The sequence below is a fragment of the Macaca mulatta genome, chromosome 15 (genome assembly GCF_049350105.2).
Source record: "Macaca mulatta isolate MMU2019108-1 chromosome 15, T2T-MMU8v2.0, whole genome shotgun sequence".
NCBI classification, from domain to species: Eukaryota; Metazoa; Chordata; class Mammalia; order Primates; family Cercopithecidae; genus Macaca; species Macaca mulatta.
Window position 1 is genome coordinate 100819664 of NC_133420.1, and position 144179 is coordinate 100963842.

Genomic DNA, 144179 nt, shown 5'->3' on the forward strand with positions numbered 1-144179 from the left:
TGACATACATTAAGGGTAACATCTGGGGTGTCAAGCAGAGGGCCTGATATTTAAGTAACTGGCCCCCTGTTAGCCATTGATGTCCTTTTGCCTCTAAGACCCCCTGTACTTGATGGGGTTCATGACATCTAATTGTCCCAATGTAAACTTACTGGCTTCTTCTACCAATACAGTGGTGGTGGCCACAGCTCACCAGCATCCTGGCCACCCAGCCACCACCTGGTCTAGCTGATTAGGGAAGTAAGCCACTAGTCCAAGATCACTCCTGAGCTTTTGAGTTAGAACACCAAAAGCTGTCCCTTGTTTTTCAGCCATATAGAAAGTGAAAGGTTTTTTTTCTAAGTTTGGGAGTCCCGAAGCAGGGGCTATTCTTAGTTTTTTTAAGTTTAGAAATGCCTGTTGGCAGGTTCCATCCCAATTTCAAAACTCATGGTCATTTCTTTCAGAGCGTCATAGAGCAGTTTTTTACTACGAGCTCAAAACCAGGAATATAAACCTGGCAGAATCCAGCCATTCCCAAGAAGGTTTTTAATTCTTTCTTAGACTGAGGGGGCTGGAGTGCCAGGATGTCTTTTTATTCCTGAGCTAGGGTCCTTGTCCTAGGAGGAAACCCATACCCTAAGTATCTGACCCTTTGGAAAGAAATTTGGGCTTTGTTTGGGGGCTACCTGATACTCTTATTTTCCCAAGAAATTAAGGACTTGAAGTGTATTTTAATCAGAGTTTTCTCTAGTAGTGCTGGAAATTAATAGGTCATCCACATATTGTAGGAGGGATCTGTTATAACTGTAGTTTCCTCAATTCTTTTGCCAATGCATTTCCAAAGAGAAGGGGACTGTCTCTAAAATCTTAGAGAAAGATAGTCCAGGTAAACCGAGATGTAGCATGAGCATCTGGATCAGTCCATTCAAAAGCAAAAATACACTAGGAGTCCGAGTGTAAAGGCATACAAAAGAAAGCATCCTTTAAGTCTAATACTGTGAATCAATCAGCACCTTCAGGGATTTGGGCCAATATTGTGTAAGTATTAGGAACTAGTGGATGGAGTGGGACTATAGCCTCATTAACTGCCCTCAGTTCCTAAACAAATCTGTATTCCCCATTTGGTTTATTTACAGGCAGAATGGGGTGTTACATGGGGAATTACAGGGTTGTAATTGTCCATACTTCAGAAACTTTGATATGAAGGACTGTATACCCTGTTGTGCTTCGGGTCTCAAAGGATATTGTTTTTTGTGGATAATCAACATTGGGTTTTAAAGTAGTCTTGACTGGGGGCATATTAATAGTTCTACCAGAGCTAATACCATATTAATAGCTCTATGTCCCAAACAGAGGGGTCTACTTGAGAAGCAATTTGCAAAGGAAGGGAGGTCTTTTCTTTATCTCTATTAAGTCAAGCACTTAGAGCTAGAACTAGTGCCCGTTTCCAGCCTGTTACATTTTTATGAGGCTTTCCAAACTGAACTTGGCCTATAATTGGGAAAGTGAATCTCTTCACAGTAAAGAAATAGGGCACTCAGGCATAAGTAAGAACTGAGGGGACTGGAGTGCCAGGATGTCTTTTTATTTCTGAACTAAGGCTCTTTTTCCTGTAGGGAAATGCAAGGTCCCCCATGGTGCAACCAAAGAGGTATGTGAATCTCTTAACTTTTGGCTGGCCATCAATTTTCACTATGGTACATGAGCAGTAAGACAGTGTCACTGAGAAATGGGTTAGAGCTGAGAAGGCTGCTTCTGTATCCAATAAGAACTCAGTATTCTTACCTGCCACATCAAGGGTTACCGGTTACCCAAGGCTCCTCTGTGGAGATGGTAAGGTATCCTGTGGGAGCTGAGGGGAACCTCAGGCCCTGTCAGCCTCCGTTATCTTGGCCATTATGGGTTTGGGTGGCCCAGGCTCCCTTTGGAGCCCGGGGTAGTCTCTTTTCCAGTGTTCCTCTTGATTACAGAAGGCACGCTGATTCTGGCCCAAGGGCCGGCAAGTTGAGGGCTCTCATCTGGGCATTCCAGATGCTGATCTCATTACACTTACTCAGGATGGGTAACCTTCAGGTGGCAAGGGGCTTGAGGCAGCCACAGACAATTGTGCTTTTTGGCTATTTCTTTTGGTTTTCTCTGCCTCTTTGGCCCTGTCTCTATTGTAAACTCCAAAGACCACCTTTAAGAGTTGGCTCATAGGGGTTTGAGGTCCCATTTTTGCCTTTTTCAGCTTCCTCCTAATGTCAGGAGCAAGTTGAATAATAAAATACATACCCAGGAGACTGTGCCCTTCTCGGGAGTCTGGGTCTGCATTTGTATACTTCCTGAGGGCCTCAATCAAACAGCGCTAAAACAGAGTGGGATTTTTGTCCTTCCCCTGAGTTATTTATCTAACCTTGTCATGATTGATTGGCTTAACCACATACTTTTCTATACCTTCAATTAAACATGTTACCATGTGATTTAGCATTTGAGGTCTTGGGAACCCCTCTGGTAATACCACTGAGGGTCCAGATCTGGAACTGGATCTCCCCTCACACAGTAAATGGCATGGCCTTAGTTATGAGCAGCCACTCCATCTACATATTCACAGATAGTACGCAGAACCCTTTGTTTCTCCTCTACAGTACTGCAGGTGGACAATAATATTTGCAACTCACATCAAGTTAAGTCAAAAGACATGGTCAACTTAATAAACTCTTCTACAAACTTCCCTGGATTCTCTGAAAACTCACCAAATTTCTCTTTGCATAAAGCCAAATCAGACTTAGAAAAAGGCACATATACTTGTTGTCCCCACATCTCCACCTCCCGAAATGGACACAGGCTTGGTTTTAGGGGCTGATATGGGGACCTACTCTTGGTGGTATTGCTTGGACTTACTTCCTTGGGCAACAGTGGTTACAGGCTGGGCTTAGTTGGATAAGGAAGAGAGGTATTTGGTAACCTCGGATGGGAGCCACCTCAGAATTGGGGAACTGAGGAGGCTCGGCATTGGGGAGGAGGCATGGGCCTTCCGAGAGGAGTCACTGGGAGGAGATTATCTGGGATATCCGGTGTGGCTTCTTTGTGACTGGAAGTGAGATGAGCCACACAAATCCTACAGTTGTCCCTTAAGTCAGGATCCTGGTAAGGGGCCATAAAAGCTGGTACATAAAGAACCTCTCCCTACTTTCCTTCCTTTTTACAGAATAAGTCCAGTTATAAAATAGTATCATTTTAGGTCAAATTTCTTGATCTCCCAATTTGTATTGAACCCAAATGGTGTTGCAATAGAAAGAGTTTCTTTCACTTTGTGCTGTCTAATTGGAATTTGTTCCAATTGCCTAAAAGGCATCCTAGCAGCGAGTCCCTTGGGATGCTTGGCGTCGTCCCCATGTTTAGCAAGGATCTGTACTAGATGCAGAAGTTTTTCTAAGTCTAGCGAGAGGTCACTTATTTTCCCTTTCAGGGAAAGGGAATGTAGTTAGCCAGCTCCCTTTTCCTCAAGAAAGGTCAGTAGGGGAATTGCCACCAATTCTTGCAAAGGGGGCATAAATACAGTTAGCAAGACATGACAAAAGTGAATTTAAGATACGACTGGGCAGTGGAGTGGTGACTGCTTCTACCAGTAAGTGGAATATAACAAAAGAGGTGTTTTAACAAGGAAGATATAGAAGGAGAGGGTAATGGAATTCTCATAGTCTGAATTCCACAAAAAGCAAAGAAAGTGTTGACTGAAATGGGCAGTATGACAAAGGAGAACAATGCTAAAAGTGTGCCTACTGCCAAAAAACCAGGAGCAATGGCCAACGAGGGTCCTTTCCCCAAATGCCAAAACCCTGGGGCATGCAAGGGTTGGCCAACAGTGAACCACAAAGGCCCAAGACCTAACATAACTGGGGTCACAGAACAGTGTGACTGTGGTGTTCCATAATCAGTACAACGGGAGAACCTCTCAAAACAAACAATTGCCCCCATAGCCACAGCAAAGACCACAAATACCACAATGAAATTGGTGTAAAAGTAAAATGGCTGGCTGTTAGAGACGCAAAAAAAAAAAGATCTGAGAGAAAGAGCAAAAAAAAAAAAAAAAAAAAAAAAAAAAAAAAAAAGCATGCCAGTCATGCTCCCTTCTGGGCCACCTAAATGACAGGGGACAACAAATTATCAAGGCAGAGGTCCTGTTTCCACTTCCTCATTCACCCAGAAAGGTCGATATCAACAGGGAACAAAAGAGAGACTCAGCCATCCGTGGAAGCCAGTTGGTGCCTATCAGTTTTAATTTGGGTTATGGGTGAAGATTTCCCTCAGATTCCCTCAGCCTGTTAGTCACCAGGAAAGATAATGGCTCTGAAAAGACCCTTTGGCTACTGCTGCACAGCTCTATAGCATTAAAGCCCTATAGACTTACAGCTCCCACCTGTACTGAGTCCCTTTGTCTCATTTGTCTTGTTTGTGTTTGTTCCTTCATCCCTTCATGGTCACTAGGCTGATGCCGGTGTAGCCCCAAATTGAGGCTTAGCCTGGGAAGGTTCTTGGCTTTTCTCAGGAAGGAATTCAAGAGTGAGCCAACAGGGAAAGAAAGCAAATTTATTAGAGAAACAGTGTACACCTCAATGGCTGCTCCATAGACAGAGAAGGGCTACCCTATAGGTACAGTGGACCAGACTAGCACTTGTGAATTCCTGGCTAACTACATTTATACCCACTCTTAATTGTATGTTATTTAAAAACTTTCTGGAAAAGGGGCGACAAGTTCCAAGAACCATATAAGGCAACTTGTGGGTCATTACCATGGCATCATTTGTAAACTGTCGTCAAGGCACTGGCGGGTCTTATGTAAATGTATTATAGTTCCTAGTCCTGGTTGGTTTGGGTCAGTTTCTTTGCTACATCTTGTTTTATCAGCAGGGTCATGACTGTGCTTAGAGGACAAGTCCTGCTGATCTCCTACATCAAAGTCCTGGCCTTTTGGGGTTGACTGTTCTGGGAAGCATTGTCTGACTTTCAAGACTGTCAGTGGAGATAGTAGTCTGACTTTCTACAGGTCTGACTTACAGCAGACTGGCTTCCTGGGCTGGTTGAGTTCCTGGGCAGGTTGTTACAGGTTGTGGGTCTGTTTTCATGTGTGGTCTGGTCATCTTTCATTTGTATATTCAATCTGTCAATACAACACAAAAAAATGATTATGAGAGACAATACAATACAGTACAGTAAACCTAGACATGAACAGTCGTCATTTATCACCTTTGGTCTCTCCAGACTACTGGATTCTGGTCCAAGTACACATACTCTTAAATTTAACACTACAGAGCCAGAATAGGGTCAGTTTCCCTGTAGCCTCTGAGACTCATGGTAAGAAAGCCTTAGGTCAGCTATACAGCTTATCCTGCAGTTCAAAAAGGAACATGGGCAAGAAATGAAAGGCAAACAGAAGTGACAACTGTTTTTTCTCCCAAACCACCTTCATGGCCATCATGTTTAATCTAGAAACCTTAATGAAACTACTGTGTGAATCTTTGAAACTGTTTTTTATTACTCTCAGATTTAGGTGATTTAGGACTGTATCGCTCAAATAAAACTATTTGTGGAGCCATAGTGATGAGGTGCACAACTTGCTGAACGGCTTGATGAGATAATATATTCTGACAGTCAAATTGACCTTGGACAGGATGCCACATGTAGGTGCTTAGAAACTTTCTGGGAATTGTGGAGGTACTGCTACATTCAATGTGTGCGAGTATAGATTAGAAAAAAGCAAAAGGCATTTGAAGGTAAATGAACTAATAGTTCTGCTTTGGGTTTTGTTTGAACAGGAAGAGAGATTGATTGTCAACTACCAAACTTATTTTTGTACATACATTAAAAAATGTAGTACTTTGATGGCTCTCAACAAAGAATAGTAAGTAAAAATAATGAAACTTTGGCAGTGTTTTCTTACTATTAATTTAGAAGTATTTCTCTTTGCATTATCAGAGACTATATTGCTTATTTTTTTCTCTGAGCTGTCTGAGATGTTGTACAAATCCCATGTTTCAAATAATTTCCAATGAGATTGAGAAAAACTAATTTCAACTCAGTCTAATAGAATGAGCATTTGTTGATGTCATACCTTGTTCTCAGCACTGCCATCTTACATAATGTCAAAAGGTAACATTTCATTCCTGATCTTAATATAGAGAAGTACAGATCAAAGAAAGCGAAAAGCTTCATAGGAACTACTAGAAAAATAAAAATAGAATGTGTGCTTTTAAGAGTAATGAAAATATAATAGCAATTAAAGGCTTGTCTATAAACTACAGAGAAATAAAAGTAAGAAAACATTGAAAAACAAGAAAAAGATGTCATTAGACAAAAAATAAATTATCACAACCAAAAGAAATCGTTTGAACATTTTTCTATAAGCAAAGATTACTTATACTCTCTCTATAAATGAAACCCATCCTAATAATCCTAGATGGCTTAGTATAAAAAGATAAGCCAAGATGCACTAGGAAAAATCACCAATAATCAAAATGTTGATGTTGCAACATTAATATCAAACAAGGATAATTCAAGGTCAAAATAATTAAAATAGCACAAAGGATATAATTTTATCTTGATGAAAATAATACAAATATTATCTTTTGGCAAAGAGTACAAGACATAGGCTCATTTGTGCTGTTAGAGTATATACACTAGTCAATTCTTTTTTTTTTTTTTTTTGAGACGGAGTCTGGCTCTGTCTCCCAGGCTGGAGTGCAGTGCCATGATCTCGTCTCACTGCAAGCTCCGCCTCCCGGGTTTACGCCATTCTCCTGCCTCAGCCTCCGAAGTAGCTGGGACCACAGGCGCCCGCCACCACGCCAGGCTAATTTTTTTGTATTTTTAGTAGTGACGGGGTTTCACCATGTTAGCCAGGATGGTCTCGATCTCCTGACCTCGTGATCCGCCCACCTTGGCCTCCCAAAGTGCTGGGATTACAGGCGTGAGCCACCGCACCCGGCCAGCACTAGTCAATTCTTGACAGCCCTCCTCTTCTGCTATGTCAATCACAAGGGCGCCATCTGATAATATTTACCTCTTTTCCTAATCCATTTTCTGCTCATTAGGGACAGTTTCTGTACCTCAAGATGTTACTCATCATCTTCAAAAACAATTTTTAAACCAACCCTACTTTCTGAAATATCATTTTGGTTTTCTATTGCTGCATTAAAAATAACCACAAATGAAATGGCTTAAAACAACACACATTTATTAGGTCACAATTCTATAGGACAGAAGTCTGGAAAGGCTTCATTGGGTTCTCTGCTTAGGGTCTCACAAGGCCGAAATGCAGCTTTTAGTTGGACTGGGCTTTTATCTGGAAGCTCTGGGGAGGAATCCACTTCTACGCTCATTTCAGTTGCTGACAGAATTTAGTTCCTTACAGCTGTGGACCTGAGGTCTTTGTTTTCCTGCCAGCCTTCAGCTGAAGTTTACTCTTTGGTTCTAGAGGCCTCTCTCCTGTCCTTCACATGACCCTCCCATCTTCAAAGCTAGAAATGGCACTTTGAACCCTTCTGTGTTTCAAACCTCTCTAACTTTCCCTTCTGCCACCAGACAGAGAAAACTCTGCTTTCAAAGAGCTCATATGATTAGATTAGAATCAGTAGGATAATTTCTCTTTTAGTTAGCTCAAAATCATCTCGGTAGTACTCTTAATTACATCTGCAAAACCCTCTTTGTCATGTACTGTGACATAATCACAGCGGTGACGTAGTATGCAACATATTCCTATCCCTTGGTTTAGGGCAGGAAATCTTAGGGGGAGTGGTGTGGCTTTTACATCATTCTTAGGCTTCTCTCTATTTACTGCCACATGACTCCCAAAGGAACACAATTACTCAGTAGCCTTTACAAATGTTTTTGAGTCTCTTTTAATTTTACCAAAATCTGAATTTTTGTTTTCTCAATTTTCTACGGCTTCAGAGGATTTCCATGATGAGACAAAGAAACTACCAAAATATTGAAAATTCTGACCATTTTTGATAGTGTCTTATTGCTTGATAAAATTATTTTATTATTCCAAGATTTGTTTCTTTAGAGTTTCCATTCAGATTTATCTCACGTTCTGCATCTAATAATTCATACATCTGAACTGGGGGAAGGAGGGGAATGTACCTCTGTTGTTATTGTTTTGCTCATCCTAGTTTATTTCCCTCCCAGTTTAGCAACATTTTCTTGTGAGCTCACGTTTGTTGAATTTCATCTGGGGGACTCCTGAGGGTCTAGATTGGGGGTACATGGCTTCAGAGAGGATTTGTATCTTCATAGACCCCTTCAAAATAAACCAGGAAAATTTCCCTTGTCCCCCATGCAGGGCGCACGATGGGGGCGTGGCTCACCTCTTTGGTTCCCTGCTGCTCAGACCTCTAGGGGAGCATGCAGAGGGGCAGGCTGTGGGGCTTCGACCCCATGGCAGTGTCTAGGGGTGAATGTTCACAGCAGAAGTCCCAGTGGGCGTGTGTTACAGGGTGCTCTTTCAGTTTAGCCCTCTGTAGGTGGCTTCTGTTTATCAGCTTGATTAGACCCTCTGCCTTATTGCAAGGACAGAGGGCTTTCTGCATCCCAGGATTCTTGCCTTGGTGTACCGGAAGAATCAGATCACACATGGGTTTGGAGAATGAGTGCAAGGTTTTATTGAGTGGAAGTTTTCAGCAGATAGATGGGGAGCCAGAAGGCGAGTGGAGTGGGAAGATGGTTTTCCCCTAGAGTTGGGCTGCTCAGAAGTGGATGACCTGCCATCTGTCAGTGCCTGTTAGTGTGCTCCTCTGCTCCTCTGCTCCTCTTGACATCCAACCACTTCTGTGTTCTTCTGCTGGTGTGTTCCTCCCAATGTCCAGTCACTTGTGTCTCTGCCCGCTAGGGTCTTGTGGTTTTTATATGCACAGGATGTGGTATGGCGGACCAGGGCGGTCTTGGAAAATGCAGCATTTGGGCATGAAAACAGAAATGCGTGTCCTCACCTAGGTCTGTAGGCATAGGCCCAGGGGTGGAGCCCTCACCAAGGACGGTGCCCTTCTCCTCCCAGCCCTCCCTTGCCCCCGTCCCGTATCAAAATGTCCCTGGCTTCAAGCTGGAGGACTTCGTATAAGTTTTCCAAGCTTGCCAGAAGTCCAGAGCTTAGTCTCCGGGTGGTGGGTCTGATCCTAGTATTAGCCTTGGAGAATACATTTATTTTAAATAAGTCTTATTTATTTTGAATTTGTTCATTTTTCTGTGCTCTGATGTCAGTTTGTCTGTCTTCCCTTACCTTCCATTGCCCCATTCCTCTCTTTATTCCTTTCCTCCATCTTTTCTTCCTTCCTTCTTGCTTAGTCAATGCTAGTAAAAGTACAGAATCAAGTGCATGGAAGACAGTAGCCCCATACTTTTCAGAAACACAAAAGTGTTTCTGATAAACACTTTTGAAGGGGATCTTAGCCAAAGTGATGCACATCCAGAGGTGCCTGTCATCATAAAGACGAAGAGCAGGTAGGTTTGCTTACTTGATCTGGAAAAAAAGAGAAAGCATGTGAACTCTTCTTCACATATCTAAAAGGACCTCACGAGAGAGAAATAAGACTTATCTTTAGCCTTCCAAAAGTAGAATAAACAGGTGGATCTACCAAGAAGGTTCATTTTAGCTCAATAAAAGATGGAACTTGTATAAATTGACATAGGCTGCCTTTGTGAGTGGAATGTGTCCTCCCTACACTCATATGGATGCGGAATACGTATCCTCAACCATTATACTTTGGCTAAGATGCTGTATCAAATAACCTTTACTCTCCCAGTGCTCAGATTCTAGGCTAGTTTCCCATGACTCTCTCTATATTTAGATGAAAAAAATAAGACATTGAAGCCATCTAGAAAAAGTATTTATCCCACATTCTGACTATAGTAAAAGAAAACTTTGTGTCAATATTGAAGAAACCTTTCAAATTTGTGAATCAGAGTAATCGTTAATATATTTTACTTCCAAAATAGTCATCCTTGTAATATGTCAAGAAAAAAGGCAATTAATTTTATGCAAAATACTGTCTTCATGCATATCCACACTGGGAGAAAATATGATGCATTTTTAAATAATAATAAGGTTCAGTCAGGAGTAAGAATTTAGTTCATTTTAAACTAAATAGAACAGACACTGGTAAATGAGATGAGATGGCATGGCATGAGCTACATAATAAAACTTAAAATATATTTCAGGGTCATTTCCTTTAATATTAAAACAAATTCTTCATACAATTGGATAAGGCATTTGAATATTCTTGCAGAGGACATTGAGATCTCAGTAATATTTTTCCTTAGAATTTTGTATGAAAATGAAATCATACTTGTTTTAAAATCATAGCTTTGGAGAAAACAAAGCATACAATCTTCCACTGTGGTATAAAAATGTCGGATTGAAATGTTTTAGAAATTCAGCTACCCTTTACCATCTTTAAATTCTAGAGAGACAATAGAATCCTGAGAAAGAAAGAATTGAGTCCTCTAGTCCTGTGAGGGACAATGGACACACCACAGGGGGGTGAAATTATCCAGAGAAGAAAAATCAATCTAGACACAAACAGGATTAGAGCAAAGAATGGCAGATTGTAGGTCAGGTGTTCTTCAGGACAAAAAGGAAATCTGATACCAAGTAACAAGGCCAAAGGACAAGACTCAAGCTATTCGACCATATTTTTTGAAAGGCTTGGGAAAGTTGAATTCCATCATTTTAGAGGCAATTAACAAGGTAAGAACTTTAGAAACATTCTGCTAATTGACCAGCGACCAATGCCTTAGGTGGTAAGTAATCACATACGCACAAGAGAAAAAAGTCATAGAGGTAATGGCTATGAGGAAATAATCTTATGTACAGACTTCTACACAGATCATATATATATTGTGTGTGTGTGTGTGTGTGTGTGTGTTTCTGTATTTAAGTGTGGTTTCTGTAGTAGAATGAGAAATTCCTTGAAGTCCAAAGATAAGAATGTGGGACTGGCTTACTAGATGCAGTTCAGTTTACTCACCTTAGAAATAGAAATGACAATGTACAGTGGACCCTTGAACAATGTGGGGTTAGGGGTGCCAGCCCTCTGTGCAGTCAAAAATCCATGTATAGCTTTTGATTCCCCCAAAATTTAACTGCTAATAACCTACTGTTGACTGGAAGCCTCACCAATAACATAAACAGTCACTTAACCCATATATTGTATGTCATATGTATTAGTCTCACAACAAAGTAAGCTAGAGAAAAGAAAATGTTATCAAGAAAATTATAAGGAAGAGAAAATACATTTACTATTTATTGAGTGGAAATGCATTGTCATAAGTCTTCATCTTCCTTGTCTTCACTTGAGTAGGCTGAGGAAGAGGAGGAAGAGGAGGGGTTGATCTTGCTATCTCAGGGTCAGCAGAGGTAGAAGAAGTGGAGGAGGTGGAAGGGGAGAGTCTGGCACACTCAGTGTAACTCACTGAAAAGAAATCCACGTATAAGTGGATCTGTGCAATTCAAACCCATGTTGTTCAAGGGTCAACTGTGTATCTGTGATGGGTAATTTTATGTGTCATCCTGACTGGGCTAAGGGGTACTCAGATACTCGGTAAAACATTGTTTCTGAGTGTGTTTGTGAGGGTGTTTCTGGAAGAAATTATCATTTACTCAGTAGACTGAGTAAATATCTGCCCTTGCCATTGCAGACCAGCATCACCCAATCCAATGAACACCCAAATAGAACCAAGAGGCAGAGGAAAAGCAAATTCTCTCTCTCTGTCTTCCTGTGCCCTCAGATGTCTGAGCTTCTGGTTTTCAGGCCTGTGAATTCCAAGACTTACACTGGCAACTCCCTGGATCCTCTGGCCTTTGGACTCATGCTGGGAGTTGCACCATTGGCTCCACTGGTTCTCAGGCCTTCAGACTTGAATTGAATTTTCCCACTGGCTTTCGGGAACTCCAGCTGCCAACAGCAGATGGTGGGACTTCTCGGCCTCCATAATTGTGTGAGTCAACTCCCATTTTAATCTCCCTTTATATATCTATATATGTCCTGTTGGTTCTGGAGAACCTAATACAATGCATAGTTTTTGTGAGGGTCAAGTAAGAGAATACGGTAAGCCTTCACTCAACATTGTCACCAGGTTCTTGAATACTGTGACTTTAAGTGAAAAGGAGCTGTGATGAAACCAACTTTACCAAAAGTGAATCAATACAAATGAGTTACATTCTTATGGCATATTTCAGGTCACAAAAACATCACCAAACTTCTTAATAAAGACCATAAACACTGTAATATTAAACATTAATATAAAAATGAGCTAGATATACATTTAAAAAAGATTAATACAAACAAGCAAGCAAGTATGATAATTATTTACCCGATTATTCCAGTTCATAGCTGTAGAAGGCCAGAGCGTATCTCAGCAGCTCAAGGCCAAGGCTGGAACCCATCTGAACTCACCTACAATGAGGCTGTGTTGATATGCCGATGAACCTAATCTGCACAGCTTTCAGATGTGGGAGGAAACCAGAGTACCCGGAGAAAACGCACGCTGACATGGCAAGAACATGCAGACTCCACACAGATATGGCCCCAGCTGGCAAGCAATTGTTTTTCTCATCAACATTATGATGAGATGGCATTGAATGAAATGAAAATGATGTTACTCAAGGACCTGCTGTGTATGTGAAAGTATTCTATCAGGTGATACGTGGATGGGATGTCTTATTGTTACTATCTGCAGCGGGTATCTATTATTTTTGCCTGTCAGGCACACTTTCCCTTACTTTGGAAGTAGCAACCTATTTTTCCCTGTAGTCCAATTCCATACTTTCAGTCCAGATTGTTAAGAAAGAGTGGGCATCATCCTTCAAAGAGAACCTCATGACACAGACCCAGCTGGGGAAAGTACCACATTACCTCTGGGCCTGACTCTAGTGACATTTTCAGAGTAGATGGCACGAGCCAAGTCAGGTCAACGAGTGACCAAGACTTCTGCTGGAGCTTGAAGGAAGAGGAGTGCTTTATGTTGTGGGGAGTTAGGGAATAATGTAAGTCAATGGCCATCTTGGAGAGGGCTTGGTTGAGAATAAGCTAACCCAAAAAGTAAAGCAGAACCAGGAAACAGAGAAACAGCATTCCAAAGACATTATTAAGCCCTGGGATTCAGATATGCTTAAACCAGACACACCCCTGGAATTCCCAGTTATGTAAGTCCAAAAATTCCTCTTTTTGACCTAATTAGTTTAACTTTCTCTCATTTGTCATCAAGAGTATACTAGCTCAATTCTGGGCATTGAGCCTACAGTGCCGGCTACTGGAAAGGCTGAGGCAGGAGGATCACTTGAGCCCAGGAGTTCAGGTGCAGCCTCGGCAACATAACAAGACTCCATCTCTTAAAAAAACAAAGCTGAGTCACTACTATTATAGAAACTTTAACTGGAAATTATCTTTTTACTTGGAAACTCTCTGGACCTCATTTATATTAAAGCAATTAGATGACTACTTAAAATTCAACCCTAAAAGCAGGTAAAATTTCACTTCCTTTTGTTCTTTTTTCTTTTTCAGACAAGGTCAATAAATTTTCCAGCTTTTTCCCTGAACCTTCCATTACCCCCAGATTGGTGACTAGGTGTCCTCATCCTAGAACAGCCTCTGTTGCATGCAGCAAACCGGAACTGTCTGCTCACACCTGACCCTCTGGGGAAAGCCTCTCGGTCAGTTCCTTACCAGCTTGCTCACCACATGGCTGGTGGCAGGGCTTGTCAGGGATATGGGCAAATTTCCATCACTCTCAGAGTAGAAAAGATCCCCTGCCCCACCCCCTGATTTTCTCTGAGCTTTTTCCCTGAGAGATGAGGTTCCTTCAACCAAACTAAAGACCACAAAGAATAAAGAAAGCCACAACCATACTGAATTTAATTTCAAGTACCACTCCTTTCATAAGAACTCTTAACTGGTAGCTAAATTGTCTCATTCTTGCTGCTAATAAACAATGAAGGTTGGCCAATATGGTGAAACCTCATCTGTACTGAAAACACAAAAAAATTAGCCAGGCGTGGTGGCGCGCACCTGTAATCCCAGCTACTAGGGAGGCTGAGGCAGAAGAATCGCTGAAACCTGGGAGGTGGAGGTTGCAGTGAGTTGAGATCGCACCATTGCACTCCAGCCTGGGCAACAAGAGCCAAATTCCATCTCAACAACAACAGCAACAACAACAACAACAATAACAACAATGAAGGTTTCAAAAAGCAAAGCAGCACTGGGGAGAAACTGATGAGAATATTTTATGAAAATGGATATTCAGTCTTGGAATAATTAAGGATTTCCAACTTATAGGATATTTTCAAAGTCCCTCAGCTACCTTTATGCTAGAGTATGTCATTACTAATCTTGGGCATTAAAATTTATCATAATAATTGTGAATAACTCTGTCAAGGTATTTCACTTATTGGCTGGATTAGATATTAAAATGAAGGAAATGCTGAATTATAGTATACACTGAATATTTAATAAATTAATCCCCCATGCTGGCAGTAGGAGTTCCAGAAATAATGCCTGTTGCATGTCAGCACTTAATCAATGCTAGTTAGTGATAATGGCTTAAGGACAAGTAGATACCGAATTGATTCACAGTCCAAATTAGAAGCACAGAGGAATCATACTCAAGGTTAAAATCATTCTAAAAAAGACTTTTGGTAGTTACAGTTACAGGAAAGGAAAGAAGATTGAAGTTTTGCTCAAGTTGATTCCTTTGAGAGTTGTGAGACATAAACTTATTCATATAAATTTTGGCTTTGGTTTCTAGGTCTGATTATTTTTCTTTCATTTGATTTGTACCTGGGTTCTCAGTGATAGATTCTGACCAAAATGCATACTACTTCTCAAAGTTGTAAGAAGAGAGGAAGGAAACAGAGAGACAGAGAGGAGGAGGAGAGAGAGAAATAAGGGAAGAAAGAAGAAAAGGAGTAAGACATGGAAAAGTAAGGGATAAAGGGGAAAGTGGGAAAAAGCAAAAGAAGAAGGGAGAGGAAGAGGGGAAAGAAAATAGGGATGTGGGGAGCTGGAGATGGGGAGGTCTGGTTCCTCACCATCCCCAGTTTCTCCCAATCCCCCTTTTCTGAGCAAGAACCTCTTATTCATTTTGACATAGCAGGTGGACTCCAACTTTTTGTAAAGAATACTCAAAAGGGAAACCATAGATGTATATGTAGGTGAGTAACAGGAATTCCCTATTCCTGGAGTAGTTTAAAAAAAAAATACTATACAATCCTTGATTAGGACATCACTGCTGAGTTTTAAGTTTCTGAGTGCTATACAATTTAAACAGGAGTTTTAACATATTTAAACTGGATTTGACATAGAGATAGTACAAATCAGTTTTCTTAAGCAATGTTAAATTCTTGTCTCTCAGCATAATTGAAAGACATTTGATAGAGAGAAGTAAATTTAATGGGGGCGGGAGGGAAACATGCTACTGGAGCTACTGGAGACTTTAGGAGATCCTGAGTAGGGGCTTTTCCAGGAATTGAGCACAGATCAAGACAGGAAGGGAAAGGAGATGGCAAAGAGGTTTGCCCCCATAGACATTTACATCTGGTTGGTTTACATCTGTTTTAGGTTTGCTGTCCTGTTCAGTCCTTGGCAATCTCTTCAGGAATCTGATAAAGCTAATAAGGAAATTTATTACCATAAGCTCACTTCCTGAGTTGACCTGCCTACACTTATCTTACAGAAAAGTCCCAGTTCCTCCCCCACCTGAGCTCTAATTTTCTCACCATAAGGATATTACAGCACAAACGGATTAATACAAATAGAAGGTATTGCTTTAAGCTCTGTACTTCAGTGGTTTGCTAAAGTTTGAAGAAAACAGGGACAACTCAAGTATGTTGAGGATCAGTGATTTAACATTTATAAAGTATAAAACTTATTTATAGTCTTGAAGAGAAATAATATAGGAAATGCAAAGTTATCGTTATCAGTGGTACCATATCCAAATTTCTTGCCTACATTTTTCTGATCCTGGCTATTAAATTTCATATTAAACTAGAATAAAAAAGATATTCATTAAAAAGAGCTAGTAAACAAAGGTTGAAAACAGTAAGTATAGGAAACGCCGCACAAAAAGCCCCACCACATTTTAGGATATGCTTACAAATGATAAAGACAAAGTCAGGATGTAGTAATACTAGCAGCAGAAGTTTAAATTTAAGTGAGGACTGAGCATCTATTAGGCACTGTGCTACCTGCTTTTAATGTATTTATTATATTATATAGTTCTATTAAGAAACCTCTGCGATAAGTGCTGTTCTATTCCTGTTTTATTGCTAAAGAATCAAGAAACCAAAATTCTACAGTATGTATTGGTGTATACAAAGAAAATGAAATGCCCATAAACTCGAGGATATCACATAATTAATATCCTAAATCCTAGGACAAGGATGTTGAAAAGTATTCAGTAGACACAGAAGACAATGAAGTCTATAAATTTGATACAAACAGAAAAGTGAGTATAACAAACAACATAGTCACACACTCAAATAGGTGGTCGGCTTGGGTTAAGGAACTCTGAAATAACAAGCTATGTTTGTTTTGCATGTTTTCTTAACTTATTGCTTCTTGGTGTGCTGAAAAGCTTTTAAATCTCTGCGGCACTCATGCACTGTGGAAAGAGCTTGGCCTTGGGCAGCTTCCATCTTTGAGTGAAATTGTCTGCAGAGATCTGACATATTGGTTGCACATATGTTATGTTACCGCCACTCTAAACGTAAGTAAAATGAACACATGAACAGATGACAGCAATGATGATAATATTTTTGGAGCAACATCAATATGCTGTGCTTTGATTGGACAGAATTGAGCTTGACGGGGATCATATTTCCCCTTTTAAAGTTAACTTATATTTTTCTTTTCATTCTGCCTAGAAGAAATGGGCTAAAATAGCAGTCAGCCCTCTCCTAGCACTTGGCTAGTGATGGTGGACTGTTTATTTGGTTTTAAGAAATATGTTTTAACTGTAGCTGTCAGTAAAATAGAGACCATAGCATACCACAGGCACCCACATTATGCACCACAGACCACGGAAAACCACTTAGTAGCTATATGTAATCAAATTTGTGCCATCTGATACAGAAGAGTGCCTCATTATTTATGGAAGCACTCTAACACATCTTTTATAAACCAAAGACTCTATTTGTAGTGTGAATGGTCTCTTACTCTGTTTTAAAGTTTGATTCTTTGTGTACATGTGGTCTTCTTCAAGTAAGACACTTTTGGAAAGTAAATCTAAGGTAATCAAACATAATGAACATTTATTCATTCATTCAACACTGAAGCTATCTGTATTAAGGACTATGCTGGGTAAGTGATTGCAAGGATGAAGCCCTTTAATGCCCCTCAAGTACTCGACTAAGGCCAGGGAGGAGAGAAGAATTCTGATGTGTTACATATTCTTTTCTTGGAAAGTCAAAAATGAAATAAAATGTCTTTTCTTCTGTAACACAGCTATCCAATAATTTCAAAAGGCAATCTTTTTGAAATCTCCTTCCCACATATAACACACAGCACAAAAATGTGATGAATTTCTGTTGTCACAAAATATCAAAAATTTCAATGAGGAGAACTTGACAAGTCCTGGGGATCTGAATGCCCAGAGTCCTAAACTGTACCTAGAGTCTTGCAGCATCATAACCTGAAGGAACTTGCGATTCTTGTGCCCACTCCACTCTACGGTCCCATTCCCTCTTTCGTTTTTCAGAGGAAGAAACTAGTGTTCAGAAACGTCGAGAGAGGATCTGAAACTGGAGCTAGACTTTTTGATCCTCAAACTTTTTAGGTGATTTGCTGCATGAGTCTGCTCCTCCTCTTTCGCAGGTGAGAAAGCTGTATAGAATGACATACTTTGGGTTTCAGGGGATGCTCTCTTGTTCTCTTTTAGTCAAACTTATTATAAATAACTTGTAAGCAGAAGATGTGGTGGCAATGGATGATGGACGGTAGAAAGAACTTCTGTAAAGGCTGGGCGCGGTGACTCAGCCTGTAATCCCAGCAGTTTGAAAGACCGAGGCGGGCGGATCACTTGAGGTCAGAACTCGAGACCAGCATGGCCAACATGGTGAAAACGTGTCTCTACTAAAAATACAAAAAATTAGCCGGCCTGGTGGCGGGCCCCTGTAATCCCAGCTACAGGAGGCTGAGGCAGGAGAATCGCTTGAACCTGGGAGGCGGAGGTTGCAGTGAGCCGAGATCGCGCCACTGCATTCCAGCCTACCTGGGTGACAGAGTGAGACTCTGTCTCAAAAAAAAAAAAAAAAAAAAAAAAAAAAGAACTTCTCTAAAAACAGCCCAAACAGACCCACTCGGGGCTCAGGGAATTTGCTCTTCCCTTGGTACTTAACTGACCCACCACTCCCCCATAACTGCGCCCAGCCACTCTTAAGATTTGGCGGGTGGACAGGCGAAACGGCAGATCCCAGGATGCAGTTCCGCCTTTTATCACCTATGTAGCCCGGTCGCTACCCTCGCTGCATTCTGGGAAACGTAGTTTCTTTTTTTTTTTTTTTTTTTTTTTTTTTTTTTTTTTTGAGACGGAGTCTCGCTCTGTCACCCAGGCTGGAGTGCAGTGGCGCAATCTCGGCTCACTGCAAGCTCCGCCTCCCGGGTTCACGCCATTCTCCGGCCTCAGCCTCCCGAGTAGCTGGGACTACAGGCGCCCGCCACTGCGCCCGGCTAATTTTTTTTTTTTCTATTTTTAGTAGAGACGGGGTTTCACCATGGTCTCGATCTCCTGACCTTGTGATCCGCCCGCCTCGGCCTTCCAAAGTGCTGGGATTACGGGAAACGTAGTTTCTTATCAGTAACGACAACGTCTAGGAAACGTTTGGCCGTCAGGTTGGATCCGCCCCTCCCTTGGCCCCGCCCCAGGTTGCTTAGGAGATAAGAGACGCCAAATCTTGGTACTTCCGGTCTAGTAGGGCAGGACAGGTGCATAGAGAACTCCTCAGAGGTCTATACCTCGAGGGCTGCCATGGAAAGCCTTGACAGATTCTGTCAGGACTGGTGCGACAGCAAGCAACACTGGTTGGAGATCGGACCCCTGGACTTGGTGGAGCGCAAGGGCTCCCTGACCCTTCGCTCCCATCACAAGAAATATTCGAAGCCGGTGTTGGTGTATTCCTGGTGAGCGAGGTTCCCCTCCCAAGATCCCGGGTATTGGGGGAAGGAAAGAGAGGGGAAAGGCTAGAACAGGAAAGGAAAGGAGAGTCAGAGAGAGGGGACAGGAGTGGAGAAGAGAGAGGAAACAGAATAAAGAATGAGAAAAATGGGGGAGAAAGGTAGAGAAAGAAGGAAATGAGAAGAAAGGTGAGGAAAAGGTGAGACGAGAGAGGAGTGGGAAGGCGGAAAAGAGAGAGAAAAAAAGTGAAAGAAGTATTTTCAAAGGAGAGATGGGGAGAGTGGGAGAGAGGGTTGGAGCAGGCAGGAGGAAATAGAAAAGCCTTCCAGGGGCAGCTCCCAGCCACACACACACTGGACCATGCAGCAGCCAAATCCCCGGCCACCTGAGGTTTTAGCTCATTCGCACAGAGCGGGTGTGTATAAATAGGGGGTGAAAAGCGGGTGCTATCAGAGGCCTGGAAAGCACATTTCTGAAACAGTCACTTACTCATAAAAGGAATTCGAGGCTAGGGGCACAGCAGGAGGGAGATGCCTGTTTAGAGGACCAGCATCGAGGGCTGCCATTTTCTGGGGGTACATTGGGCATACATTGAGTGATTTGAACGAGGCCCTTCATATTTTCTAGGCTACATACAAGGACTTTTCTGGCCAGAGACTGCAAACTGGCATCTCACACTGGTTAAGACCAAAAGACATTGCTTCGCATAATCTCTGTTTACTTTTTTATTTTTTTCATTTTAATTAGTTGGCCACATTTAAAACTAGGAGATTCACAATAAATCCAGGGTTATATATTTGAAAATTTAAAAGTCCTGGCCAGGGAGGATTTTATTTCTCTGGGAAACTATGAATGCACCAGAGCTGAGCACTGGCTACGCCTTAAGATGGGTGTTGTTCTGTCTTTAGGAACTTCCCTCATGTAAGTTCTTGCTTGGCCCCAAGAAGCATTTGGTTTACTTCTTGTGCTTTAGACCTTGACCTGGAAATTCACTTTCTCTTAAAGAGAAACTGGAAGAATAGTGGAAACTTTTAGGACTTTTCAAATTCTTTCCCTCAAATTAACTCCCTGCTTTCCAACAAGTTTACTTTTCTGCTTTTACTTCTCAACCCTGAAACTGTCTCTCTTCCTCCTTTGAACTTAGTGTGAGAGGTTATACAGATTTGGAATCCAAAGCTACACTGGGAAACAGAAAATTCTCTTTTAGCCTCATATGGGGCTTACCTCATAGCTCTCAAGCAAAACACTTAGCTCTTCTGTGATTCTGTTACCCCACAGAGATTTGAGTCATAATATAAATCACCACTAGAAGTTACTGTTAAAGAGAAAGACCTTTTGCAAAGGGACAGTGCTTCTGCTCTCTGCTGCACTACTATTACTTTGAAAAATCCATTTTGAAAGTTACAGATATCAATAGCAAAACCACAGAAGAACATAAATGAGAAGAAGGTGAGGAACCTGGTGAGGAGAAAAGGGTAGTGGAACACTGTAAGTCATTCCAGCCGCTGCTGAAAATATAGAGGGATATCATGCATTGGTTTTGGAAGGAAGGCTGGGGAACAGGAAGACTTAAATTCAACCCAACATAACATTTGTGTGTCATGCACTTTGCTACATGTTGGGGACATAGAGATAGAGAAACGGATTCGATTAGATAATTGTTGTAAAGCATTTAGCATCATTCCTGGAAAATCATAAGTTGTCAATAATGTAGGGTAGCTGTATGAGTCCGTTTTCACACTGCTATAAAGAAAAACCTGAGACTGGGTGATTTATAAAGGAAAGAAGTTTAATTGACTTACAGTTCATCAGGTCTTGGGAAGCCTCAGGAAACTTACAGCCACAGTGGAAGGCAAAGGGAAAGCAAGCACCTTCTTCTCAAGGCAGCAGGAGAGAGAAGGGTGAAGGAGGAACTTCCAAACACTGATAAAACCATCAAATCTTGTGAGAACTCACTCACTATCATGAGAACAGCATGGGGAAAATTTTCTCATGATCCAATCACCTCCCTCTCTTGACACATTGGGACTACAGGTCCCTCCCAATGTGGGGATTACAAATCAAGATGAGATTTGAGTGGGGACACAACAGTCAAACCATATCAGTAGCTAACACTATTGATTTAGCATAGCATAATGGTTAGAACTCGGGCTCTAGGTTTGAAAACTAACTCTCTTGCTGTGTGTTGTGGCAAGTGACTTGACTGCTCTGGGCCTGTTTCTGCAACTGTAAAATGGGGATGACAGGGTTATTGTAACATTAAATGAGGTATGATATGTGAAACACGTTTTAACACATGGCCTGCCACATATTAAGCACAGTAGAAGTTAGTTATATGTATTACGACATGGCCATTGACCTCAAGGAGCTCCAGACAGCAGTAAAGGAGAATAATATCAATAAATTCATTATCATCTGATTTTTGCAAAAAAGATGATTATAAGAAACAAAGGTAATGGTGCAGTGGGGAGGGTGGTTCCTGAGCAAGGTTTTCAACTAAGGATAGGGGACAAAAAAGAATAGGCAAGTGCAGTGGAATAGTAAAGAACAGCCCCTCAGGAAACAGAATTCTTTTTCAATAGTGGACAAATACAGTTGATCCTTATTATTTCTGAATTCTGTGTTTGTAAATTCACCTACGTGCTACAGTTTATTTGTAAGTCAAAATTAATACTTGATGCACTTTTGTGGTCATTTGTAGACATTCTCAGAGCAGCAAAAAAGACCAAAAATAATTGAGTTGCCCAACGTGCATGTTCCTACCTGAGGTCAAAGCAATGCTCTGCCTTTTTGTTTCAGCTCTCATACTGTAAACAAGTATCCTTTCCATGTTCTATTTAATGCGACTTTTTTTTTTTTTTTTTTTTTTTTTTTTTTGCATTTTGTGCTTTTTGTTAGCTATATGGTAAAACGGCCCCAAGCATCATGCTAAGCACAGGAAGACTGTAACACCCCTTACAGAGGAAATGCATGTATTAGAAAGCTTCATTCAGATTTAAATTATAGTGCAGTTCGTGTATACATATGTAACAAACCTGCATGTTGTGCACATGTACCCTAGAACTTAAAGTGTAATAAAAAAAGAAACACAATAATTATACTTAATAGTAAAACATAAATGGCAAAATAATTATAATTTCTGAAGTTTCCTGTTGAGTATCTGTGATAGCTTTTATAATTATCCCTATTAAGATTTTAAGTTTTATAACTGTTACATTAGATTTTTAATGAAAACCTGTTTTATTTAACTCTGAGTTGTGACACTACATTTTATAGTCTATCTCCAAAAAAACATAGTGCAGTTGGCAGTGATTTCAATGTGAATGAATCAACAATACACGTTACGTAAGGTGTTTTTAAACTGAAACACGTATAATACAAGGTTATGTCTTGATTGACTGACAAAAATATTGTGACCAGAGGCTCACAGGAACCTAACCTTGTATTTCTGTATTTGCTAATTGAGTGTTCGAGGCAACTTTATAGAATATAAAGATAGCAAGAATTAACTGTGAAATGTGAGAAGCACTAGCATTTTCTGTGCTGACTGTATTGCTGGCATACTTGTTCTTCCACATCTAGCCAGTCACCAAGATCTGTCCTACAAAGCTGAAAAAAATTCAGGTTGTGTAAAATTCTAAATTGAATGATGTCATTGACTTATTTTTATGCATTTTGGTCATAATTGTTAGCTTTCTATTGATTTGTTTTATGATAGATTAAATTTTTATTAAATTTTAATAGCTTTTATTAGTGATTTCTTATTTAACTGATGAACACTTAATATCTATAAACACACCATTTGCATGGCTTCTCAACAGAGTATTCAATCAGTTAAGTGACTGTACACATATGTACAAAACAAAATCTGTATCTGGGAGAAATTCTGACTTTCCTCTGATTAAACAGTTCAAACATTTAGATTTTTTCCCTGTGTTTCTCTTTATCTGGCATGTGATACAGAGCTATTTGACCTCATTACTCATATTAAAAACAGTTGTGTATAATAGACGTGATAAAGTACTATATCCAGAATCCTTGTTAGGGGATACCTTTCATCTGTTACTGGGATGAAACATTACCAAAGAGCCACCTCTGCCTTGCAACTGAAGTGCTTGATAGAGTCATATCACCCTCATCACACCTTGATGCTTCTGAGTGAGAGATGCCTTTTCTAGGAATTATTTTACCCCACTAATTCCTGTAGCATTTATGGAGCCATATCATCAGGTGATTCCATTAGAACTGAACTAAGGGGAAATATTTTCTGTTAGGATATCTTCCCACTCATTGGAATGATGAAATACTAAGAATCACAACAATTTAGAATTACCCTTAACAAATTCTCTCATGTGAGGCTAATTCTTATATTCATTCATTCATATTTATCTTTTCCTTGGCCAAATTGACATCTGGGAACAAGTGATAATAATTTAAAGCAAAACAAATGCATTGGGATCTCCATGGAGACAGTTCTTGCTCTGGTCTCCATGGTGACATTTAGTTTTAAGGACTCAGGTTAATTTTATGTATTTGTGATTTTAATTACTTTTCTTCCCTGCCTAAGCCCCAAATTAAAGAGCCTGGGAGTTTCACTTCCTGTCCCCTATAGGAAGAAACCCGAAAGATAAACAGAAAAAAAGGGAAGAGAAATATGGTGATAATTGTGGGGTAGGGAATTTTGTAGTTTTAAATACTTTTACACAAAATCATTTGGGCTGGGGCAATAAATTAGAATTAAAGGGTGGAATCTTTCCATGAAGCTCTTCAGACTTTCCCCTACCCTACTGCACTGTTTGAACAGGAAGTTTATAGGTATTTAAGGTACTTCACGTTCACAGGGGCACCCAATTCCAAGACACCTGGATATCATGAGTGCGCTTAAATAGAAAAGAGAGTGTCTGAATTTTCTAATTTGCTGTGTCATTCTTCTTGTATTTAATGAATGATTTTCTCAGGTACTAACCTGGAAGCATTTAGAGTTCCTCCTGTCACTGGAGACCAAGCTTGTGCTACACAGAGCTTTGCTAGCCAGCAATCCCATCTTTCTACATTTCCAAAACACATTCGAGAACTATGATAAAAAGCAAAGAAAAAAAATAATAAGGCCCCTTGGTAACCACATGCTGCAGCCTGTCCTTTTGCTGAAATCCACAAGGGCTTCTTTTCTATCAAGCCTTCATCTTTCTGCCTTTAACATAGACTCAGGCCCTCAATCAGAAGCTTATTAACTCTTAATTTGTACACATTTTTAAGTTTGGTTCTGTGGTTTCCATGCAAACAACACAAAATTTGACGGGGGAGAGAAGAGGCTTTGAAGGGGCTTTTTTGGATCTATAGTTAGAAGGCGGAAAGAAGGGCAAGCCTCAGGACAAGGGATAAGAATGCAGTAGGTGCTCAATTAATGTTTCTCAAATAAATGAGCAAATGAGCAGGCAGAAAGAATAAAGACAGAAACCCAAAATGTACTGCATGCTGAGGCCCTATATTTATATTTTAATGAGGCTTTGAGGTAAAAGACCACAGTGTAGTACAAAATCCTCACTCAAACCAGGGCAGATTTTCACAGCCATGCTCTTGATGCAATAACAAACATGGAAGTATGTTTGGACACCTCTGTAGAAATGACCTTAGAAGGGTATAACATATACTTCTGTTAAAATAGTAAAGAATTTTTAAATGGGAGCTAAGTTTGGGCTGTTCCTCGTTGCAGTGTGTGTCATACCATCAAGAACTGATAGGTACTAATGAGGTTTTGAGTTAATGTGGGGACGAATGATATTTACACTTTAAAGAGATACTTTTATTTCTCAACTTATACTTTAAAAAATTCCAAATTATAATATCATGCAGGCATTTAAGATGATGTAACAGTAGGCTAAGAACATGGAAATATATTCACTCTAGCGGGTAGCAGAATTAGAAATATGCACACAACTCAGATGTATATATAAAATTTATTTTCTAAAACCAATCCTCAAACTTTTCAACTGTTGGTTACTAGAGAAAAATTCAAACATGCCAATTAAAGCTTATCTGTGTCTCTTTTAGTTTAACAGCTTGTTTTAGGTTAAAATAGTCTCGTTCAGAACAGTGCCCACTCCTTGAGTCCTTCCTCCTCCACCTTCTCCTTCCCCCAACACCATCTGTATGTGTACAAGGGGCTGAGGTTATGTGACGTTTGGGTGGGGGTGGAGGAGTGAGGCCTCCGGATCTATTGTAGGTCCTTGTCCTTGCTCGCCTCATCGTGGTCCAACTGCTGTGCATGCTGCTGCCGAATTTGTGGCTGATCCTGTTGGTTTGTTGAGAACTTGGTGTCTCTGCCTCCAGATTCAGTCCCACTTGATCTCTTGCAGGGGACTGCAGATACCTATCAGGCTTGTCCTCGCACAGCCCCTGACTTAGGCTGGTCACCCTGCAGCCACAGGTAGAGGTGGGGCATCTCTACCCTCAACATGGTGGCCTGCAGCTGGCCCAGTGACACTCAACTCAACTTCCCTCTCAATGCCCTGGAGAGAGGGCGAGAGGATGCCATGGTTTGCCCAGGATGGTTTACTCCCATTGGCTTGAGACTTACCAAAGCTCCTCTTTTAGTTTCTAAAGTGTTCTTCAGAAGATTAATGACAAAGTCATCCTCCCTGTGGTATGTTTGAGAGCTTCTGGTTCTTGTTGTTAACAGAAGCTAAAGGAATTTAGAAGTCCTTTTGTTTCTCAATAATGCCTGACTTTCAAGAAAACATCTCACTCAGAACTCAAAAATTTCATTTTGTCAGTCAGAAGTTAATCAATAATACTCCATTTTTTCTTCAGATTTCTGGTGAAACAGTCCTAATTCTTCCCAAAGCAAAAGTGGGTATCTCTGATTTATTAGAGCAAAAGTTATTTTAAAGGGTGGCTCAGTAAAGAAAAGTACGAAGATTAATATTTGAAAAATTAATCTCTTTAAGTATAAAAAAGCAATATGTACTGGAATTCTCTCTTTGGTTAAAAATATGTGTCTAGACCGGGCACAGTAGCTCACGCTTGTAATCCCAACACTTCGGGAAGCCAAGGTGAGAGGATTGCTTGAGCCAGGAGCTCGAGACCAGCCTGGGCAACATGGCAAAACCCAATCTCTACCGAAAAAACACCAAGAATTAGCCGGGTGTGGTGATACACCCCTGTGGTCTAAGCTACTTGGGAGGCTGAGGCAGGAGGATCGCTGGAGCCTGGGAGGCAGAGGTTGCAGTGAGCTGAGATTGAGCTACTGCACTCCAGCCTGGGTGACAGAGCTGGGTGACGGACCCTGTTTCCAAAAAATAAAATAAAATAAAATAAAATAAAATAAAATAAAATAAAATAAAATAAAATAAAATAAATGAGTCTATATTCACTGAAAAGAGAGTGAAAAAATATTCACCATGTAACATGATATTTATTACTGGATGGTGGATTTATGGGTTATTTTTCCTTTTCTTTTTTCTCTTTGCTACTTCTACATTTTCCATAACAAACATGTATTTTCATAATAAGAATAAAGTAAAATTACTTAAAATTTGTGATATCACTTTCTACAGCTTTTACCTGGATGCAAACATTTTCTAAAGGATCAGAATTTAGACACAATACTTCATTTCTTTCAGCATCTGAGTCACCCTCCATGGTTTATTATGAGCCTTTTAAAAATATCTTTTTAATTGCTAGTTTATGTTGGGTAAAAAGCATGATGTTATTCACATTCATTTGGTTTAACCACCCTTTCATTCTCGTCTGTGTTCTACAACGGTGGATCCTACGCCATCGTTATTTTTAATCTAGTCCTACATTCTCATTCCTCAACATATGCACATTACCTACAAATGCTTTTGGATATAGTAGTTTTTGGGGAAAGCACTATATTTTTTTATTTTTCAAGACGAAATCCAGGAGACTCTGCCTCCTTTTGCCCTGACTACATTTTTCTTTCAGTGCTATTTTCTTTTAAGAAATTCCAGTCAAATTCTTTTTCTGAAAATGGATAGTTATAGAATGATTGTGCCATGACCTTTGTGTGAAAGTTTGCTCAACTTAACTGGCATTTACAAAAATAAAATTGTTTTACATGCAAGATGAGCCCTGGTAAGGCAAAGTATACAGAAGAGGCATTTCACCACACAGGCAAACTTGGATTAGGAAAGATCCTTGCTGTACAGAAGTACCTCTGCCTCAAGCCAAACCCCTACCCTTATACCCAACTCATAACTGGGCTGTGGGAGCCATTAGAGTCCTCTCCTTATTGTAATGCTGCTGTAGTCTTTCCTCTCACAGATAGTCCGAAGTACTTTTTCACCAAGCTTGCTTTCATTTACCTTACCGACTATCTCTTTCTAGGTAAGCGTGTTGTGGTTGGGGGAGGAAGTTAGAAGAATGTGCAGCTTAGTGACATTTTGATAAGGAGAGGTTCACACTGAGAAGCCCAAACTTGGGGCTCAGGAGGTTTTGTGGCACTATAACTAGTATTGTTAGATACACTTCTCTGAGTTTCCCTGGGAACTCATTCCCATTGGCACCATTTTCTGTGGGTACTGGTCAGAACTCTTTTCGTTGCAAGTGACAGATGGTCAGCTTGCTCTAGCCTAAGAAAACAGAATGAATTAACTCAGGATATTCCTGGATGATTGATTACCAGGTGAGACAGGCAGGGGTAAGCTGGGCCTTAGGAACAACTGGAACGAAGGATGAAAATGCACCAGGTCTGTGTTTCCCTTCTCTCTTTGTGAATTTGCTTCATCTTGTTGTGGAAGAGTATGGGAAACATGGCTGCTGCAGTTCTGGAATGTATAACTTACATCTTCATCCTACAAAGAAAGATTGGCTTTAAGGTATTTTCAGTTCTGGCTCAACAAATTTCAGGCCATATGTCTTTCCCTGGGCCAAGTACCTGTTTGAAGTCATCTGGCTGGGCAAGGGCAAATGGAAATATGGTAGCTCTCCAAGAGCCACGAACAAGGAGGACGCACCCAGGAGAAGGAAAGAGTGCTGGGCTGGCAGTCCTAGAGAAAGTTACTGTGGTGGAGAAGGAATAGCAAATTCCAAACCCTCAGTTTTACAGCAAACGTCTAGAACATAACCCATTAATATATTGGGAGACTTCCTACAATTGATGCTATTTTGACTTTAAACTCTCCCTCCCCAGCCAACTTGTACCTACTCAATGCAATTTTTTAAAATTTATCTTAGATGTAATGGGCTGAAAACAGAAATCCTGTGTAGAGATTAGATGAAACATATCTTTGGAGTGCTTTACAAAAGTTATGAATACATTTAAATATTCTTATTTTATTTTTTTAAAGGCAGGGTCTCGCTTTGTCACCCAGGGTGGAGTGCAGTGGCTCAGTCATAGCTTGTGGTAACTTCAAACATCTGGGCTCAAGTGATTCTCCTGCCCCAGCCTTCCAAGCACCTGGGACTATAGGCATGCACCACCATGCTTGACTAATTTTTAAAAACATTTTTTTTTCTTTGGTAGAGATGATAGTCTTCCTTTAATAGCCAGGCTGGTCTTGCACTCCTGGCCTCAAGCAATCCTCCCACCTTGGTCTCGCAAAGTGCTGGGATTACAAATGTGTGCCATTGCACCCAGCCTTCTTACTGGTTTTGATAGACATTAATCTTTATTACTGTTTCCTTTATTTCACTTGAAATACAATTATGTTTTAATTGTTATTAGTCACACTATGTATTTTCTTTTTTTTTTTTTTTTTTTGAGATGGAGTCTTGCTCTGTCGCCCAGGCTGGAGTGCAGTGGCGCGATCTCGGCTCACTGCAAGCTCCGCCTCCCGGGTTCACACCATTCTCCTGCCTCAGCCTCCCGAGTAGCTGGGACTACAGGCGCCCACAACCGCGCCCGGCTAATTTTTTGTATTTTTAGTAGAGACGGGGTTTCACCGTGGTCTCGATCTCCTGACCTTGTGATCCGCCCGCCTCGGCCTCCCAAAGCGCTGGGATTACAGGCGTGAGCCACCGCGCCCGGCCGTATTTTCTTTTTATATTTAACAAAGAGAATTAATTGGCAGAAATATTATAATATGTTTCTTTGGTAAGCTACTAAATATCCAATCAGATTGTTCCAGGTTCAATTAAATGGAAGAATTAACATAATACCATTTATCTATTGCAAAGTAAATTTCATTGCAAATAATTTAGCCTCCTTTTATAGATAGTGATAGGAAAAACTATTTTGAAATTAAAATATAGGAATAAATAACTTGTCACAATTTTTTAAACATTTGGAAAAACTGAATTGCTCAGTAAGGATCCAGAAGCATTAAATAAGCTTTTTTTTAAAAAGCACTAAGCTTTTATTCACTATCTTCTTCCTAGATGAAGGACTCTTTTTTGAACGGCATTTATTAAAAGTGTATTTATGAATCCATTGCTCTGTTGCAGGCACTTTGCTGGGTTAAGAATTTGACCATGACTAAGACATCCCACCTGCCTTTAGGATGTTAGAGGTTACTGTGGGACAGGAGTGGGGAGGGCTACCCTAGCAATTACAATGTACTGTGATATGTGTTATGATTAGCAGTAAGCAGGTTGCTCAGGGAGCATCCAAGAGGAGCATTTAACGTAGGCCTGTTGGACAAGGGAAGCTTTCCAGAGGAGGTTCACCTAGTCCCTAGGATCCCCAAGGAGAACTAAGGTATAGTGCATTAGTTTCCAACCAAGGGCCGTACTACCCTTTCCCCAAGAGTCTTTGGAAATATGTGTGGGCATTTTTTGTTGTGTAATGACTGGTATCTTGTGATGCAGAATGTGTGACTGTAAGAATTGTGACTCTTAGTCCTGGAGGTGGCCATAGCATCTTAACAGCATTTATCCATCTATCTATATGAAGCCTAATTTACATATCCATAAACTATAATAACAGCCAGATGGGTGAGAACAGCAGAGCTAACATGTATCTACCATCAACACATTAAGGCTAGCTAGTTTGCATATGGCCATTTATAGCAAGGGTGTGAACAGCAACACTCATAATAGATCCAGTCACAGAAAGGGAATTCCCCACTCAGGATTGTATAAGAACTCCGAGCTTTCAGAGATCAGTGGCACCTGCTCTCCTTGTAGGGGATGCATGTCAATAGGCAACAATGGGCCACTGCAGGCAGTCTCTCAGAGGTTAAGATACTGTGACCTCCCACCCAGACCTCTAACAAATGATTAGTTGTTATGTCAATTATTAGAAAAATTTAGCCTGGAAAGACTGCATGGTTTTTTAATTTGAATTTTTCTTTTCGTGTAAAACAATTTTATAATAAACTTAAGTAATTTGGAACCACTACTGGTTGGTTTCCATGCATGTCAAAGTCAGTGTGGCAAATGTAATGTGTTAAGTCTTGCTCCTTGTCTCAGTCCTTGCCCATATAACTCTGACAAATGAGCAGGTCAAGGCATACCAAATGTCCTGCTGGACTTTCAGGCACAAATACCAATTTTTTTCCCTACTAGTACTGTTTTGGGGAATAACTCTCAGCTCTGTGATAATTGTCTCTATTTCTTCTTTGGAAATAGTCTATTTCGACTTCTTGCTTCTACTGAGAGCAGTGTTAGGAAATAGTTTTTCTTAGAAAGTCATGTAAGTCATCTAGCTTTCCATGTATATTTGCATAGAGTTATGGAAAGTAATCTTTAATGATTAAGGTGTTTTTCTTCTATTTTGATGGTTATATCCTATTTTTAACAATTTTATTAAGATGGAATTCACATGCCATACAAATCACCCTTTTAAAGTGTATTTAATTCATTGGCTTTTAGTATTCACCAAGTTGTGCATCCATCACCACAATCAATTTTAGAACATTTTGTTACACCCCGCCAAAATAAATCCTACTCCCTTTATCCCTCACCCCAAACCTCTTCTAGCCCTCAGCCCTCGAGCCACAAGCAACCAATAATTGATTTTCTGCCTCTATGGATTTGCCTATTCTGGGCATTTCACATAAATGGAATTATACAACATATGGTCCTTGGTGACCTACATAATGTTTTCAAGGTTCATCTGTGTTGTAGTTTTTATCAATACTTCATTTCTTTTTATTTCTTAATAATGTGTCATTGTATGGATATTATATCCCTCTATTTTGTTTTCTTGGTTTGTTAGGAGCTTGTCTATTTTGTTTACTTACTGATTTTTTTCTTGGCCTCTCTTCTGTTTTCTAACTCACTTAATTGTGCTTTTATCTTGAATTATTCTGCTCTTCTTACTTCTTTTGTTTTGCTTGTTCTTTTATTATGCTTTTGCATTAGATGTTTCATTTATTTGCTTTCCTTCTTTCATGTTTAGTGATCTAAATACTTAAAGCTTTGGATTTTTCCCTGGGTACTGCTTTAGCTATATCCTATGGATTCTTATAAGTGGTGTTTTAATTTGTCTGCACTTTTGAGAAATTAAGCAATTTAATTTGCATTGATCTTTTGACTCAAGAGTTGTTTGATTAAGTGTTTAAAAATTTCCAGATCAAAGAAGGATATTTTTTAAAATGTTGTTAATTTCTAGTTTTATTGCATGGTGGTCAGGAGCTATGATTTATGTTTTTTGAATATATTGAAATATTTTATCTTTATTTTTTAAAAGTCCCATGTGCACTGGAAGTTGTATTCTGTAGGCAAGTCATAAGTATTGCTTTCACTCTTCTTTCCACACGCAGTCTATGTTCACCCCTTTACCCAAATGTTTACCCAAGAAAAATGACCCAAATTCCATCTAGTCGTAGGTCAAAATCCAGGATCTGCTCATGTTACACCATAGTTTCTCTACCAAGACTAACTGTGGTCCTTCTTGGTTCAAAAACCTGTGGGGAAAAAAATCCAGATTTTTGTCCTCCCCACTTGATATACCCAATATACAGTTAGCTCTTGAACAACACGGGGGTCGGAGTGCTGGCCAGATGTGCAGTTGAAAATCTGCATATAACTTTCGACTCCCACAAAACTTAACTACTAATAGCCTACTGTTGACCGGAATCCTTACTGGCAGCATAAACAGTCAATTAACACATATTTTGTATGTTATAGGTATTATATACTGTATTCTCACAATAAAATAAGCTAGAGAAAATAAAACATTACTAAAAAGTCATAAGGAAGAGAAAATATATTTATGCATTTAGTGGAAATGGATCATTATAAAGTCATCACATTGACTAGGTTGTGTAGGCTGAGGAGGAGGAGAAAGAGGAGGAGTTGGTCTCTTGTCTCAGGTGGCAGATGAGGCAGCAAGGAAGAGGTGGAGGAAGTGGAAGGAGAGGCAGGAGAAGCAGTCACACCCAGTGTAACTTTCACTGAAAAAACCTATGTGTAAGTGGACCTGCATAGTTCAAACTATGTTGTTCAAGGGTCAACTGTGCAGTGCTGGGACAGAGACAGGATGAGTATAATAGGGACACCTACTCAGAAAGAAGAAGGATGGCAGTGACAGAGTTGTCATTTGTCTGCGGCAAGCAGACTTGTTAGAAAGCTCTACCCTGGTGTCAGGAATACTCTTTGATGAGACCCTGATTCAGCTCTCAGGGAGCAGTTTCTCTTTCCCGTTGTTCTCTGTGGTCTTGGCTCCGCCCTGGTGTGATCTTTGCTTTTCCATTATTCTATGCCTGCAGTGGATATTGGACTACCTGCATCTCCTGTGTTCAACTCAATTGGTTCATTTTCTGTTTCCAGATGTTGGGGAACCAAAGGATATTTTAAATATTGAACAGTCAAAGGATTTACAAATGTAGACTCCTGGCTTATTTGGAAGTACAATTCTCAAAAACAGTACTTTTTTATTTATTTGAATTCAGTTTGTTCCAAATGCTAGTAATCTCACCCTCAACTCTTTCTATATAAACTAGATAGAGTTCTCAGACTTGCTGTATTTCTTTACCTTTTCTCTTTAGAACACCTTGAATTTCACTTTGAAACTGATGTAGTCACAGAAATCAGACACCTTGGAATTTTCTGTTTGGCCATTTCCTTAATTAGATATTTGCTCTGTTAAACAAAGTTTATAGGAGGCCATTGTTTTGAACCAGCTTCCTGCACTAGGCCCCCGTAGACCAGACCAAGCCGGAATGGAGTCACTTGTGCTAAGTGCCACATAATCAAAGTGAATTTTGAAACAGACCAGTTTTCGAAAAAACCAGGAGTCTGCAGTCTACCTTAGTCAGCCTAGTAAGGAAGTCCCCTTTGTTTTAACCTTATCAGGAAAGGAATTTTGAAGCAGCCAATCCATTTTTTGTTCTCTGTTTCTGCTTTCTTCAGCCCTTTTCTATCTATAAAGCCAACCTCCTCTGCTCAACTCATTCTGTTTTCCAGAATGAGGTGTTGCCAGATGCTAGAATCATGAATAAAAGCCAAGTCATTCTTTAAACTTGTTGTAATTTTATCTTTTGACAGCTCTAATGTATCTGAATTTACTGGGAGGGCCTAACAATAGGATGAACTTTGCTGCAAAGCAGAGCCTTAGTGGACCTTTGTCTCAAAAGAGTCTTTGTCAGTTTTCTCTCTTACTGTTTGGGATCTAAAAGTTGTTGGCTCTTTTAATATTTCAAGGCCCCAGATTTTTGGAATCTCTCATTTCTGTTTAATTTCTTCTTGAAGCCCAGTCAATTATTTCCTGAATTCATCTCATTCTCTTTTGTAGATACCTGGAAAACACAACCAATAGCAATTCACACACAAAACTAACAGGTTTCCAGTTTTTTTTTCAATCTCAGGAGGTATATGATTTGACTTCTCACTTTCTCTAGCTATAAAGTTTGGCCTTTCCAGTTTCCTATTTTATTCTGCCTGGCTTTTAGCCAATGCCATATATATATTTTTATTTTTGTGATAGCGGCACCCATAGCCCACTTTTGATACTAATTTCTATGTGAGATTAGGCTAAGCTTAATCTATGATAACAAACAGCATCCCCCCACCCTCCAGCCCAGATTCCAGTGAGTATTACATGAAGGTTGATTTTCTGTTCATACAATGTCTGCTGTAGGTTTTTGGTGGAAGGTGGGCACTCTTCCACATAGACACTCCGAGAATCAGCTTGATTGAAGCTCTATCATCTGAAATGTCATTTCAGAAAGAAATGACATTTCAGAAAGTCATTTCAGGGAAAGAAAGAGTTGAATATTGTAGAAGAGCTTCCACTGTCGTAGCCCAGAAATGACACATATCATTTCTGTGTATATTCATTTTATTGGCCAGAACTAGTCAAATGGCCTTACTAACTGCAAATGCTGGGAATTTTCACCTCCTGCATTCCCAGGAAAGAAGGATAAAATATATTGGTGAGCACAATGTCTATCACATCTAGAAGACCTTCTTGTAAAACTCCCTTCCTAGGATGGGCTCTGGAGCTCCCTGTAGCCCTAACATTGTTGAACCTCTGGACCTAAAGCCATTACCCTTATATAACATTGGTAAACACCCTAAGGGAGTGGGTTTGGTGTTTTGAAGTTCTAATTACTCCTCTGGTTCTAGCTTTCACCCAAAAAATTGGTCTGAAAATTCTCCATTAATGTCAAACACATTAAAAGTATGTAATACTCTTATTTACATGCTGCTCTTTCTCTCTCTCTACACACACACACACACACACATACACACACACACACATACACACATACACACACATATATATTTGTGAGACTGAGTCTCACTTCATTGCCCAGGCTGGAGTGCAGTGGTGCAATCTCAGTTCACTGCAACCTCTGCTTTCTGGATTCAAGCCTCCCTAGTAGCTGGGATTTACAGGCGTGCACCACTAGCCTGGCTAACTTTCTGTATTTTAGTAGAGACGGGTTTTTGCCATGTTGGCCAGGCTGGTCTCAAACTCCTGGCCTGAAGCAATCTACCTGCCTCTGTCTCCCAAAGTGCTGGGATTACAGGTGTGAGCTACTGCACCTGGTCAAAATATAATAATATTTAATCTAACATTTTCCATTGCTTCCGGAGGAAGAGTTTATCTGTGCAGCCATGGGAAATGTAACTTGGTTTGCACTCCAAGAGGCCCACCTCTGTGCAATCTTGTTGATCTCTTCTCAGCACTTCTTCTACTTGGCCTCAGCTGGACTCTGGCTGCTTTTAATGGCCCTTGTACATATTATAATCTGGGGATGATAACTTGTGATTTTGCTAAACATTTATTTGCTTTTAATTGTTTTACTTCCTTTGCTGTTTTTGAATGAATTCTAGGAGGAAAGGGAAAAATGTGTATTTCTGTAGTTATGTTCATTATGGAAGTCTGTTTGAATTCTAGATTTTATTCCTGCAGAAAAACTTATTTGTTTTCTAAAGTAAATGAAACAGATTGTCCTGAAACCAAAAGACTTTGTATTATCTACGCAATATGCACAGCTCATGGAATCACTAAGTGTGATTTAAAATAGATTTTAAGGTGACATAATGTAATCTTTTAATGTTATTCTGGAATAATTAATTCAAATTATTTAAGCCAGTAGATTAAGACTATTGGAATAGGAGCTTACACAGGTAATTGAGTGTTTCTTTGCTTTTTGTTTTGGAGGGAGGCAGGCTGATATCCATGTCACTCCATGCTGGAAATCTGCAAGGTGTTTTCAGACTACAGTAATTACTAATGTACAGTGCCCCTTAAAAACTCCCCCTTTAGCCCTACTTTTCCACCACCCAGTGTCTTCAGCCAGTTATTCCAAGTTGTTTCTGGAGGAGAGGATCAAGGAAACTCAGAAGTGTCCTAGGATTTGAAGATAATTGAGATCCAGTTGTCTAAACATAGGGTGACAGAACGTACTTGCCCTCGTTTCACCATGATAGTCCGTTTTTTCACCACTCCTGGTGTACTTAGCATCTTATTTCCCTCTAAAAGTATCCCAGGTGGGATTATCAATTGTAGTGTTGCCCTATTTTATACATGTCCCTTCAGCTGTTTTCAAAGTCATGTGTTTGGCAGTTAATCAGACTGACCACATTTATTTAACATTTAAACTGTTATGCCAGACAAAGCCTTCAACTGTTGTATTCCTTTTGTTTCCTTCCAATATTCTCCATAGGGCCTCCTGTTTTGAAGATTTTCTATGAAGAAAATTTATAATAATGATAGGTCTTATTTACATGCCACTCAATATATGCTGAGTGAAGAAGATGACTTCACTTAACTGCCTCCATCAGATGGTTTCCTTTTGAGTGCAGTTAAGTTTCAAATTCTGTGGTTTCATGGTTATAGATGCACAGATCACATACAGCACGAGACACAAAGAAAAACAAAGTCTTTCTTTATAAGTCTGAAATGTCACAATTTTTCCTAAGAACATAAGATTTTCTTTATGATTCTGCAAATACATCTGGAAGTCTTCATTTGTCAGTTTGAGGGCTATGCCACCGACTAACACTGCCTTGGCATGTAAATCATTTGCCCATGAAATCTTCAAAGAGGATTGTCAAATGTCTTGTTGCAGTCTTTGATTCTATCAGTTTTATGTTTCTAATGTGTTAGGGAATATAGCTGACTCTCAATGGTAATTTTCTTTTAAAGTTCTAGATAGCAGATGATTATAAAAATCTAACAGAAAAGGTATCTTTCGCTTCTCATTTGGGCTAGATTTACATCAGAAAATACAATAGCTGACGGCATGGTTGTGAACTACATTAATAATTCTAAAATTTAAAATTAATATATTCTGCCATCTGGAGTCTTAACTAAACATTTTAAACATCTTTGAAATCTGCAAAGAAAAGTGCGTCTCTTGTCAAGTTACCAGAAGCTAGAATTCAGCTCAGATTTTCATTGTTCTCATGTCAGTTATTGCTCAGATTCAAACCCCTTTGCAATCAGTGTTATGCATATGTATGTTGAAAGTTTTCTCATTCAGCAAGTAGTTTTATAATTCCTCTGGAGACAAGTTAGCATTGCAAAGGACTAGCATCTCTATATGCATAATTACTCCCTCTTTACATGTGCTTTTGCAGACTGAGCCAGGATGCTCTTCATTTTTATGGACACGTTTGAAAGTCTTTGCTTTCCGCATTTATATTAAGGTGACAGTAACAAAATGTAAGAACATTCATTTAATCAATCAATCAGTCAATCATTTAAGATTTAATGAGCATTTACAATGTGTCACACCAAGATCACAAAGATGAATAAAAAATAATTCCTGTGTCTAAGAAGCTTTCTGTCAAATGAGAAGGCTGATACGTGAATGGATAATTATAAAACAATGTGAAAGGTGAGGCAGTGACAAAGATGCTGGTTTCTTTGCAACCTCCCACTTCCCTTGCCCCACATAAACATACAACCACAGAAACCTAAAGTGTAGCCTGTTTCCTTTCCTGTAAGAATAATCCTATGACCAAACCCCACCCTCTCCTCTGCTGATGGGGAGCTGGGCCCTCTGGCCTGGGGCAGCCTCTAGGAGCTGCGGGACCTTCCTGACCTGTAGCTCTGGACTCCAGTTTGTTCAGTCCTGCAACTCAATGTAGCAAGATTTTCAGATAGCTGAATCTATTCGGTTTGAAGGACTGTGAGGTTGTTTTTACTGATTGTTGATGTTACGGGCCTTCTTATGAAAGGTGATAGATGATTATTTTATTTTGAATGTTCTTGTCAAAACAAAAAGTTGGCAGCCTTATGTTGGCCCCATCCTTTTTGGGGGAAAGTTTGGCTGCTCCATGAAGCACTTAGGTTTGGGAACCACTGAGAGTCTGGGGTGCAGCTGTTCTCTAGGGGGTTCTCAACCTTGGTACTATGGACATTTTGAGCAAGATACTTCTCTGTGGATGGGGGCTGTCCTGTGCATTGTGGCATGTTTAGCAGCATTGCTGTCCTTTACCCGCTAGACACTGGTAGTGCTCTCCTCCTTAGAAGTAATACCCATCAATGTCTCCAGGCATTGCCAAATGTCTGCATTGTCTCTGGGGTGGGAGTGGAGGCCACAGATTGATCCCCTTCTCCAACCAGATTGAAAACCACTGGTCTAGAGCAATATCTTTCATGACCCGTTAATGCATTGTGAACTGAATTCAGTGGATTAATAATGACATTAAAAAAAATAAAATATAAGGAATAAAAAGTATCCAAATTCCTATGATGGTAAAGACTGTCAGATTTTGGCTTCAATTTTTTTTCTCCTTTTTTTTTTTTTTAGACAGAGTCTCACTTTGTCACCCAGGCTACAGTGTAGTGGCGCGATCTTAGCTCACTGCAACCTCTGCTTCCTGGGTTCAAGTGATTCTCATGCCTCAGCCCTCCGAGTAGCTGGGATTACAGGCATGCACCATCGTGCCCAGCTAATTTTCTGTATTTTTGCTAGAGATGGGGTTTCACTGTGTTGGCCAGGCTGGTCTGAACTCCTGACCTCAAGTGATCCACCTGCCTTGGCCTCCCGAAGTGCTGGGATTACAGGCATGAGCCACCATGTCTGGACAAATTTTGATTTCAATTTTATGCATGGAAATGCATGTATGTATTCTGGATTAAGATATATCATTTTTTTGGCCATATGCAGTGGCTCATGCCTGTAATCCCAGCACTTTCGGAGGCCAAGGTGGGTGAATCACATGAGGCCTGGAGTTCGAGACCAGCCTGGCCAACATGGTGAAACCCTGTCTCTACTAAAAATACAGAAGATTAGCTGGGCATGGTGGTACTTGCCTGTAATCCCAGCTACTCAGAGGGCTGAGGCAGGAGAATCACTTGAACCCGGGAGACAGAGGTTGTAGTGAGCTGACATCATACCATTGCACTCCAGCCTGGGCAATGAAAGCAAAACTTCATATAAAAAAAAAAAAAAGATGCATCATTTTTCTTACTGGGGACTGTAGTTGAAGAGTTTGAAAGTTACTACTCTAGAGGCATTCTAAATTCTATTTTAGTACATTTATTTATTTTTCTCATGCAGAATTTTTCATTGCAACAAATAAAAAATCATGGCAAGTCATTTGATGACTAAACAAATGCAGGTAGCAAGAAGAATGAAGCTAGAAGAAATATATATTATTGCACCGTGATTATTTTTATGTATGTATATATTATATTTTAATCACAGAAAGGTTATAAGGCTTGGTTTTGACGAAGTGCTTAAAAATACCCAACTAAAGCCTATTGTAGATATTATCATTACACTTAATAATATTTTACACTTATATGTCACCTTTCATTTGAGACTCTCAATCTGTTGATTCATTTAGTTCCTCAGCTTATGATTCTCAGTTCATCTCAGGAAATCCAAGGCACAGGCCACTGTTCCCCTAACGTAATAAAGTCAGAGAATTAATTCAGTCTCCTGTTTCCTTTAGAAAGCCTTAATCATTTTATATATGGTAAATATGTATTATAGAGAGAGTATATAGTAAAGGCATATCTTATATTTTATTTGGGTCTATATATTTTACTATGTTTCATACAGTGTATTTTATACATTTTATAATTTTTAAACATGTATATTTCTCTCTGCTAGGCTGGCAGCCTCTTGGGAGTAGGGGCAGATTTTGGGCTGTGAATCTCTCAGAGCCCCACAGGCTGTGGGCATAGCATCCGTGGGCAGCCAGCAGGCACGAGGAAATGCCAGTTACATTAGCTCAGTCCCCCAAAGAAACACCCTTATTATAGATTCATGGTTTTAATGTTAGGCTTTTGGCTGCTATCTAAGGTTGCTATATGAAAAAAGAACATATCTGCATCTTTTGTAAGAATTTAGTTATCATGAAAGCTAAAGTATATGGTAGGATCATTAGGGCCACATACTGACTTTCACAGACCATAAATATCTTTGCTTTCTTAGGCCCATTCTTCCATTAAAAAAAAAGTTTAAAATGACAGTTTGACTGATGGTGTGAAGACAGGTATAATCCAAGCTGTGAAGACAGGTATATATATATTTCTGATTTAAAAGTAGTTATTTTGTAGGCCTCTACTAGTATGGGTTCTGTGCCTTCTTCCGTGTCTAATAAAGAGGTGGGCCGTGGGGCAAATACGCTGAAATATTACTGGTATATTTCCCCTTCATTTGTGTGCTGCTGTAGGGACGTACTCCGGTTTTATTGCCTCAGGGAAGAATGGCCCAGCAGGTAACGAAAGAGCCAAATTATTGGATTTGGATTTCAAAAACTTGGGTCTCAGCATAAGCCTGATAGATTTGGGAGCATGAAGAGCCAAGCCACCCTGTTCCACAGCAAATGAAGAATTCATGGACACACAAAGGAGAAGGCCAGAGAAAAAGCTGAGAATGTTTGAATTTGTCTGGGATCCTGAATTTGAGTTAAGATTTTGGAAATCCTGGAGCCAGATGGGACCTGTAATAGTCTGTTCTCATGATGCTAATAAAGACATACACTAGACTGGGTAATTTAGAAAGGAAAGAGGTTTAATTGACTCATAGTTCAACATGACTGGGGAGGCCTCACAATCATGGTGGAAGGCAAATGATGAGCAAAGTCATGTCTTACATGGCAGCAGGCAAGAGAGAGCTTGTGTAGGGAAACTCTCCTTTATAAAACCATCAGATCTTGTCAGACTTGTTCACTATCATGAGAACAGCATGGGAAAGACCCGCCCTCATGATTCAATTACCTCCCACAGGGTGTCTCCCATGACACGTGGAAATTATGGGTGCTACAATTCAAGATGAGATTTGTGTGGGGACACAGCCAAACCATATCAGGACCTGTCATTGCCTCTCCCCATCACCCCCTATTCCCAGGGTAATGTTTTCAGAACTGTTGAAGATTGGGGCTCCCATGTGTCCCCAAGCCCAGAGTGCTGGAGAGGTGAAACACTATCTGTTTGGTGGGTCAGGCACGTAACCCAGGGATGGTGCCTGGGTTTCCAGGAACCCAGGTGGAGAGAGACACTGGAAGATGTCTGGTGGGCTAGAGAGTGGCACCCTTACAGCAGAGCACCAGTCTACCTACAAGGCTGTGTGGCAAGGCCAGGAGGATGGAGACCTGCATGGATCTGTAAGAGAAGACCACAGGGGAAGGAGAGTATTTCTGCAGATGTAAGCAAGGAGAAAGGATGGCAACAAAGATGGATTCTTGGCATTGTGGCACCAGACAAACCCCTCAGAGCTGGAAGAAATCCAGGATTGGCCAATATGCGGGTTTTTCCACTTGGTAAAATGAGAGCTTGGAAGAAAAATTAAGTTCAATTATGGTAAAACTAAGTTCCAGTGTATACCAGATTTTGAAGCCCAATTAGTATTCACTATACATAGATGTTTGTGATGCTTTACAGCATATGAAGAGTTTTCTGCTTTTTAAAAAAATGTTAATTCATATCAAGATCTTAAAAGGTATTGTTATTATTTCTGTCCTCATGTTATATATGTGAAAATGGAAGCACAGAAAGGTTAAGTGACTTGCCCAAGGCCAAACAGCTAGGACCTGGTTGAGCCTGTGTTGTCCAATATCCCCCCTGACGACTTAAGTGAAAGCTTCCTGTTAGGCTCTCATAAAATGCTGGTAGGTTACCAAAAAGCATTTAGTGTTTTGCACTTTGATGCTCAGATGTGAGGAGAGAAGAGCGTTCAGGTGTGGTGTTTTGCCTGCCACCCCACCCTGGGCTCCCTTGCTGCTGGGTTCTACTACAGAGCTCTGCTATCATGCTCAGAGGTGGGGAGGCAGGGGTGTTAATGGGAATGTAGTGCAGGGGCTGAGTCCCAGTCCAGTGGGAATGGGGAAGGGGGTCAGGTCCTAAAGGGCCTCATGACTTGGATGCCCTTTGGATTGGGTGCCCAATCTAGGTTAAGGGAAGTGATTCTGTTTCCCTAGGTTTTTACCCACACTTACCATGTTGTAGATTTTTCTTATTTTTGTGTCTCTCTATCTAGACTGCAAGCAACTGAAGGCAGGGGCTCCATCAGACTCACTCCCCACTGCATCCCCCACACCTACCAAAGTGCCTGGCATATAGTAGGAATTTTAAAACATTTGCGGAATAAACAAATAGCTGAATGATTGAATTATTGGGTACTTGAGTGTCCTCTAAAGAATTCTAGCCCTGTATCCCTTAAAGCAAGGTACTTTCTGAGGGGTGCTTAGTCTTAGCTTCCTGTATTTCACTCAAGAAAGTTCTATTAAAAATAGCTTATTCAGTTGCCAGCCACTTCTGCTTTTTCCTTCTCTAGCCCCAAATCCCCTTCTTCCTTCTTCCCCACTACTTCCCCTCCCCTCCCCCTTCCTCTCCCCTCCCCCTCCCCCTCCTTCTCCTTCTTCTCATACTCCTCCACCTTCTTCTTCCGTCTTCCTTCTTTCTTCTTCTTCTTTTTCTTTTTTGAGACAGGGTCTTATTCTTTGCCCAGGCTGGAGTGCAGTGGCACAATCATGGCTCAGTGCAGCCTTGACCTCCCTGAGGTGATCCTTCTAGCCCAGCCTCCCAAGTAGCTGGGACTACAGGCACATGCCACCAAGCCCAGCTGATTGTTGTATTTTTTTGTAGAGATGGGGTCTTGCCATGTTTCCCAGGCTGGTCTTGAACTTCTAGGCTCAAGAGATCTGCCTGCCTCCCAAAGTGCTGAGATTACAGGCATGTGTTACTGTGCCCTGTCTCTTATTATTTTTAATCACTCTTTTAATCAAGATGTTTGGTATATTTTTTCCTTCTTCCATCTACATTTTTAAGAACTGTTTTCTTCTACCTCATGTTTATCAGCTTCCTTTATTGCCTCTTTAGAAGCAGGAAGCACGGGTTATAAATCAATATGGGCAAATACTTTGCTGTCTTATTTTGAAAAAAATTGTAATTAAAATTCATGGTAGAAAGAATTTCTAAAGTGGAAGGTTGCCTTTCCAAGATATTACCATGTCTTATTTTAGAATTTACTGTTGGTAAACTAATCTACATTATTAAATAAGATTCAGTTCATTGGAATCACTGAGTAATTACTATTACTATGTTCGAGAAGTATTGTTTGGGTGATATTATTAGTTTTATTACTTATGCTAGGTTGCTTTTAGGAATTAGCCTCAGCATTACTTGAAAAGAGATGGAAAATACTTTATATGTCACAAATCTAATAAATTTATAGTTAAAATAATGCTGCAAATATAGAAAATTTTCATTGGATAGTTTTTAAAAATCTGAATGCAATATAGAATAAATAAACTTCATCTCTTAATGTACTCCTAATTTTTTCTTAAGGCACCGTGACAGAGAAGCTTTTCCCAAAGATTATGATATAGAGGGTCCTGAGAAAGTTAAAAAGCTGTGTCATTCAACATATCGGCGACTTGGAACCGATGAATCCCCAGTAAGTAATTGCTATTACTTTGTTTTAAGTCGGAAATCTTTGTCATAGTGAAACATGAAAAAGTTAAAGGAGGAGTGTTTTGTGCAGCACCATCCCTCGTTAACAGTGCTAGTTACTTAGATGACTTAGTCACTGTGTGCTGAAGCTACATTACCTGTAAAATGTGCCTATCTTATAAAGTGATTGGGTGAATTAAATGAGATGGAGCAAGTTGAGTACGTGGCACGGTGCCTGGCACATAAAAGTGCCTAGGAAATTGTTCCTGTTGCTATAATGCTGTTGTCACTACAGTGACAATATCCTGTTAGATGTTTCCTTTCACCTCCATAATAACCCTGCGAAGTGGGTATTACCATCTCTAATTCACAGAGGAGAGGAAAGAGCCTGCTAAAGACTAAGCGACTTACTCAAAGTCACACAGCTAGGGAGTGGAAGAGGGAGAGTTTATACCTAGGTCTTTGGTTTCAAGTCTTTTGTATTTACCTTAAGCTGGTGGAGTTGTGAGTAACTAAAACGTGCTATTAACAGTCTCATAATGTTTGTGCAATCTAGTTACAAGCAGAATATTTATGGCATAAGTAATTCCTGTTTGAATTGAGGTGAGCAGGTTACTACTTGGCTACATAGGTGTCTGTCCAGTCAGCATAAGGCAAGAGCTCAACTCCTAGGAGACCCGCAAATTGGGTCCTACAATGTCAGGAACTTTGGGGCTAGCTGAAGACAATTTAGCCTTAGAGGATGGCCTTGGGCATGAAGAGCTGGTGATTTGATGAGGGTGGTTGTACAAGTGATGAAAAGATTGGGTTTGTGTCACATTCTGCCCCCCAAAGCTGGACTAGTTTTAGACCAGCATTTAAAATGAGGCAAGTGTAAAAAGATGCATAATTCTGCATTGGAAAATTGTTCTAGAAGATTCTCCATTCTACAAGGTAATGAGGACAAATTAGCTTAGCATGGCAGCGCCATTTCCTCCTTTCCTCTTATAGTTGCAGTGGACAGAGAGTAATAAGGATCACCTGGAGAATGGGGATTTATTGTAAAGTGACAGCTGCCTGGATATGGAATGAGCAAACTTGCAGGAACTAACACAGCTCTAAAGCAAGGCATCCCCATCGCCACCCCAACCTCTCTGTGTCACATGCACACACAGAGTCTCTTTGGCATCTCCATTTCTCTCTGCTCAGGTTTACCTCTTGCTCCATAGCCCAGATCTCAGGGAAATCTGATGATTTCCTCAGTTTCCACCCAACCCTCTTCCCTTTGCATCAGGCTGCCTCATGGGTCATCAGCCAGCATGTGGATGGAGCTCTGCAGTGTGATGCCCAACTCAGTCAGCATCCACCTTGCTCCATTCCCCCACAAACCCAGCTTCACCTTGCTTTCTTCAGCATGGGGCTGTGGTCAGGACAAGAGTAAGTTGGGCAAGACAGGCATTGCTTGGCATGCACTTAGAGACTTTGGTCCTTAAAAAACACTTATTTTTGATTCCTATATAAAAAATGTTTTTAAAGAACTTTTGGTCCTTAAAAACATTCATTTTTGATTCCTATGTAAAAATGCTCTTGGTCTCTGGGTATTCCTATACCTCATATCACAAAGGATGTGAGATGAAGTGGGGTATGAGGTATAGGAGCCACAAACGTTCCTTCCCCAATATTACATGCATTACAGTGGTCAAGCCTCAGGTTTAATGAGAATGTGTAAATAAATAGTAGTATTTACTGTCTGTATGTCTTTTTGTTGATGGCCATTGAAACCCTGTCCTTCACCTGCCAGATCTGGAATGTGTATTCAATAGAAAGAAAATAGACTGAGGAATCACTATTTCTGATGGAACTGCTATTCTCTATCTTAATAGCAATTTACATTTTTCCCTATCGACTTCCTGTGTGTAAAGCATTGGCTCATCAATCTTGTTTTTCATTCTTCACAACAAAGCTATAAAGCTGTCAAGAAATATATTATTATTCTAGTTCTAAACCTAGACTTGCAGATCTTAAATGACTCACCCAAGGTCCCAAGAGTAAAGAGAAGGAGGGGATACTGGCACTGAGCCCCCACACCTTCACATGCCAGGTATGAGGCTGGATGTAGCAAGAGGATGGGCAAGTCCATCTTCCTGTTGTCACACAGTTTTGATAAGGGCCTAAAGACACTCTTGATAGTTGGCAGGAACCACATGCCTTAAAGCAAGAATCCAGGCCATCTAGGCAGGACCTACTAAGAGACTAAATTAGATTAAACCAATATGAGTAGTTATGTCCTTGAAGACAAGGGACTGAAGAATTAAAAAAGGATTCATGTAGTTGTGGGTCCTGTGCCCCTCTTTCTCCAGTTGAGAGGAGTTTCAAAGGAACCACTCAGAGAGATTAATATGTATGTCCTGGAATTTAGAGGACATGGGGTCCAGGCACATGCTTAAAAACTTAAATGTTACAAGTCATGCCTGATATGGCACAGCAGAAAGAGGGAGTACACTGCCCTTGGGGCAGGGACAGCAGTGGCCAAGAAGAGACTTGCCTAAGACTTTTATTAAACAAAAGGAAATAACTTGCTGTGGGAGGGAAGGGGCAGTCTGATTAAAATGAAATTCCTTTATGATTGCATCCTATTGATGCAATAGGATCAATTCAACAAGATGGTTCCATTAAAAACGTTTCATTTCATCCTCTGGACAGCTCTTCAGGCAGGTCTCATACGTGATCCACATTGGACAGATGAGGGGACTGAGAACAAGTGACGCTTAATCACTGGTGAAAAGTCAAACAACTAGAAAGTGTATTACAAATTAAAATCCATTGTTCTTCTCTGGCTTTAAACGCTAAGATGTTAGAGACTTTTCCAAACTGCCTCTTGGAGTACCAAACTTTTCCACGTCTAGTGTGCTGGCCTTTTTACCCCACTATACTGCACCTTCCTTGTAGAAAATAGACCTGATTATTTCTGCTCTGGCTTGGATATTGTATATCTCACTGCATATGTGTTGGGGCTTTGATTTCTTACATCTTAGCCATAACTTCTGTCCTATTTCCTGAATTATGTCCACACACATGCTGGCTAGCCCTATTCCCATCTGTTTCCCCTTCTGAATGCCTTCTTAACATTTTTGGGTTTTTTTGTAAGATTGCTGCTGAATGGCTGCTTTGTCCATCCACCGCATTTTCATTTAGCTGATTGAAGGTGTCCTTGTCCTTAAATGCTGCTGCAGGAGCTAATGTGAGCATCATTTATTTGTAGCAGAGTTTAAAATGGGACTTACTTTTGTCTACATTTTGGCTAAGGCTCTAAAAGTCTAAGAACAGAACAATAGCCTCATGTGCCAAAGTAAATAATTAGGTCACTTAAGCAAGATCCTCAAAGAAGATGGTGCTAATTGGCTCCCACTCACATGAGGGATACAAGATAATTGAAATGCAAGAAGCCTGAAGAGGAGTTTGTTAGTACAGAGAGAGTTTTGGAAAAAGTGTGCTCTAAGTCTCATCTCAAGGACCCTTGTGTGCCTCACGAAGTTAGACATAAGGCTCTGGTGACTGGTCAGAGGAAGCAGAGCAGAAAAGAGGGAGCCAGCTCCCCTAGAGGTGGAGCAAGGATGTGTGAATCCTCAGGCCCAGATGTGCCTCTTGTGGATCCAGTGTGGACTACGGGGAAGAAGAAAATGACATGGCGTCGTTTCAGAGCCTGTGAAAGAGCGCCTCATAGTGGGTGCCCAATAAATATTTGTAGAAGGAAAAAAAGGAGAGATGGAGGGGCCTAGCTGGGTTTCCAGGAGCCGAGGCAAGACATTTAAGTCTAGCCAGAGGCATCTTCTTTCATGGGACATGCCATTCAGTGTTCCCAGAGGTGATCCCAAAGTCTACCAGAACATCCCAAGAAAGTCATCTTTGAACATTCACCAGTGCCAGAGAGGGTCAAAGATAAACATGCCCAGGGGAAACCAAAGCAGGATTACATTCTGCCATTCCTGCATTTACCTCTCTGTCTTCCTCATCTCCACACATCCTTGGCATCAGTCCCCAAGGAGATAGAGGGAGGTGGGGAATAGGGAAGAAGTCCAAGTGGGATAATTGAGAAGAAGCCAACTGTGCCCCCTGCTCCCAATATAGTGGGCCAGGCCGAAGCAGCCCCAAGGTGGAGGAATGAGAATCTTTCCATGACGTGTGAACTTTTGACTATTATATGGGACTGGCATTTTACTTACCTCAGTGAAAATCCTCTTGGGACAAAAGTAGCCAGAGAAGTTTTGTATTATCTGAGAGTAACCAGAAACACCCTGGGACCTGTCTTATATTTAATCAAGGAGCGTGAGAAAGAACTAGTCCCTCCAAATGACTGCGGATGGGCAGTGATGGAGGAAAAGTAGATTTGTTTTCTGATTGTACCTACTTATAAGTCCCACTTGTTCAGTGAGCCAGTTTTACCCTTTTGTATGTAAAAGAGCAGTCCATTCTTATCATATCTCCCTATCCCCTTTCCTTACTTTAGTTTTCTTCATGATACTTACATCGCTGGACATATTTCAGACTTATTTAGTTGTTAATCATTTGTCACCTCTTGTTAGAATACAAGCTCTATGAAAGTGAGGACTTTGATCTGTTTTGTTCCCTGTTTTATCTCCAGTTCCGAGAACAGTGCCTAGAACATAGTGGATGCTCAATAAGTATTTATGGAAGAAAGGGAAGAAGCAAGAAAGGAAGTAAGGGAGAGAGGAAGGGATGAAGGAAGGAAACAAAGAAAGAAGGTAGGAAGGAAGAGGAGGAGGGAGAAAGGGAAAAGGATAAAAGGAAGAAGTTCTACATTCAACAAACATTTTTTGAGGCCCCATTACTTTGCCACGCATAATGCTAAGTGCTAGGGTAGGAAACATAATTCAAAAATTGGTCCTTGTATATAAGGAACTCATAGGTTCCTAGGGGAAATGGGAACACATAACCATGGTGGCAAAGGGTATGATGGATGCTAAGAACATCAGGATGCTGTGAGGTGCACCTGAACTGAAATGGGTTGGAGGAGGTTTGGGTATGGTTTCCTTTGAAGCTCTGGAGCTGAATCCTAAAGGAACCATCTCTTGGCAGAATCTGGAAACGTACCATTCAGGTTTCAATGGTGGGATAATTGATTTCCTACTTCAATGGTCCCTCAGGTTTCAGGAGGCCAACTAAGGCCATTGGGGAAATAGATTCACAAGAGAACAGTAATTCAAGCCACTGGGCTTGCCCTGATTGTCTTATTCTAAGCTTAGTGGGTAATAGCATTCTAAACTATGGTCTTTTACCTGGACTTTATTCAGGTGCTACATATCTCTACCAGGGTGAATTCCACGCAAACTAAAATCATCAAGAGTATGTCTACTATCGTTGCTTCAACTTGTAAAGCCTCTCACCCAAGGATCCTCACAACACTACCAAAGGCCCTATCACAATCACTTATGTTACCTTCCTAGCATGTGAGGCTGATACTAAAGTGAGAGCCACTGGGAGGACAAAGACCACTTCTGAGAAAGGGGTGCATGTTGAATCCCATAAATTTAGAAGGATTAAGTACAGAGCACATATGATGCTGTGTCATAGAAGCTGAGAATTTGTCAGACATAAATGAACAAAGAAATACATAAACAATTCATTAAACAGATTTTTCTTATACAGCTAGTGGCTCAATGCCAAGGCATTTTTGGAACTAACAGGACAACACTGTTGAGCAAATTAGGCTAATATTAACAGCATCACAGACAGTGTGGATTTAAAAATGGCAAATAAATGAATAGTACAAAAGTATATTAGCATTCGTTTTATGAATAGATTAAGACTAGCCAAATAAGCCTAAATATGAGCTGTTTTAGTGAATAAAAATTTCAAATTTGAAAACTAATGTTCCTAAAAGGGATACAAAGGATATAATTATACCAGATATGGGAAATTCAATTATTTACTTAATTGGTTCAAGTATTTTTTTCTTTGACATTGTAGGATAGTATTTTGACCAGTATAATCTTATAATCTTATAGATGCTTCTTGCATTCATATCTAAGCACCTGAAAGGGGTATACGGATCAAATGTTTATAAATGGAATAATTTTAAATGCCACTGCAGAGGAAAGGAAGATGTTTGGGGATAGTAGGCTGTTGAGCTAGGGTCTCCTCTTGCTCCCCATCTCCATAATCTTGGAGCTTGCGGTTGATGTCACAGGTTTCAGCATTCTCTCCTGGAACAACTTTGGATCAGCTTTTCCAATATCACCACAATCACATCTGGCTTTCCTGTGTTAGGAATTCTGTATCAATTTTGGCCCACTGAGTGTACTTCCCCAGTTTTCTGCTGCATCTCTGAGTCTATTTATTCTAGCAAGTATCTTCTCTGTCATTTCCAGACATTTGGGATGGGAATGAAAGCGGGCCACCCAGCATTTTGATCCCATCACTTGCATTTGCTGCTCCTTTTCTACATCAGTAATCATGCCCTAATTTAACTCTTACAGAAATTAGACTTTAATTTTTCATGTATATTAGTCTGCTTAAGCAGGTGTAACTGTTATGTTGAACAAATGAGACTTAAATTGGGCAATCATGTGCACGTACGTACACACAGACCCGCGCGCACAAACATGCAGAGACACACACATCCATATTTTTTGCCTCCACTGCCTATTTACCCTGCTTTATGGAGTCAGTTCTTCCTTCATGCCTGGACAAAATCCTATGCAGCTTCCTTAGGTTTTACGGTCAATCTCAGATAATAAAAAGCCTATTGGTCACATTTCAATAATTAAAATATCTCATCAAAATGATGGATTTCATTTAGAGTTAAAGCTTTTCTCTTCCTCCAGCTATAGCCTGCTCTAGGCTGGTAAGCAGGCAGAGGGAAGTGGGTGTGAGGGGTAGGCTGCGTTGGATAATTTATTATTTCTCCACCTGCTCTGCTTTTCCTTTTGCCCAGACAATTAGAAGAGTCTTTTGTGCTTATTTTACTAATATTAAATATTTAATTAAGACTATTTTGTGACAAGAAGTGGTTTTGTTATCTCAGAGTGATCAGGAAAAAATGAGACTTGTTATAAATTTATTTCTGCTAGAGACAGGAAAATGAGCATCCCCTAAGCCAGGTGTGGTGGTGCACGCTTGTAATCCTAGCTACTTGGGAGGCTGAGGCAGGAGGATTGCTTGAGCCCATGAGTTTGAGGCTGCAGTAAGCTATGAATGTGCCACTACACTTCAGCATGGATAACAGTGAGACCCTATTTCTAAAAAATAAAAATTAAAAAAAAGAAGAAGAAGAAGGAATAAGTTCACAAAAGCTTTCTTGAAGAGGTAGTTGTAGAAAACAATACAATTATTTTTCTGATTGCACCTTATGAGTCTCAGTTGTTCAAAATAATAGTGGTTACATTTTCAGAGGCCTCTCTTGGATCCTTTAGAATCTCTACATGGCACTGCTGAGTTAACCTAGATGTGAAACAGTGAGGATTTCCAAGGACAAAACTTCTGAGAAATAAGTATGGTCTTTGTGATTATTTTAAAAGATAATCAAACTTTTGTATTTTTTTTTTTTTTTTTTTTTTTGGCAATGGTGCAGAAAAGCTACAGTTGGTAGGGGGAATGCTGCTTAACAGACTAAAATAAGATTGTTCCTTAGTTATGACTGAAGATCTAAGATAATAGATGCCAACTCCTCCTTTATTCTAAGTAAGTGAGATGCCAACCCACTCATGCCAAACATGCAAATTATTTGGGCGGTAACTGAGTTTTGAGCTTCTTGGTGTCTCATTCACCTTGATGATTTAAAAACAAACAAAAAAGGTTGAAATCGAAGAGATCTGGTCAAAAGAATTTAGAAGTTGGAGGAGTTGTCTGGAGAAAGAGTACATGCTGTGAATCCAACCCCTCTAATCTTCTAAGGGGTAGGGGTGGGAAGTGTATCCCTTTAATTTCTACCCTGAGAGTGGGGCCTCAATGATACCACCCAGGGAACTTGATGCACTGGGGTCTCACTCATGCTTGACAAAAGGCTACAGACGGGAGGGTTCCAGAAGCAGCCTGTGGCATCAGAGGGAAAAGCTTGATGTGAGAAGTACCTGAGCTTCTCATATGGTTTGGCTCTGTGTCCCCACCCAAATCTCATCTTGTAGCTCCTATAATTCCCACGTGTTGTGGGAGGGACCCAGTGGGAGATAATTGAATCATGGTGGCAGGTCTTTCCCATACTGTTCTTGTGATAGTGCATAAGTCTCATGAGATCTAATGGTTTTAAAAACTGGAGTTCCCTTGCACAAGTGCGTGCACTCTCTCTCTTTGCCTGCTGCCATCCGTGTAAGATGTGACTTGCTCTTCATTGCCTTCTGCCATGATTGTGAGGCCTCCCCAGCCTAGTGGAGCTATAAATCCATTAAACCTCTTTCTTTTGTAAATTGCCCAGTCTTGGGTATGTCTTTATCAGCAGCATGAAAACGGACCAACACAGCTTCCTTCACTGTGGGTCAGAGGAATATACTTTCTGGGTGCCTGTAAAGAACCCAGGAAAGAATTGTCAGTTGGGGATTATCTAAAATGAATCTTGCCAGAGGAACAGTCTGGTCAACCTGAAATATATAACCTGAGGAGAAGTCATAAGTGTTCTCCTCATTCCCTGTACCAGTCACCCAGGTTATGTATCTACTGAATTTTCTTCCCGTAAGTGCAGCACATATGGGAAGAGTTCATTCTAGAAGAATAGAAATTGGGATTTAAAAATAATTCATACTCAGGAAAACAGGGAATATGAATGACATTATGAAATGAGCTTCCTCTATACATTAGATATTTTCTATATTATCATTTGTCTCAAGCTAGATTTTATTATGTAAATTAAATGGAAATTTTAGTGATTATCCTACGAGTTTGTGCTGTGCTAATTTAGCTATCTCACATACCAAATTGCCAATCTCCAGTCTGTGATATACATATATACAAAGCCCAAAAGACTTTTAAACATATGGAAGTGCTTTTATGAAGTACCATCCTTATGTCAGGTTATGAACATTTCTGCACCAAAGTGATTTTTTCACATTGAGATGGTGTAGGATTAGGTTTGCCTACATGCAACAGACACTGCAAATCAACAGAGGCTGTTCATATAGGGTTGTATTATTTCATGTAAAGGGTCTGGAGGATAGCAGGACTGGTATGAAAGTTCTATGTATTGTCAGAGACCAATTCCTTCCAGTTTTCTGCTCTGTCATCCTTGGGTAGGACTCAAGATGGCTGCTGGAAACCAGTCATTATGTCCGCATTCCAGGCAGCAAGAAGGAAAAGAACAGAAAGACTTTTCCTGGAAGTTCTTTCCAGGAAACAACTATTTCCACTTATTCTCAATTGTCCAGAACTAGTCACCGATCGTATCTAAGAGTAAAATAATCTGAAAAATGTGGTCTGCAACACCAGGCACCCAGCTAAAGTTTGGGGATTCTATTGATGATGAAGAAGGAATGTCTAATATTGGGACATAACATTTGCCACTGATACAGGAGACGGAAGTTAAGAGTTGTCTTTGGAGTCGGATGGCTTCTCTTTAATTCTTGGTTCTACCACTTACAGGGTTGTAACTTAAGTCAAGAGTCTCAAACTTTTCATGTCTTTATTTCCTTATGTGTAAAGTGAGAATTGTAGAGTTGTCACAAGCATTTAATGTGAAGACATATAGAATGGTTTCTGGCCATGTGCTGTTATTACCATTATCCCCATGATTTACTATAACCTACTATGCTATAGCTAGTATAGCCTCTGGTGTTTGTTTGCAAATCTAGTCGTAGAACCTGGTATGATGCCTGGCACTTAATAGATGTGGATAGATGGATGAATGAATGAGGCAGACTGCATGAGTCTTAAATTGTGGAGCTTCTACTTTTTGGCTGATTTGCCTGGGCATTACTTAATCCCTTCCAGCCTTAGTTTTCCCTTTTTTTAAACAGAAATAAATTATACAAAGTGTTCTTCATTTGCACCTCCAGGTCCGCTCTCCACTCTTCTCACCCTGCTTTGTGCCAAGGAGACTGACCTCTAGGGTTCGCTGCAATGAGCTCCTTGCCTTCTGGCTTTCCACTGGGATGGGCCCGTAGGAGGCACTGGCAGGTGACCAGAGGTGGGAGGAGAGGGAGCTTGGACACTTATTCCTGTGATTTCCTCCCTGTAGGACCATGGTTTGGTAGTGGCTGGGTTTCTGTTCTGAAAGATACAACTATCAGGTGACCCTCACTTTATAGCTCTAGGTTGTTCTGAGTTACAGTAACTGTTCCACCCCCAAGGTTCTCCACTATTGCTATCCTCAGGGTGCTTCAATAGTGTTGATTTGCTTAATGGTTCCCACACGTTTATAAAGAGATCCTTCATTAAGTTCTCCTCAGTTCCCAATTTGATTGTTTTTCCCTTCTGAGACCATGACTGATATTAATACATAACACTCAGAGGGTTGCTTTGAGAACGTATTAAAATAATGCATTTAAAGTGCTTAGTACATTGTCTGGCAAAGAATAAGCACTCATTCTGCTCCACTAATGCTATGATTATCTGTTTCCTTTTACTCCTCTATTTTATGTTTGGCAATATCTTTGTTTCATATGATTTTCAAAGAGTTGGTTGATTTGCTGAAATATTTTACTGTTAAAAATCATCAGAGCATATCTAAGCTTAATTTTTAAACTTGATCTTAGCCAAAAGGCTGAGAAGCAATCTAAGCTTAATTTTTTGGTTTATCTTATCCCTTCAAACAAAGTGGTGGCTACTAATTTTTTCTCAAAAGATTTTTTTTTTTTGCTGTTAAAATAAATAAGACCCAATGTAGTGTCATCTACCATTGACTTTGGAGCCTGAACATCTAAGAAAAAGAGTAGTTGAGCTAAGGGTATATGGATCAAAGCTGGGAAATTTGGCTGGGAGGATAGTAATTCAGGAGGTTGAGGTCTTAGAGAGCAGTGCTCTGAGAAGCCAAGGATCTAGAGAGCCATGGAGTAGACCAGGGAACCAGCACCAGAGACTTAATCAAAATGATTTTGACTAAGCTGGACTCCCAGTTACAGCAAAGCCTTTTTACTAAAGCAAAATGGACCCAAAGCGTCAGACTATAGCCATGATACTCTTGCAGTTGAAGGCTCTGGTTTTCTAAAGAGGGGTCTCTCTTTAAAAACAAACAAACAAGCAAACAAACAAACAAACAAACAAGAAACAGAAAATCTAGTAGTAGTAATGTGTTCTGAGACTTCATGAATATCTTGGGGAATCTAGTCTTTCAGATAAAGTAATGGATTTTCTTGGTGATGAGTTCTGGTTCTTGGCTCTGAACCTCCAGCTTCATGATCTTCTAGAGTGTTGTATGGAGAAAACATTGAATCCCTGACATCCAATTTTGTTCCTAAGATCCCTGAGATGCTACCCTTGATGTTTCTGCAATTGGTTTGAGTACATCTTACAGTTGGCAGATTTTCCACATAGCAATAATTGCTTAGTAATTAATTGAATTATGCTCTATGATAGAGAATGAATAATAATGATGATGATGATGATGATATCTGAAGTCCTTGTAATTTACAAAGGGATTGCTACAAACATTTTCCTTCTTAGGGTTTTTAAAATATACCAACCCTGAGAAGGATAAAGAAGGAAATAGAAAGTAGGTAGAGTTAGTATATTTAATTGAATGCAGTTCTTTCTGTTTCGTAGAAATACCAATTTGCTTTTTATTTCCCAATAGCATACAGTAATTGCTATTTTTACATATTTATGATGAAACAGTTGACAGCTATGAGCTATCACTTATTTTTAATGTCAACTAGAGTCAACAATTAAAATCAGAATGTACTTCAATGAACACATGTTTTAGTAACTGACCATTTTTAGTGAGAATTCATTTTTCTTATATGTGGCTTCTATGTTTCCAGAGGTGGGTATCAGAAACACATGAAAAGTTGTCACAAGTGTGTTTAAACACAGAATGGGCTGAAATGAAGAGCAAGGCCTTATTGAATGAGGAAACAGTGAGCTCTGGGATTATCGAAAGGTATTCTTAATACTTTTCTTTACTTATAGAATATGGACATGCAGAAAGGACTTGTATAAGTAGCAAAAAAGTATAGTGACCCCAGTTCCACACTAAAGGAACACATAAAGCACATTTGTCTCAAGCTTCCATGCTTTCTGCTCATGCCGATCTCTCTCTGTCTGGGAGTTTCTTTTCCTCAATTTTTTACCAATCAGCTCTCTACTTATTCTGGGTCCAGCTAAAATGCTGTTTCCTCTTTATATGTGTGTTTTGTTTTGTTTTGTTTTTTTTTTCTGGACCAGGGTTCTGACTATCCGGGTTTGAACCCCAGCTCTACAATGTACTGTAAAAGTTTTTTGGTGTTTATAACCCAGCTTGTTCACCTGTAAAATGAGAATTACAAAAGCATCTACTTCGTAGGGTTGTTATGAAATTTAGATGAAATAAAGTATGAAGTGTGCATAGAAGTGTTGCCTGACATGCAGTAAGAATTAGGTAAGCTGTCATTAATCAGAATTAATTGCTTTTCTATTTTTGTCCTCTGAGTATTTTATGTCCTACATGACAGTTGGACTTGCATTCTAGTTATTTATATGGAGGCATTTCCTCAGGAATAGAGAGTTCTTTGAGGATAGAAGCTCTTTCTTCGTCATAGCTGTCATCCTGCATCCTGGCACAGTGCCTCCCCATGGAAGTGTATGACACATAGCCTTTGTCTTATACTGTAATTGTTGAAAAAGGCAGTCAAAATAATGACAAAAATGCTAAAATTTCCATTGACTTGTTGAGACATTTTGTTTTATAAAGTTCATGAAAGTTGCAAACATGAAAACTCTTTAAAAAGTAATCACCATAAAAATCCAACCCTAAATTAGTTTTTGTTTTGTTTTTTTTTGACATGGACCCTTGCTCTGCCGCCCAGGCTGGAGTGCAGTGGCATGATCTCGGCTCACTGCAACCTCCCGCCTCCCGGGTTCGAGCAATTCTCCTGCCTCAGCCTCCTGAGTAGCTAGGACTACAGGCGCATGCCGCCACGTCCGGCTAATTTTTTTTTTAATTTTTAGTAGAGACGGGGCTTCACCATATTGCCCAGGCTGGTCTTGAACTCCTGAGCTCAGGAAATCTGCCTGTCTCGGCCTCCCAAAGTGCTGGGATTACAGGCATGAGCCACTGCGCCCAGCCCCTAAATTAGTTTTACATGGGTTTGAAAGTTTACACATTACACTCTAATAAGTTTTCTAAAAAATGTTATCTTGTTTTAGGGTCACCGGATTGCCTGCCACAGGTTTTGGAGCTGTCTTTCCTAGACATCCACCAGATCGGAACAAAATGTTAGTAGTCCCTAAACTGCTACAATTGTACACAATGTTTCCTGATTCAGAAGGTTTGTTTGCAGAGGTGAAGGTATGACAGGGTGAGCCAAGGTCAACAAAATGCCCTTTACATGACATCTTCAATTTGCCTTTAACCAAATATTTTCTCCATTCACATGCATAGCATTAATAACAATAATAATACAACAGTAAATCCTCACTATTTGCAGATTCTGTATTTGTAAATCTTTTTTCTCTGTAAAATTTACCTATTTGCATCTCCCAAGTCAATACTCGTGGTTCTGTCATGGTCATTTGTGGACATATGCAGAGTGGTAAAAAAGGGAAGGCACCAGATATGTACCATCCCAGCTGAGGTCGAACAGGGTGATGCCCTGCCTTCTTGTTTCAGCTCTCATCCTATAAACGTGTTCTTTCCACAGTCTATTCAGTGTCACATTTTTCAAACTCTTGTGCTTTTTGTTGGTGATCTCGTTTAAGACATCCCTCAAGCGTGGTGCTGAAGTGCTGCCATGTTCCTTAGAGCAAGAAGGCTGTGATGTGCCTTTCAGAGAAAACACATGTGTTAGACAAGCTTGATTCAGGCATGAGTTGCAGTGTTGTTGGTCATAAGTTCAAAGGTGATAAATCAAAAAATAAGATGTCTTTAAGCAGAAACAGACATTAAACAAAGTTTTATATTGATCGAGTGGTGAAAATGTGACCAGAGGCTTGCAGGAACCTAACCCTACATTTCCCCTAAGATCAGTGGTTCAATATTTGCTAATTCAGTGTTTCAGCAACTTCGTAGAACATTACTATGAACAAAGAGAACTGACTTTACAGCAAGAGACTATTTTTACTGATATAAGAGATAAGTCTGTTTTGGCAGGGAAGCATGAATTCTTACTAAAAAAGAAAAAATCTTATCCACTCATCTTTCTAAATATAAACTTTCATTATGTACAGTAAGTGATGTGGAAATACATTTATAAGTATGACAAAATTCTAAGGATTGCATTGTGCATTATGGGGTTGTTATGAAGATTAAGCAAGTTAATAGACATCAAACAATTAGAGCAGTAATTGATGCATGCATACTAAATTCTTTGCTGGACATGGTGAACCTTTCAGTTTATAAACTCATATCAGTTCAGAGAAATTTTCTTGATTTATTTTATTCTTGACCTACTGTGTTTTCTCTGTTCTCCCTTTTGGAAATCCTTTATTTGAATGTTGGATTTCTTTTCCTGATCCTAAAACTTTCCTGTCTTTTTTCAGCCTTTCTTTTTGGTCTTTACGATCTACTTTCTCTCTGTTTCTTCAACTCTACCCTTGAAATATCATTTTGTTTTCTGAATCCTTTTGTTTTTGTAGGTTTTTTTTTTTTTTTTTGGTTTCATGACTTCAGTATCTTCCCTTTTCTATCTGAAGATGTTAATGAAAGTTTTAATGATAGCTTAAAAATTTTTTTTTCTTCCCCATGCATACTCTCTGTTTTCTCCAAGATGTCTTTTTTTCTGTTTTTTATTTGTTGGTATGGTATCCATCTTCCACGCTAGAGGCATTTTCCTTAGGCACCTGCTAATCAGTCCTCTGCTCATGATTAAGAGATGGGGCTCTGAGCCTGTGAGTGAGGCTTACTGCCTTGGAGATTCCCTGGAGGAATCTAGGTGGGTCATTATTTCAAAGAAACCCTAGTACCAGTAAAGTCATGCATTGTGTAATGTCAGGGATATGTTCCAAGAAATGTGTTGTTAGGTGATTTCATCGTTGTGTGAACATCATAGAGTGTACTTACACAAACCAAATGGTCTAGCCTACTACACACTGAGGCTAGATGGTAAAATCCATTGCTCCTAGACCATCAACCTGTACAGCATGTTACTGTACTGAACAGTATAGGCAATTATAACACAGTGTTAAGTATTTATGTATCTAAACATATCTAAACATAAAAAAAGGTGCAGTAAAAATACAGAATGAAAGATAAAAAATGGTACACCTGTATAGGGCACATGCCATGCATGTACCCTGCAAGACTGGAAGTTGCTCTGGGTGAGTCCATGAGTGAGCAGTGAGTCTATGAATGTGAAGGACCAGGACATTACTAAATACTACTGTAGACTTTATAAACACTATACTTAGGCTACACTAAGTGTATAAAACAATTTTGTTTGTCTATTTTGCATTGTTGTAATGGAATACCTGAGACTGGGTAGTTTATAAAGAAAAGAGGTTTATTTGGTTCACAGTTCCACAGGCTGTATAAGCATGGCACCATCATCTGCTTGGCTTCTGGTGAGGCCTCAGGAAGCTTTTACTCATGGCAGAAGGTGAAGGGGAGGCAGGAATGTCACATGGCAACAGAGGGAGCAAGAGAGAGGGGAGGAGATGTCAGGGTCTTTTTAACTACCAGATCTCATGTGAACTCTCCTTACTGCAAGGAGGGCACCAACCCACTCATGAGGTATCTACCCTCATGACCCAGACACCTCTCATCCAACCCCCACCTCCAACACTGGGGATCACATTTCAGTATGAGATTTGGATAGGTCAAACGTCAAAAATACATCAATAATATTTGCCTTTCTTCAAAAAGACATTTACTTTAGCTTATTGCACCTTTTTTACTTTATAGCTTTTTTTTTTTAACTTTTGGACTCTTTTAGCAACACTTAGCTTAAAACGCAAACACATTGTATAGCTGTATAAAATATTTTCTTTCTTTATATCCCTATTCTGTAAGCTTTTTATTATTAAACAATTTTTTTTAACTTTTACAACTTTTTTCTTAAAAATGAAGACACAAACACACACCTTAGCCTAGGCTTACACAGGGTCCAGATCGTCAATATCACTGTGTCCACCTCCACATCTTGAGCTACTGATAAGCCTTCAGGGACAATACCATGCATGGAATTGTCATCTCTTGTGATAACAATGCCTTCTTCTGGAATACCTCCTGAAGGACCTGCCTGAGGCTGTTTTACAGTTCACATTTTTTTTAATAAATAGAAGAAATATACTCTAAAATAGTGATAAAAACCATAGTATAGTAAGTGCATAAACCAGTAATAGTTGTTTATTATTGTTATCAAGTATCATTATATACTGTACATAATTGTATGTGCTCCACTTTTATATAGCTAACAGCATGTACGCTTGTTTACACTAGCATCTCCACAAATATGAGAGTAATGCATTGTGCTAGGATATTACAAAGGCAACAATGTCAATAGAAATTTTTCAGTTCCATTATTATCTTATGGAGTCTTCATAGTACCTACTGTCCAGCCTGTTGTTGACTGAAATAGCATTATTTGGCATGACTCTATTTTAGTCTCTCCTTTTGGGCTGGTCATATTCCCAGATAAGCCTCTTCAGTCTCCCTTCTGAAGGGTGAAGAGTGGGCTGGTGCCTGTGTTCTTAGAGTGAGCAAGACAATTGGACAGGGACATCAATATGAATACTGCATAATGTATGGTCACTGAATTGAATTGTGTTTTTGATTAAGGACTTTCTTACCCTACAGATGAATAAATTTCTAGCTTTCTGCTAAGGAAGGGGAGGGGCAGTTACCTGGCAGTGGGGGAAGAGCTTGGGAGCATCACCTGCTTTTCAGATAGCTCTCCCCACAGGCCTTTGCTGACTTAGGATTCATTCAGCTTTCTTCTAAGTCAGGAACCACTTGTCCATCTTCTCTTGAGTTTCCAAAATTTGTTTATCTTGTCCTTTCTCCTATTCTCCATATTATGGGTTTTAAAAAAAAAACACTTTCTTAAGTCTCTTTACTGTGGTTTTAGTGGAGCTTTTTGAGGAAGCAAGATTCGATGCTCATCTTAACCCTGATGTTATCAAGTCTCACCTGATTTGCCACCTCCTCCAGAGGACCTTCCCATACCTAATGCCACCCCACCCCCAATAACTTGGTTAGGTCCCTCACTGTGGGTGCCCAGAGCACTGTATGCTTCTTTTATGCAAACACTATTAATATTTGTTGCAATTGTTTGCATTCTTCTTGTTCTTGCTCAATTCAATGCTCTGAAGGGAAAGACTATCACAACTCTGTCCCCAGTGCCTAAAGAGAGCCTAACCTGCAGCAAATACACCACAATTATCTCCTGAGTTAATAGATTAATTATTTCCGACGGTGAACAGCAAATTATAATAGAAGGGGGTTTGGCTAATTCCTATTTTATTTGATTTAGGGGTTCAAGGCCTTTAGAGCCAAAAGTTGTTCTCAATTCTTTTTGGTAAATGCATTTGAAGACATAGTTTCTTTTAAAAAATCAGCCCTTATTAGTTTGAATTGCTAGAATTACTCATTTGTTTTATGTGATTCATGAGTATTAACAAGGAGATAAATACATGAACACCTTCAAACAGCCCCTACTAATTCCATATGTAATTCTTTCTTTCAGTTAATATACACTAATTATAGAATGTTTCATACAGTAGAATGCTGTGGTGTTTTAGAATCTGCTCTCTTGAATATTAAATAATCTTTTGCTTCTTGCCAACTCTACAGCTCTGCAAGTTAAATGTCAACTTTAAAAGGCAATGAATAAGAATGAGTTTGCTCAATGGACCAAAATACGCTTCAACTTATAAAAGAAAGACTGTAATCATAAGGTAAATTTAAGGTTTAGGTTACCTCTTAAGGGAGAAAAATTAGAATAAGGTATAGCTTTGTTATTAAGGAGACATTAGGTTGATGGACTTATCTTAATTTTTAGATAATGTCCATTATGCTGAAATGGCATTTGACTGACTCTTTCTCATAACTCAACCTATGTCCCACCTACTTTATTTTGGACCAGTGTGAAGAAGACATAACACCTTTCCCCCATCAGTGGGTAGCAAACATCTCAATGACACTAATTGAAAATCAGAACAGCTAGAATGTTTGACACCACCAGAACTTGTCACTCCTGACCTTAACTAAAGAAAAGGGCTCGGTGAATAATTCCTTCCACGTGCATCACAGATGGAGGAGATGGATGAAAAATAAATTTCAATATAGGGAACAGTTAGGATGACACTAAAGTGATTATCAGAGACTTAAACTTTAAAAATGAAATTTATAGACTTTGAGTCTGGATAGAGCTTATCTAGAACTAAAGCTATTGGTTTCCTTGAGAGCTGGTCTCAGCCCCATCAGTGAGTCTCCAAGGAACTGACAGTGGCCTGTGATGGGCAGCGTGAGAGTCAAGGAGTTTCAAAGACCTCTCAGACATCAACAATGCCTGTTTGGTCTCAAACTATTAATAATACAAATGCATGTGTAGGGAGTCTCTAACATGGATAACTTACGCGACATGGATAGAGACAGCAGAGGAATAGAAACGTAACAAGAGGCACGTTTCCTTTATGGCATATAGGAAAAGTGGATGGGAACGTGAATATAGTAAGCAAGTCAATTTAAGAGTTTTTATTTGCCTTCCTACCTGATTCTTGGGCATTCTCAAGTAACTTTTACTTAATTTGAAAGTACACTTTACATCAGGTATAACTGATGAGTTGATGGATGCAGCACGCCAACATGGCACAAGTATACATATGTAACAAACCTGCACGGTATGCACATGTACCCTAGAACTTAAAGTATAATAATAAAAAAAAAAAAGAAAAGAAAAAAAAAAAAGAAAGTACACTTTACGAGGCATGGAAAACAAATTCACTAATTATCAAAAGGCCCCGTATATCTGATTATTTAATATAAAATCATTTTATGATTTGTTCACAGAACCAGATGATTGTAGCTAATTCATTCTAGGAAGTAAGGTTTTCCATGTACAAATATCTGGGCTGTGTCTACAACTATTAAACAAGCAGTCAGACACCAAACTAGCAAAACAACAACCAGAACTGTATCAAGCAGATCCAATTTTGAAAGGGAGATGTAGTAATAGATATAATTTTGTGTTACGATCTTATTTCTCAGAAGTCCTCATTTAAATATACACATAGAGTTCCTTCTCTATTCCCACTGTTTCACTTCACTTCACTTTTTTTTTTCTCTTTAAAAAAAAGAAAGGAAAAAAAAATATACACATATAAACATGTGTGGTCCCAGGATAATGGTCCACAGAAGAAGTCAGTTTTTTTTTTTTTTTTTTTTTGATAGGGAAAAATCAGTTCAGGTAGCGTATTTGCTGTGTGAGAAGTAGGTCCATGGGGTCCTGAGTTTGAGGGCTCCTCAGGAGTACTGAGTTCCTACTGGAGGCTGGAGAAGCACCCAAGGTAGAACTCATACAAAGTCAGCCCTAACTACTGTACCTTGTTGTTTTCACCAAATTTGATTGCCTCCTGGTGGTAGTAATTAGTGCATATTGTTGAAATTTCGTAATAAATGATTCCACAATTCATCCAAACATTTATGTAATCCACATAATGGGAGAAGAAAGAAATTAATAGTGTTTGGGATCACTGAGTAGCTTTTGGAAATTGCGTGTGGTCGTGGCCGGGGGGGGAGGGTGTTTGCTTTTTACAGAAAGAACATGGTATAGAAAAATAGGATAGAAAACCTGGGTTCTACTTCTGGGCCTGCAATAAACCTGCTACGTGACCGTGTGCTGCCTAATAGCCCTCCCTGGACTCCAGTTGTTTCCATTTGCAAAATGAGGGGATTGAACCAAATGATCTGTAAAGTCCTTTCCCACTCTAAAATTTTATGGCTCTAGGAGAAAGGCATCTATAGTTTCTATAGTTGCATAAATGGGCAAGTTAAATGAGGCCTAAAAGTAGTTCAGGCAGTTAAGTGTTCATTGTTGGGATAGAGCACTTATCCATATGTGTGTGGAGTGGTCACTTCACAGTAGCAGTAGCAAGCCTGGGCCATCGTTTAAATTCTTCCCTTTTATTCCTCGCTCTGAGACATTAGCATCTATAAAATCTTTGGCACTCTTCAGAGGAAAGGGACTACATATAAATAGTAAGAAGGATTTTTTTCTTTTCTCAAAGTATAGTACAGGAAATTTATTTTTTTTTTCTACTTATGCATTTGTGCTGTGGCTTGTCTCCTGGTAAAATATTACCGAGTTGTTGAACATTTTGCCAGATGAAAAAAGTTTAAAAAGTTACCCTATGGTGATGATGATATGGTATGATTTGTGTCCCCACCCAAATCTCATCTTGAATTATAATCCCCATAATCCCCACATGTCAAGGCAGAGACTGGGTGGAGACAACTGGATCATGCGGGCAGTTTCCTCCATGCTGTTCTCTTGATAGTGAGTGAGTTCTCACCAGATCCGATGGTTTCATAAGGGCCTTTTCCCCCTTCGCTGACTCTTCTCTCTTCTGCTGCCCTGTAAAGAGGTGCCTTCCACCATCATTGTAAGTTTCCTGAGGCCTCCCCAGCCATGTTGAACTGTAGTCAATTAAACCTCTTTTCTTTATAAATTACCCAGTCTTGGACAGTTCTTTATAGCACTGAGAGAATGAACTAATACAGATGAGGAGGAGGGTAACAACAAAAATAAGCGAAGAGGAGAGTTGGGTGATGAAAGGCCATGAGGGTGAGATAGGCTTGAATTCAGTTATTGATTCTCCAACTTATTCATTGTAGGACCTTTCATTTTTGTCTGGCCAGCTTTCTTCTTTTGGACAACATCTTCTCACCTATTCAGTGTAATTTGACTAGGCCATATTATGGATGGCTGACTCTGTTCCCCATTTCTACCTCCCCACAAGCCTAAGTATTGGGCACAAGATCCAGACCAGGCTGTTCAGAGGATAGTTATTAGAGTTCTAGAGAAGATGCCCTCTTCTTCTTCAGTTGCAAGTTACAGAGGACATCCCGCTTCTGTGGGAGTATCTGTGTAAAAATAAAGTTAAACAGAGGTATGGGAAAAGACAGTTCTGATTATATTCTTCTTATATGAGCTGATATTTTCCTTTAATTTTAACCTATTAAGTTTGGGTTGGGTTTCTATAACTTATACTAATACTGATAAAAGCAAACAGTTACATGATGCTTATTATGTACCAGGCACTATTCTAAGTGGTTTATGTATGTTAACTCAGTGCTCCCTACAAAAACTCCATGAATTGGTTTCATCATTATCTGCATTCTGTGATGGGAAATACAGAAGCACAGAGAAGTAAATAACATGTCCAAACTCTCACAGCTGGCCAGGGATAATGGCCAGTATTTGAGCTGAGATAGTTTAATGCCAAAGCTCACAGCCTCTTCTGTGCTGCTTCTCTGATTAACAGGCCAACTAAGAGACCTCTGGCACACACTTAAGTTTCCTGAACATCACTTACCTCTGTAAACATGGAGAGAATAATTGCTATATTTAGGCAGGCCAGGCCTTGAGCACTGGATTAGTCAGTATGCTCCGAGAAACAAAACCAATATGATATATATGAGGAGATTTATTATGTGCTTACATGGTTATGGAAGCCAAGAAGTCCTACCATCTGTCTTCTGTAAGCTGCAGGGCTGAGAAAGCCAGTGGCACAATTCACTTAGAGTCTGAAGGCTGGAGAGCCAGGGGAGATGATGGTGTAACTCCTGGTTCAACTCTGAAAGCCTGAGAACTAGTGGGACTGATGATGTAAATCCCAGAGTTCAAATGCCAGATAACTAGGAGCTCAGATGTCCAAGGTCAAGAGAAAATGGATATTCTAGCTCAAGAAGAGAGAAAATGAACCCTTCCTCTTTTTGTTCTGTTTAGGCTCTTCATGAATTGGATGACGTCTACCTACATTGGTGAGGGCAGATCTTCTTTACTCAGTCACTGATTCAAAAGCTACTCTATTTTCTATTAGCAAAATAGATGGACAGAAACAGACAGAAATAATGTCTTACCCACTATCTGGGCATTCTTTGGCCCAGTCATGTTGACACATAAAATTAGCCATGACAAGCACTAAGCTTATAAAGGAAATACTGGTGAAAAGTTATTTATCCATTTTGAAATTTCTCAAATCAAATGTTCCATTTCTTAAACTACCTGGGCTCCTGGTTCCTTAGACATGCCTAGGTCCTGGCTTGACATTTTTGCCCTGTGAGGCGGCAATGCTACCTGAGTGCATATCACCAACCTGAATTTCCTGGAATGGATGGCTTGGCTGGTACTGAGTGGTGATGGCTTACTAGTTGGCAAGTTTGCTGAATTAATTTCAGAGTCAACCTAAATGCAATTTTTCTTTGCGTCATCCTTGCATATAGGATATCTCTCCTTAGCTGATAAATGTTGAAGTCAAATGACCGAGGAGGTGGGATATTGGTGTTAGTATTTGGGGTTGTGACTCAGGTCCTGATGAGTTTGGTTTGGAATTTGGATTGTGTGCCTTGGCAAAGGATATTTTAACAGCAGGTAACAATAAACGATTCTATCACTATCCTTGCATTGTAATTCAAATAATTTGATAAGAAAATATATGTGAAAGCACATGATATAGTACCCGTTAGATCTGAAGTTTTGGCATCCCGATGGGCTGATGGCTGACTCAGACCATCCTTTGTTTCCTGTAGGTCTTTATTGAGTCTAACTTTATTACAGTAGCCATTCAAGTTATATCTGCCAAGTGGAAAGTCAGGTTTCTTTGTAGTTTTGAGTGTGCTCAGTGAGGCTCTAAAACTAGCATTATGAAGATAGGCTTATATGATTTATCTTGTGGTCACTAGTTTGCAGAGATGGCCACAGCACTTTGTTCCCTCCCTGAACATGCGTGCTGCTGCTCCCAGGAAGAGGCTGAGGTTATTTGCCTGCCCTCTGCACCCGGGCTGGCCTGGTGACTGGTTTTGATTAATAGAATGTGGCAGAAATGATATCCTGGATTTCTGAGTACGGACATTAAGAAAAATAGTAGTTTCTACTTTCTGATTCTCAGATCCTAGCTGAAATGCTGTGAGAAGCCCAAGACACATGGAGAAGCCACATGGAGGAGAATCAAGGCTTGTGTTTGACAGCTCCAGTAAAGCTCCCAGACAATAGACAAAACAAACTGGAGCCATGTGAAGGAACTGTCTTGGATCATCCAGCCCAATCAAACCTCTGGACAACTGTAGCTCTAACTAACATCACATGGAACAGATAAACCACCCGTCTGAGCTAATCATTCCACAGAATAATCAGAGATAATAAAATAGTTGTTATTTTAAGTTACTTTTAAGTCATAACAATAGGTAATTGAAACAACCTTCATATCTCTTAATACCATCTTATATGGTCATTTCTTCTGATATTAAGCCTATAGGTATAGTTTTTGCCATTTTTAATCTATCAGAGATGTAAGAAGTTCAAATTGTGGGGACTGATGAGCTAATAAAACAGTGTGCACAATAATCAACTCAAAATGGACTAAAGATTTTAGTGTAAGACCTGAAACCATAAATCTCCTAGAATAAAACAGAGGGAGAAACCTTCTTGACATTGGTCTTGGAAATGAAATGATTTTTTGGACAGACATCAAAGGTACAGGCAGCAAAAGCAAAGCAAACAAACAAAAACAAAAATGAGACTACATCAAACAAACAAAAAAAAAGCTTCTTCACTGCAAAAGAAACAAAAATGAGGCTGGGCGTGGCGTCCTCAGCACTTTGGGAGGCCAAGGGCAGTGGATCACTTGAGGCCAAGAGTTTGAGATCAGCCTGGCCAACACGGTGAAACCCCATCTCCACTAAAAATACAAAAATTAGCTGGGCATGGTGGCATGTGCCTGTAATCCCAGCTACTCGGGAGGCTAAGGCAGGAGAATAACTTGAACCTGGGAGGCAGAAGTTGGAGTGAGCCAAGATCATGCCATTGCACTCCAGCCTTAGCGACAGAGTGAGTGAGACTCCGTCAAAAAAAAGAAAAAAAGAAAAGGAAACAAAAAATGAAAAGCCAACCTATGGATGAGGAGAAAATATTTGTAAGCATATATCTGAAAAGAGCTTCATATCCAAAATTTACAAGGAACTCATACAACTTATTAGTAAAAAAAAAAAAAAAAAAAAAAAAAAAAAAAATAGCCTGATAAAACGAGCAAAGGACTTAAATAGGCATTTTTCCAAAGAAGACACACATATGGCCAATAGGTATTTTACAAGGTGTTCAACATCACTAATTACCAGGCAAATATAAATCATAACCACAATGAGATATCACCTCATGCCTGTTGGGATGACTATTATCAAAAAGACAAAAGATAAGTGTGGGCAAGCATGAGGAGAAATTGGAAACCTTGAACACTGTTGGTGGGTGTGTAAAACAGTACAGCCATTATGGAAGAAAGTATAGAAGTTCCTTAAAAAGTAGAACTACAATATGATTTATCAGTCATGCTTCCGGGTACACATCCAGAGGAAATGAAACCAGTATCTTGTAAAGATATCTGTACCCCCATCTTCATTACAGCATTATTCATAATTGCCAAGATACAGACTCAACCTAAGTATCTTGATGGATATTATTTCACCTTAAAAAAATAAGGAAACCCTGCAATTTGTGACAACATGGATGAACCTAGAGGATATGATGCTAAGTGAATACAGACCCAGAAAGAAAAATACTGCATAATCTCACTTTTACATGGAATCTAAAATGTTGAATTTATAGAAGCTGAGAGTAGAATGGTGGTTGCCAGGACCTGAGGGGTGGGAGAAATAGAGAGATGTTGGTCCAAGGGTGCAAAGCTTCAGTCATGCAAGATGAATAAGTGCTAGAGATCTAATGTACAGCATGAGGATTATAGTTGACAATCATGTGTCATATACTTGAAATTTGCTAAGAAAGTGGATCTGAAGTGTTCTCATTGCAAAGAAAGGTAACTATGTGAGGAGATGGATATGTTAATTAACTTGACTGTAGTAAAAACAGTTTAATATGTAAATATGTATCAAAACATTATATCATGCACTTTATACATGTACAGTCTTGATTTAAAATAATTTAAAAAGCCCAAAGTGAGTGGCAAAAATTTTTTAAACATCAGGGCTGTGGAATTTATATTTAAACCTGACATTTCCTTTAATCCCATGTGTATTAATAAAGAGCCAGTATAACTAGTATTACTCTTCATAATATTTAAAGTTTATGTAGTTGTCATAGAAAATCATTAGTTATAATTACTTAAAATGAATACTTCAGTGGATGTCTGTGAATAGTAGTGTACTATGCATCTTTGAGCTACAGAGGTGGTTTCACAGGAATGAGAGTTTTCCAGAATTTCAGAAATCTTTGCTGCTATCTGTATTTAATTTGATTCTGTATTTGACAGTTACAGAGTTAAATTATTACCCAAACATTTAAATCTTATATTGTTCTTTCAAATGGCATTTAAAAAGTATTAGGCCTGAGGAAATTACATTTGTCCCACATATCTGAGTTAATTCTTTCAATATAACCATTTAATGAGTGCATACTATTTACTAAGAAGAGTTAGGCGCTGGGAATATAGAAAAAGACATCAGCTCATTTGTCCAATGTATGAGACGGAAAAACAACCAATTAATACTTATGTATCAGCCAAGGAATATGCTTGGCTGAAAGTAACAGGAAACCTAACTAATAGCAGCTTGAATAATTAAGACATTTATTTGGTCACCTGGCATGAAATATAAAGGCAAGGAGTCCAAAACTGGTATGGCACTTCAACAATGTCATCAAGAATTTGGATCTTTTTGTCTTTCTTCTTTATAAGTCTTATTAAGTAGCTTTTGTCCTTGCAATCTCAAGATGGTTGCTATGCCTCCAATCCCCATTCTGTTCCAGAAAGAAAGAAGTGAAAAAATAAAGAGGTAAAGGGAAACCCTCCCCAGGATCTTCATCCTACATCTATTTCACGAACTGTGGCTTGGCCACCCATGGCTACATGATTGTTTTCAGCTTCTAAGTAGAGAAAGACAAGGGAGAAGGGAATTTGGAATAAGTGTTGATTGGGCCAGACTACTTGCCACAACACACTGGGGGTGAACATGATGCAAGGGAGCACTGCATCAGATTTGGGAGGTCAGGAAAGGCTTCTAGGTAGAAGCAACACCTGAGCTGAGTCACAAAGTCTGAGTTGGAGTCAGCCAGATCAACAGGAGAGAAGGGCACCCTAGGCAGAGGATGAAGGATGTACAAAAAAGGCAGGGAGGCTGGGTGTGGTGGCTCACACTTGTAATCCCAGCACTTTGGGAGGCTGAGGCAGCAGGATCACCTGAGGCCAGGAGTTCAAGACCAGCCTGGCCAACAGGGTGAAACCCCGTCTCTACTAAAAATACAAAAGTTAGCCAGCAAGGTGGCATGCACCTGTAATCCCAGCTACTCAGGAGGCTGAGGCATGAGAATCGCTTGAACCAGGGAGGTAGAGGTTGCAGTGAGCTGAGATTGCCAACACTGCATTCCAGCCTGGGAGACAGAGTGAGACTCCGTCTCAAATAAAAATAAAATAATAATAATAATAAAAAGCAGGGAGGAGCAGGACCTACGGGAGTCATGCTTGGCTCATAGAGCAAGAATTTGCAGTGATGACAGGTAAAGTTGGAGAGAAATGCTGGGGCTAAGAAAGCAGGACCTGAAAGCCATGCTGAGCTCGGACTTTATCATGTAGGTGGTATTAAAGGTTTTTGAGCATAGAGTGGGAATAATCAGATTTGTATTTAGAAAACAGAGAACAGATTGGTAGGCAACTGAGATTGCAGTCTCGAACGTACCAAGGCAAGACGTAAAAAAAGCCTGACCTTAAGCAATGGTGGTATGGAGGCGGAGAAGGGTGCAGATTTTAGATCTATCTAAAAAAAAAAAAGAAAAAAGAAAAAAGAAAAAAGAGGCATTGACATCTACTTGAGAATTGATTAATTATGGGGGTAAAGCAGACTTGAGATTGATTCCTAGGCTTCTGGCTTAGGCAACTGGAGGGTGGTGGGGCCATTCACTGAGGCAGTGAAGTCAGGAGGAAGAGCAAGTATCAGATAGCATGTGGATATTTGAGATTGGGGCACAAGAGAGATTACTGATCCAGTCCCAACTGCTAATATAGGTATCCTAGCTGATTCCTTTGCCTCATCTTTTCCTTTCAATCTGTTCTCCAACCTGCAGCTTGAATAATCCGTTTAAAACGTAACCCTCCCACTGTTTAATATCATTACAGTATAGTTTTCTCTTCTACCTTAATGAGCATTTACTATGTGTATGGCACTGAGATAAGGGCTTTACATGCCATATCTAGGGATCTTAGCAAATGCTGGGCTTGGATCAGGATTAAAATCAGATTCAAATTGTCCTCCATTTCATCTTTCCTCTCCACCTCTTACCCACTAGCTTCTTAGAGGTTGATCTCTAAAAAGTAGGCCTGGGGCCTGGGCACATGGCTCATACCTGTGGTCCCAGCATGTTGAGAGGTTGAGGTGGGAGGATCAGTTGAGCCTAGAAGTTCAAGTCTGCAGTGAGTTTGAATCACCTGTTCTGTGAAAGAACTGTATATACAAAGCGACCCCCAAATGCTGAAGGAATAAGAAAGAGGCAGACAAATCCAGGTCATAGGTTTCGGGTAGTTTAAGGGAACTTAAAAGCAGGGAGACTTACAGAAGAATGGTCTTGGGAGGCCACAATACAGGTAGATCTCCACATCGCAAATCCCCAGACCCAGGGCTTAAATCTTAGGGAAAGTATCATTGCTCTGGAAGGAATGTGTAGGTGGCTATGGATGTCAAAGCCTATGATTTCCAGAACAACAAGGGTCGTTTTGGAGGAAACTTACAATGAGTAGGTCTTCCTACAGAAAGAGTAATACATCAGTCAGACATTTGGGAGGCATTCTTGAACTTGGGGTTAGTTAGAAGTTACATGGTGGATTGGCATTTAAAATAAAGTCACTCTTCTCTCCTTGTGGCCACTGCACTCCAGCTAGGGTGATGGAGTGAGACCTTGTCTCAAAAATAAAGAAATAAAATTTTAAAAATAGGCCTGGAATTCAGCAGCTGTGGATTTGTTCTGTGGCTAATTCAGCAGGTAGAAGTAGGAGGAAATGACAGGGATGTCTGTATCAGCTCAATATAAGTTTTTTTTTTTTTTGAATGATGGTTGCTGTTAAGAATGAGACAGAGATTTCCAGAGTGGTTGTAAGTTGCAGTCTCACCTGCACAATGCACCCCTCACCTTAACACAGGGTCAGGTAGACTCCATGACTGGCTGTGGCTACGTTTGTCTTAAGTAATGAATACTGCTTCTACTGCTGCCAGTGATAAGATTAACTCCAAATTAATTCCCTGCTTCTTTAAGTCACATACTCACATTCAGACTCCTAGATGGGACCTGTCTGATTTGGTGAATACATGTCACATGCCCTTGTTCTGGCTGCCAGGAAGCTGGGTGATAAAATATCTGCCACCCATCTAGACAAAACAGAAAAGAAACAGAAACAGTTGATCTTTAAGGTTCCTTTGAGCTTAAGAAGCTGTGATTCTGTGGGCTTGGGTACATCATCTTGTCATCGAGTCGCACATGTTACCACTGGTGTTAGGGCAGCTGTCGATGTTTTAACTCATACCATGAATTTTATGATAACTCCAATATCAGACACCGTTTCCTTTCTTATCTTACAAAACATCTTTCGTTATACTCTACCTTACAAAGTATATCATAACTACAACCGTTAAAGACAAAAGAGGGCAAGCGTAGCAAATTGTGTGTGGTGCAGGGTGAAAGCCGGCCACCTAACTTCCCGGCATCCTTACAGTGTGGCATATCCTAGTGAATTTACTGGTTTCTGGTCTTCAGTTTTACATTTCCGGAAAGCCTGTTTTTATCAGTACTTCAGAATTTATCTGACACATGGAGATCAACTCGTGCTCATTCACGAGAAACATCAGAATTCTAATTAGTTAATTTATGAGAAATAGAAATTTCAAGCACACCAGAAGGTCATGTCAGCCTAATAAAAGGCATTCTCTCTCTGTGAAAAACCATAGGGGAAGCCAAACAATAATCAGAATGTTGTTCACTCTTTAAAATCAGAGAAAGGGGAGTTGGTTACATGATTACAATGATTAATGGCCTTAGACTTCGGTGGCCTGATTGTAATAGGATTCTTTTGGTGGTAAGGAACAAAAACACAATTAAAATTTTCTTGGGCAAGAAGGACAGTTTATTAAAAGAATACTGGAGTGCCTCATGGAACTTTGGGAAAGTCCTTTGAAGAACCTGGCTTCAGAGATTACTGGAATCGGGACTAGAAAAAACTTGGGATTCTCTTCCTGTTGGCTTTATTCCCTCCCTCTGAGGATCAACTTCTTCCACTGGCTGGAGGATGTTACATCCCTCAGTTACTGTCATGGGAGAGTGAGTGGCCCTTTTCCATTGGTTACTATTAAGAAAAGGAAATCCCAAAGAGGGCCCTGACCTAACAGCCACGAGTAGGGACGGGAGCAGTAAAGCAGAGCCACCTGGCACACACTTGTTTCTGCTGGTTCCAGATAATGACTTAAAGTCACTGTTGGCTGTCAGTAAGTCCGGTTTGGTGGATTGACATTGATATAGTCCAGCTCTGCTTCCAGAACCAGGGGGATCTGTTTGTGAACCAGGATACCTCTTCCCCAAGACAATGCCTAGAAATAATGCCTCCCTTGTCTTTCTGACCTCTTGCTTCCTGGAGTTTCTCTGAAAGGCATTTCTCTTTTAATGGACCTGTTCTTTCTGCTACAGCTAATATCTAGAGGACGATCCATGTTGATTTCCCATATTTTTATTCTCAAAAGACCTCCTTATTTCAAATTTGGGGAGCACGTAATGTACTCTCTATCACTTGAAGATTGATTGTTGTCCTGTTCTTCGGATTTTTTTTTAAGGGGGCAAGGGAGGGAGGAGGCAATCACAAAGAGTTGGTGAGTAATCGGCTGAAAGTCATCATTCAATATTATAAAAGTTTCCATTTTGTTCCGCAATCCCTTTCTAGAAAGATAACTGAATGTTTTGATCTTTCACCTGTATTTACTATGCATACTCATTGTAGTTAATCTATATCTCTTTATATTCTAATTTTATTTTAATGATTTAGTTATTCAATGAATGTTTCTCATTGCCTACTTTGTATCAGACTCTGCGCTGGGAGGTGATAATAAGGAGAGGGAGAAGGGCTCAATTAGGAGGGACAGGTTTCTGTCTGCTTTACATGAGTAGAGAGATACCCAGATACTGACCTGCAGGATAGTTCAGCCCAAAGCAACTCTCCAGTGTTCTACTGGGATTCCTGATAAGCATATCATTTGAGTCATAACTTTGAGTGAGAAGAGGGTAGGGAAGCAAGTTCACTGTTATCTATTAACACAAACATATTTTAAGATTATGGAATATTTTCATTTTCTAAAATACTCTTCAAACACTCATCTACTCATTACCCAGTTGTAATGTAAGTTTTTAAAGAAATGGTTTATCATGATTTATATAGCCATTCAATATATCCATTTTCTTGCAGGACATTAGCTTCCAAATTTTCACTATTACAAATAAGGCCACAGTAACTATCATTATACACGCCTCCTTGAATATATATGTAAGAGTTTCTTTATACCCCATAAATATTACAATTATAAATCATCAATTCACAGTAACATTTTTTTAAAAATAGTTTTCTTTATATTCAGAATTGCTGGGTAATAAGACATATGCACCTTCAATTTTGCAAGATATTGCCACTAGTTTTGTTTGTACATATTTATTGTTTCATATTCTCATAAATAGGGATTTTTAATTTTTATCAATCTAATAGATATTACATGGCATTTCATTGTTGTTTTACTTTGCATTTCACTAATTACTAAATTTGATTTGCAAGAGTTTTAAAGGCTGGGCACAGTGGCTTACACCTGTAATCCCAGAACTTTGGGAGACCAAGGCAAGTGGATCTCCTGAGGCCAGGAGTTCAAGACCAGCCTGGCCAACATGACAAAACCCCATCTCTACTAAACATACAAAAATTACCCAGGCTTGGTGGTGCGTGCCTGTAGTTCCAGCTACTTGGGAGGTTAAGGCAGGAGAATTGCTTGAACCTGGGAGGAGGAGGTTGCAATGAGCCATGATTGTGCCACTGCACTCCAGTCTGGGGATGACACAGTGAGATTTTGTCTAAAAGGAAAAAAAAGGGTTTTAAAAAATTAATTGTGTTATTAATCCTCTTTTGATTAGATTTATGTTATTAATCCTCTTTTGGTTAGATTTATTTCATTTTATTTTACTGTTTTTTTGAGATGGAGTCTTGCACTGTCTCCCAGGCTGGAGTGTGATGGTGCGGTCTCGGCTCACTGCAACCTCCACCTCCTGGGTTCAAGTGATTCCCCCGCCTCAGCCTCCTGAGTAGCTGAGACTACAGGCACCCGCCACCACGCCTGGCTAATTTTTGTATTTTTAGTAGAGACGGAGTTTCACCATGTTGGCCAGGCTGGTCTCAAACTCCTGACCTCAAGTGATCCACCTGCCTCGGCCTCCCAAAGTGTTGGGGTTACAGGCGTGAGCTACTGCACCCGGCCTTTTGGTTAGATTCATAATAAGTATGTTCTTCTAGTCTTTGACTTTTCTGAAAACTTTGTTTATAGTATCTTTTGATGAACAGAAGTTTTAAATTACAATTTAGTCAAGACCTATATATGAAATGTCAAACTCTAAAATTTTAGAAATTACATATATATTCACATACAGAAATGTATATGTAACATACATGTAATATAGATGCATATATGTAATATTTTTATAAGACTAAAGGTTATTATGTGACTCACTCTTTCCCTACTAATTTGTAAGGTCATTTCTGTCATACACCAAATTCCTACATTTAAGCAGATCTGCTTCCAGGCTTTCTTTACATTTTCTCAATTGGTCTATTTTTATATTGACTCTTCGGCACTTCATGGAGTCATATGACTATTAGGATTTGTTTGTCAAGTTCTACAAAACACCTTATTGGTGTTTAGATTGGAAGTGCTTTAAATTTTCTGGATGGAATAATTGCTATCATTATATCCACCATTCCACACATAAATTATTTTACGTTTTTCAACAACATTTTGTATTTTCCCCATAAATTATATATATCTTCTGTTATATGTATTCTTATAGGAAACTTAGATATTTTGTTGCCAAGTATAAATGGGATTTTCCTACTTTGATTATGCTTTCTAATTTCTTGTTGCAGGTATATGGCTATGCTATTTTTGTATATTGATCTTTTATCCGACAACCTTGCTGAAACTTGCCTATTGTTATAATTTGTAGATTCTCTAGCATTTTGTAAAATGTAAACAACTTTGTCATCCATGGAGGATGACGATTTTGTTTTTTTTATTCCGATTATGCTATTTGCTGATGTTGATTTTGCTGGTTTTTCTTGTTTTACTGGGTTTTCTAGGCTCTCTAGTACATTATTGAATAGAAGTGCTAATGGAGGACTTCTGTGACTAGGAATATTTCAGGGGAGAATTTTCATGAGCTTAGTTTTTATTCTTATTTTTTGTGTTCTTCTCTTAGTAATGTTGCCTTGTTCTGTTCATTTAAAGTATGATGGATTTTCCTGGACTAGCAGCAATCATAGATCATTCTATCCCAGAGGAATGAAAACTTTCGGCAGTTTGCTCAATATCTTAGTTCAAGAGTGCCCTCTTCAGTTCTAACAGTGAAGTGAGGCTTGTTTAATTAATGACACGTTTCCAGGGTGGTAAAATGTAGGAGGGAGTGATGTTTACTGATATCGTGATACTCTCTTATAGCCCTAGGATCCTTATTTCTTGTGTTTTATTCTTATTTTTCTTTACCTTCTAGTTGCCCCCTTCCTCTCCAGAAGCAGTGTCTTCCCAAGACTATAACTGTGGTCCTGGATACTTCCTTGAAAAGTCATGCTTCAGATCTTCTGGTCTCAGACCTGTTCTCATGATTTCCTCATCAGAAAAGGGCATTCTCTTTCTGTGGGTGCTGTCCTCTGTGTTCCACCTCTGCTAGAGACTTGCCACCTCTCCTGTCTTCCATGTAATCCCTGCCTGATTCTGTTTCAGCGTGGGCTCTGATTTGACTCTACTGATTCTGGACTGTTCTACCTACACGTAAATTGAAGTTTGTGGTATTCCCTATCCTTCACTATGCTCTACCTGTGGGCAATTGTGTAGTTTTATTTGCTTTACTGTTGACCCGTATAGTTTTGGAGGATGTATGTAGATATGTGGATTTAAGGAACCAAAGGGTTGAGAAATGTGTGTTGCAACCTTCCTGCATAACTGGATTTGCCATTTTATTTCTGTGATTCTGGTCTTTTTTTGCCTTACATATTTGTATTAGGCTGTTTTTGCATTGAAATAAAGAAATCCCTGAGACTGGGTAATTTATAAAGAAAAGAGGTTTAACTGGCTCACAGTTCTACAGGCTTTACAGGAAACATGGTGCTGGCATCTGCTTAGCTTCTAGGGAGTCCTCAGGGAGCTTTTACTCATGGCAGAAGGTGAAGGGGGAGCAGGCACATCACATGGCGGAAGCAGGAGCAAGCAAGAGAGTTGGGGGGCAGGAGCTACACACTTTTATATGACCAGATAGTGTGAGAACTCACTCACTATTATGAAGATGGTACCAGGCCACAAAGGATCTTCCTCCATGACCCAACCACCTCCCACCAGGCCTCACCTCCAGTATTGGGAATTACAATTCAACATGAGATTTGGGCAGGGACAAATATCCAAACAGTGTCAATATTCTATATGTTGTTAGGTTTGTTGACATAAGATTGTTATATACTTTCTTGATGACTTGCTGTTTTAATCAGTAGATAATGATCTTTATAACTAGTAATTTTTGCTCAAAGTCTCTTACATAGGGTATTAATTTAAGAATTCAATTTCCTTTGGTTAATATTTGCTGTTGTTGACCAAAAGACCACCAGGATGGCTAAATAGTAGAAAGGAGAGCTTTATTGGAGATATTGGTTTGGAAGCTGGGAAGAGAAAGTCTCCAGCATGGACAAGGGGAAGCACAGGTTGGGTTTTATGCCTCACAGGGCCTGAATCATGCATATTCAGGAGACGAGGGAAAAGCTATACATATTTATGAGGGAGCTGTGTGCGTATGTAATGGATAAATATGTATATGACATACATCCTATGTTCACTTTGGGACTGGGTTTTAACATTAAAATGAGGTGGAATTTGGCTCTTCCTATCAAAAGGTGAGCTTTAGGACACAAAGACAGTTTATGCACAGCCTCAATCAGTTGGCAGGAACTGGTTAAAGGTCTGCAATCACTTATCAGAGAAGAAAGTTTGTAAGGCCAGTCCTCTATCCAGTTAGAGTCACAGTGGTTTGGATTGTAAGTCAGAATTAGGACAATTGGCCTGACATCTCCTATTGTTAGGATATTTAGTGAGAATTTAGAAATTTGCAATGCCAAACTGTCCCTGAATCCCCAAACCATAGGTAACTTTTTGTTTTTTTTTAACCTTAGGTTCTGTCTTAGTTGATAAAGGGGTGTCTATTTTGGTCTCTCAGATCGCACTGTGTATACTTTTATATATTTTTGTTTTGGTTTTTTATTATTTTATGTTTAATCTTTGTGGGTACATAGTAGCTGTATGTATTTATAGAATACATGAGATATTTTGGTATAGGCATGCAATGCATAATAGTCACATCGTGAAAAACTGGATATCCATCCTCTCAAGCATTTATCCTTTGTGTTACAAACAATCCAGTTATACTCTTTTAGTTATTTTAAAATGTACAATTAAATTATTATTGACTATAGTCCCCACATTGTGCTATTAAATACTAAGTCTTGCTCATTCTATTATTTTTTGTACCCATTCACCATCCCCACCTCCCCAGTGTACCACCCCCTCCCTGCCCCGACTACCCTTCCCATCCTCTGGTAACCATCATTCTACTCCCTATGTCCATGAGTTCAGTTGTTTTGGTTTGTAGATCCCACAAATACGTGAGAATATGTGATATTTGTCTTTTTGTGCCTGGCTTATTTCACTTAACATAGTGATCTCCTGTTCTATCAATGTTGTTGCAAAAGACAAAATCTCATTCTTTTTAATGGCTGAATAGTACTTCATTGTCTAGAAGTACCACGTTTTCTCTATCCATTCACCTGTTGATGAATTCTTAGGTTGCTTCCAAATCTTGGTTATTGTGAACAGTGCTGCAACAAACTTGGGAGTGCAGATATTTCTTTGATACACTGATTTCCTTTCTTTTGCATATATACCCAGCAGTGGGATTGCTGAATCATATGATAGCTCAATTGTTAGCTTTTTGAGGCACCTCTAAACTGTTCTCCATAGTGGTTGTACTAATTTACATTCTTACAACAATATATAAGGATTCCCTTTTCTCCACATCCTTGCCAGCATTTGTTATTGCCTGTTTTGTGGATATAAGCCATTTTAACTGGCATGAAATAATATCTCATTGTAGTTTTGATTTGCATTTCTCTAATGATCAATGATGTTGAGTACCTTTTCATATGCCTGTTTGCCACGTGTATGTCTTCTTTTGAGAAATGTCTATTTGAATCATTGGCCCATTTTTTGATGGGATTATTAGATTTTTTTCCTATAGAGTTGTTTGAGCTCTTTATATATTCTTGTTACTAATCCCTTGTCAGAATTTTCTCCAATTCTGTGGGTGATCCCTTCACTTTGTTGATTGTATCCTTTGCCATGTAGAAGCTTTTTAACTTGATATGATACCATTTGTCTGCTTTTGCTTTCATTACCTGTGCTTGTGGAGTATTGCTCAAGAAATCTTTGCCCAGATCAATGTCCTGGAGATCTTTCCCAATGTTTTCTTGTAGTAGTTTAATAGTTTGAGGTAATCAATTTAAGTCTTTAATCCATTTTGATTTGATTTCTGTATATGATGAGAGATAGGGGTCTAGTTTCATTTTCTGCATATGGAAATCCAGTTTCCCCAGCACCATTTGTTAAAGAGACTGTCTTTTCTCCAGTGTATGTTATTGGCACCTTTCTTAAAAATGAATTCACTGTAGGTGTGTGGATTTGTTTCTGGGTTCTGTATTCTGTTCCATTGGTCTATGTGTCTGTTTTTATGCCAGTACCGTGCTGTTTTGGTTACTATAGCTCTGTAGCATAATTTGAAGTCAAATAGTGTGACTCTTCCAGTTTTGTTTTTTTGGCTCAGGATAGCTTTGGCTATTCTGTGTCTTTTGTTATTCCATATACATTTTAGAATTGTTTCTTCTATTTCTGTAAAAGATGTCATTGGTATTTTGATAGGGGTTGCATTTAATCTGTAGATTGCTCTGGGTAATATGGACATTTTAACAATATTGAGTTTTCCAAGCCATGAACATAAAATATTTTTCCATTTTGTGGTGTTCTCTTCAATTTCTCTCATCTATGTTTTATAGTTTTTGTTGTAGAGATCTTTCACTTCTTTTGTTAATTCCTAGGTATCTAATTTTATTTGTGACTATTGTAAATAGGATTAAGTTTTTTTGAAATTTTTTTTTTTAGATTGTTCACTGTTAACAAATAGAAATGTCACTGATTTTTTTTTTTTTTCTTTTTTGAGACAGTCTTTCTTTGTCGCCCAGGCTGGAGTGCAACAGTGTGATCATGGCTCACTGCAACCTCTGCCTCCTAAGTTCAAGCAATTCTCCTGCCTCAGCTACCTGAATAGCTGGGATTACAGGTGTGTGCCACCACACCTGGCTAATTTTTGTATTTTTGTAGAGGCTGGGTTTCACCATGTTGCCCAGGTTGGTCTTGAACTCCTGGTCTCGAGTGATCCACCCACCTGGCCTCCTAAAACGCTGGGGGCTTGAGCCACCACGCTCAATCTGCCACTGATTTTTGTATGTTAATTTTGTATCCTGCAACTTTACTGAATTTATCAGTTCTAAATTTACTGAATTTGTTTATCAGTATACTTTTTTGGTGGTCTTTAGGATTTTCTAAATATAAGATCATGTCATGTACAAACAAGGATAATTCGACTTCTCCCTTTCCAATTTGGATGCCCTTTATTTCTTTTTCTTGTCTAATTGCTCTAGCTAATATTTCCAGTACTATGTTGAATAACAGTGGTGAAAGTGGGCATCCTTGTTGTATTTCAGATTTTAGAGGAAAGGCTTTCAGTTTTTCCCCATTCAATATGACACTAGCTGTGGGTCTGTCATATATAGCTTTCATTAGTTGAAGTATATTCTTTCTTTAATCAATTTTTTGAGGATGTTTGTCATAAAGGGATGTTGAACTTTTATCAAATACTTTTTCCATATCAATTGAAATGACTGTATGATTTTTATCCTTCATTCTGTTGATATGATGTATCACACTGATAGATTTGCATATGTTGAACCATCCTTGTATCTCTGGGATAAATCCCACTTGATCATGATGAATGATTTTTTTTAACATGTTGTTGAATTTGGTTTGCTAGTATTTTATCAAGTATTTTTGCATCAATATTCATTAGAGATACTGGCCTATAGTTTTCTTTTTTTGATATGTCTTTGTCTGGTTTTGGAATCAGGGTAATACTGGCCTCTTAGAATGACTTTGGAAGTATTCCCTCTGCCTCTATTTTTCAGAATAGTTTGAGTAGGATTGGTATTAGTTCTTTAAATATTTGGTAGAATTCAGCAGTGAAGCCCTCATGTCCTGGGCTTTTCCTTACTGGGAGAATTTTTTTATCTTTGATCTCATTACTTGTTATTGGTGTAAGAGTTAAAGAGGAAAGAAACACAAAAAGTGGCTCAACAGTCAAAGACAGGTTTATTTTGGAGAATAAAGCTGAGAGGGGCTTCTGGACGATTTCAGTTAGGAGCATTCCTCTCTTACAGACTAAGAGTATTTAAAGGTTCAGAGCTAGAAAACTTATTGTAGGCTTGGAATATTTCTGTGTTGGGAAGAAGTTTATTGCAGGGTTGGAATGTCTCTGGTCGGAGGGGAGGTTATCTTGGGGCTGACATCTCTCTAGTTGGGGAGGGGTTTATCTTAAGGTTGGAATGTTTCTGGTTGGAGATGTCATTTGTGGTTTATGATCATGCTGACCTTAGCCATTAGGCTGATGCCCTTTGGATTTAGGCAGTTTTTGATCAAAGTGAACTTTAAAATGGCGGTGTTTGTCTCAGATAGCGATGCTCCTGCTCTGTCAACTAGTCTGTTCAGGTTTTGGATTTCTTCATGGTTCAGTCTTGGTAGGTTGTGTCTAGGAATTTACCCATTTCTTCTAGGTTTTCTAATTTATTGGCATATAGTTTCCTGTAGTAGCCACTAATGATCCTTTGAATTTCTGCCCTATCAGTTGTAATGTCTCCTTTTTCATCTCTGATTTTATTTATTTGGGTCTTCTCTCTTTTTTTCTTAGTCTGGCTTAGTCTGGTTTGTCAATTTTGTTTATCTTTTAAAAAACAATTTTAAAAAATCATTCTTTTGTATTGTTTTCTTCATTTCAAATTCATTTATTTCTACTCTTATTATTTCATTTCTTCTATTAATTTTGGATTCAGTTTGCTCTTGCTTTTCTAGTTCTCTAAGATGCATCAATAGGTTATTTATTTGAGGTTTTTCTTCTTTTTTGATATAAGCACTTAGCTATAAATTTCTCTCTTAGTACTGCTTTCACTGTATCCCTTAAGTTTTGGTATGTTGTATTTTCATTGTCATTTGTTTTAAGAAATTTTTCAATTTCCTTCTTAATTTTTTCATTAAACCACTGGTCACTGAGAAGTATATTTTTTAATTTCCATGCATTGGTATATATTTTTATATACTTTTACTTTCAAGCTTCTTTGAAAGTAATTTTATTTTATGTATAAAAGCAGGTAGTTGGTAATTAAAAATTGTTTTTGTTTTAGAGACAGGGTCTCTCTCTGTCACCTGGGCTGGTACTGCTATAGCTCACGGCAGCCTCAAACTCCTGGCCTTAAGGGATGCTCCTGCCTCAGCTTCCTGAGTAGCTGAGAGTACAGGTGCAAGCTACTAAGCCAGTCAGCATAGGAGTTCTGACCTGCTCCCTTTTTGACCTGGGCTGGTTCACCCCTCCTTAGGCAATCTGGTGGTCCTGCTCCTGGGAGGTCACCATACTGATGTTGAACTTAGTGTGGACACCCCATAGGCATACAGCACTATAGCTCAGAACCCCTGGGCTCAATTGACCCTCCTGCCTCAGCCTCCTGAGTAGCTGGGACCATAGACACATGCCACCGAACATGACAAGTAAGAGTTTTTTTAAAAAAAAAAATACAGTTTGATGTTCAATTTAAGTCTGAGAAAATATTTTCACTGATAGGTTTAACCTCTTTATTTTTATTATAAGTGCTAAGATATTTAATTTTATTTTTATGATTTTAATTTGTTTTATGAGCAGAAATAATGTCTCCTGTTCCTTTTATTCTCCTTTCCTGACTCCTATTAGATTTGTCTTTAAAAAAAAACCATTTGATGGTTTGAAAGTTACATTTCTAATTTGTGTTGTTTTAATTATTAGTACTCAAACTCTAGCGTACATCAGAATCACCTAAAGGGTTTGCTAAGATATGTATTGCTGGGTCCCACCCCTAGAGTTTCTAATTTAGTTGTTTTGTGGTGGGACCCAAGTATTCGCATTTCTATTCCCAGGTGCTGCTGCTACTACTCGGGAAATCACACCCTGAGAACCCGGCAAGAATTGGTGGTTACCACCCGGGTATCCAATAGCCCGTCTAAGTTGAACTTGTTATTTTGGGATTCTTGTTGGGTTCTGTGACTTTCTCACCAGCTCAGCCATGCATTAAAATGTCTTAAAATTTCCTTTTACCCTGGTTTTTCAGTATGCAATACTCAGAGGAGTTTTTTTGGCCATCCAGTCCCATAATATTGCCAGGAATGGCGGTGGGGTTTTAATTTCTCATAGGAGAATAATTTTTCTCCCACCGTGAACTCAAGCAGAGAGAAACTTTCTTGCAAGTTTCTCTGGACTGCTAGCTGAGGTTTCTCTGGTTTATTTTATATGGAGGTATAGCCTTACAGATTCTTGGTTATCGTTGGAGTTTAGTTCTCTGCCTCCTGTGAATCTAAGGCCAAGTCTCTTACTCTAGATGTGTAGTTCAAACGCCACATCAGTTTATGGTTTCCCATTGTAGTGACTATCCTCTTCAGCTCTAGCACCCTTTCCCTTTTGGGCTTGGCTATACTTGTAGACCTTGGGCAATAAGCATGGATGTATTTCATCCAGCATTTCTGTGTGTTTAATGGGGTGCAGGTTGGGGATGCTATGTAATCTCAGTCTATCTGGCTGTCCTCCATTATTCTTCAGCAGTCACCTGGCAAAGAATGTGGGTCAAAAAGCTCATAGAGGCAGGAAGTTGGTGATAAAGAGAATCCTTATAATGCAGAACTCCTGAGCTCAGGGACTTGAGCCTGGGTTGACACAAATATCACTAGTACAGGAGAGTAGTAGGTGGTGCTAAATTGGAGGTATAGTAGTCTCCCCTTATTCATAGTTTTGTTTTCCACAGTTTCAGTTACATGAGGTCAACTGCAGTCTGAAAATATTAAACAGAAAATTTCAGAAATGAACAATTTGTAAGTTTTAAATTGCATGTGGCTCTGAGTAGTGCCACAAAATCTTGTGCCATCTGGCTTCATCCAGTTCAGGACATGAATCCTCCCTTTGTCCAGTGTCTCCACACTGTCTACTGTCCCTGGCTGTTAGTCACTTAGTAGCCTTCTTCATTATTAGATTGTCATGGTATTGCAGTGCTTGTGTTCAAGTAACCCTTATTTTACTTAATGATGGCTCTAGAGTGCAAGAGTGGTGGTGCAGGCATTCAGATATGCTAAAGAGAAGCTGTCAAGTGCTTCCTTTAAGCACTTTAGGTGCTTAAAGATGAAAGTTCTCAACTTAAGGAGAGCAAAGAAAAAATCGTATGCTGAGGTATCTAAGACCTATGGTAAGAACAAATCTTCTATCCTTGCAATTATAAAGAAGAAAAGAAAAATTCATGCTAGTTTTGCTATTGTACCTCAGACTGCAAAAGCGAAGGCCATAATGTTTGATAAGTCCTTAGCTAAGATAAAAAAAGGCACTACATTTCTGGGTAGAAAACGTGAACGGAAATGTGTTCTAACTGACAGCAATTGGATTCAGTACTATCGGAGGCTTCAGACATGCACTTAGGGGTCTTGGAACATATTCCCTAAGAATAAGGGAGACTGCTGAAATTGAAGTTGGGGGTACCCTGCTGGTGGTGGGTAACACTATATACAGAGGCTGGGGCAGTTGAGGGATTTTAAATTTTGATTAGGGCCAATCCTTCCTGAAATGTTTTTATTTCATGTAAAGTATATATCAATAACAATTTAAAATATTTATCTTTTTGAAGTGATTCTTTCCTCAAACATTGACTTATCCCTCTTAGGTGTGCACTGACAACGTACTCAGAAGATTATGTTCCACCATATGATTATCAGCCACATGTGAGTACAAGAGCCATAGTCTTCTACCTATTTGTGTACTTGAAGTGATTCTTTGCACCTAGTATAGTCAAACTTGGGAAGGAAGGAGAATATTTTACATTTATTTTGAGATGTTAGCTGTTTATTGGAGTCATGAGAATGTTTTATGGTTATGATTTATTTTTGGATGTTTATAGATTTCAGGGAAAAATACTGCAGTATCTAAAATATATTAGACACTTTCTTCCTCATCTTGTTTACTTGTCCCCTCCCTGAATTCAATTTATCTGGAGTAAGAACCCACTTTCTATTCATTTGTATTGCATCAACACATAAAAGTAAGTGGCTTAATATAGCTCTGGGAAATATGTATGTTAATTTAAGAATGTCCAGTTTATGACTTGAATGTATTTGTACTTTACAAATTATGCAACAGAAACAAAACAAGGCTGCTTCCAATTAGCCTTGTTCTGGAAGTCTTAACCGGGGCAGTAGACATGAGATAGAAATAAGATATTTAACTATTGATGAAGAAGAGAAAAACATCTTATTTTCCAATAGTGTAATTATCTATTGAGGAGAATCAAGATATTAAACTGAGAAGTAATTAGAATAAATAAGACAATAGCTTTCCTTCACATCAGCACTAACCAGTTAATAAATTATAAAAGAAAAAAGCATACAAATTATTATTAGCGACACAAATTCAAAATTCTTTAATGAGGAAAGTTTCACCAAGATCAATAAAAGATAACGTGGCAGTTTATCTCCAAAGATGGCAGAGCTTCCTGTTGGCACAAGCCACTCCCCATTTAGGGTAAGGATTCCTCCATCTCGAGTTGAGGTGATCAGTAGAACATGGCAAAAGTGACTGTGCCAGTTATGAGCTTAGCTTTAAGATTGCCTCCACCTTTTAAGCCCTGAGCCACCAGAGAAGAAATCCAGGCTACTCTATTGGAGGGAGAGGCCGTGGGAGGAACACTGGCAAGCTTGACTTACGAGTGAGGAAGCCATCATGGATAATCAGTTTAGCAGAGCCTGGACTCCAGCTTTGGCTTCCATCTGACTGCAACCCATGAGGAATCACAAGAAGAAACTGAAGCCGTTATCTGTTTGTTTTAAAATATGAACCAAAACATGACTGAGGCAGATATCTCAAATAAAAAGGAATAGCTACCATTTCAGGGAACTGGAAAACTAAACTAATTATAAACTAAATTTATAAGTTTAATATAATAAAATCCCAATGGATTTTGTTTTCTTTGTGAATTTTAAGATTCCAGGAATTATTTGAAAGAACAAACAGATGAGAATAATCAGAAATGTTTTGAAAAGATAGCAAAACCGATTTAGGGAAGTAAGGGATTTAGGACGCCACCTTCATTATATTGCTACATTCTGATTTTTTTTTCTTATTTAAAAAAATAATATTTAAGACATAGAAACAACAAATGTGGTAGTTTATGGTTTAATATGCTTTATATATATAACTCAAATATATTGGCAGGAGAAATGTAAATGACCCTAGAGAAATGAGCAAAGGAAATATATGGGCTGTTTACAAAGTAGGAAATATAATCAACTAACTAGTAAATATAGGGAACATGCTCCATTTACAAACAATAAACAATATGAATTAAGACAAAAAGATTTTTCTTTTTGAGAATAAAATTGGCAATATTTTTAAAACATACTGTTTGAGGCTGGGCGTGGTGGCTCAGGCCCGTAATCCAGCACTTTGGGAGGCCAAGGCAGGTGGATCGCTTGAGGTCAGGCATTTGCAACCAGCCTGGCCAATGTGATGAAACCTTGTCTCTACTAAAAAAATACAAACATTAGCCACATGTGGTGGTACGTTGTCTGTAATTCCAGCTACTTGGGAGGCTGAGGCAAGAGAATCTCTTGAACCCGGGAGGCGGAGGTTGCAGTGAGCAGAGATTGTGCCACTGCATTCCAGCCTGGGTGATGGAGTGAGACTCGGTCTCAAAAAGGAAAAAACAAACCAAAAAAACACTGTTTGACCTAATAATTCTTTTTCTAGGAAACTTCCCCAAAGAAAAGTAATTCGAACTAGCAATGAAATTCATATGCAAATATATTCATCACTGAATTATTTATGATGACAAAACTTGGAAAGTACCTAAATATTTAGTATTACTGAAACTACCTTTGCAAAAGTTACAGTAAGAAGGGAAATGTGACTTAATTGAGTCCATCTTGCTTCTACCAGGCTGAGCTGCTTTTGCTCCTTCTTATGTGGAGGCCATAATCGTTCTTTTTCTGAACTGATATCCTCGTTCGTAAATGGAAACCATATTTGTAAATACTAACAAAAGGTCACAAGGTTAGACTTACGGTGAGGGCTTGAACTTTGCTAAAGAATAGGCATGGTTAAATAATTACCTGGCATTGCTTAACTTGCTTCTTTATACATTGCTTACTGCTCCAGAGCCGTGTAACAGGGGTCACAAGATTTATAACTTCCCCAACTACTCACAGATAACTTCATTATTGTGAAACCTAAAGAACAGGTCTTTGAGATATTTTTCAGATTTAGCTTTTCAGCAGACAGAGAAATGTTGCCTGGTCCTGAGATCCTCTCCTGGTAACTGACTCAGCTATGCAAAGACAGTTTAGACACTCCTGTGATTTCATTCTCAGCCTATCTTTTCAGTTCCCCAGGTCCCAGCCCACCAAATTATTCTTAAAATATCTAGCCTCTGAATTATTGGGAAGGTAGATTTGAGAAATTTCCCCTGTCCTTCTGCTTGGCTGGTCCTTGATAATTAAACTCCTTTGCTGCAACACCTGCTGTTCTCAATGTATTATTTTTTGAGGGCCAGCAGGCAAGAAGAATCCATTGAGCTGTAACATTAGGAGTAGTATTAATCAAGTATGTTATAAGCATATGATGAGTTATTGTGCAGCCTTTATAATCTCCATAGATAGTTCTTAGTGTCTTGATAAATCTTCATTTAAGGGTAAAAAAAATTAAGTTACAAAGTTGCATGTATATTTTATCCAAACTACATACAAATATGGAGAACATTTTAAAAACTGGGGAAACTGCCAAAATGCTAGCACAGTTGGCCAATGAATGTTGAGATTCTAGGTGACTTTCTTCATCTTTACACTTTTTAGAATTTTCCAATGTAACAAGTGTGATTGTTTATCATCAGAAAAACCACAAGGAAAGAAACATATTATTTTAAAATGCATTTCAGGTCCATTTTCTTATTTACATGGGATTTGGCTATATCTTTAAATAAAAGACATCTAATTAAAAACTCACAAATTTCAAAGGACTAAATATTATAAATATAAATAATGTGGGATGTATTCTCAGGGCACAAAAATCACTAACCATTGCATTATATATTTATGCTTTTAATTTTTTCAGCATTATTTTTAATATTTCTCATGTTATTTGTTTCCACATTAACAGCACAGCATACCATGACAGTTGTTTGCCTTTATTTGCAATTTTGTTCATTTACTTCTAATGTGTTTTCCAAAGTAATTGATTTTGAGGCATGTTTTTAGCACTGCTTCTGACACCCACATTTAATGAATGCTTGCATGACAATGTTGTTGGATACAAATAACTTTTAATTATAATAGTGGATGGTTAAATAACAGAGAATAGTTATTGAACTCTAACAGATGTTGTCATGCACATAAACAAGTGTATAATTCACACATACTGAAAAAGGAGGGAATATTTTCCTGCTAGAGACTTCACCATGTGGCCTTGCCATGAACACAGTCACCATTCATTCGGTCTACTACTTCCGCTTTATGAAAGTTTTGAAGAAATCTGAAAATATTTGGATTTATATTACCTCAAATGTTGTGCATAAATTGAGACTTGATTAATTTTTATATTATGGTCCCTTACATTTGCTTAATCCACATTTGTATAAAGTGGGACAGCACTATAGAAAGTTAAGGGAATGCAGGTTATCATTCCATAGCTCTAAGCATTGGTAAGGAAATACAGAGGATTAGGAAGCCATGAAGTCATTTCCAAGGAGGGAAATGGAAGAAAATTGCAAGCTGTTTCTTTTGAACTTCTCCTCTTAAACTAGATGTTTATTACAGCTCATCTCAATTTCAATTAAAGATACGTTCTCTTGAAAGCTCCTCCATCATCTCCCAAAGAACCAGAACAGAGGAAACGTTGGAAAGAAGGCACATTAGAGAACTGGTTCAAAGTTGGCTGTTAGAAACTGAGAAAGTTTTTAACAGGGAATTGTTTAACAATACGTGGACAAGGCATCCACGTATTGTTTCATGGTAAAGAAGAAACTATATCCCTTTAACAGCAGTTATTCCCCGATATGGCAGGATTGCCTGTCCTACTACTGGGACTCTACGCACTGGTATGGATGTGGCATTGCTAAAATATTGAGATTTCTGTGCTGCTTGGAAATGAACTGTGGCCTCGAGTCCCCCAGGACCTGATGTCTTAGCCTCTGGACTTCTGGTTGCATTACGACTTTCCTGGGCCCCAAGCCCTTTTGCCTTCATGGGCTCCTTCTTCCATTAAAACAAACAAACAAACAAACAAACAAACATAGTTTACAACTGAGTTGATATAAAGACAAAAATAATCCGAGTAAAATAATTCTCCTTTTTGGGGGGGATTTAAAGCTTATTAAAGAAATATCTAAACTACCTATTGGATACTATGCTTATTACCTGGGTGACAAAATAATCTGTACACCAAACCTCCATGACATGAAATTTACCTAAATAAACAAACCTACACATATGCCTCTGAACCTAAAACAAAAGTTTTTAAAAAAGAAATATCTTTTTAGGCTATGTTTCTCATTTTCATTTCATAAAAAATACCCATCTTTTCTCCCCTCTTTTACGCAGTTTGAATCCTTGCCTATTTTTGACTGTGTTACTGTATTTTATGGCCATGTGATGTGACCACGTTATTCTTAACCCTCCTGAAATTATTTCTAACATACCAATGACTATTGTTATCACACAGTGTTCTTTTTTTTCCTCCCCCACTGGGAATTACTCTTGGACTTCTATGCCCTATTTTAAGACACATTTTCTGTATAATAGCTGTCATCAGTTTCTTTGCTCTGAGGTGTTTATGGATATTATATTATCAGCATCATTTCCGGGCTTAGCTTTGAGTTTCTACAAAGTTTTTTTTTTTCAAAATGGCATCTGCATTTTTTTATTGTGGTAAAATATGCACAACATAAAATATACGTGACATAAAATTTATTATTTTAATCTTTTTAGCATATAATTCAATGGTATTAAGTAATTCCTGTTGTTATATTCATTTTTAGAGATTCAGATTTTAAAATAAATTAAAATATGTTCATGGGCCCCTAAAAGCATTGTGAGCCCTAGGCACTGTGCTTTCTGCGTCTGGCGGCTAAGTTGTTTCAGCCTGGACTTCCTAGAAGCCAGATCAGTACCTGACTGACTGGGGGCCTCTAGAACTTACTCAGTTGGCTTGGCTGAGAAATACTTACCATCCCAGATAAAGATGCATCTTCACTAAAAATCAAGAGTTGGTCATGGAGGAATTACCATTAGGAGCCCTTTATTGTTTAATTAGGATTTTTTACCTCAAAGATACTCCCCAAAGAGGAATTGCCTTCAGTTTTCTATTTCCTAATGATGTGGACAGGAGGTAGGGAAATACTGGGTAGAAGAGGGAAGTCCCCAGTGAGGGTCACATCCTCAAGCCTGGACCTATGGCCCAAAGTGAGAATACGCATTTCTGTTTTCCTGCCTGAATGTTGCCTTTTCCAAAGCCACTCTGGCCTGCCCCATTCCCCATCCTGTACGTATAAAAATCCTAGGCCTCACCAGCAGAGCAGCAGAGGAGAGAAAAGAAGCAGTTGGACATTGGAGAGAAGCAGCTTGATTTCAGAGGGACAGTTTGTTGGGAGGACCTCAAAGAAGAGTTCAGCCAGGGACAGCCGAACTCTAGGGGAAGATTATCTTCCCAATCCATCCCCTTTCCAGCTCTCCATCCCACTGAGAGCCACTTCCACTGCTCAATAAAATGCTCCACATTCACCATCTTCAATTTGTTCGTGTGATCTGATTCTTCCTGGACACCATCTTCAATTTGTTTGTGTGATCTGATTCTTCCTGGACACTGAACAAGAGCTCAGGATACAGAGGGCTGTCACACAGAGCTGTTAAACACTTAGCCATCCGTGGATGGCAAAGCTAAGACAGTACACTTTAACACACACCCTCAGGGGCACTGTGGGTCGTTGGCAACCCCTAGGTGCTTCCATGGGCTCGCACAGATTTCTGCTCCTGCTGGTTTCCCAGAAGCACTCATCCTAGCCTCTGCACTCACTTACCTGTGTGCTCCCCTACCTGCAAGGATTTGAGAGCTGTGGGCTGAGTAAGCAAGCCACCCCCTCATGAGTCCCACGAAAGGGTCAAGGGAGCTATCCCATTTTACTAGGAAGGGTTGCCCACCAGGTGCCTTATAAACAAGAGAAGAGAAAGAATGGCTTGCTGAAAGACAGAAAGAGCTGGGACAGAAAGAGAATCCAGAACAGGGTGAGGATTCTATAGAAAGCCTCACTTGTCTGAATTACATTAGCTTTCAAATCCCAGTTATTTTAAGGCCCTCTCTTTGTATCTTTACTTCGTTCCATGTCCCTATTGTCTTCCCCATTTTCATTTCAGCATAGACAGTCTCTTTCTTTTTCTTTCTCCTCCTCCTCTCCGTTCTCCTCTTTTTCTTCTGTTATTTTAAAAAATAGTATCATGGAAAATTGTTCAAGTTAATCTGGCTACATAGAAAAATCAAGTATAAAAGCCTTGTATTCTAAAGTGTGGTTTTTCCAAACTTGTACCTGGAAAATTAAGGCTGAAATTTAACTAAGTTCCAGGCTTAAAATATATCTTTAGTACTTTCATTTTAGTGCAATGTTATTTGTACTTCATCTGACTATATCCACGATTTAATTTTCTTTGTCTTGTTAATTTTCTGACTCAATATTGACTAACAAATGAATAATTGCCATTTGCTTATTTATCTTATCATGTACTATTGACTGAAATGAAATAAGTGAGAGTTTTAGAATCCTCCGCAAATGAGGTAGTGGTAGGGGGTAGAATTGGAGAAGAGGGAAGGGTCTTATAATCCATGCCAGAGTGTTCCATAATGCTGCTTCTAGTTAACCATGGAAACAGGCTTCTTTGACTTGGGTTCAGAAGGATATGGTTGCCTTTCTAACCTAAATATCTTGCCTGAAAGATCTCAACATATGTCATACATATGTGTGTTGACCTTATATTTATACTTGAAGGATTGGTTTTATATAGTTTTATAAACAAACAGTTCTGGTTCTGAGCCTTATGTCATTCTGCCAGGTCTAAGAACCACATTTCCTAGGCCCCAGCTTCAACCTTAGGATCTGCTGGTTGTTGCTCATATAACTCCATAGAACTTCCATAGATTCCCGAGTTGACTGGGATACAATAGAATTTGCCTTATTGAATAAAATATATAGTTGCTGGTAGATGAGTAGAAGAAAGGAAGGAATGAAGCAAGGAAGCCAGGAAACAAGGAAAGGAGGGAGGACAAAAGAAATAAAGGGAGGAAGAGAGGAATGAAGTAACACTTATTGTCTACCATGTTCCAGACACTGGCTTAGTATTAGCTAACTTACATGTATTAGCTCACTTAGTCCTCACAATTGCCCCAGAATATCAACCTATTAGAATTATATATTGAGGAATCTATGCCCCACAGAGGTTAAGTATGAGTAATAACACACCGTGTAAGTGTTCAAAGTGAACTCGGGTCTGATTCCAAGTGCCATATTTGTAGCTGCTTTGCAAAACACGACTCAAAATTTATATATGCCAACCTTTTTAGGCCTTGGTCTCCTTACTTTAAGACTAGGGTTAGATGACCAGGAATGGTGGATCACACCTGTATTCCCAGTACTTTGGGAGGCTGAGGTAGGTGGATCATTCGAGCTCAGGAGTTTCAGGCCAGCCTGGCCAATATGGTGAAACCCCATCTCTACTAAATATACAAAAGATTAGCCGGGTATGGTGGCAGTGAGCCTAGATTGCACCACTGCATTCCAACCTGGGTGACAGAGTGAAACTCTGCCTCAAAAAAAAAAAAAAAAAAAAAAAAAAAGACTAGGGTTAGACAGTATGATGGTTAATTTTCTGTGTTAACTAGGTTATTTGCCCTGTTGTTTAGTCAAATACTTGTCTAGATGTTGTCCTGGAGGTCTTTTGTAAATGTGATTAACATTTACAATCAGTTAACTTTTAGTAAAGATTATTCCAAATAATGTAAGTGGGCCTCATGGAATCAGTTTATAGCCTTAAGTGCAAAACACTAAGGTTTTCTGAGAAAAAGGAATTCAGTCTCAAGATTGTAACATAGAAATCTTGCCAGAGTTACTTGCCTCCACAATCATGTGAGCCAATTCCTTAAAATCAATCTCTCTCTCTCTCTCTCTCTCTCTGTGTGTGTGTGTGTGTGTGTGTGTGTGTGTGTATTCTATTGATTCTGTTTTTCTGGAGATCCTTGACTGATACAGACACAGTGATCTTTCCAAACTCTCTGGCTCTCAAATTCTATTATTTGATTTGATTTGATTCTATCTCAATGATCTTATCCCATTGAAATAGTCATTGATTTATGACCAAGTATCCTTTTGGTAGACATTTATTTCAAACTTGGTTGAAAATTAAGTGTTAATTATACTTAACTATAAATTAATTAAGTATTTTAACTTCCTGCTCTTCTTGTGTATCACCAACAGTAGAGACATTGTGGGGTCTTAATTCTCAGTTCTTTTAGTAGAGAGATACCCTATTTCTCCAGAAACTTAACTTTTGCCTTATATTGCCTTCTGAAGTTATTTATTAATTTTTTTGAGACAGAGTCTTGCTCTGTCACCCAGGCTGGAGTGCAGTGGCATGATCTCAGCTCACTGCAACCTCTACCTCCCAGGCTCAAGTGATCCTCTTGCCTCAGCCTCTGAAAGTGCTGGGATTACAGGCATGAGCTGCTGCGCCTGGCCTGGTCTAACATTTATTTCTAAGTTAGGCCATAAAGCTAAGTTCTGTTTCAGAGAACCTGGAATTATGAGATATTTTATTTTCTTCTTTTTGATTATCTTCAATTTCTACAGTGAACATGTATGACTTTTGTTCATATATGTATGGAGAAATAAAGTTTTAAAGATTGAGAAGCCTAGGCCTCAAATTGATATATAGCCCATTAATTTATTCCATTATAAAACAGTGGCAGAGGTAAATGTCCTCACATAATATAGACAGAAGAATAAGAAAAATCAAATTTGTGTTTTATATGATTGAAGTGATAGAACCAATCAATTTTGTGCATTAGAAAGAAACAAATATATCAATAACTAATGGTTAATTGTGTATCGCTTAGTTTTTGATGCTGGCCATAACTAAAATTTATGTGATATTAATCTTTAAAAGTCAATTTATTTGTGAAGTGTTCATTTACATAGATCTTCATTTTTTTTTTGTAGTGATACCTTACTATGTTGACTGGATTCATTAGTGGTAAAGAAATTTGTATTTCTATCCACAGCCTAAATTTCTTTGTACTTTCTATGACTATTTCCCTGTAGCTAAGAGTCTCATGCTCTATTAATACTTGTTTGTTACAAATGCTTCTCTCTCCTGAAACTGTATCAAATAAATGGTAGTAAATATTTCTTAAATACATAAGAATATATCCCACTAGTTACATATTTATTTAGCTACATTTACCAATTATTCTTATGTTCGTGATACAATCATTGGAGGAAAAAATATCCAATAGAAATAAAATTTGGTCAGGTGTGGTGACTCACACCTGTCAGCCCAATGCTTTGGGAGGCTTGAGATGGGAAAATGGTTTGAGGCCAAGAGTTCAAACCTGCAATGAGCTATCATCGCATCACTGCACTCCAGGTTGGACAAAGGGAGACTCTGTCTCTGAAAAAAAATTTTGAAAAAATAAGAGAAATAAAATGTTTGAAATTTAGTGAAGGAAATGAATGAGGGAATCTGCCTGAGATGCCCATCCCCCATTGGTCCCCAGGGTAGATGAGGTAGGTGTGACTGTAGGGTAATTCTTTTTTTCCTCCCACCATTCTGCACATGTGCTTACAAGACAACCTATTAGAGAAAGGCAGGTCTTCAGTCAAGTGCGTGTAATTGGCAAAGACTTTTACACATGATGTATGCTGGAAATAATGAAACAAAATATCACAACAATTTACTTTTATATCTATTTTCATTCCATCCAATGTGACATTCACATAAATAAGCTTACTAACTCAAATATCATTTTAAGGGTAAATGGAATACTCAAAATGAGCATCCTTATAGGCATACTAGAGAAGAATGGTGTTTGCTGTACCAGTGCCAGGTGGCTAATAGCTATCTTTAATGGCGGACGCAAGGTTAGTTTGCACTGACTAATTTGGCCAGGAAACATAACTCATTATGCATTTTTATGAACGATCTGGATGAAGGAATTGAGACTATGCTTCCAAATTATCTTGTAATATTATATTAGGCAGAGTTACTATGTTCCAGAAGGCAGTCCTAAAACTGAAAATGACCTTGAAAAATAAACTATCAGAAACGAAAGGTCCTAAAGAAAAAGGATGAAATCCTATATGAATGAGTAGAACCAAGGAATAACCTACCAGAAGATTGGAAAAAATTGGCTAAGGACTGGCTGTACAGTTGACTAAGAAGTAGCAGTATCATTTTATTCCGAAAAAAGGTGCAGGAGATAATGGTGTTTAGAGTAAGGATAGAGCACACAAGGGGCAATGGGGGTGGAGGTGGAGTGGATACCGGGACAGCCCATCGTTTAAGATAAATTAGGCCGGGCGTGGTGGCTCACGCCTATAATCCCAACACTTCGGGAGGCTGAGGCAGGTGGACCACCTGAAGTCAGGAGTTCAAGACCAGCCTTAACAGGGAGAAACCCCATCTCTACTAAAAATACAAAATTAGCCAGGCGTGGTGGTGCATGCCTGTAATCCCAGCTACTCGGGAGACTGAGGCAGGAGAATTGCTTGAACCTGGGAGGCGGACGTTGCGGTGAGCCAAGATCGTGCCATTGCACTCCAGCCTGGGCAACAAGAACTCTGTCTCAAAAACAAAGAAAAAAAAAATGATCCATTAATGCATTTTACTGATGTAAGTGGTAAAACCATGAGGGAAGGTGGGTTGGGGGAACCACTCACTAAGAGGACCCTCCTTTAACATCCTAACCTGCCTTGCCATGATCTGTGAAAGAAAAAAGAGAAGGAAGAGAACAAGAAGAAAAGAAAGAAGACTGCTTTCTTAACCAATTTTCTGAAGGCCAGTTTTCCCCTATGGTGATTCTTTTGCTGCAACTCCGGTGCTTCCTGTTTTAGCAGGACCTGTTTTGCCTACAGCATTCCTTTCGCTGATGCTCTTTCTTTTCCTCCTTCTACCAGCATGTTTTATGGGACTCCCTCAACCCTTCACTGAAAATGCACCTTCAAGGGTGGCTAGAGGTTAATTGATATTGTTGTGTTTTGTCAGGTGCTACTCTGGGTTAGGCTTCTTTGGAGCTTAGCAATTGCTGGTTACCACCACATTCTTCAGCCTCCCTCCCTCTTCAGAGCCTATGACATTGCAACACTCTCTCCTTATCTCTCCTTCTCTGTCCTTCATGGCTTCTTTACGGACCCAATCATGGGCATCCAATTATTTGGGCCCCAGATCCCTGCACCTCTCATTTTACACAATCTCAGCGAATTCATCCATTGCCATGTCTCTGTACCAGTCATCATTGGGTGGGGGTTGGGGGGTAACTTTTAATTGTTGTATAATTTTCAAACTTACAGGAAAGTTTCAAAAATTGCACAAGGAGCTTCCATATATTCTTTGCAGAGTTGATAGCTGTTTACCATGTGAAGGTAGGCTGGAGACATCGTGCCCTTTGCTCCTAAACAGTTCAATGTGCATCTCCTAAAAATAAGGACGAGTAGCTGTGGTACAGTTTTCAATTTCAGGAAAATTGATACAGTGCCATTATATAACCCACAGTCCATGTTAAATATCATCCATGGTCCCGATAATGTTCTTTATAGCTATTTTTTCCCTGCCAGTGATCACTGCTGTGCATAGGGCACTGACTTCTCTCCAGGCCATCTGTCCCACAGCACTACCTTCCAAAGAAACATTTTTTACTGATGTCATCTTAAATTAAAAATGTCTAAAATGTGACTCATCATTTCCCCCTAAAACAAATCATCCCCACCCCCATGTCTTTCTAATTCTTTTCAGTGTTATTACAACTCTCCCAGCCTTCCAGGCTTGAAGCTATGAATCATTTTTGGTTCTTTATTCCCAGTTAGTTGTGTAAATCCTTTACGTTCTTCCTGTGAAATGACTCTTTCATTCTCATTCTGCATCAGCCTTTGTGCACTAATGCCCACCCATTCCACACATTAGACAAATTCTTCTAGTTACCCTCATCTACCTGAAGAACTCAGAAAAAGCTTGCAATGCTTGTCCTTCCTTAAGTAAACTCTGTCACAACTCTGTGTGTGTAGCACCGAATAGTGACCTAGCCAACAGCAACATATAGTAATTCACAAATCTATTTCAATACACACTTTCTTCCCATTCCCACTAAATAAATGTTGAAGAGAGATTTACTAATTATGTTAGGGTGTGGAAAACATAACTGTCTGTAACTCACATATGCAGAGGAAATTTATCTAACTGATAATTGACCTTCTTCTGGAGCCCACCACCAGTGGGAAAACATAAACTCTTCAATCCATTTAATGCTTAGTCTGATTCCATAATTTAAATAGTTCTGCTTTCTATAGAAAGTGTTTAATCCCTCCTAAAGAAAACGCTCACCTTCTCAGAGATCCTCTCTCTCCCATCCTGTGTGTGCAGAGAAGAGCTAACACAGCAGAACTGAGACTACTATCCTTTCAAAGCCTACTTAGAATGTTGGCCCTTGATTGGCATCTAGAAACTTGGCTTTCAGGGTAAGAATGACCCATTGTGGCTAAAATGTCTGTGCAAAAATACGGTTTATGCTGAACACCTGTTTCCTTCTGGGAATCTGAAATTTTGGGACATGCTAGGTAGAGGCTGCCTACATGACCCAGCTCCCAGTAAAAACTTTGGGCACTGAGTCTGCAATTAGCTTTCCCAGCAGACAGCATGGCACAACTCACTGTTGAGGGATTTACACTCATCCTGTGTGACTCCACTGGGAGAGGACTCTTGGAAATTTGCACCTGGCTTCCTGTGGATGTCAGCCCATAGCCTTTGCTGATTTTGCTTTGTGTCATTTTTATGTAATAAATCATAACCATGAGTGCAACTATACAGGTGGTCCCTGACTTACAATCGTTCAACTTACACTTTTTTGACTTTATGATGCGTTTATTGGTATTAAATGCATTTCACCTTATGATTTTTTTTACTTAGATGGGTTTATTAAGATATAACTGCATTGCAAGTTTAGGAGTGTCTGTATATAGGTGTGTGTGCATATACACACACAACTGTGAGTACTCCTAGATCATCATACCTGAGGTGGTCTTGGGGACCCCAATACACCATACTCTTTTCTCCCTGAAAAGAGGAGAAAAATATATTTTCCAAAATTGGTCACAACATGTGCTCCTCTCCCACATGCTCTTACAATGTGATTTTGACACTCCTCCAACTGAGAAGCAGAGTCTAAATTACCCCCTCAGAGAGAATTGTGGTGAACTGTGACTATGGTGGCATGGATGCTATGTGACTTTCAAGGCTAGGTGATAAAGAGCAATACACCTTCCTCTTGTTTCACTTTGTGGGATGCTCATTCTCAGGAGCCAGTCACTGTGCTGTGAGGAAGCCAGGCAGAGGACCCATGCAGCTGTTCCAACCAATAGCCCCAGCCAAGGTCCCAGCAGCCAGCCAGCATCGGTGACCAAAAGGAATGAGATGTGTACAACCTCTACCCTCAACTCACTTCCAACTTTCATGTCTTCTATGAATCTGTCTTCTTTCTATGAATCAGCTGAGACCCCTGAACATTGCAGAGCAGAGGGCTGCCTTTGCCATATCCTGTCCAAATTCCTGACCCAAAGAATCTGGAGGCATAGTGAAATGGCTATTGTTTTACACTAGTGTGAACAGAGTGGGTTGTTTGCAGCAACAAGAATGCAGCTTTCCCTACAATGGCATCCAGATACATGGAGAGAAGGATGTGACTTAGCATCCTGATGCCAGAAGGGAGGAGTAGGGTTTTACATGTGGTATTTTCTGCCTGTTCTGTTCTCTGAGGTGATATCCCTAGTCTACCTGGTTGCTCTTTTCTTTGCTGGCATTAGTGGCCAAACTTTATGGACATTGTAACTGGCAGTCTTTTTCTCTCTATCCCTGGGCTTGGTTGGGATGACTCAGCCTCATTTCCATTCCCATAGACACTGTACACCCCACAGACACCTTCTGTGACTCTTACGCAGCCCCAGCTCCAGTGGTCGGTTCTGCAGCCCCTGTTAGTATCCTCCTCTGCAGACTTGCAGCTACCTTAGGATCTCATCCATGCCACAGGAAAACAAAAGTGGCTCAGGATTGATGAATCTTAGTGGTTCCCTCTACCTGACCATGCTAGTGAAAGGAAAGGGCCATCTGAGAGTTGATCTATTTCAAGAGTTTCCAACAGAAATGGGGACAAGGAAGCTCCTGTGTGTTTTTTGCCATCATTCTCATTTGTCTAGTGTACCATTCACTATTCAGGTCAAAGGGACTTTGCCTGATTAAAGCCCAGGGATGGGAAAATTGGGACATAATGTGGGCTCGTTCTGCTCTCCTTTCCCCTTTGTTTTTTAATTATCACAATTCCCTAGATAGGTTCTTCCTTATCTTCCTTCTCTTCATTTCAGCTCTTCTCTAAGCTTTCATAGCAAAGGATATTTTCTCTACCCATTTGGAGAACTCTATCTCCCAGGTTTGATCATTGACATTCTAAAGTCCTCAAAACTGTGAGTTGGATTACAAGGATATTGTCTTGCTGAAAAATCCTACTAGGTATGTTAGAAGCTGGTAAGATTTTGCTCTTTGGTTGGTGTTTTTCTGAAACAAAGTACGAATGAGTGGTTATATACATGGAAAGAGGAAAACACATGAATAATTTTCCACTTATTACCCCCTTTATTGGCTTGAGTGGTATACCAAACAACTTTATTGTCCAGGGTTCCCATGATATCAGTTTTGCCTTGGTTGTGAGCTGCAATCAGTATTAAGGTTTTTTGAGGTTGTTCTTGGTGTACCTTTTTTTTTCTATTCTGTTCCATGCTTTTCGTATTAAACTTTGAAAAACATACTTGCTCTGCTTTCTTAGAATAATTATACCCTCTAGGTTTCTAGCAAGTTGTTCTAATTTTTGAATGCCTGCCTTGTTTTCCTATTTCATGTTTGCATGTTTCTGATTCCTAGTTGTATGTTTTGTCACAAATTTCCTGTTTTCCTTCACTCCTACTTTTCATATATGCCCTGCTCCCTTGGTTTTGACCCATTTATTTGCTCTGATTCCAAATACCTTGGTGTTCCAATATTGTAGATTATTCAGGTGTATGTTAGGATGCTTTTAATAAGATGTACAAAATCCAGCTCAAACTGGGTCAGACTATAAAAGCAACTTACTGGCTTCCATGTTCTAAAAAGTCAGACTTCAGGAAAGGATTGATATAGTAATGCTATTGTGTTTCTTACTGACTATCAGATGTGAGTTTTATGGTGTTGGTTTCATGCTAGATTGGTTGTAGGAGAGCTGCAAACAGCACCCTGGGATAGATGCTTCTTCATTTATGTCCAATTGTGGAAGAGAACTTCTTTCACATAAACCATTGAACAGAAGTCTTGGGCTTTAATCTATTTGGACCAATTTAAGTCACATGCCTAAAACTGAACCTATCACTGTCATTGAGAATGAGATGCCACTGTTCTGATTGTCTTTAGCCAATTAGATTCTGCTGCTAGACCCGGGACTGGGATCAATCCTACTCAAAGCGCATCCCTGCTACACCCTGGGAAATGGGAGAAGTGGACTCAGGGGCGAGTTGGAGCCAGCTCTTAACGGTTGGCATGAGCTAACTATGCTCACCTCTTCTTCGGTGTTCACTGACCTCACTCTGGTAACTTGAAGTTAGCCTTAGTGGGAGTATTTATGCCACAGAAATTGGCAAATGTTACAATTTTAATTTTTTAGAGCTGGTTTACCAACACAGCACTGAGAATAAGAGGAACCCAATGTAACTAACATGGATTAACAGGCAACAGTCTCTTAACTAGTTTTTCTAATGTCAGAATTCCTACTTCCAATGCATTCTTTTTTTTTTTTTCTTTTGAGACAGGGTCTTGCTCTGTTGCCCAGGCTGGAGAGGAGTGGCACGATCATGGCTCACTGCAGTCTCAGCTTCCTAGGCCTAAGTGATCCTCACACCTCAGCATTCCGAGTAGTTGGGACTACAAGAACATGTCATTATGCCCAGCTAATTTTATATTTTATAGAGACATGGTCTCACTGTGTTGCCCAGGCTGGTCTCAAACCCCTGGCCTCAAGTGATCCTCACACCTTGGCCTTCCAAAGTGTTGGGATTACAGGAGTGAGCCACTGTGCCTGGTCCATTCTTTTTTTAATAACAGCTTCACTGAAATATAATTTCACGTACTATAACACTCACCCTTTTAAAGTGTATAATTCAGTGATTTTTTAGTATATTTATGGCATTGTACAATCATCACCACACTCAATTTCACATTTTTGTACCGCAGGAAACTCAATACCTATTAACAGTCACTCCCCATTCCTTCCCATCATGCCATTCCCTGGCAATCACCAGTCTACTTTTCTGTCTCTGTGAATTTGCTTGCTCTACACCCTTAATACAAGAGATTGTACAATATGTGGTTTTGCTTCTTAGCATAATGTTTTCTTTCAATTCTGTAGCATGTATCAGTATTTTATTCCTTTTGTTGACAAATAATATTTCATTGTATGTCTAGACTACGTTTGTTTATTCATGTAATTGATGACATTTGAATGATTGAGATCCAATTCTAATCACAGTTCCAGAATCCAGTTTTTTCCTCCTCTAGTCTTTAGTTCTTCTGCTACCAGAATCACTTTCCTAGAACAGCACGTTTCATCTTGTCACTCACCTCATAAAAATCCTTCTCTCTGCCTATGAAATACTAAAGGAGCACATAGATACTGTATTTGAAGTTCTCTTCAGTTTGACTGCAGCAGGGATGGGAATGAGAAGATCTCACCTGCCTTCGAGGGGACATTTTGGGCCAGTGATGCTCAAATCTCATTTAAAAGACCTCTATTTGACCTACCCACCAAGCAACCAACCATAACACCTGAAGAAATAGCCCGAATGACAAAAGCAAAAGCCCAAACTACATAGAACAGTGACACAGATATTATATAGCTCTACAATTTTATAGTTTATATTTATTTTCATCTCTTAATTGATAAAGGTTTTGTTAGGGTTCTGGAGGGATAATGAGTTTTATAGTCAGATAGATCTAATTTGTAGTCCTGGCTCAGTCATTTATTCTGACTTTCTTTAAATTCTCTCCTGAAATTTTAAGCAAATCATCATTTCTGTGTGTAAAGTGGGTGTAATAATTCATACCTTAGAGCCCAGTTACGGATTAAAAAATACAAACACTCAAATACTTGTGCCTAACCCATAAAAGGCACTCAATAAATACATGGACACTATTAAGGTTGAACATATGATTACATTTTTCAATTATTTTTGACAAAACCAATCTAAGATTATAACTATTTTGGTGTTCTTTCATTGTTTTATAGCTTTGGTGATTTAATTTCAATAATGTCCTAGTGCTTTAAAATTAGAGCCAATTTAAAGCAGAAATTAGATAATCAGTTAAAAGGCTTTATGTTCCATGCCTGCCATCACCCTTGGTGTAATCGGAAAGAATCAATATTTCCTTTGGGAAATACTCAATGATAATATCTTGTTTTATTACAATGTAGCTTTTCTGAAGTGGCCTAAGTATAAACATCTTAAACACTACACTGGGATATGTTGAGGTAAATTCTTACCGGAATGTATCAGAGCTTGGCATTTATCATTGCCATGGGAAATAAGACTTGATAACAATTATTAAAGATATAACCCAAGATATTATTCTTGGCAATGGTTATAACATATTTTTTGAAAGGTGTTGAATTGTATTAAATTATAATTGTTTTGGTCTTATATATATGATCATAAAACTTAAATTGTTCTTTATACTGTGTATTTGTGGTGTAGAAAAATTTTACATGTGTAGTGACTTTTTAGTTTTATAAACAACCATGAACTATGTTCTTTTTTGGGATTTGAAGTAATTATGAATGCAATAGCCATTTTTAAAATTGAAACATTTGCTATTTGAGAGAACAAATTAATCAATTGTTAAAAATTAACCTTTGATCATAAGAATAATATATAAAAGATAAACTTTTGAAGATTACTTCTTTTTACATATTTCGGTTATTAAATACTATTTCTCTTTTTTCCCCCCATAGGCTTATCACTGTCGAGATGATTATTCCATAGTCCACAGAAAATGCCGTTCTCAGTTCACGGATCTAAATGGTTCTAAAAGATTTGGCATCAACACTTGGCATGATGAGAGTGGGATTTATGCTAATTCAGATGTAAAATGGAAACTCTATCCCTTGACTGGTGGTCCTATCACGCCCATTTAAAAATAACGTATAGAATCAGCATCTCTGACTAATGAGAAATGGATGTAGCAGTTGCTGATTTTCTATCTTAATAAATGCAATGGAAGTATTAGTATAGTAGATTCCTTTAAGCACAAAGTCTTATTTTCTGGACCAGTGTTTATATCCTTATTTTCATAAGCTACTCTGGTATTTTCCAAATTTCAGTGTGTTTCTTGCTGAGAGTACACTACACATTTCTAGATGGTATTTAGTGAAACATTATTTTATGGATTATGTATTTCTTTTAATAATTATTAGAAAAAACACATAATGGCTGGGCGCGGTGGCTCAAGCCTGTAATCCCAGCACTTTGGGAGGCCGAGACGGGCAGATCACAAGGTTAGGAGATCGAGACCATCCTGGCTAACCCGGTGAAACCCTGTTTCTACTAAAAAATACAAAAAACTAGCCTGGCGAGGTGGCGGGCGCCTATAGTCCCAGCTACTCGGGAGGCTGAGGCAGGAGAATGGCGTGAACCCGAAAGGCGAAGCTTGCAGTGAGCTGAGATCCGGCCACTGCACTCCAGTTTGGGCGACAGAGCGAGACTCCATCTCAAAAATAAATAAATAAATAAAAAATAAAAAACACATAAAACTAGCACAATCAAGCTTATGATTGCTTAGGGTATGGCTAATTATAAAAAAAGTAGGCCAACTTAAATTCCACTGAAGACAAAATTTTAAGTGAATAAATATATAGGTTGACATAAAACTTAAATGGTCAAAGTTTAGGCAACACTGGCCCTATAATAATGTTGAGTATGTATGTGATATTTTTTGAGGGGGAAATCAGTACCTATAAATTTTTATTTATCTGTGGTAGCTAGTAGTTTCATTGTGGATTATTTATTTTGCATGACATTTTTCCATATTCAAGTTAAAACCTTTAGAATATATGGATAGCAGAGGTGCAGATAGAATCTTTGTGAAACTCTAGGGGTTTGATGGGAAATCTAGTCATCTAGTGTTAGATTTGGAAGAAATCTTAGCCATTGTTTTGACTTACCCTCACATTGGTCCATGGATGTTTAAGTAACAGAGCAAACAGAGGTCCATGGATGTTTAAGTAGGCTGCTGTATTAGTCAACTGGGTCTACCGTAACAAAATATCATAGACTGGGTGGCTTAAACGACAAAGAAGATAGTAGTCTGCAAGCCAGGAAGAGAGCCCTCACCAGAAACAAAACCCTGCCAGAACCTTGATCTTGGACTTTTCACCCTCCAAAACCATGCAAAAATAAATTTCTGTAAAATAGGAAGGTGAGTCAAAACAATTGCTAAGACTGTTACCTTCTTGCCCTGTTCTTGCATGGTGGGAGGGGGATGGGGGTGGCAGACCTCTTTCACTTCCTCTTCTTGTAAGGCTACGGTTTTATTTGATTAGACCCCAACTCTTATATCCTCATTTCACCTGAATTACCTCCTAAAGACCCTATCTTCAGATAGCCACATTGGGAGTAAGGGCTTTGACATATAAATTTGGGGAGAACAGAATTCAGTTCACTGCTGTTGCCCAGGGTTATAGGAGTAGCAGATTCTGATGCATCTTTGAGATGCATTTGAAAACTTTTATTTCTTGTGAGACTGTATTTAATTATTTGGTCAACTTGGGCTTCATTTACTTATTTTTCTTTAAAAAATAAATTCATGAACTAGCATTTCTTGATAAATGCTAATTGAACACTGCCTCTAATGCTGGATTCATAAGATATGAAAAAGACTATCAGCTTTTTTATGGGAGAAATGATAATTAATATAGAAAATGTGATATACCAGGTAAGCATGTGCCAGAAGAATTTTACTATAATTTCCCACTGCTTTACAATATGTGTCCATATGCACACAAATATGTATATTATATATGCATAATTATGTATATTACATATACATTAAGTATAATATAGTCTATATAAATGTTAATTCATATGTAGTACTTATTCTAGTAGATATCTACCTAGGATTACCTTTCCTTCCACATACTATACATCCAAGTTTAATCATTCCTAACACTAACATATCTGGGGTAAAGAGCTATTTGAAGTATGCAAATCTGGATGTCAAGCCATTCATCATTTAATAATTTCTTTTTGTGGAGAAGAAGTTTTAATGGCCACATCATTACCTTTGAACACTGCCTAGTGCCTAGAACATAAAATAAGATTCACTTACTTTAGCAGAAATGTTATACTGTCACGATGACTAACATGACATTTTGTATAAACGACTGGGTCTGCTATCAGGGATCACCTTAGAAATCAGTTTGGGTTTGGGTTAGAAGGAGAATGAAATAAGAGATATTGTATTTAAACTAGCCAAGGAAAATGATGCACTGAAATAAAGGTTACTGCAGGAGTTTTCCCCATGAACATAGAGATGGGGACTGGGTCAAGGACTTTGCTTTATAAATATAGAATAGAGAAACCTCAGCTCAACTGGTTTATGTTAGGAATGCATTTGAGATGAGGTAAGAAGTGAGGGTACCAGGCCCAACCCCTAGGATATGACACTGGCAGATCAAGACAAGAGGCAGGGCCAAGCCAGCTCAGTGGTTTGTTTATAAAGGAAAGTCACTCCATGGACACCAGTGCTCCAGAGGTACAGAAAAATTCTGGATTTGTGAAAACGCTAAGAAAAAATGGTGAAGTCTTTTTGTGGGACATAGAATGTAGGTGGCAGGCTGGGAGAGGCCATGGAAGTGCCTGGCACAGCCACTGCCAAGAACAGAACAGCGGGAAAATTCTTTCTTAAAGATGTACGGGGCCGGGCGCGGTGGCTCAAGCCTGTAATCCCAGCACTTTGGGAGGCCGAGACGGGCGGATCACGAGGTCAGGAGATCGAGACCATCCTGGCTAACACGCTGAAACCCCGTCTCTACTAAAAAATACAAAAAACTAGCCGGGCGAAGTGGCGGGCGCCTGTAGTCCCAGCTACTTGGGAGGCTGAGGCAGGAGAATGGCGTGAACCCGGGAGGCGGAGCTTGCAGTGAGCTGAGATCCGGCCACTGCACTCCAGCCTGGGCGACAGAGCATGACTCCGTCTCAAAAAAAAAAAAAAAAAAAAAGATGTACGGATCAGAAGCTAACTTTATTTCAGAGAGAGCAGCAGGGAAGTTTGCAGATAGCTGAAAGCTCACTCCAAATAGCAGAGAACAAGCACGAGGCAGCCATTGTAAACCAAAGCGGAAAATCCAAACAAAACCTAACACAGTAAATTGTTGTTCCAAATATTAAGACCACAACTTTAAAAAAAAGTTTAACAGCTTCATTGGGATATGATTCACATACTATACAATTCACTCCGTTAAAGCATATAATTCAATGGTTCTTAGTATATTCACAGAATTCTGCTATTACCACCACAATCAATTTTAGAACATTTTTATCACTCCTGAAAGAAACCCATATCCATTGGCGGTCATTCCGCATTCCCTCCCAACTCCCACAGTCCTAAGCAACCAAGAAACTACTTTCTGCCTCTGCAGAGTTACCTAGTTTAGATTTTTTCTGTAAGTAGAATCTTATAATATGTGGTCTTTTGTGACTGGTTTCTTTCACTTTCTATAGGGTTTTCAAGGTTCATCCATATTGTAACATGTATCAGCACTTCATTCCTTTTTGGATGAATAATATTCCATTGTCTAGATATACCACAATTTATCCATTCATTAGTTGATGGACATTTGGGCTTTTTCCACCTATGATCATTCATGTATGAGTTTTTGCATGCATCTCTCTTGGACGTTGTGATGGTTAATACTGAGTGTCAACTTGATTGGATTGAAGGATGCAAAGTATTGTTCCTGGGTGTGTCTGTGAGGGTGTTGCCAAAGGAGATTAACATTCGAGTCAGTGGTCTGGGAGAGCCATACTCACCCTCAATCTGGGTGGGCACCATCTCATCAGCTATCATCACAGCCAGGATAAAAGGCAGAGGAATGTGGAAAGACTAGGCTGGCTTAGTCTTCTGATCTACATCTTTCTCCCATACTGGATGTTTCCTGTCCTCAAATATCAGATTCCAAGTCCTTCAGCTTTGGGATTCTTGGACCTTTGATCACAGACTGAAGGCTGCACTGTTGGCTTCCCTATTTTTGAGGGTTTGGGATTCAGACTGACTTCCTTGCTCCTCAGCTTGCAGACCGCCTATTATGGGACTTCACCTTGTCACCTTGTGATTGTGTGAGTCAATTCTCCTAATAAACTCCCTTTTATATATACATCTATCGTACATCTATCCTATTAGTTCTATCAGTCCAGGGAACCCTGACTAATACAGACGTAGAAGTAGAATTGCTGTGTCATATGGTAACTCTATGTTTAACCTTTTCAGGAACTACCAAACTATTTTCTAAAGTAGCTGCACCATTTTACATTTCTACCAGCAATGTATGAAGGTTACAATTTTTCCATATCCTTGCCAATATTTATTATTTTTCATTGTTTCGATTGAAACCAGTTTGTCAAATGGCAGTTTCACAAAACATGAGTTCTTGAAGAGTAGAGACTGTATCTGCTCATCTGGGGGTTACCAATGTCTAATACACAGTGAGCACTCAGAAATGCTGAAGGGTTGGTATCAATATGTTTGTCATAATCATATATTAATATGAGTGAATGCTTGGGTAATTGATAAAAATTCAATCTGTATGATCGGGATGACCTTGTTTAAAAATATTCTGATATTTAGCACATTTGTCCTACTAAGGGCTTCAATGGTAATCTTGTGAAATTGGAGGAGTTGGCAAAATTGGCCTAAGAAAGTGTTATGTTCTGTATGGAAAACCTGAGTTTGCCAGCATATCCATAGAACTGACTAAAATCCTCCTTAAAGTAATGATTGCTGGCCAACCAGAGCACCTATCAGAACAAACCCTGCATATTCGAATACTAAAGACCCTGAGAAATTCTGTAGAACAGAAAGCAGTTAAACTCTATTTAATCCAGCATTTCCCAGGCTTATTTCATCAAAGAATCATTTCTTCTCGCAGGAGATATCTATAAATATATCCCAAAATATTAGTATTTCATGGAAAACATTAGAGAAAACATTAATCTAAGCAATTTCTAAATAAGGATGAAAGACAAAATAAGTATTTGTTGAGTGGCTACTAAGTACCGCATACATAGGTGAAGTAGATTTTATAAAATCCCAGTTCTACTGATAAGAAAAAAAATTCTAAATACCTCTTTCAGTAAACAGATTTAGACAGAACCCCAACTTCATGATGATGAAATACAGTATAAATTTATCTTAACAGTTATTGTGATTGGCATGTACATATTCTATACTCTCTTCCTTATCTTTCTAACAAAGAGGAATGGCTAACTCCCTCTACTTTAAATTCTCAGAGCTACTTATGTTACATTTTCCTGTAAGGCTTTCATTAAGTACCAATAGAACTTACGGTCTATAGTTTCACCTATCATTTTAATGTAGACAGAATTGAGTATTTGTAGGTTATAATTATTTTATTCTATAGGGTAAGAGTAGGCTAAAGTCTTTATAAGAGACCTTTTACCATAATAATTAATGTGTTGGATTCACATAGGTGCCTAATAAGTGTTCATTTATGAGAATATAAGATTCTATGCAACAGGTTCTTAATCTCAAGAACTATCAGGAAAAATTTGCGTTTTTATGTAATGTAACAGAAATGTAATTAAACTTAAGTCTATAGAAGTAGGTGGAATCACTAAGTAGGAAAACAAATAAAATGGGATCACCTGAAGCAAAGTTAGAGCGATTTGGAAGAGGAGAAATTTACATTGTAATTGGAAAATGAGGAGAGATAAAGAATGAATTAAAGTGAAAGTATTTTTCAATATTGTATTCTTTGGATGCATTTGATTAACATTTTTATTAAAAATTTATTCAAACTCCCAATAGATTTAATTCAGGCAGTATATTGACAAGATAGTTGATATGACACTAATCATTAACAAGGTGACTAGGCTGTTTTTATGAAACCCAAGAATTGATCACAGAAAAGCCCTTAGTCATGACTTAAAAGAAAAACTGCACAGCATATATAGTGGCTTTTTAAAATTTCAAGTACCTCAAAGAAATATTTCTAAAAACCCAAGCAAATATTGAAATCTGAAACATTTTTTCTATTGAAGCCAACTGAAGAAAATAACATGGGGAAACCAAAAAGTAAAAAGTATTTCTTTTCAAGGTGCCTCTTTCTATACATCATTTAAAGTCCAGCAGAGTGTAAAGTTCTTTTATAAAGCAGGAAGGTAGAAAATGAAGCTGTTGGCATTTCTGGTTTTTATTGAATAACTGCAAGAAAGTGGCTGTGAAGGAAGAGAAAAAAACTCAAGGAAATGGGTAGGTGAAAAACACAATAAGACAATCAAATAAAGAAAATGAAGTGAGTGTGGAGGCAGATTTAATGCCTCGCACTTCAGATAAATCAGGTGGAGAAACTTATAAGATAGCCAAACAGATGGCATATTAAAGAATCCTGGGTTTCTCTGAAGATGGGCTTACCTTAATTGAAGTCCTAGGATAGGGGGAGGAGTTTTTCTGAGTAGAGAACAAGCAGATTGTCTCCCCTCTCAATGATGAGTGAGCGAGTTCTCACGAGATCTGGTTGTTTAAGAGTGTGCAGCATCTCCCCACCCCTTCTGCCTCCTGCTCCAGTCATGTGAGATGCCAGCTCGCCTTTCGCCTTCTGCTATGATTTTAAGTTTCCTGAGGCCTCCCCAGAAGCCAGGCAGATGCCACCAAGCTTCCAGTGCAGCCTGCAGAACTGTGAGCTAATTAAACTTCTTTTCTTTGTAAATTACCCAGTCTTAGGCATCTCTTAAGAGCAATTCAAGAACTAATACCTAGGGAAAACTGGGTGAGGGGTATATGGAAATTCTGTACTATCTTCACAACTGTTCAGGAAATCTTAAACCATTCTAAAATTGAAAGCTTATTTAAACATTAAAAAATGTTTGTGATAAATGCTGGTACCTGAAGATTTGCCTGAGAAATTGTTACAGAGATGTGATATCTGATATTGATAGCCCAACCTTGTGATGTGAAACTTGTTTTTCCATAAATTAATCTACTTGCATGAAATATCTTGTTTTTTACACGGTGGATATACTTCTATATAAATTCAGTAACATTAACAGTTCTAAAAAAAATCTGGTAGGAAACAAAAGTCAAGTGGTAGTTGGAGTCCACAGGTGCAAAAAATACTATGTGATTTCATTTATTAAAAGTTCAAAGCAGGGCACAGTGGCTCACACCTGTAATCCCAGCACTTTGGGAGGCTGAGGTAGGCAGATCACGAGGTCAGGAGTTTAAGACCATCCTGGCCAACATCGTGAAACCCCATCTCTACTAAAAATACAAAAAAAATTAGCCGGGCGTGGTGGCAGGCGCCTGTAATCCCAGCTATTCAGGAAGCTGAGGCAGGAGAATCGCTTGAACCTGGGGGGCGGAGGTTGCAGTGAGCTGAGATCTTGCCACTGCACTCCAGCCTGGGTGACAGAGTGAAACTCCATCTCAAAAAAAAAAAAAAAAAAGTTCAAAGCATATGATTAAGGTGAAACTAATCTAGAATGTTAGAGTTTGAAATGATGATTATCTTTGGAAGGTATGACTGGGAGAGCCACTAGGGCTGCTTCAGCGAGATACTGCTCTTTTCCTTGGACTAGGTGGTAGTTACCACTCTATGTTCATTTTGTAAAAATTGATTGGACTGTAAGCTCATGATTTGTTCACTTTTCCATATGTGTATTATACTTTGAAAAGATAGTTTATTAAAGAAAACAAATGTGCTTTTTGTCTGGGCACGGTGGCTCACACCTATAATCCCAGCACTTGGGGAGGACGAGGCAGGCAGGCAGGCAGATCATGAGGTCAGGAGATCGAGACCATCCTGGCTAACATGGTGAAACCCTCTCTCTACTAAAAATACAAAAAAAAAAAAAAAAAAAAAAAAAAAAAAAAAAAAAAAGCTGGGCGTGGTGGCGGGTGCCTGAAGTCTCAGGTACTAGGGAGGCTGAGGCAGGAGAATGGTGTGAACACAGGAGGCAGAGCTTGCAGTGAGCCGAGATTGTGCCACTGCACTCCAGCCTGGGTGACAGAGTGAGACTGCCTCAACAACAACAAAAAAAGAAAACAAATGTGCTTTTCGACATTTATTTAAATATGGTCTGCAAATGGGTTTTGGATAGTAAACACTTTTCACAGTTGAGGACCTCGCAGTGCTGTGTTGCTATTAGAAAAGTATGTTGTCCGTTTATTTATTCCCTCATTCCACAAGTATTTATTAAACACCCAGGACTGGCACCAGGAAAGGATTGGCCTGTCTCTAAAACAACAGATTATACGGGAAACAGACCGACAAACCGAAAACTGTAATATGGTATATTGTTACAATGCATATGTGTGCAGATGCAGGGGGATTCTAGAAATGTGCTTCAGTTTCTTGGGGAAAATCAGAGAAGTATTCTCAGTAAAGAAAGACACTGGAGTTAATACATGAAAAAGAGTACATATTAGGCAAAAAGGAAGTGGGTGTGGGTACAGGGGGACAAGAAGGGATGAGGAGGGAATTGCAGACAGAGGTCATGGCTAGAGAAAGGTTGCAGAGGCAGGGTACATTCTGGAAAGTTCCTGAAGTGTGGGAGAGTGGCAGGGAGTAGGGGGAGCTGAGGTCATAGATGAAGGCAAGAGCCAGATTGTGAAAGGCTGTGAAGAAAGACAGAAAGACTTATCCAGGAGGTGATGAGCTTTAAGAAGTTGAGTAACATGACAGAACTATGATTAGAAAGATAACTCAAAGGTGGTGTAGAGGAATACTTGAAGGAAAGAGGGCTGGAAGTAGGAAGAACAGCAAGGACGCTACCATAAGAGCGTGAGAGAGATGGCGGCAGCATAGACAGAGCAGCAGACAGATGTTTGAGCCTAAGACTGGGCAGGTCTCAGTGACTAATTAGATGGGGAGGGGCCTGGTGGGTGCCTGTGATGACATCAATGGTACCATGAATAATGACAAAGAACACTGAAGGAAAATTGGGGATGGGAAGGAAGAAGAGTTCCGTTTGGAATATGTTAACTTTGGAACATCCAGGTGGGGACATCTAGCAGGTAGTTGGACATAATGGGAATGAAGCCCAGTAGGATGATTTGGAGCTATGAGAGTTCTCTTGGTAGATACATAGGGAGGTCTGAGTTTACTAATGAGGAATAAGTGTAGTGAGAAGATCATTGTGGACAAGGCTGTGTAGAATAAAGTGCTGAAGAGTTGGAGCTGTCAGAGGGTAGCTCAAGTGCTTCACTATCCATGGGTCCAACTCCATAAGAAGGAAAGCCTGGTCAACTCTGGGTATGTAGAGTGGCCAAGGGACTGTAGGTCCTAGTGAGGTGGAATTACCAGATTCAGAGAAGTGAGGAAGTGAGAAAACCAAGAGGATGTGAGCCTGTGATGAGACAGCATGTAAACCAAGTTTAAGATTTTAGGCTGGGCCAGTTCTGACTTATAAATAGAATGGGGCATATACATTCCATCAGGACATGAGCATTCTGCTTTCGTATCCCCAGTAGGTAGGATAGAGTATGACATGTGGTAGATGCTCAATAAATAGTTGATCAGTGAATGAATACATGAATGATGTATTATTGAAGTAGACTGAATTGAAAGTTAATAAAATGGATGAGGTCAAGGAAGTCTTTGAAAATTCTTAGAAAACTTCAATAGGTGACTTTGATTTGTGTTTAGGAATACATATTTCACATCTTCCCTTGTGGAAAGCAAATTAATAGGAGATTGCTATTGCATGAGATATGATCATATTCAGAAAACATTTTTCACTACTTCCTGCCTTAGAGAAAATGAATTTACACAATATGTAAATATATTACATTCTAATTAACAACATTCTATTTTGAGGATTTTACCAGACTACCACTTGAAAATGTTTGATGTGAGATTATGTAATATCACCTATGATGTAGTCTAGCTAAAAGTTTAACTTGAATACCTTAAGCTGTTAGTTCTTCTAGTTTATAGGAAATACTAAGGATATAACAGTAAACTAAAAGGTATCACAAGGAAACAGCCAGACAGATTGAGAAGATGGGACTTTTTGTAGGACAATTGGCCAGTTTATTTAACAAGTCAGTGAGGTTTAGAAGGACAAAAAGGAATTCTGCTAGATTAGAAGAGGAAGCCTGGATCACATTGTTGTTTGGCAAAGCAATTGTAAAAGAATTCTGTGACTATTGAAGTTGTTAGACTATGGACTAGGTATGAGCAAAATGAAAATTTATTGATGTGGAAAGATGTAGATCTTCAGTGAGTAAAGCAGAATGTAAAACATTATGTGCAATAGAATTTTGACAAAAATATCATTTTTGCTTAAACGTATAAAGACCTGAAAGGATGTGTAATAAGCTTTTAAAGGGCTACTGTCTGGTTTGTGGGAACATGATATTTTAATTTTCTTATTCTTGTTTATCTGCATTTTCTAGCTTCTGCAATGCCTTTATATTTCTTTGAAATATTAAAAGGTTTTTTTGTTTAAAAAAATTAAAATGAAAAACTGGAAATGACGTTTAGAAAGAATACATTTATTCTAAACACTACAAGAGAATGAAATAACTTCCTGGTTTAGTTTGCTATGGCTACTATAACAAAGTGCCACAAACCAAGCGACTTAAACAACAGAAATTTGTCTCACAGTTCTGGAGGCCAGAAGTTTGAGATCCAGCTGTCAGCAGGTTTTTTTGCTGATGGTGTGAGGAAGACTCTGTTGACTCTGTTCCATGCCTCTCTTGAGCTTTTGGTGGTGTGTGGCATCACCCTGATCTCTGCCTTCCTCTTCACATGGCATTCTCCCTGTGCACGTGTCCACGCCCAAATTCCCCCTTGTTGGAAGGACACAAGTCACATTGGATTAGGGATCCTCCCCACTTCGTATGAACTTGTCTTTACCTAGTTACATCTCCAAGACCCTATTTCCAAATAAGGTCACATTTCAAGGCATTGGGGGTTAGGACTTCAACATATGACTTTTAGAGGGGACATAGGGGACAGAATTCAACTCATAAGAGTTCCCAAGAGATGAGTCCTCATTATTTAAAAGTGTATAAACTTCCCTATACAAGGGAGTGAAGCCTACAGTCCATAAGCTGTTTTCTCTCTCTCATAATCAACACGAAATGCTTTTTTTTTTTTTTTTTTTTTTTTTTTAAGACAGAGATCTTGCTCATTGCCCAGGCTGGATTGCAGGGGTATGATATTGGCTCACTGTCACCTCTGCCTCCTGGGCTCAAGTGATCCTCCCACCTAAACCTCCCTAGTAGCTGGGACCACAGGCATGCATCACCATGCCCGGCTAATTTTTGTATTTTAGTGGAGATGGGTTTCACAATGTTTGCCAAGCTGGTCTCGAACTCCTGGCCTCAGGTGATTTGCCTGCCTCGGCCTCCCAAAGTGCTGGGATTACAGGCGTGGCCACCTCGCCCAGGCATAATTTTGTACTTTTCGTAGAGATGGGGTTCCGCCATCTTGCCTAGGTTGGTCTCAATCAAAATGCTATTCTTAATGGACTTTTCTCTTGACCTGTAAGCAGTGCACAATGAAGAACTAATAAAAATATCCCCACTTTAAGAAATAACTAAGCTGTAGTAACACCTTCAGAGATCTGTATGTTTTATTTGAGTTTGAACTCAGATACCCATAGGCTAAAAATTTTAATAAAACTGCTACCACTTCTGATGAAATGAATAGAGAAGGATAAAGAAAAATATCTCTTACAGAGAAAAAGCTTTTGGAGAATTAGTGTTGGTCTCATAAAGAGTTTTTACTTATGTAAGACCCAGAAATAAGGATTCCGTATCAAAATACAAGTTTTCTCTTTCTAGATCCGGCAGACAGTGCCATGGAATAAACTGTGGTCCGGCTAATGTTTAAATCTGGCTCCCTCTACTGGAGGATATGAGTTTTTCTCCTTTCTTTTTAAGTGGAGGTCCAAAAAGCATACACTGCACAGGATTGGGGTTCACAGCTCAGGGGTTTCCAGTCTTCACTACATATATATAGACATTGCCTCATTGACCGGCTTGTGGTTTGTAATAAGGAAAAATGTATAAATCTCACTGTTGATAAGTCAGCCACCACATCCCTGCTACCTTCTACTTCAGAGATAAGGCTTAACTCAGATCTTAAGACAAATAAGAACATGACCTTGACATTCAATCTTCCCCATGTTGGGACATAGACTGCTGATCTGAATTTTAGGCTTTCAGAGCCAGAAGAAATCCCTAGAGATCCTACAATCCAATTCTTCATTTTCCTGGTGAGAAAATAAAGGTGCAGAGAGAGGAAGTGATTTCCCCAAATTATGCAATTATGAGATCTTCAATGTGAATATAATCACAAATGGCACATGATGTACTTCTGTAACATTTTATAGCATTTAGGGCTTCAACTCAAGTTAATAAATATTTCTTGATTGCCTACTGTGTGTCAGACACTAAGAGATATACAAAGATGTGTGAGATGTGATCTTTGCTCCTCCAAGAGCTTATTGTTAATTAAATTATATGAAGGATAATTCCAGGTGTTGCCAGGACTGTAACTCCAAATGGCCAATTAAATGATGTTTCCCACATTCATAAGTACTGATTCTTGACAGATGATTGATCATTTCTTTACACAGTGAATCTTCTTGATTAGGTCTTGGTGCCGATACAGTTGCTTTGGGGTTTGTTTTTCTGAACTGGAAATTGGTGACTTTGAATGGAGTTGGAGAGTGATATGTGTGTTGGGGTAGAGTTTCAAATTTTTGTTTTTATTGGTCATGTATAAATGACTTTGGATCGTTCCTGGTAAATGATTTAAAGTTGCTTTTGAGTAGAAATGTCAGAACACATCTGAGTATCTGGTTCTATTTGCTGGTCCAGCTATCCCAGCCTTAAGCCCATCTTGCAATGCTAAGATGCCCATGCAAATCTTTTGTAATCAATTCAGTGCATTACTTTTATCTGCCCACAGTAGTAACACAATCCTTATATGCCTGTACATGAATATGGACAACTGGTAGGGGGAGAGAAAAAGAGAGAGAGACCCTAAGCCATGCTGACTTTATTGTTTGAACCACTCTATGCTTATTCAGCTCTGCTGTTTGCCAGCTGTGTCACCTTGAGAAATTTATTAACCTCTTTGTGCCTTACATACCTCATAGGTAGTTGTGATGATTAATATATTAATATACATGAAGCATTTAGAACAGATTCTAGTACATAATAAGCATGTATATGACTTCATTGACATTATTATTACTTGATTTGTACATGCAAGGAAAACTAATATGGTGTTTATAAATTGAGCCCAAGAAAGGGCTCAAAAGGTGATTTACAAAATGGGAGCCGACTAGGTTAATACTATTTCATGCTGTCTCTGGACGCAGATGTAGGGGGAGTTATTCTCTAGGGAGAGTGAGCCTCTTTAGTAACCACAGGAACCAGGGTGAGAAATCTTAGTTCTAACCCAATGAAGTAAATGCTGGGATCTCCTACTGTTCTCATATATTCTGCTTAGAAGATATGAAAGTATTATGGAAATGATTTTAAGTACATCAAGAGAGAGAAAAGCATCCTAGTGTTGAAAGTCAAAGAATATGTATTTGAGCACACTACATTTCTCTTCCTCCTGAAACATCTTTAGAAATCATAGCTTTTTTTAATTTAGAATTCATTGGTGATTCTTGGGTTTTAGCATCAAAGTGAGGTCTAAGCTCTGATTTTTTTTTTATCTTGCCCAAATTCCTACCTAAGGGGTCTAGGGAGTCATGTCCTATGAACCATAAATTCTCATCAGATAGGTTTTATTTGACCCTGTATACTGTGACTTACTTTTCAGTCTGACTTTGGCATAACGTTATGAGACAAGGAAAAAATATTTAACCCCAAAATGTATTTCCTTGCCATACCTTGAAATTGCCCTGCAAAGTCTCTTGTGGGGAAAAATCCACATTCTCTGGAGAATCCCCTTTCCCCTTTGTTTTCTTCCCTTTCTTTCCAGATCCAGGAGATAATCAGCTAAGAGGCTGGCACCCTTTTAAGTCCCATAAGAAACATTTTACAACCTGCTGTCTGTCTGAAGTCTGCTATCTGAGAGACTCCTCTGTACACTAAAACTTGGTCCCTACAATCCTTTGTCTTAACCTGAATATTCCTTTCCATTAATCCCAGGTCTTCAGATAAACTCTTCCAATTGTCAACTGCAAATGTTTAAAATTTACCTATAGCCTGGAATCCCCTGCTTTGAGTTGTCCCACCTTTCTGAACTAAACCAATGTCATTCTTAAATGTATTTGATTGACGTCTCATGCCTCTCTAAAATATATAAAACCAAGCTGTATCCTAACCACCTTGGGCATATGTTCTCAGGACCCCCTGAGGGCTGTGTCACAGGCCATGGTCACTCACATTTGGCTCAGAATAAATCTCTTCAAATATTTTACAGAGTTTGACTCTCTTTGTCAATTAAAAAAAAAAAGGTACAACTGCAACAAAAGAATTCTGTGTTCTTAATATTCATGATTAAGCAGTTGCTCTGCTGAGCACCTCTCGGAAGATTTTGTACAATATGAAATACCTTCCAGAGCTGAGCATCATTCTGAGTTTCAGCATTACCCCATTTTCATCAAGATAGACGTAAACGTGATTATTGCAAATGACTAGATCTTTTCCAAGCATTTAGCTCTTAAAACTCAGATGAGACTTAATCAACTGTTTTCCCATTTTATATCACCAACGTCTCTTATTCTGCGTAGCTCAGAAGTCAAGCTGAGTTTGAATTAAAATCCAGTTTTCCAGGCTGTTACTGAAAGATAAAAAGACTAATTGGTTTATAGCTTCTTCAAAGTCTGTATACCACAGGTTGAGTTTCTGATGTTTAATCATTTATGTTACTGTATAGTGTCTATCCTATTACTGACAAACCCAAACCTTCTATGGGCTGTTTTCTCTTAGTGCCTGTGATCTCACCACAGCAAATCACCATTTCACCATAAGCATCTTGTTATTATTAGTTGGAGATCCCATAGTCTGCCACTAGTTGCTGCAAATCCATTTGGCATTAATGACATATACTCCATAGCCATTCTGCTGTAATTTAGCAATGAATAAATCCATTAAAATGAAGAGTTGCTGAACTTCCTGCATTACTGTGTGAGGAACTTTGCCAGCCTGCTCCAATAGTGAAAATTATTAAAAGCAAACTAACTCAAAGCCTCTGGAAATGGTCCTAAAGGCAAACAGCAAATGAAGAAATAATCCCAACACTTTGGGAAGCCGAGGCAGGCAGATCATGAGGTCAGGAGATTGAGACCATCCTGGTTAACATGGTGAAACCCCATCACTACTAAAAATACAAAGAAAATTAGCTGGGCGTGGTAGAGGTCATCTGTAGTCCCAGCTGCTCTACTTGGGAGGCTGAGGCAGTAGAATGGCTTGAATCCGGGAGGCGGAGCTTGTAGTGAGCCGAGATCGCACCACTGCACTCCAGCCTGGGAGACAGAGCAAGACTGTCAAAAAACAAACAAACAAAGGCCGGTGCGGCGTGGTGGCTCACTCCTGTAATCCCAGCACTTTGGGAGGCCAAGGTAGGTGGATCATGAGGTCAGGAGATCGAGACCATCCTGGCTAACACAGTGAAAACCCATCTCTACTAAAAATACAAAAAATTAGCCAGGCGTGGTGGCGGGCGCCTGTAGTCCCAGATACTCAGGAGGCTGAGGCAGGAGAATGGCGTGAACCCGGGAGGCGGAGCTTGCAGTGAGCTGAGATCCAGCCACTGCACTCCAGCCTGGGCGACAGAGCGTGACTCCGTCTCCAAAAAAAAAAAAAAAAAAAAAAAAAGCCTACAACAATAATTTGGTAAGAAATGTGAGAGTCTCTGGTATTTGAACCAAGACTACTCTCCTTCCCCTTTCCCAGCTTAATGAGGCATAGACTTAGCATCATGTTGCTGTAGCCAAGAAGACCAGGATCCCTCTCCCTCTAGCTCCCAGTGGAGAGGGCTTTCTTCCCTGGAGGAGCAGGACTTCAGCATTTCTCATCTTGTCCACAGCTATCTGTTGCTGAGGTTAAGTAGTGGGTGTGTTCAGTCAGAATGGGGGCTCCCTTCCTCCTATCCCCCACTTATGGAGTGGAGACTGTACCTTGGACAGGCACATTAAAAGCACTGGGGCCCCAGTCACTCTTGCTGCAGTTCATGAGGCGGTGGTTCCATGCCACTAAAAACAAGCTCAGGCTGTGGCATCTGCCCTCCACCAAGCACTCAGATCCTAGAGCACAGCTGCCACTCAGAAAGCAACTTGTCTTTGTCTTCACCCCCAGCTCCAGAACCCTGGCTTAGAGATTTTGCCTGGGGAAAGAGCAAGCTATAAAACAAATAACTCTCAATCTCTTCCCAAGGAAACTGACTTCATTTGCAACACACTGTGGAGAGCACAAGCCAAAGGGCACTCTCAAGAGCAGTGGAGACTGTGGTGAAAGGCACTTGGAGGCACATTTGTGAAGTCAATGAAGATAGAGCCTAGACTGTGGGTTGCCTAGGAGAGAACCAGAATATGACAGCTGGAAGGAGCCCTCATAGGGTGAAAACAATTATCAAGCACTGACCACAAAAGTCATTCCTTCAAAGGGACCACAATTTAGGGTGAATTAGTTTGTAAAGCTATTTATGCCCTCAGGGTACTTTTTAAAACAATAAAGCAATCAGCCAGCAATTAGTGGAGTTCAATAGGTGGGTGTGGTCAGGGAAGGAAAGAAAAAGAGTCCTACCAATCCTATTATCCCAGGGTTACTATAGCCATCCCCAAAGCTATGCCTCCCTGAGGAGCAACATCAGTGGCTTAACGTGTGTGTGTGTGCACATAAAACTTCAGTAAAATAACCCAGCTGGTAAAGAAAAAAAAAAAGCAAATAATAATAGCCCAGGAGAGGGAAGTCTAGTGCTCAGAACTGCTACAGAATATGACGTAGTTTGGATGTTTGTCCCCTCCAAATCTTATGTTAAAACTTGATCCCCAGTGTTGTTGGAATTTTGGCTTACTAAGAGGTGCTTGGGTGTTAGGGGTAGATCCCTCATGAATGGCATGGTCCCTTTCTCTTTGTAATAAGTGGGTTATCACTCTATTAGTTCATTTAAGAACTGATAGTTGAAAAGAGCCATACCCTTCTCTTACCTCTTCCTTTCTCACATGTGACATGCCTTCTTCCCCTTCCTGAGGCCCTAAGCAGAAGTAGATGCTCATGCCATGCTTCTTATTCAGCCTGTAGAATGGTGAGCCAAACAAACCTCTTTTCTTTATAAATTACCCACCCTCAGGTATTCCTTTAGAGTAACGCAAATGAGCTAATACAATATATTATCTAAAATGTCCCATTTACAACAAAAAATTATGCAAAGAAACAGGAAAGTATGACTGACCCATACACAGGAAAAAAGCAGGCAACACAAAACTGCCAATGAGAACAACCAGATGTCATATTTAACAGGAAAATATTTCAAAATAGCCACCAAAAATGGTGGAGATAAATGCTTGGTGCCGCAAAGTGAAACCAGCACTCAGACAAAAGTTTTCTCAGCAAGGCAACTTACTTAGCAGAAAGTGCTACTCGCATCAATCACGATTGCAAGAGCACACTGGATAAAGGAAAGCAGGGGTTTTTATTCCTAATGCAATCCCTACCTCTGTGTCGCTCCCCCATGGTCTAGGGTTGGACTGCACAATCTAAACTGACCTGATTGGCTATTCATGAATATTTTCCCAAATAAGGAAGGGAAGGGGGATGTCAGTTACAGTGGTGGGACATGGAGTTTCTGTGGGAGGAATGGGTGTAGAGCAAGTAGCCAAGGGAACAGATGTGAGTTATTGATTAGAACTGACGGGAAGGTTGTTTACAGTAACTAGGGGCAAGGAGGCAGGGAGAACAAGAAAGTTGAGTTTGAGAACAAAGAACAAGGTATTTAACACGCTAAATATTTGAAGAGGAATAAACTTATTGTATCCTACATTTTCCCCCCTCTTAATTTTTATAGTCCTTCCTCTTTAAACCTTTTTAACATGTCTTGGTTTTGCTGTTCAACTTGATCCTCTAAAAGGAAAAGCTTGTCTGAATAAGGTGGAGGAGAGCTAAGGGAGGTTTTAGTAAGTGCTGTTTCTATAAGCCTTTGTACTAGCCCACTGATGCATGGTATGACACAACACCCAACAAGAATTAGTACACCTACTACAGCTGCCTACCCCTTTCACCCTGGCATTTCATCTACCAGAAAAAGAAAAAGCACAACACTGTAAAATAGGAGAACCCCCTTATGAGTCTTTTGACTCTCAAGTTTATTTAGATGTAATTGGAGTCCCATAGGGAGTACCTGATAAATTCAAAACCCAGACCAAATAGCTGCAGGATTTGAATCAATATTTTAATGTGTAACTATTAATAAAAATGTAAATTGGATAAATTACATCTATTATAACCAGCAATGATTTGTTAATTACACTAGAGATGCTGTCAAAGTAATAGCTGACTAGTTAGGGCCTACTAGCCAGATGGTTTGGGAAAAAAGAATGGCCCTAGACATGATGTTAGCTGAAAAAGGTGGAGTTTGCGTCATAATTAAAGCTCAAGGTTATGCCATCATCCCAAACAATACTGCTCCCGATGGGAGCATAACAAGGGCCTTACAGGGACATACCTCTTTATCCAATGAATTAGCTAAAAATTCTGGAGTTGATAACCCTTTTACAGGATGGCTAGAAAGGTGGTTCGGTAAATGGAAAGGAATCATAGCCTCACTGCTTACTTCTCTTGCAGCCGTAGTGAAAGGGGTAGTCAATTAGACAAGAGCACAAGTACCACTCCAGTTACTTGGCAAGTGTCCAGTAAGGGTCTGCCACAGTACCACCGTACATCTGCTCGAGGATAGCTAAGGGTGGACTGACGGGTAAGCTTCTGGAAGGGCTTAAGCTCATTGCATCCTGTTAAGCTTCCGAGGAATGCCAAGTTTTCCCCTTGTCGTGAGAGACACCACGTGAAATTGACATTGGGAGATGGAAGCTGGATGGCCTTCAGGGGCTGACCTGAAGGGTGTTGGACTTCAGGATAGAGCAGAAAGAGAGAACTTGGCATTATTTATTGCCCCAAGCTGTATAATCCTGGAAGAGAGCTTCATGCAGCCCATGAGCGGTCAACTTGGGGGACCATCTGAGTGGAAAGGGTACAATCTGGGCCTCTGGCCAGCCATGCACACAAGCATAACAATTGCTTTTGTTTAGCATGTGGATGGAATATTTGATCCATTCCAACCAGGCATTTGCATCTTGATATCCTGTTTCAATTGCTAAAGTTTGCCTTAGATCATTTACTTCTACAATATCTACTTTAGTCTTATCATTGGGTATAGAGGGGATGGCAGTTTGATTAGAAGAAGGCTTAGAAGGAGAAGAGAGGGAAGGGGGTGAAGATGATGAGGGATTTTGAAAGACCCTATGAGGTCTGTGCCAGCCAAGTTGGCTCCCATGCCGTAGAAGTGGCTCAAAGTAGGTCTAGGATCAGTAGAGGTAGAAGTGAGAATAGAAATTTGCACTGGATTACATTGGTTACACTAGCAACTGGGGTGGGGGTGCTTTCTTTAGTAAAGTGAATGTATGGTTTTAAGGATACACAACCACCTGTCGACGAGGTTTAGTCTTGATATTTGGTTGTCCGCAGAACATCATTCCAGCTGTGGCACACCTGTTTCTCTGTATTTGTTAAAAAGCAAGGGTCTTGGTAGGGGGAGCCTCTTATTTTAAAGGGGCAGGGATACTTTTCTGAGGCTGAGAGTTGCCTTTGACTTTGAAGATCTCTACAGTGTATGGCTAAACAAGCATCAAACGTAATAATTTGGAGTGAATTCGATTTAGTTACATTGATAATAAGGTGGTTGGCAATAGAATGAGAAAAGAAGAAAGAGTAATGGAATAGATGAAAGAGAGTTAAACTTTTCTTAGCTTTAGTTTGAAGGGATTTTCCCTGGGCCAATAACCCATGACTGCAGAGGTGGTGGTGCTTTCTTGATTCAGGTGTGATGGGTCCATCCTTTTTCTGCTGTTGGGACTGTGGTTTCAGTGGTTAGAAGCACCAGGTAAAGCCCTTCCCAGGCCGGCTCAAGTTTATCTTCTTTCCAGCTTTTGATGAGGACGTGATCCATCCCCAGGCTGATGTTGATGTACTGGGAACTCCAGGGGCAGCGCCTGTGCTAGGAGACCTTTGGTTTTAAAAAAAGAGAAAGTAGAGGAGACACCAGGTATATAATTCCTGAGGAATTGATCTTTTATTTCAAATGTAGGAATGTCAGCAGTGGAGTGTAAATAAGGCAATCCATAGAGCATCTCATAAGGAGAAAGGCCAATATCTTTCCAAGGAACAGCTTGGATTCTTACTAAGGCAATAAGAAGACATTTGGTCCATGGCAACTGAGTCTCTAGAACTAATTTGGTTAAGTGATTCTTTAAGGTCTAATTCATCCTTTCTACTCTTCCTGATGAAGGTGGGTGCCAAGGAGTATGATATTCCCATTTAATGTCTAGGGCTTGGGATAGCTTTTTAATGATATGCGCTGTGAAATGGGTTCCATTTCTGAATCAATATTTGCTATTAGTCCAAACCTGGACACTATCTTTTCAATTAATGCTTTAACTACATTGTTGGCCATTGCATTTGAAAAGGGAATGGCTTCAACCCAATGAGTGAGGTGATCTTCTATTACTAATAAGTACTTTAGGCGACTGATTGGGGGCATTTCAGTGTAGTCAATTTGAACACTTTGGAATGGTCTTAGCCCTGGATCCCTCCCCGCAAGGGGTGATTTCTTTAAACTTGTTTGTTGGTTTTTTTAACATATGAAGCAACTATCTTTAACCTGTTTGGCTACAGTATAAATTCCTAAACACCCATAAACCCGGAGAACTGCATCACACATAGCTTGGGGTCCCCAATGGGTCCCTTGATGCAGATGGGACAGGATTTCTCTCATGATGGGTTTGGATAGTATTTCTCATTGGTCTGGTAACACCCATTTTCCTTCTGAGTTTTCTTTGGCTCCTATTCTTATTAATTTTTCCTTTTCTGCAGCAGAGAATATAGAGTTTGTAGCAGGGGGAAGAAGACAAGGAGTTAAGTGAAAGATAGGTGTTTCAGATGAAACAGCAGCCTGCTTAGCTACTTGATTTGCAAGGTTATTTCTACAACTTGTAAAGGAAAAGTCTTTTTGGTGTCTGGGGACATGTACAATGGCTATTTCTTCTGGCAACTGGAGATTGTTTAAAACATGGATGATTAGATCTTCATGGGCAAGATTTTGGCCTTTAATATTAATAAGACCTTGCTCAGGCCAAATTTTTCCAAATGTATGTCCTACTCCAAAGGCGTACTTAGAATCAGTATAAAGAGTTTCTTCCTTGTTCTGTAAGTGTTTTAAGGCCTGGTTGAGTGCAAATAGTTCACAAGCTTGGGCAGATCAACTTTGGGCAACTTTCCTGACTCTATTTCTTCAAGAGTTTCTCCATCAATTACTGAATACTCATTATGCCTTTCTCCTTTGATTACTTGGGAGGAATCATCTATAAATAAGCATCACCCCATTTTGAAAGGCGTCTCTCCTAGATCTAGCCTGACCTTCATTTGGTAGTCAATGGAATCTAAACATAGGTGTTCTCTTTTTAGATTTGGGTCTCCTGTCAAGAAACCTGCTGGGTTGAGTGAATTATCAGTAGTTAAGGTTAAGTCATCTTTTTCTAGTAGAATAGCCTCATATTTCAATTTTTCAAGATTCAATTTCAATATTTGAAGATTCTGGGGTCAGTGAGCCACCTTCCTGCTTTTTGATTTAAAGTAACTGTAACTTGGTGGGGTGTGCTTACAGTTAATTTTCCCCCAAAGGTTAATTTTCTGGTTTCTTCAACTAATACTTCTGTAGCTGCAACAGATTGAATGCATTGAGGCCATCCACAGGTAACTGGGGGTAAAACTTTTGATAGGAAGGCTATGGGCTGCCAGCAGCCACTGTGTTCTTGAGTAAGCACCCCTAAAGCTACCCTATTATTTACGTTAACAAAAAGATGAAATGGCTTTTTAGGGAAGGTAAGGCTAAAACAGGGGTGGTTATGAGTCTGTATTTCAGCTCTTCAACCTGCTCAACTTCGTTAGAAGTCCAGAGAAGATGGTCTGGCTTCCAGTAGGTAAGCTTTTCATATAAAAGTTTACTTTTTAGGGCATATGAGTCAATCCATAAGTGGCAATATCCAACTAATCCTAGAAATTTTCTGAGTTCTTGCTTAGTTTGAGGCAGGGATAAGGACACGATGCCTTCAACTCACTCAGGCCCTATCCTTCACTTACCTACACTGATGGCCTTAAATATTAACTTCAGGCTCCACATACTGAAGCTTTCCCTTTGAGACCCATAGCCCCTCAAACTCCAGATGGTTAAGAATATGTATAGAGAAACCAGCTACTTTCTTTACATCTTCACCAGATATAAGAATATCATCCACATACTGGAGCAGGCATATCTGCTTTGGGATGACAACTGTTTCTAACACTTGTTCTAAGATTTGGAGAAAAAAGGTTTAGGGAGTCTGTGAACCCTTGAATTCTATTGATACTGTTGTTTTTTCCCTAAATAAGGATCCTCCCACTCCAAATATGTCTTGGCTGTCTTCAGCCAAGGGGCATGCCCAGAAGGCATCCTTTAAGTCTATTACTGTAAACCACTGATGATTACATGAAATTATGCTGAGAATGGTGTATGGGTTGAGGACAACAGGATGGGTAGTCTGGACTATTTGATTGATGGCTCTAAGATCTTGCACCAGTCGATATGACCGATCTGCTTTCTTGACTGGCAATATTGGCGTATTATAAGGGGACATACAGGGTATAAGGGAGTCCATATTTAATAAGACTTTCAATGATAGGCTTTAACCCTATTCTGCCCTCTAGGGGAATGGGATATTTTTCCTCCTCACTACTTCCCTGGCAGTTTTCAGCTTGATGTGGTTTGGAGGGATTTGGAGTTTCCCTAGGTTTCCCTCCCTTGACCAGACATGGGGATTACTGTATTTTTCATCTGCAGTGGTGAGTAGGTTTAATGAGGTAGGAAGTCCTTTAGGGCAAACTTGTAGGCCTATGCCTAATTTTAGCATTAAGTCTCTTCCTAGTAGATTAAGTCTTGCCTCAGGAATCAATAAAAATTTGATATGAGTCAATTGATCTTGGTATTTAACTTCTGTACTTTCTAAGATTCTTGCCTTAAATCTTCTCCTTTTACCCCAGATACTAAAAGTTCTTCTGAAGAGCAAGCAATGTTAGGTGGAGGGAAACAAATGGAGAAGCGAGCCACTCCTGAATCGACTAAAAAGGTGATAAGCTCATGTTTGGGTCCCACCTCTAAATTTATCAAGGGCTCCTGGTGGGATTCGAAGCAAAAGAGACAGAGCCCCTGACTTCCCTATTCTTCCTCAAAAGTCATGAGTAGAAGGGCTTCTTTCTCCCTTTCCAATTCAGAACATGCTCTCTTGAAGTGGCCTATTCTTCTGCATTTGTAGCACCTATCCTGTCTTTCCTCTCTCACAGTCCTGGGATTCTTTAACTTTGCCCCCCAGCCCCAATATTCTTTAGAGGGTCTGGTAGATGAGGGACTGGGTCCTCTAGAGGGAGGCTTGGGTCCTTTAAACAGCAGTCTGGACCCTTTATAGTTTCTGGCCCCCTGGAAACTATGTTTAGAAATGTGTGGGTTTGGAGCCACCTGCTGGAAAGTGGATAAGATGAGTTTTGCGTTTTGTTTTTACTTTTCTTTGTCTCTCTTTACATACACTTTTGGAGCTTCCCTAAGAAGTTCACTCAGAGGTTGGTTTTCCCAATTTTCTAATTTTTGTAATGAAATATCTGGCCAACTTTTAGTGACAAAATGGAGCTTTAACATTCCCTGTCCAATGGGATCTTCTAAATTTAGGCCTGCATATTGTCTCATTTGGCCCTTTAGTCTGTCCAGAAATTTCATAGGCCCCTCATCTTTTTCATATTGTATATCAAGTGCTTTAGAGAGCTTTTGGGTTTGGGGTACTGATTCCTTAATTCCCTTTATTATCGTGTTCCTTAGGTCTTGCATATTTTCCTGGTGAGCCATGTTGTTATTGTTCCACTGGGGGTCTTGGGTGGGAAACTTTTGATCTGCAGTAGGAACGTTTTGACTGGGAGGGTGTTCATGTTCTCAAATTGCCATAGCAGGTCTATGGATCATACTTCTTTCTTCCCCCCAAAAGAGGATTCCTAGGATGGAAATTAACTCAACACAAGTGTATAATTGAGGTCCCAATAATTGATCAACTTGATCTGCCACCCATAAGGGTCATCACACAATAGCTTAAGTTCCTTCTTAAAACTTTGGACCTCCAAGCTGGTTAAGGGAGCATTCAGAATGCCAATAGCTCCCCCTCCTTGTGGCGCCTCCTTTAAGGGGAAGACAGTTGGGGCTGACTCCTTAGGTGTGGAGGGAAATGGGAAATTTTGGATAGCCTTTCTCCATGGTTCTATATCACATTGGAGTACTTTTAGGGAAGGGTACTTGGGCTGAGAAGTAACAGGCTCATGGGATGATTACTAAGAATCAGGATTGTAAGGAGGAGGCATAACATGAGCAGGGGAAGGATCTGGAGTGGGATCCGGGATGGCAGCAGCTGCCTGAGGGGAAGGGTTAGGGGCACTGAGTGGGGGAAGATGGTCTAGGGGATCCCATGTGCTGGAGTCTTTAGGCATGGGAACTGGCTTTTCTGACTCTTCATTTTGAGATTCAAGATTGAGTTTTTGCCTAGTTGTCTTAAGGGAAAAAGGAGAACAGGTCCCTGACTCCAAACAAAGAGCATAGTCCAGTTCTTCTTGAGAAACCAGACTTTTATCATTTACATATTAAATCAGAAGTTGACACACCACATCCTCATTTGACCTAAACATTGGCCAGAAGATTGAGGATTTGAGGATGGGTCCCTGAGTCCAAATAAAACAGAATGTTTTATCATTTGTTGCTTTTTCTTATGTTTAGTTCTCTCATTATCTTTCCAGTATTTTAACATGAGACCTAGGGGACTATCAGGGGGAATATCTTTATTGCTATCTTTCTCTCTTTTACTCTCTGTCTTGCTTGGGATATTTCTCATGTGGAGTCCTAATTAGGCTCAATCCCTCATATTACAGATTTCTTGCCTATCCTTCTCTGGAGGCTTATTGAGGCTTGGTCACTTGTATTAGAGACTTCTTGCCTATCCTTTAGCCCCACCTGCTGGAGCCTCCTTGTACCCTTCTTTCACTTTGTCCACTCTGGTGACTTCCCTGAAGGGAATTTAGGTCCCTCTTAGAATTGGTGAGCCAGTATAAACCCCACAGCAGGATCCTCCTTAAGCCATATGAGGTAACCTCGGAACCACAGATAGGAACCACTCACTCTGCAAAGCAATAGTGCTTAGTACAATCCACATAAGCAGCACTACAAGCAGTAGTGCTTGTGACCATTCACACACACTTTCAACCTCCAAAGTATCCTGACCACCAAGGAAATACTTTGTCACTCCAGCGACATTTCTTACCTTGGTTTGTGCACAGAGTTACCTGTTCTCTGTGCTGTTGCAAGCCTTTTTCTCCCTGCGTTGCTGAGAGTCCGGGTTTATTCATCGCACTGGGTGGGTCCCAATCCCTCACCCTGAGGACACTGCAACAAGACAGTGGGATGTGTCTTCTCACGAGAGGTGACCGGAGACCCCCTTCCTGAGGGAGAATGGGAATCCTGGACGAGCCCCCACGTTTGTTGGAGATAAATGCTCAGTGCTGCAAAGTGAAACCAGCACTCAGGCAAAAGTTTTCTCAGCAAGGCAACTTACTTCTGCAGAAGGGTGCTGCTTGTGTCAATCACGATCGCAAGAGCACACTGAACAGAGGAAAGCAGGGGTTTTTATTCCTAATGCAATCCCTACCTCTGTGTCACTCCCCCATTGACAGGGGTCGGACCACACAATTTAAACTGACCCGATTGGCTATTTCTGAGTATTTTCCCAAATAAGGAAGGGAAGGGGAATGTGAGTTACAGTGGTGGGACTTGCAGTTTTGGTGGGAGGAATGGGTGCAGAGCAGGTAACCAAGGGAACAGATGTGAGTTATTGATTAGAACTGATTGGAAAGTTGTTTATGGTAACTAGGGGCAAGGAGGCATGAAGAACAAGAAAGTTGGGCTTGAGAACAAAGAACAAGGTAGTTAACAGGCTAAACTTTTGAAGAGGAGTAAATTTATTGTGTCCTATAAAAAACATGTTCATAGAACTTAACAAAAGCATGATTAAAGAGGTAAAGGAAGATATGATGACATGATGACATCAGATAGAGACTATTAAAGAAGAGATAGAAATTGTAAAAAAGATCCAAAGGCTGAGTGTGGCGACTCATGCCTATAATCCCAGCACTTTGGGAAGACAAGGAAGAAGGATTGCTTGAAATCAGGAGTTCAGTATCAGCCCGGGCAACACAGTAAACCCCATTTCTACAAAAAAAAAAAAAAAAAAAAAATTAGCCCAACATGGTGGAATGCAGCTGTAGTCCCAGCTACTTGGGAGGCTGAGGTGGGAGGATTGCCTGAGCCCAGGAGTGTGAGGCTGCAGTGAGCTATGATCACACCACTACACTCCAGCCTAGGCAACAAAATGAGACTACATCTCTTAAAAATAAAATGAACCAAATTAAAATTCTAGAATTGAGTAGTTTAGTGATTGAAATAAAAAAATTCAACATCAAGGGCTGAGGAGTAGATTTGAACTGGCAGAAGAATTTTCAAATTTGAAGATAGATCAATAAAGATTAAGTAAGCTGGAGAACAGAGAGAAAAAAGATGAATAGAAATTAACAGAGCCTTAGATAAATATAAGACACCATTAAATGCACCAATATATGCAAAATGGGAATATCAGAGGGAGAGGAGAGGGAGAAGAGAGGAAAAAAATTCAAATAAATAACAGCTGGAAACCTCCCAATTTTATTGAAAAACAATAACCTATATAGCCAGGAAGCTCAATGAACTTCAAATAGGATAAACACAAAGAAATACATAAACAGATATATCATACTAAAGATGATAAAAGTCAAAGACAAGGAGAAAATCTTGAAAACAGCAAAAGAACATCTCATTCCTTATTAAAAAAAAAAAGGCTCAATAAGATTAACACTCAATTTGTAAGTCAAAACAATGGTGATCAGAAGACAGTGGAATGGTATATTCAAAGTGCTCAAGGGAAAACAAAACCCTTTTAACCAATAAGCATGTACCTCCAAACTATTTTTTTTAAGTGAAGGAGAAATACAGACTTCCAAAGATAAGAAAACTGAATTTGTTGCCAGCATACCTACCTTGCAAAACATGCTAAAGGAAGTTTTTCAGGAATAAAGCAAGTGACCCCAGATGGTAATTTGAATAGAAAAACAGAGAGTACCAGTAAAGGTAATTATGTAAGTACAAAAAATAGTATAAATGCACATTCTTGTCCCTTTCTTGTCTTAATGAATGTAAAAAGCAATTGCATAAATAATATGTAAAGAATGTATTGTTGGGCCTCTGACATGTAGAAATGTAACATAAGCATAATATATTTGCTAATCACAGCACAAAGAGATGAAGGGGATCGAAGCTCTATTGGCCAAGGAAATGAGTACAGATGATAAAGTAATAATTATAACACTGTATCTTTTTGGTCTGTAACATTATTAGATGTAATATGTATAATAATAATACTACAAAAAGGGAAAAAGTAAACAGAGCTATGTATCAGTAAAGTTTTTTATGTAATCACTATAATTAAGCTAGCTTAATATTGAAGGTGATTTTGATAAGTTAAGATGTAATTGGTAAACCCTAGAGCAACTATTAAAATAAAGCAAACTAAATAGTAAAAAATTATTAAAGAAATTAGAATGCTACATTAGAAAATATCCATTTCATGCAATAGAATTTAGTGAACAATGAAGAGAACAAAAAGGTGTAAGATACATAGAAGTGTATTAGTCAGCGTTCTCCAGAGAGACAGGACCAATAGTATATAGATAGAGATATAGATAGAGATAGAGACATATGAGAGAGGATTTATTAGGGGAACTGGCTCAAACAACTATGGAGGCTGAGAAGTCCCACAACAGGCTATGGGCAAGCTGGGGACCCTGGGATGCTGGTAGCGTGGCTCAGTCCAGTTCCAAAAGCCTTGGAATTAGGAAGTTGATGGCTCAGTTCTCAATCGGAGTCGAAGGCCTGAGAACCTGGGGTGGCAGCAGGGTGGGGTGCTGGTTTAAGTCCTAGAGTTCCAAGACTGAAGAGCCTGGGGTTCTGATGTCCAAAGACAGGAGGAGAAAGTCTGTCCCAGCTCCAGAAGAGACAAATTCACCTTTCATATTTTTGTTCTATGGGGGCTGTCAGTTGATTGGATGGTGTCAGCCACATTGGAGTGGATCTTTTCCACCTGTCCACTCAGATTCACATGCCAGTCTCACAGACACACCCCAAAGAATACTTTACAATCTCTCTAGGAATTCCTTAATCCAGTAAAATTGAAACCTAAAATTAACCATCACAGAAAGCAAAATGTAAAATGGCAGACACAAATCCAACTACAGTCATGCATTGCTTAGCAACATTCTGAGAAATTTGTTATTAGGTGATTCATTGTGCAAATGTCATAGAGTGTACTTACACAAACCTAGATGGCTACTACATACTAGGCTATAGGGCATAGCCTATTGCTATTAGGCTACACACCTGTACAACATGTTACTATACTGAATACTGTAGGCTGTTGTAACATGATATGAGCATTTGTGTATCTACACACAACAGCTTGCAGGATTGCAAGTTGTTCTGGATGAGTCACGGTGTGAATGGTAGTGAATGTGAAGGCCTAGGACGTTACTATATATTACTGTAGACTTTATCAACTCTGTATGCTTAGGCTACACTAAATTTATTTTAAAATTTTCTTTAATAATAAATAAAACTTAGTTTACTGTAACTTTTTTAGTTTACAAACTTGTACACTGTTTAAATTTTTTTGACTTTTATAATAACACTTAGCTTAAAACACATGTTGTATAGCTGTACAAAAATATTTTCTTTCTTTATATGCTTACTCTAGAATAATTTTTTCACGAAACCTTTTTTAACTTTAAAAATTTTTTTTGTTAAAAACTAAGACACAAACATTCATATTACCCTAGGCCTATACAGAGTCAAGATTATCAATGTCATTGTCTTCCACCTCCACATCTTGTGCCACTGGGAGGTCTTCAGGGGCAATAACAGGCATGGAACTGTCATCTCCTATGACGATAATGCCTTCTAATCCTGAAAGAGCTCATGAGGCTCTTCTTGAGAAGGTGTCACTCTTTTCAGAAATATGGCCATGGTGATTTGCTTGGTTTGTTTCTTTTTTTTCATCATAGATTTGCTTGTAAACAGATAACACACTATGAACATTTAGCTTTATTAATGAAAACCTTTCAGTGTTGGGGTTCATGTTTTCAGTTTTTTAAGGAGCTTGTTGGGGTCTGCAAAAGCTTCTGCTAAAGCTTTCACTATAAATTTTTTGAGGGTTCTTTTACTTCTGTAATTATCTTTCCTCTTGCCTCTTCTTCAGCTCTCTGTTCCTCTTGCAGTTCCAACAACTTCTTGTTGGTCAATTCCTCATGAATCATCTCTAGGAGCCCTTCAATATCATCCTCACACACACCCATGTTTAAGTTATTTGTCATCTCAACCACAGCCTTGTTGATTTTTGTAACCTCCTCATCCTTTGCAAATCCTTTGATGTCATGGTTGAACCTTTTGAATGTCTTCTTCCAGGTACCATTTATATACTCCTTGGTGACATCACCCTAAACCGAAGCAAGGTTCTTGATACAGTCATAGATGTAATTATTCCAGAATTGCATCAATGTCTTCTTCAGTTACAGCAATAGCCTGAGTAAAGGTCCTCCTCAGGTAGAAAGCCTTAAAAGCCATTGTACTTTCTCAATCCTTTGATTGGATCAAAGAGGTGGTGTTTGTAGGGAGAAACACTACTTTGATATTGGAATAAAGATCACCAATAAGAGGAGAATGTGCAAGAGCATTATTAACAGTAAGTAAAATTTGAAAGTTATGTTATTTTTCAGACAGTACTTTTCCATTTTGCTGGCACAGCAATTTAAGATGACATCTTAGAAAAGGAACTGAGTCATCTGTGACTTCTTACTGCTCCTGTAGTGCACTGGCAGTGTGTGCTTTTTAATATACTTGAAGGCCCTGGAGCTCTCAGTATGACAGATCACAAAGGGTTTCAGTCTGTAGCCTACAACATTGCCCCCAGACAAGACTATGATCCTGTCCTTAAAAGACTTGAACCTGGCGTTGACTTGGCTTCCTTATGAATGAAAGTATCTTCAGGCATTTGTGTGCAGAATAGGGAGATTTCATCCATATCAGAGATTTGCTCTGGCAAGTAATTTTCTTCTGCAATCAGCTTATCTAGAGTTCCAAAAATTCTTCAGCTGCCTTCATATCGCACTCACAGACTCACCACTCACTTTCACATTATGTAATGAATGATAATTCTTGAGTCATTTAAAATCCCGAGCTAGCAGTAAATTCAATGTCATAGTCGGGTCCAGTCTTTTCTTCCAATATCATGGACAAACTTTTTGCTTTGATTATGATTATCATGGTACTGAGAGGAGTATACTTCTGTATCTTATCTTTAATCTAAGACATTAGAACTTTCTCCATATCTGATATAGGATCATCTCAAATTTCGTTAGTCTCATTAGCTTTGATTAAGCAGATCCTTTAACAGCCTTTAATGCTTTGTTCTTGTTCTTCAAAATGTTAGCTACGGTGGAATAGGACATGCCTGATTGGTGAGCAATAATCATCACTGATTTTCTACCTTCATAGTCCTTAATCACTTTTAATTTTGTTTCCAGGTCAGTCATTCAATGTGGCCTCTTAATGGCAACATTATTCATGATTTTTATATACTTAGGAGTCATAATGAACAAAACAACATGAGATTAAATCAAGCACAAGAGAAAATGGTACAAGCAAAAGATGAGGTAAATACAAGATGGATAAGACTGCTACTGGCATGGCATGACATACTGTTTTACAGTAAACTTTTTTATATGTAGAAATACACTCTAAAGATTAAAAAGTATAGTATAGCTGGCATGGTGGCTCACACCTATAATCCCAGCAGTGTGGGGGGCCGAGGTGGGCGGATCACCTGAGGCCAGGAGTTCGAGACCAGCCTGGCCAACATAGTGAAACCCCATCTCTACTGGAAATACAAAAAATTAGCTGGGTGTGGTGGCAGGCGCCTGTAATCCCAGTTACTCCAGAGGCTGAGGCAGCAGAATCGCTTGAGCCCCGGAGACAGAGGTTGCAGTGAGCCAAGATCACACCATTGTACTCAAGCCTGGGCAAGAGAGCAAAAAAATAAATAAATAAAATAAAATAAAATAAATAAAAGTATAGTTATAGTAACCAATAACATAGTCATTTATTATATCACAGTAGTTTACTCCAGCATCACCACAAACATGCAATGCACAAGGCATTCCTTACGTGTTTGTGGTAATGCTAGAGTAAACTACTATGATACCAGTCATATAAAAGTATAACACACACAACATTACAGTCACTATGATGTCAGTAGGTGTTAGGAATATTTTTTAGCTCCATTATAATCTTGTGAAATAACTGTCATATATGTTGTCTGTCATTGACCAAAAATGTCATTGTGCAGCACATGATTGCATATCAATAATAGCATTAAATATGGATGAATGAAACAATTGCATCAAAAGGCAGAGATTGGTAGACTATAAAAAATGTGATCTGACTATAAGCTGCCTACAGGAGACACATTAGATACAAATACATTGAAAGTAAAAGAATGCAAAAATATATATCATGCAAATAGCAACCACAAAAAAGCTGTAGTGGCTATATTAATATCAGACAAAATCGACATTAAAACAAAAAGTGTTACTAGAGATAAAGAGGGATATTTTACAATGATAAAAGGATCAATCTACTCGGAAGATTTAACTACTATAAACATATATGTACCTAATAACAGAGTACCAAAATACATGAAGCAAAAACAATCAGAGGATGGAGAAATAGACCAACAATACAAATTGAAAACTTTAATATTCCTCTTTCAGTAATGAGTAGAACAACTATGCAGAAGATCGAAAAGAAAATAGATGACTTGAACAACATGATAAGCCAACCTGGCCTAGCCATCCATAGAACACTCTACCTAACAACAGAATATACATTCTTCTAACATGCACAGGGAACATTTTCAAGGAAAACAGTATGGCGATTCCTCAAGGATCTAGAACTAGATGTACCATATGACTCAGCCATCCCATTACTGGGTATATACCCAAAGGATTATAAATCATGCTGCTATAAAGACACATGCACACGTATGTTTATTGCGGCACTATTCACAATAGCAAAGACTTGGAATCAACCCAAATGTCCATCAGTGACAGACTGGATTAAGAAAATGTGGCACATATACACCATGGAATACTATGCAGCTATAAAAAAGGATGAGTTTGTGTCCTTTGTAGGGACATGGATGCAGCTGGAAACCATCATTCTTAGCAAACTATCACAAGAACAGAAAACCAAACACCGCATGTTCTCACTCATAGGTGGGAACTGAACAATGAGATCACTTGGACTCGGGAAGAGGAACATCACACACCAGGGCCTATCATGGGGAGGGGGGAGGGGGGAGGGATTGTATTGGGAGTTATACCTGATGTGAATGACGAGTTGATGGGTGCTGATGAGTTGATGGGTGCAGCACAGCAACATGGCACAAGTATACATATGTAACAAACCTGCACGTTATGCACATGTACCCTAGAACTTAAAGTATAATAATAGTAATAAATAAAAAAGATAGAACGTAAGCTAGATCATAAAGCAAATCTCAATGAATTAAAAAGGACCGAAATCTCACAAAGTGAGATTCTCCCACCAAGGGAATGAGATTAGAAATCGATACTGGAAAAAGCCTCAGCCTGTCATGGTGGCTCATGCCTGTAATCCTGCTATTTGGGAGGCTGAGGTGGGAGGATTGCCTGAAGCTGGGAGTTTGAGACCAGTCTGGGCAATATAGTAAAACTTTATCTCTAAACATTTTTTAAAGAATTAGCCAGGCATGGTGGTGAGTATCTGTAGTAGCAGCTACTTAGGAGGTTGAGGTGGGAGGATTGCTTGAGCCCAGGAGTCCGAGGGATGCAGTGAGCTATGATGGTACCACCACTGCACCCCAGATTGGGCAGCAGAGCAAGACCGTGTCTCTAAAATAAATAAGTAAATAACTAATGAAAACATATTTAAATTTTAAATTTTTTTTATTTTAAAAATTGAAAACCTACAAATATGTGGAACTTAACACACACCTAAATAACCAATGGGTCATAGAAGAAATCAAAGAGGAGATCTGAAAATACTTTGAGATTAATAAAAATAAAGATACAACATGCCAAGATGCAGAAAAGCAGTACTTAAAGGGAAGTTTATAGCTGTAAGTGACTAGATTAAGAAAGAAGGAACTCAAACTAATAACTTAACCTTCCATTTTAAGGAAATAGAAAGAGAAGTGCAAACTAAATCTAAACAAGCAGAAGAGAGAAAATAATAAAAATCAGAGTGAAAATTAATGAAATAGATAATAGAAAAACAATAAAGAAAAATCAATAGAACTAAAATTTATTATTCGAAACAACAAAGTGTACAAATCTTTAGCTACATTGACTAGGATAAAAGGGAGATGCCTGAAATTAGAATCAGTAATAAAAGTAGGATCATTCCTACTGTATTGACTTTACAGAGATGAAAAGGTTTATAAAGAAATACCATAAATAGTTGTCAGCCTAAAAATTAAATAACAGATGAAATGGACAAGTTCCTAGAAAGACTCAAACTATTGAAAATAAACTCAAAAATAGATGCTTGAAGAGACATATAATAAGTGAAAAGACTGAGTTCGGGAAAAAAAGACCACAAAGAAAAGCCCAGACCCAGATGGCATCACTGCTCAATTCTACCAGATATTTAAAATTTTAAAAAGAATTAATGTCAATTCTCCAAAACTCTTCAAGAAAATAGATTAGGAAACATTTCACACCTCGTTTTATGTTTCCTGTATTGCTCTGATATCCAAACCAGAAAAAGACATCCCGAGAAAACTATAGACCAATTTCTTATGAATATAGATGCAAAAATTCTCAACAAAATATTAACTAAAAGAATTTGGAAACATATAAATTATATACATGACCAAGTGAGATTTATCCCAAGAATGCAAGATAAGTACAGTAATGTAATACAACATATTAATAGAATAAAAACAAAAAAAAACCACAATCATCTCAATGAATACAGAAAGAATATTTGACAAAATTTAACACCATTCCATGATGTAAAAACTATCAACAATGAGAAATAGAAGAAAATTTTTTCAACCAGATAAAGGGCATCTACAAAAATCTGGCATTATTATATAGCTAACATTATACTTAATGGTAAAAAGTGGTGACTTTCTCCCCAAGGTCAGGAACAAGAGAAGAACGTCCACTCTTACCACTTCTATTTAATATTGTATTGGAGGTTCTAGCCAGGGCAGTTAGGCAAGAAAAGGAAATAAAGGATATTCAGATTGGAAAGGAAGAAGTAAAACTATTTCTATTAGTAGATAACATAGTCTTATATATAGAAAATCTTAAGAAATCCACCCAAAATGATTAGAACTAGTGAACAAGTTCAGCAAATTTGCAGGATACAAATTAATTGTATTTTTACACACAGACAATGAATGCTCCAAAAAGGAAACTAAGAAAACAATACTGGCTGAGTCCGGTGGCTCATGCCTGCAATCTTAGCACTTTGGGAGGCTGAGGCAGGAGGATTGCTTGAGCCCAGAAGTTCGAGACCAGCCTGGGCAACAAAGGGGGAGACCCTGTCTCTAAAGACAAAAAAAATGAAAACAATCCCATGCATAGAAAAGAATAAAATATTAAAATATTTAGGAACAAATTTAACAAAAGAAGTGTGGTATTTATACCCTGGAAACTATATAGATACTAAAGACCTAGATAGATGGAAATCAACCCATATTCATGCATCAGAAGACTTACTATTGTTAAGATGGCAATATTCCACAAACTGATCTACAGATTCAACACTGCTCCTATCAGAATCCCTGTGGATTTTTTTTTTTTTTGTAGAAATTTACAAGCTGATTGTAAAATTCATGTATAATTGCAAGGAACCAAAAATAGCCAGAAAAATCCTGAAAAAGAATAAAATAGGAGAACTCACACTTCCCAACTTCAAAACATACCATAAACAATGGTAATGAAGACTGGCAAAACAATAGATATATGGACAATAGAACAGAATGGAGAGTCCAGAAATAGATGCATACACCTATGGTCAACTGATTTATGACAAGGGTGTTATGACCATTCAATGGGAAGATAAGAATCTTCTCAACAAATAGTACTGATACCACTGGATAACTACATATGAAAGAATAGGTCGGACTCTTACCTAACGCCATAAAAAAAAAAAAACAGCTCAAAATAGATGAAAGACCTAGATATAAGAGCTAAAATGATAAAATTGTTAGAAGAAAACATAGTATATCTTCATGACCTTGAGTTTGACATGTCATTCTTATATATGGCACCAAAATCATGGACAACAAAAGAAAAAATAGATTAATTGGACTTTGTCAAAATTAAAAACTTTTATGCATTGCAGGACACAATCAGGAAAGTGAAAGACAACTCACAGAATGGGAGAAAATATTTGCAAATCATACATCTGATAACGAACTTGTATCTAGAATGTAAAGATACAAGTTCTTTGTGAGTTCTTTATGACTCAATGTAAAAGTAAAATAACCTGATTAGAAAATGGGCAAAGGGTCTTAATAGACTTTTCTCTAAAAAGATATTCAGATGGCCAGTAAGCACATGGAAAGATCATTGACACCATTAGTCATCGGGGAAATGCAAATTAAACCAAAAGCAGATGTTACTTCACACTGACTGGGATGGCTAGAATAAAAACGGTAAATAATGACAAGAAGTGTTGCTGAAGATGTAGAGAAATTGGAACCCTCATACACCACCAGTGGGAATGTAACATGATTCCACTGCTTTGGAAAACAGTCTGGCAGTTCCTGACATAATTAAACATAGAGTTACCATATGCCTGAGCAATTCTAATCCTAGGTATATAAGAGAAAAGAAGACATATGTCCACGGAAAAACTTAAACACAAATGTGCATAGCAGCATTATTCATAATAGCCCAGAGGTGGAAATAACTCAAATGTCTATCAGTAAATGAATAAACAAAATGTGGTATATTCATACAATGGAATATTATTTCAGCCAATACAATGGAGACTAATACATGCTATAATTTGGATAAACTTTGAAAACATGCCAAGTGAAAGAAGTCACTTACAAAAGACCACATCAGTTGATTCCATTCATATGAAAGCCCAGAATATGGAAATCTATGGAAACAGAAATTGGATTAGTGTTTGCTTAAGACTGAGGAGGGAATGGGTGGATATGAGGGTGGTATCTAGAGACTGTAACCATATGGAGTTTCTTGTTGATGTGATAAAAATGGCGTAAAATTGACTGTAGTGAAGGTTGCACATATCTGTGAATACACTAAAAACCATTTAAGTGTAGACTTTAAATGAGTGAATTGTATGGTTTGTGAATTATATCTAAATAGAGTTGTTTAAACATAAATGAAAGGGTTGATGAGAGAGGGAAGAGGAACAGAGGAATAAAATATGTAAAATAATGCAGTACTAAAACTTAGGAAAATATTGGCCAGTGTGGGTTTTTCAGTGGCAGTGAGGAAAGGATGCTTCATCGTTGAGTTACGTATAACCTTTCTTGAAACGCTGAAGTCACACTGAAAATGATAAATATACATGCAGATTTACCTCCTTAATATATTGAAATAGAAGAAATTCAGAAACAGATATTATAAAGCTTTCTTATATTTATTTAAGGGTCCACACTCTCCCCAGGGTTCCAAAGCATTTGCACATCCTGCTTAAAACTTAGAGTGTCCTTGTAAGGTTCGGTGGTAATTAAGAATTATCACTGTTGTATTTAGAGAAAGAAGGCATAGAAAATTTATGATTTTACCCTGCATATATTCCTGGATATTATTTCATAAAAAACCTATGTTGTCCTCCAATATAAAGTAAGCTCCATGATTCATTTTTTCAACAAATGTTTATCAAAACCCTGAAGTGCTCCAAGCACTGTTCTAGGTGCTTGGGGTACCTTAGAGACCAAAATAGAAAATTTTATATCCTCATGGAAGATGCATTCTGTTAAGGGAAAGCAGACAACAATCAATAAACATAATAAATAAATAGATTGTAATGTGTGTTTGAAAGTGGCTAGTTTTATGGAGAAAATAGACCATGGGAACATTGACTTACTGTGTTTTTATCTGTGCCAACCCTGGTACCCAGAGGAGCACTGGTCCAGAGAAGCACAATGAATATTTGTTGAATAAATAAATGAATGAATAGATGCAGTTCAAACTGTATGTTTGGCTTCTAAAGATTTACAGTTTGTACTTTTGGATTGGTTTTCTTTTAAAAAATCACTGTAGCTATAGAAAGAATTTAACATCTGTCCCCCTTCCCATTAGGCTTTGCTCTCTAAGAGGAGGCAAAGCGTAGTGGTTAAGCACAAAAATCTCTGGAGCCAGACTGTATGGATTCAAATGCCAGATTTACTACTTATTATTTCTGACAACTTTAATTATGTTTATATCAATTTTAAAATTGCATTCATTTCATTGAACTACAATTTGGGGCTTTGTGTTTTGAAGACCTCCTTGCTACAGATAATTTTGATGTTGTGTGCTAACTTCATCTTTATAATTCCCTTAAACTCTTATATGTAATCAACACTTATTATGTGTCAGTTGTTTACAAGAAACTGTGCTGGGTCCTAAAGGTATCATATAATGATGTGCCTGTCATAGGTGATCTTGATGGACCTTTAGGGCTGTCGTCAGTTGGAAACTTGATGCATCTAGATTCTACGCAAGATGTGAACTCTTTTGTCAGCTAAGAGTCTCATTCACATCTAACATCCTCGGAACCTTACACAGTGATTGGTACATATAGACATATGGCACATTTTTTTTACGAATAAAGAAAAAGTTATGATTTAGTAATACCAATCACTTACATACGTACACAGCACATGTTTGCAACTGATTGGGCATCCTGTTTAGTATATATCTGGGCCTGGGTCTGAGGTTGGCCCATTTAGGTCTGGACTCCCTTTCAGAGCAACAAAGTCTGCATGGACTTTGTAGGTGACTTGTAGCTTGGCAGCAGCCCAGGAAACTGCTTCTCTATCTTAGACATCAGCCAGCCTGGAGTGAAGTTCAGAGAGTAACTCTCTCCCTTGGATGCACTGTTGCAACCCTCCCTTGTGGGCTGGTTGTTCATTTTTGTGTTTTGGTTACATTCTTTTATTTCTTCATCTTTTTTTTTTTTTTTTTTTTTTTAGTTCTGTTTTAAAAGTAAAACAACAGTAGGGTTTGTTAAGACATTGCAAATGGTAATTTATTAGCTGTGATATAACGGTATCAGGAAATAGCAAGTCTTTGGCTGTTTATTTCCCTCGCATTGGATGGAAAGAGTAAGTATAGCAATGTTTCAGTTGCTATGGATACCAAGTCTTTGAGATAATAGAATCCTTTTAACATAATCCAGTTCCATTAGATTGGCTTTTCTCTTGAATGTTACATCTACCAAACATACTTTCTTTTCTCAGTACAAAAATTTATATCCCTTTCTCTCAATATTGGGAAGTGTTATTTTAATTTTTCCTCCAATTTTGCCCTGCAGTTTATCTTTTTCCTATATCTCCTCTTTCCTACATCAGAAAAGATAACATGGAAAAGTAAACTGTATCTCTGTCTTTCCCTCTAGCTAAGCAGGAAAACGGATTTAGTTTCACACAATTATATGCAAGTACCACAACATAATTTGTCCAGGTGTGATGTTTAGATCTTTTTAACTCAAACCACAAAAGCTGGGTTAATTATAAAAGGCATATAAACATCTCCTCAACATTCCATTGGCTCATTGACTCAGATGTCTTCAAAATAGAATCTCTTTGGGATGTATAATTTTGAATACAGCATTAAGTAAATGACTGTTGCAGAGGAAAAAGAAATCACCAAGTGTTCAAAAGAAAACTCAAAGTGGCAGCTCATAGTTCATGGATATAAGAAAATCTATTCCCATGTATGAAAGTAGTCAGACTCCTTGCTAAGAACATACATTAAAAAAGTTTAAAATGTTAGTTAAATCATAATTCATCTTTTTTTAAGAGAAATCATTTTAGTAAATTTATAACAGCACTAATTTTTTGAACTCTTGCTTTGGTCTCTCATTCCTAATTCTATCTTGTATTTATCTTTACAGAGGGATTCAGTTCATTCTATAGATTTAAAATTCTGTGCAATGAATATTTTTTGCACTGTTGTGCTGGAATCTGTCATGCTGAAGAAGAAATGGCCAGCATATGTGTCATGAGGCTGAATTTTAGTCCCAGCTCTGCCTGCATTTGTGTGGCCTCAAATGAGTCATTTAACCTCTTGGGTCTTAATTTCATCATCCAAAAATTGAAGGTCAGACTATATTATTTTCCAGAGCCCCTTGACATCCCAAAATGTCTACATTGCTTTGAAATTTATCCACATCTCCAATTGATTTCCAGCATCAAGGTTAGAAACTGTTTTAAATAGGCTTACTGAGTTCAAAACCAAATAGAAAAGAGAAAGTCTTAGAAGTGTAAGCCTGCAAGCAACCTTATTTCCATCCTGTACTGTATTGACAAGAATTTTAAATTTACAGTGGAAAATAGGAATTAGACCATATTCAGGTGGCTAGTTTCAAAACCTTTATTGTTGGTGATATTTTCTCCAGATGGAAAGTAGGTACATAAAAGTAATCCTGGCTACGGCTAACATTTATTGTTCCTGTAGTAAATTCCAGACACTTTGCTGAGTGCTTTTTGTGGTTCAGCCCATCAAGCCTTGCAGCAACCCTATGAGGCATGTATTATAATATCCATTTTATAGGTGAAAATGAACACAATAAGGAATGAAAATCTA

The 144179-nt window shown here is 39.1% G+C and overlaps 1 protein-coding gene across 1 annotated transcript; it reads left to right on the top strand.

Annotated features, from left to right (window-relative positions):
* The first annotated feature begins 18930 nt into the window (after window positions 1-18930).
* CFAP95 (cilia and flagella associated protein 95) lies at window positions 18931-103911 on the top strand. The gene is given in 6 exon segments (NM_001194002.3): window positions 18931-19130; window positions 43235-43343; window positions 55243-55361; window positions 56606-56674; window positions 84983-85040; window positions 103633-103911. Coding segments are annotated over 6 exon segments (690 nt in total). The 5' UTR covers window positions 18931-18978; the 3' UTR covers window positions 103816-103911.
* The last annotated feature ends 40268 nt before the right edge of the window (window positions 103912-144179 follow it).